We start from the raw sequence: 144,179 nt of genomic DNA, 5'->3' as shown, positions 1-144,179 counted from the left end.
CATACATTCAAGTACTAATCCAAACCATTTAAATAAGATTTGAGAACGCTTCAGACAAACCACAAAACATTCGAACAATCCAACTATGTACGATGGAACCCGAAATCTCCCAACTTCCATAGGAACCATCACAACACATTTCTTTCTTCAAAATTCACAAACTACACCCACAAACCACATTTTAACCACATTATTATCATAATTACAAGAAACTACATTTGATTCAAATTGGCTTCCAAAAACAGCCCGCAACAATTACGACACCATCCTGGCTCACTAAGCTCTCATTTACATCACATAATCCACAATGCAACAACCCAAACATACTAAATAAAATTAGTCCATTCTTTGACATGCAAAACAGTCCATTTTCGGCCAACATCACAATACACCCATTCCATGATTCTTATTCATTTTCCATACATTACAACACCACATAATTATGCTAAATACACTTAATTCATTATCGCTACACATTGCACACAACACACGGCCAAACAACACTTCACACGGCTCAACTTGAACATGCAATATTTCATGAATTTCCATTCTTTTCTACACATTACAACACATTACAACAACAACCAATACATCACATAATTTTAATTCATTCTTCCATACATAACACTTCATACATACGACCTCAACTCCAACTTGTTTTCTATCATGAATTTCTTCCATTTTAGTATACTACAACACATGTAAACCCTTCATAACATATAAAACAAGATTAAAACTCACCTTTCTTCTTCAACTTCTCAACTTGCCTCGAATGCGGAAATGACGAAACGGATGACTTATCTCCCGAAATAATTATACCACGTTGTAGAGGACCCTTGAATTAGTGGGGATACCCCAAGGAAACAATATTTTGGAACAAGATTTCCCATGGTCAAATTGGCCATGGGTTGGCCGAACCTCTCCTTTTTTTTTTTTTTTTTTTTTTTTTTTGTTCTTTGTTCTTGTTCTTCTTGGATTGGAAGATAACATATATATATATATTTTCCAAGCATGTGAGGGGCACATGCCCCTCTCTAGAAAACTCCCCAATTTTCCACATTTTTCTTGAAAATGGATAAAGGGGACTAATGGCTTCCTTGGCAAGCTTGGTCCACATAGTTTTAAAAATTTACAATTAACCCCCCTCCATTACTTACAATGCACGGCCAACATGGCCATTCCATGCACTTTGCGAAATTCCCATTTTGCCCTTAAACTTCCACATCATTTCCATTGGTCCTTTTGCGCATTTCTCTTTTCGCCCTTAACCTCTCTCAATATTCCCATACTAGTAATGACCATAAATAATATTTCCAACAACTCGTGTATTAAAATAATTTTTGGAACATAGTCTTGTTCTTAACTTCTCTCCATTGCCTTGAATTTTCCGAACGTACGAAGTACGGGCTATAACATCCTTCCCCCCTTTAGAACATTCGTCCTCGAATGTTCAACTGACCTTACGGGGCTTATAACGCTTCGTGAGGAGGTTTCTTTTATAGTTGCCCGTTTCTCCACGCCCATTCCATATAGTCGAGCCTCTCCGTCCTTATATAGGCCCTTATTCTGTGTCATGGGTTTTCTAATATGCTGGGCCGACATATTATCCTTGTCTTTCTCAGATCATCTCTTTTCCGTTATTGTTTCATGACCGTATCTTAACAAGGCCACACCCCTAGGTCCCTACCATAATTCCTCTTTAATCTTTCCTCTCGTATCTCTTGATGCAGGCGTACTTGTCTTTGACCTCATGTGTAGGTGCTCCTTTCATTCATCGTCATTCCTTGTACGCCCAATATGGCCTCCCCCCCTTTAAGGGGTTCCTTATATGCCAATAGTCCTTTATGAAGTCTGCGTTTATACCTTTATCCCTTATTCGTCCTTTCACTTGCTTAGCTCACTTGCCCGTAATTCTTTCTTAACTACATGTTCGTATTGTAGCTGTGTGCCCATATTTCTTAAACGTCCCATTACTTTCTTAAACCTCTAAACACATTACTATAGCTACATACTTGTCCTTTTACAGGTCTTTCACCTCAACATCATCACCATCCTAAGCATTCTTTCTCTTACTTCACATTTCTCTACCCTGGTCATCATTCACTTACACGTACTTGTTGAAATCAACTCTCAACCTCCCCACATTTCTCCTTATTTCCCTTTACCTCACTCTATCTCGTCTCACATGCCTACTTGAATTTTCATCCTAGTGATCTCGTACTTTTATCATCAATTTCTCGCGGTGGTTTCACTCACTAAGGTTTTCTTAACTCTCACCTTTTTCCTACATTTAAGCTTTCTATCTTCCATCCATTTACTCTTTTTCCTTTCCAAGTATCACTGCACTAAATCTTTCAATTCTAACCCACGGTAAAATAATAACGATTTACCTTATGACGGTGGCACCATTTATTCTTGCTGTCACTCGTAATTCTGCACCTTTGCGTGATCAATACCTTTCTTCTCATAGTTTCGGTTGTTGGGGCTCGCACGCCACCGATACAATCATATGAGGGATATCTTACACATTCATTTATACATACATATTTACTATTAACTAGTGCACAAAATACTTCCAAGCGCTGTTCAAACCTATCCTACTCCCCTAACTGTGGTGCACTTTCTATCCTTTACCGAGTGTTTCACGCGTCTTCTTATGGTCTCCCGTCATCTTATGTGTCGTAGTTACATTTAGGCTATTCTAGCTTTCCATTTGTCTTTTATGTCAGAATATGTAAAATTCCTTATAAGCTTCCCAGGGGGTCACCCATCATGGAATTGCTCCCACCTGAGCACGCTTAACCCAAAAGCTTCACTGAAATTCGGTGCCTTAATGCCGATATTTTCGCGTCAGCTTCCTCACATGACCTTTATTGCATGCTCTGGAGCAAGTCAAAGTCTTACAGTTCCCAAAACATTTTCGTAACATGTCCCTTCTTTTTGTAATTACCGTTTTACCCTTTTGGTTCCCGATGTTCACCTTCCGCCTGTGTGTATGACTACCTCCTGTCTTGGGCTTCTAGATTCCCGAGGGTGGCGACCTTACCTTTGTTGCCACGCCCAAATCCATAACCTTTCTGAACCAACGCATTTCACTTATTACCTATTCACAGTATTTCTTTCCCATACTTTTTCCTGTGGGACGTACCTGTTCTGGCAGAACCTTCTTTACTGTTGCTATTATTCAAAACCTGTATGCGGCCAATGTCATCAAGGCCTCACAGAACGTACGACTATATGGCACATCCCCGCCATCCAATACTTCCAGTTCAGGTAACAGAACAATTACGTCGGGACTTATCTGTATAAGCTTCTGCAACCTTGCTCGTTTTCTTTCGTCATCCATATAGCTCATTTAGGGAAATCTTATTCCTTATGACTTGGCTCTATCGCACGATCTAAGACAGAAAGAAGGTCAATATTTCATAGATGCCCCGCAGCCTCCTATTTATAAATGTGGCCGGCTTCACACCCATAAACAGGACTCTACTGGACACAACTTTGCAGACAACCCTTAGACCGACCTGCTCTGATACCACTTTGTCACACCCCGACTTTACTAGGGTGTGATGGGCACCCGACCCCATATCTGGAGCCGAGCGAACCCGCTGACTCTTGTTACATATAGAAACTCTTGAATCAGTAAGGAAAGAAATACATAGTAAGCTCTCCAATATGTATATATCCTTTTTTTTTTCATAGATAAACTCTGACATCATATAAGGCTCGTGACATAAGACATAATAACATATCGGCTGCTGGAGCCGCTTACAGACTGACAACCCAATACCCATTGCTTTGTCTGCAAAGTCTCTAACATAGAACAAAACATCATAGCATATACTTGGACATGGCAATCCTCCGGGACAAATGGAGTTCGCCATCTCCGCTGGAACATCTTCAGTAGGGTCTTCTAATCATCTTGGAGTACCTGCGCGGCATGAACGCAGCCCCCGAAGAAGAGGGGTCAGTACGAGTAATGTACTGAGTATGTAAGGCATGAATAGTGACATAATAAAGGAATATACAGTATGAATAATAACGTAATAGACGTCTGGAGCTTATCTTGGGACAGAAGTAACCTGTACATATGAATGCCTTTCAGGCAGATGCCATGCATGCTTAGTCCCTTTTTCAGAAAAACAGTACTTCTTATTTACATGTACAGAAAACAGAACATTTCAGAAAACGGTGTTCTTTATTTGCATTCACAGACGCCGAGTACATCGGCTCTCCCACCCCCCTCCCCAACAGTGTCCCAACATATTATATATATATCACATATACAGACGCCGTATCCGGCTCTCCCATATCCCGCGTCCGGGACGAAATCCAGCTGAATCAGGTGGTGATATAACAGTGGCCCTTCCATTTTCCCATATACATATACATATACATATTCACATTCATATTCATATGTCATACAATTGGCATGCATGAGAGCCCAAAGAAAGTCATGTGTCCATCGGAGTGACGTAAGGTCGAAACTCTCCGATTACATTATGGAATAATCGGGTCACTTGTCTCACCTTGAAGGAACGATAATTATACGGCGAGACTATCAGCGGAAAATAGCTTTAAGAGGAGACACAGAATAAGATCATTGACATTATAACCGTCAATTCTTATGCTTTGAAGTCTTGTAGAAACTAGTACAACACTTTCATATTCACATTGGATTCTTAGCTCAAGACTCTCGTTCGTGGAATCATTCTTGTCGTACTTATTGATAACGTCCAAATCCACCCTATTAATTAGAATGGGCACGGTCGTATGCAAATATATTTTACCCAACTATGAGTCGGGGTCGAATCTCACAGAGAACAATATGTAGGCGATTAGGAAAAGTAGGAATTTTCTCCAACTACGCTAAAGCCAAACGATAGATAATATTTTGGTTTTGTTTGAGGGAAAATTATAATTAATGCAAAAATGTAAACTAACCTAGAAAGCAAGTAAAATGATCAATGGCCACAAGCATGGATACAAGGGAAACTACGCTCAAGTAACGATCCAATGTACTTCATGATTTACAAATAATGGTGACTTTATATTACTTAGCCTCGGATAATGACTCTAATTTAGCTTCATCCGAAGACTAACTAGACTACCTAATTAAATATCCCTAAAGCAATTAGGAGCATTAAGAACACCCGAATATGGCTACAAGTGGTGTCGCCTATTCCTAGGTCGATTTCCATTAGATGAGGGTTAACGCCCCAAATTCTTGTTAATTAATCTTTCCCAATCCCGAGTTTGCCTCTTCCAAGTTTAAACCGAAATAAATGGGCAAGTCTTAGGGTTAGCTACTCCCTTAAGAATCATTCAACATGAGATTAATTAAAGAAACAATAACTCACTTCATTAGGGATAAAATCATTCAACACATAAGCAAAACAAGAGATTCAATCCAAACTTAAACAATATATACTTCCATAAACAAGGTTCAAGTATTGAAATGAAATACTACACACATAAATATTCAATACCAAACAAGAAATTGAAGAAAGGATTAAGAATATCTCATTAAAGTGCTTCCAATCTTCTCCTCCAATGTGTTGGTGTGGAACCCTAGCCTCCAAGGACTTGTGTTGAGCCAAAGATGATATGTTTTTGCCCCCTAGTCTTCCTTTTATGTTTCCCAATTTTTCCAAGTCCAAAAAATGACAAAATATGCCCCAGATTTTCGTTTTTGCAGTTCTGCCCGTTTTTTGCGAATCTGTCCCATTTTTGCAAAACTGTCCAGTTTTGACAGTTTTGCAAATCTGTCCAATTTGACCTCTTTTTGACTTTATTTTCACTTGGTTTCTTCCGATCACTTATAAATCATATAAAACCTGTAAAATAGATGTAAATGATATTAAATGCACTATTTTCTCAAGCAAACATAGCAAAAATATAAGATTAAAGAAGAGATAAGTTGTAAAATACCAACTTATCACTTATCATAGGCATATTCTCTTTTCTGACGTCATCGTTATCATTATTGTCATGGAAGTATTCTCATTGGTATAGGTACAGTACTTGTCATTTGGTAATGGAATAAGGATCGAAAGTTTCTTTTGGATTCAGCTTCAACGTAAGTCAAGCGGAACATTAAGGTAAATCCGGGAACAGTGGGCTCACCTCGGATCAAACGAGGCGGCGTACCAAATTTACATATATTACATGTCCCGGCGTTACTTGTGAGGTTTTAGGGTAGTTGGGTCCTATTTATGCGAGTTCTAGAGGTTTAGGAAATTCTTCCAACGTTTTGCACACTTATTAAATTCAATTCTACTGATTGAAAAAGGAGAAACTTTAGATGCGGATTCTGGAGGGTAGAAGGGTCCCCGAGGTTCTTAACCAACATATTACATCTAAGACATGCCATAGAAAGAAGGGTAAAGCCTTACATACCTTTTCTGCTTCTTATGCGACTCCAAATTCACGTTCCAAATCCGCCAAAATCTACGAATTGGTCATGTTTACCAAAACTTGATTAGAGCCTTTAGAAGTTGATTCCTTGAAGTAACACTTTGTCTGCCGAAATTTCGGCAGCATTTCCTCTGTAAATGTACCAACCCCGAGAATATGGCTCAGCCTAATTCAACAACAACCCAACCAACAACCAAGCTACAACATCAATAAGAGGTTCAAAACACATTCTAACATTAGTGACTCTTTTTTATACAATTTGACGATATTCCATTTTCATTCAAATTCACCGCATGCAATCAAACTAACATCCACCTTCATACATTCAAGTACTAATCCAAACCATTTAAATAAGATTTGAGAACGCTTCGGACAAACCACAAAACATTCGAACAATCCAATAATGTACCATGGAACCCGAAATCTCCCAACTTCCATAGGAACCATCACAACACATTTCTTTCTTCAAAATTCACAAACTACACCCACAAACCACATTTTAACCACATTATTATCATAATTACAAGAAACTACATTTGAATCAAATTGGCTTCCAAAAACAGCCCGCAACAATTACGACACCATCCTGGCTCACTAAGCTCTCATTTACATCACATAATCCACAATGCAACAACCCAAACATACTAAATAAAATTAGTCCATTCTTTGACATGCAAAACAGTCCATTTTCGGCCAACATCACAATACACCCATTCCATGATTCTTATTCATTTTCCATACATTACAACACCACATAATTATGCTAAATACACTTAATTCATTATCGCTACACATTGCACACAACACACGGCCAAACAACACTTCACACGGTTCAACTTGAACATGCAATATTTCATGAATTTCCATTCTTTTCTACACATTACAACACATTACAACAACAACCAATACATCACATAATTTTAATTCATTCTTCCATACATAACACTTCATACATACGGCCTCAACTCCAACTTGTTTTCTATCATGAATTTCTTCCATTTTAGTATACTACAACACATGTAAACCCTTCATAACATATAAAACAAGATTAAAACTCACCTTTCTTCTTCAACTTCTCAACTTGCCTCGAATGCGGAAACGACGAAACAGATGACTTATCTCCCGAAATAATTATACCACGTTGTAGAGGACCCTTGAATTAGTGGGGATACCCCAAGGAAACAATATTTTGGAACAAGATTTCCCATGGTCAAATTGGCCATGGGTTGGCCGAACCTCTCCTTTTTTTTTGTTCTTTGTTCTTGTTCTTCTTGAATTGGAAGATAACATATATATATATATATATATATATATATATATATATATATATATATATATATATATATATATATATTTTCCAATCATGTGAGGGGCACATGCCCCTCTCTAGAAAACTCCCCAATTTTCCACATTTTTCTTGAAAATGGATAAAGGGGACTAATGGCTTCCTTGGCAAGCTTGGTCCACATAGTTTTAAAAATTTACAATTAACCCCCCTCCATTACTTACAATGCACGGCCAACATGGCCATTCCATGCACTTTGCGAAATTCCCATTTTGCCCTTAAGTTTCCACATCATTTCCATTGGTCCTTTTGCGCATTTCTCTTTTCGCCCTTAACCTCTCTCGATATTCCCATACTAGTAATGACCATAAATAATATTTCCAACAACTCGTGTATTAAAATAATTTTTGGAACATAGTCTTGTTCTTAACTTCTCTCCATTGCCTTGAAGTTTCCGAACGTACGAAGTACGGGCTATAACAATTACGACAAGAAAATAATTTGTCCCGGAGGATTGCCAGGTCCAAGTATATGCTATGATGTTTTGTTCTATGTTAGAGACTTTGCAGACAAAGCAATGGGTATTGGGTTGTCAGTCTGTAAGCGGCTCCAGCAGCCGATATGTTATTATGTCTTATGTCACGAGCCTTATATGATGTCAGAGTTTATCTATGAAAACAAACAAAAAAAAGATATATGGCCGAATATGGCCCCATTTTTTTTTTCCTTCATCTTTCTTGTTTTATTTCTTGAATCCTCTAGACACAAATAATGAATTGTCTTGTTTTTCAAGACTTATACATATATATATATATAGTGACATGTGAGGGGCACATGCCCCTCTCTAGATTTTTCCTTTCTTTTTTCCATTTCTAGAATTTTCTTCTCTTTTCCTCTTCTTTTTTTTCCTAGATTTTCCTTCAAATTTCCAATACTTGTGAAATGACCATTTTGCCCCTAGCCGTTTCCAATATTTCCATGGGCCATTTTGCAAATTTTCCTTTTTCGCCCTCAACCTTTCTTAATATTTCCATAATACTAATGTTGTGAATAATATTTATAACCCACTTGTTCATTGAAATACATTTGGAAAATGGTCATTCCCTTAACTTCGTTACGACTACCTTGGAATATCCGAACGTATAAAATACGGGATATAACACCATCCTATAGGGAGGAATAGATATAGGTTTAGTGTCTGGCAACACATCAATCGCAAAATCTATCTCTCGCTCGGGAGGAAGGCCTGGAAGCTCTTCCGGGAACACATCCGGAAATTCGTTCACTACCGGAACTGACTGAAGATTCGGCGACTCAGCTTCTACATCTTGAACTCGTACGAGGTGATAAATACACCCTTTCGTGATCATCTTCCTTGCCTTTAGATAGGAAATAAACCTACCTTTTGGTGATGCCGAATTCCCTTTCCATTCTAAGAGTGGTCCTCTCGGAAACTGGAAACGAACCATCTTCATTCGGCAATCAACATTGGCATAACAAGAAGCCAACCAATCCATGCCCATAATAACGTCAAAATCTACCATTTCTAGCTCATGCAAATCAATCATGGTACGACGATCACAAATCACAATCATACAATTCCTATATACTCGGCTAGCTATTACCGAGTCACCCACGAGTGTAGACACCTCGAAAGGTTTGATAGACTCCGGCTCAATTATAAATCGACCCGCAATATATGGAGTAACATATGACAATGTGGAGCCCGGATCAATCAAAGCATATACATCATGAGAGAACACCGATAATATACCTGTGACCACATCAGGAGAAGACTCAAGATCTTGGCGTCCAGCCAAAGCATAAATACGGTGCTGAGGACCGCTAGTACTGGGAGCTCTGCCTCTACCTCTACCATGGCCGACTGGCGCATGTGAGCCTGGCCCCGCAGGGCGTACAGATGCCGAAGATCCGGCTACCGACCCTAATGGCTGGGTCCTACCTCTACCATGTACTGAGGGGCAATCACGCATAATATGGCCTGGCCGACCACATGAATAGCAAGCGTCTGAACCTAATCGGCACTGACCCCAATGCAACTTTCCACACTGAGAACATCGTGGTACGGGTGGCCTTGGCTGGCCTGAATCACCTCTAAACTGAGACCCCGAATAACCCTGACTCGGCTCGGAACGAGTAGATCTGTCAAATCTCTGCCCCGTGAACTGTGGAGGTGTACTGGTCATAGAATAGCCTGAATGGCTGGGAAACTGCTATCTGTGTCCGCCCCTGGACTCGCTCCTCAGACCCGAAGGTCTGTCCCTCTTGTTATGGCCCCTATCCTGCTCACGTTCATTTCTCTGCTACTGTAGGTGTTCCTCTAATTCCTGAGCATGTGCCTGAATGCGTGCAATATCCATGCCATCCTGAAGGGACGCAGTCAAACATTTATCCATCAAGTGTGGCCCTAGGCCTTTCACAAACCGGTGCACCCGATCGCCCATATCCGCTACCATGGCCGAAGCATACCTAGCCAAGGAATTGAAGTGCAGACTATACTCTGTAGCACTCATGCTACCTTGCCTCAGATTCAAGAATTTATCGGCCCTAGCTCGCCGAACTTCTGGAGGCATGTAGTGACGGAGAAAAGCATCGACAAACTCTTGCCATACCGGCGGAGGTGCATTGGCTCCCCGCGAAGCCATCCAAACCGTATACCACTGGATTGAGACATCCCTCAATCTGTATGACGCTAGCTCCACCGATTCGGTGTCTGAAGCATGTATCAACCGGAGCGTCCTTAGCATACCATCAATAAAGTCCTGGGGATCCTCCACCAGTTTCGACCCAAAGAATTCCGGGGGTTTCAAAGCAATGAAGTCACGGGCCCTTGCACTAACAGTCCTGTCACCTTGCCCTGTGCTTGGCCTCTGAGTCTGGGCTGCAACCAACTGAGTCAACAAATTAATGGCCTCTCTCACATCTTGGCCTGAAGCATTCGGTGGAGGAGCTGGAGCTGGTGCTGAGGCTCCCACGTGCTCCTCAGTAATAGGTACTGTCTGGGAGGACTGAGATTGAGCCGCACTCTGGGACTCATCTTCCTCTACTACCGGTGGCGGTGCTCTTTCAGCCCGCTTTTCTGCCACCGTCTTGCCCTTTTGGGCTGCTGTAGCCTTTTTCTTTTTAGGCATCTCTGAAATACACAACAGACGATTTAAGAACAAGAATTTCTTACATCATAGCTCTATCGCACGATTCTTATGAAAAAAGAAGGTCATATATTCCTAAGATGTCCGCAGCTTCTCGTTAATAAGTGTGGCGCGCAACACACCCATAACCAAGACTCTACTAGACACGGCTCGTAGACACATCCTAGGACTGAACTGCTCTGATACCACTTTTGTCACGACCTGACTCGGGGCCGGACGAGCACCCGGTGCTAACCCACCTGAGCACCCTCTTAGCTTACTCTTATACTTACATCTAGGTGATCCACATAATCATACATGCATTTCCATTCATTCGTCAACTAGTCCCATATGGACAACCGCACATTTATATCATCATAGGCATTCATGCCACATCAATATACATGGGCCAACGTGGTCGACAAAAGGATATACAAAACATAGGCCGACAAGGCCAAACACATCTACCCACACACACACCTGTCTACGAGCCTCTAAGAGTATAACATATCACATTAGCGGGACAGGGCCCCGCTATGCCCAAAATTATATACACAAAAGAATGAGTACCCAAAAGATATGGCTCCGAAGGAGATGGAGATCTCTATGAAATCTCCGAATAGGCAGCTAAGGATCAAATCTGCCTCCCTGCGCACCTGCGGGCATGACGCAGCGTCCACAAACAAAAGGACGTCAGTACGAAGAATGTACTGAGTATGTAAAGCATGATCAACATCAATATAGAAGCATAATAGATATCATATGAAGATAGCATAGGAGGGGAGACAGTAATATCATCATCATGTCGCTTACTTGCATACATCGTCGTTCGTATCCCATAGTAATACTCGTACCATACTTGTGCTCATATTCGTATACATGTCCTTATCCGTATTCCTATACATTGTCTTTTCACATTCATATTCGTATTATATACATAGTCATTTCATATATATAGCATACCCGACCTCATGGGATCGGTGTCTTATACTTACTTGGCCAACCAAGGCTCAAGGTCATACATACCTGGCCCTAACAAGGCATCAGGGTTATCCGTACTCTTTGCAGAGGTGTGCGCGCGTTACGTAATTGTATACATACTTTATACATAATCATATGCATATATACATATATATATATATATATATATCCTACCCGGCGTTATAAGCTCGGGGTATCATTATAGCCCTTCATAGGCACATATACATACATCATAGCTCGTAAGCATCTTTAATCTCATTTTACTCTCATCATCATTTCTATCCTCATCACTATCGTTGCATCTACATTATGGACTTACTTGTCAAGCGAGGAACATAGTAAAATCATAGTACATATCAAGGGTCGTGAGCTTATGAGCTCGGAATGCCAACCATGCGGAGACAACATACTCATATAGAGGAATTTAGGAATTTGGCCAAGAACCATGCCTTATGAAAGAAGGGTTAGCCTTACATACCTTTCCGTCGAACTATTCTACAATTGCACGTTCCCTTCCAATGCTAGCGTTTATACCTTCATTAATGTCATAACAATGGCCATTAGTCATTCACATTAACCACATTATCTAGATCCCTCAATTTGCCTCTAGTTCACCCACATTCATGATTATAACACCCATCTTCGTCTATTCGTCTAAAGTGTTTAGTTCATGATCTTAATACCATTTATAACACATTCATATCACAACACAACAACATTCATAACTCAATTCAAACTATTTCTCAAAATGTCACTATTCATCATTCATGACCTAGTTGACCACATTTTCTACAATCCATGTATTTTAATTCTCCAATACCTCAAACATCTTGTAAAAATCATGAATCTTACCGTAGAAGTTGTAGGAACAAGCTTTGGTTGATAATACTCTTCTTTGAGCAAAACCCTAGTTTTTCTCCATTTGGATTTCTTGACTTGGATGATCCTTGATGATTCCCTTATCCTTGATTTACTTGTCTTAATGTTATGGATGACTTATAATCCTTGAAAACACATAAAATAAATGTAGAGGAAAGTTCTAGAGAGAAGTGGTGTAATGTTGTAAATGAAAAAAGACAAGTCTTGATCATCATATTTAATGAATTGAAAAGTCTGTGCTGGGTGAACAGTGGTCGTCCATGGAGGTTTACGGTCCGTATTTCAGTTTACGGACCGTCCCTCGTGGTCGTTTTTAAGCTTAAGCAGAACCAGAAACTTTGGCCTGCATGCATGGTGATTTACGACCATGGTTTACGGGCCGTAAATCACTTTACGGTCCGTCCACCAAGTCGTATTATACCTCTTCCTCAGCTGGCAAAAAGTTGAAGTTTGGTATGCCAGTTTACGACCTGGCAGTTTACGGACCGTATACCAGTTTACGGTCCGTATTTGCACTATACGACCACTGGCAGAAAGCTGAAGCTTTTGCATGGTAGTTTACGACTGCCAGTTTACGGACCGTATTGCACTTTACGGTCCGTATTTTGCAATATACGACCACTGGGCAGTTTTGCCAACTTTCAATTTTTCTCATTTCTCGACTTTTCATTCTAATCATCCACATCCCTTTACATACATTTCCCATGAAACATTATACATTCGCACTCCTCGCACACCTCATTAGTTCATTTACTTGCGTACCAATCGGGAACTTTTTCGAGGTGTAACAAAGAATAAGGAAGCCTAGTAGCATAGCTCTATCGCACGATCTGGAGTACAAAGAAGGTCATATTTCCTAAATGCCCTGTAGCCTCCTGCCTATAAGTGTGGCGCGCTACACACCCATAAACAGGACTCTACTGGACACAGCTCGTAGACAAACCCCTAGGACCGCCTGCTCTGATACCACTTCTGTCACGACCCAACTAGGGCCGCAACGAGTACCCGATACTTGTACCGAGCACCCCTTATCTATCATTTTACCTCTATTACTGAGTGGGCCGTATGAACTATACCATATCTTTTTTTTTTGCGCTTAACATTAACACTAGTAGCATAATTATAAACATAGGCTAGCAAACTTTGCTAGCACATTATACAGCGACGAGGACCATCAATAGTACAAAACACCTAATTGTACATATCTGTCTACGAGCCTCTAAACATAGTACACATATACATAGGAAGGGCCGAGTACTGCCGTGCCCGAACATATATACACAAAATAGTACCAAGAAACTGAGGCTCCGGAACAACTGGAGCGCTGCTACAGTACTGCTGATGAAGCTCCTAGGAGTCAAGTCTGTCTACCTGCTGACCTGCGCGGCATGGAACGCAGAGTCCACAAGAAGGGACGTCAGTACGAATAGTGTACCGAGTATGTAAGGCATGGAAGATAATACAAACAGAAACATAAGGTATGATTAACAACATCATGGGATCATTCTTGTCATACGTATCATAGACATATCCTCTTCCTTACATCTTCATTATCATTATCATCATAGAAATATTCTCACTAGAATGGGTGCAGTACTTGTCGTTTGATAAACGGAACGAGGATCAAGAGCTTCCTTTGGATTCTACTCCAAAATAGGTCGAACGGAACAATAAGGAAAATTCGGGAACAATGGGTCCACCTCGGGCCGAGTGAGGTAGCGTACACAATTTACATATGTTACATTTCGTGGCGTCATTTGTGAGGGTTTTAAGGTAGTCGGGTCCTATTTATGCAAGTTCTAGATGTTTAGGAAGTTTTTCCAACATTTCACACAAATTTTAGTTCAATTCTACTGAATGAAAAAGGGGAAACTTTAGGTGCGGATTCCGGAGAATAGAGTTGTCCCCGAGGTTCATATCCAACCTAGTATGGCTAGGACATGCCAAAGAAGGAAGAGTAAAGCCTTACATACCTCTTTCCGCTCCTTATGCTATTCCAAATTCAAGTTGCAAATCCGCCACAATCTACAAATTGGTCCTATTTACCAAACTTTGGTTAGAGCATTTAGAAATGGGAATCTTAAGATAATACTTGGCTACCGAAATTTCGGCAGCACTTCCCCTGTAAATACACCATTCCCAAAATTCAACTTAGCCAATTTTTAATCAACCACAATCCGGGAATTCCACCCGACCAAACTATCAACATAATGTCAACAACCATACTAACAATTTCCATAACCAACTCAAGATACATTCTAACACTTCAATTAACATACTACTTCCTTCAAGACTTTCCAACTCCAATAAAACAATAACAACCTAATAATTTACGCACCAACAACATCATACTAACAACATTACATTCCATACATGCACGGACATCATATTCCATTTACATAATCTTTCAAAACAAGCCTCCAACTACTAAAACTTCACTAAGTTCATTAAGCTTTTATTTGCAACATAAAATCCACAACACAACAACCAAAATACTAAATAAAACTTGCTCACCATTCCTTCACAATTCAACACATATACACGACCAACACCAACACACTAAATTCATGGTTTCCATGCATTTTTCATTATGGAATTCACAACACAACAACAATCAAGCTACTACATGATTTCAATCCAATTTTTCCATACACATGACCCATTCGGCCATCACAACATAATCAATATTTTTCATGAATTTCATCCTTTTTCACATACTACAACATACACAAACATCCACAACATATAAAAGAGGATAAATTCTTACCTTTTCTCTTTGACTTCCCACTTAGTTATGCCTTGTAACTTGCAAGAACATGAAGTTTTCTTGCTCCAAAGACCACTTCACTTTACTAGGAGCCCTTCAATTTGTAGGAAATAATTTTTGAAGAGAATTTTTCCCAAGGTTGTTGTTGATATAGCTATGGCCGAATGTCCTATGGGTTTTCTCCTTCCTTTTCTCTTCTTCCAAGTCTTGATGTCTCTAGAAAGAAATGTGAATAAGATGACTAATTTGTCATCTTTTAAACTTACTTAGTTAATTCCCACATGGGCTTGGCCCATTAAGAAGGGAAGGGAGGACCAACCCTTGGCCCAATGATCAAGCCCACTATTTTTTTGTTCTACAATTCATGAAAAAATATTTTCCAAATTTCAAATTTACCCTTCGTCTTCCTCCATATTTCCACGAGTCATATTGCGAATTTCCCTTTATGCCCTTGACCTTTCCTAATATTCTCACTTCAAAAATTTTTTGAACAACTTGTACACCAACAAGATTAAAATTATAGTCTTTCTCTTAACCTCCCGCCATTATCTTAAATTATCCAAATACGTAAAAATGCGGGATATAACACCAAATGTGCGAAATATGGGAAATATGGGAGAGTTTGTACAAGCTTACAAAGAAGGTAATGTCGAGGGTATAAAGGATGCCCAGAAATATTGGAAGAATGTGATAAGGGAAGATAAGTTGGATAGGGATTCAAACAATTCAAGTCATTTTGAAGACTACTACGAGTGGCTTAGGGCTAAGCTAGCTGGTACTACTACTCCAGGACCGTATATGTGCAAATTTCCCGAAGATAGGGAAGCTGCGAATACAATTCAGGTTAGAAGAATATGACCAAGAGATAATTAAGAGTTTGACAGACGAGGCGGATGCCTCATTGAAGAGCTTAGAATGGCTTGACACTTTAGCTAAGGAAGCCACAGATACAGGGACGTCGTGGACTGACTATCAGAAGGGCCAATGGGCCGGGATAGCATTGATGCCATCCCACATATCCATCTAGACAGCCATTCGAAGGGCTAAGAAGGCGCGAGATGATAGAGAGCAGATTTCTGTCCGTGGAGTGGACTTTTTCTGATTATTGCATTTTATTCACTTTAAAAGCCTTGTAATCCCACTTGGTAAAATAGTATTAATGAAAAGCACTAGGATTTTTATTTTTGAGAAAAATACATTTGTTTTACACATGGCACAATTCTGCTTTATACGCTAGTAGCCTCGGAGCAACGTGGTATTGGAAAGCGAATTATATATTGCCTAAATGCTTATTTGATATAGCTGCTTTTTGTGAAAATCATATATATTATTAAAAATCTTGATTGGTCTACATTACGGACTCTACCTTAAAGAAAAACCAAGAAAAATAACCCCTAAAACAAAATTTAGCTCAACTTTCAAAAGGGTTGATTCGCTAATAGGAAATGGAGACTCCAGATAGCACGAGTGTGACTTCTCCCTACGTCAACCTAGTCATTGACGATGAGAACATAGAAGCGACAAGTGAGAAAAACTGACAATCGGATGATAGTATGGCCCTGGCTACCGCTAGAATGAAAGAAGCTGCCCAAACCACTAAGGTGGCCAATGAGAAAATGAAATGTCACGACCCAACCGATGAGCTATGCTGGGAGTCTGATCTCTAGCGACCAAATACCCCTATACTTGTATGTGAATTATACTGAACATCAAAGGACTACGAATGGCACAAATAATCTCATAAAAAGGAAACATCAGAACTCTGTACAATCTACATACATATATACACAATCATGCGGAAGAATAGTTCAAGCCAGCAAGGCTGCTACATATAGCGTACACAAAAGAATAGAGGCTGACAAGGCTACATCGTCTGACTAATACATACAATTGTCTGTAGACCTCTACTGGAATATAAGTTGTAGAAAGGACGGGACAGGGCCCCGTGATACCCATATGCATACACATCTCAAAAGGGGCATACCAAAGCTGACTGTAGCTCCGGATCGAATGGAGCGTACTGACCACTGCTAAATCTAGAGGTCCTACTGAGCTGGACCACCTGTCTGTCTCCCTGTACCTGCGGGCATGAACGCAGCCCCCCGAGCAACGGGGAGTCAGTACGGATAATGTACTGAGCATGTAAAGCATAAGAGCAACATCATATATACATACACATAAGAATCATGGATAAGATATGAACTTATAAAATGAAATGACTGACTGCATGTACTTGTATGAACTAGTATCTGCATGTACTTATATGAACTAGTATCTGCATAAATCTGTATGAACTAGTATCTGCATAAATCTGTATATCTAACAATGCCTCTGTGAGCGAATAATATGCATGCTCATGCCTATCAATGAAGGTCATACATCTGTATATAGGTGCGTATATACCGCCTGTCTCTTTTCTCATATCATATCGGCCTCTCTGCGGCCATCATCATATACATTACTGCGATACTTATAGCCTGATTCTCATATCGTCATGATGGTGCACCAGCAGATCAGGTGGTAATGCGTATATAATGCCTGCTCCTTTCCATACCCCATATACATATAATACTTACATATATAACGCCTTCTGGTCACGGGTGAACATACATATATATATATATATATATATATATATATATATATATATATATATATATATATATATATATATAAGTGAATGTAATGCATGAATAACTGTATACATAAAACTGGACCCATGAACGGAAGGAATAATCGTAAACGGGGTACACGAACATCAAAGACAGAAATACTCCTAATACTTCTAAGAGTAGAGTAATATGAAATCTCGCTTACTCGCTTGTTGGATCACATCATAGGATCATACCAAAAGAAGGAAAGGATAGACTTAACATACCTTCACATATATCAAATCGTCCAACTCCTACTTCTCGACTTGTAAGTCTACAATTAATATAACATAGACTTCATTAGACTATGTACTCCACTTGCTAACCTCTTTTAGATGCATATTGAGCTTAACGAATCATGGACAACATTACTCTCATAAGTTTAACAACTCTTCAACTTCTCATTCACTTTAATACCAACCAAAACAACAATAACAACACTTATATATATCAAAATATACTCCAATCCATTCCCAATCAGCTCTTAAAATAACCCTAAGTTACTATTTTGTCTTTCATCAACTTACCACTTTCACAACTACCCCCTCTTTACTTAGAATCACTAAAACTCTTGATACTCAACTTAAATACAAAGGTAGAAATCATTTACATACCTTAAGAGGTCAAGAATCCCAAGGATCACTTCAGCTCCAACTCTCTAAACTCCACACTTGAAGAAACCCTAGAAGCAACCTTTCTTCTTCACCATCTCGGGCTTACGGGGTCCGGGTCTTGTCAAATCTTCACTAATGTGATGGAAAATATTAGGAGACAATGTATTAGGGTTTTTCTAATTTTTGGAAAGATGAAAATATGAAATGAAGGCGTGACCCATATATTTATACTTGGAGAATTAACTGCTTCAGTGGTCCGGTTCGACGAGCGGGTCGACGACCCGTCAACTTGTCGACGGTGTCGACGTGCTCGTCGACCTGCCTGCAGCATGAAGGGCTGCAGAACCCTGTCGACGCCGCACAAGGACGGCCCGTTGACAGGTTCGACGACCCGTCGATCACGACTAGTGTCTGTAGACTTTTTCAATTCAGTTCAGATCGCATCGATTCGATTCGTTCAACTTCTAATCCTGTAAATTACCAGGAATACCTACTAGTATTGCACATGGGGTAGGATACTTTCTATCTCCAAAACTCGGGCTCGGGTCTCAATTGCCAAGGTCTACCCAACTAGGAAATCATAAGTTCTACCACTATGAAAACGAGGGGTGTAACATTCTCCCCCCCCCCCCCCTCCCCCTTAGGAACATTCGTCCTCGAATGTTCGAACAATCCTGGGTTTTAAAAAATATGGGCAGAGTTTCCCCCGTACTCATATCAATCCGTCCTGTACACAACAACCCAAAATTGTGCCTCACAGGGCCACACACTGCAACACACAATACCATGGCCTCACACGACCGAATCACAATAACTGAAATGAAAACAATACCTGGGGAAAGTGATGTCTCCGACTGCACCTCCTGCACTGCTGGGAACAAATGCGGGTAATTAATCTTCATCGCTTCTTCCGCTTCCCAAGTAACTTCTTCAACATTCTTATTCTTCCGCAAGACTTTAACGGAGGCTACATCTTTGGTTCGCAACCGACGGACCTGCCTGTCCAATATAGCCACCAGAACCTCTTCGTTTAATAACCGCTCAGTCACCTGGACATCATTCACTGATACAATTCTTGAAGGCTCTCCGATACACTTACGAAGCATTGATACATAAAATACTTGATGATCCGAATCTAACTCAGAAGGCAATTCTAGTTCATATGCCACTGTACCCACTACACGAATGATCTTATATGGCCCAATATATTGAGGGCTCAGCTTACCCTTCTTACCAAACCTCATCACTCCCTTCATAGGCGAAACTTTCAGGAACACCCAGTCGCCCATCTCGAACTCTAACTTACGACGCCGATTATCCGCATAGGATTTCTGTCGGCTCTGAGCTGTTCGCAATCTCTCTCTAATAACCTTCACCTTATCAACTGCTTGCTGAATTAAGTCTGGGCCTAGCAACTGATTTTCCCCAATATCAAACCATCCTATGGGCGATCTACACCTCCGCCCATATAAGGCCTCATAAGGAGCCGTTTGAATAATAGAATGGTAACTGTTGTTATATGCGAACTCAATAACAGGCAAATGATCCTCCCAACTACCCTGAAAGTCAAGCACACAAGCTTTGAGCATATCCTCAAGGGTCTGTATAGTACGCTCTGCTTGTCCATCTGTCTGGATGTGGAAGGCGGTGCTAAGACTCACCTGAGTCCCCAATCCCTGCTGAAAACACTTCCAAAATTTGGCTGTGAACTGTGCTCCCCTATCTAAAATAATTGCTGAAGGAACACCATGGAGTTGTACAATCTCCTTAAGATAAAGCCCCATAATCCCCAGTTGCATAAGTAGTTCTGACAGGAAGAAAATGAGTTGGCTTTGTGAGCCTATCAACTATGACCCATATCGAATCACACTTCCGCTGAGTACGGGGCAACCCTGTAATAAAGTCCATATTAATTACCCCCCACTTCTATGTCGCAATCTCCATAACCTGCAATGGACCTCCAGGCTTCTGGTGTTATATTTTGACCTGCTGACAATTCGAACACTAAGCGACAAATTCTGCTATATCTCTTTTTGTCACACCCTAATCTCGCTAGGGTGTGATGGGCACCCGACCCTTACTTAGGGCCGAGCGAACCCTCTGACTCTTAGTACACACATAATCTCTTTGGACTTTTAAACCGAATAAGAATGAAATACATAGTAAAGACTTTCAGAAACTTTCTTTTCATCATGCTCAAATCAAGTAGAATCTGTAATCATAAGGAATCTGTAACATAATACATAATGACACATCGGCTGGTGGAGCTGCTTACAAGACTGACATTCTATACCCACGACTCTGTCTGCAAAGTCTCTAACATTAACCAGAAATCATAGCATATAAACTCTGACTCGACAACACTCCAGGAGCAAATGGAGCTTGCCAATTCCGCTGGAACACCTTCTAGCAAGCCTTCTATTCATCTGGGTGTACCTGCGTGGCATGAAACGCAGCCCCCGAAGAAAGGGGGTCAGTACGGAGAATATACTGAGCATGTAAGGCATGAAATACAGTAAAGAGGATCATAACTGAAATAAAGATTTATCAAAAACAAGTATGACTTTTAAAAACATCAAAGCACTTGCCTTTTGAAATGAAAATCATGTACGTCTTCATTATATATCATATATACATATAACGTGCCCCGAACCTCTAGCGAGGGACGAGGTGAATAAAATCATGTATGTCAATACCATGTATCATATATGCATGTAACGTGCCCCGGCCCTCTAGTGAGGGACGCGGTGAATAGGATCATCATATGCCATCCTGGCCGCCACCCCCATATTATCATATCATCACATATGTAACGTGCCCCGGCCCTCTAATGAGGGACGCGGTATAACATGCCCCGGCCCTTTAATAAGGGACGCGGTGAACAATGCAGTGGAGTGCGCACGAGAACAAGCCCTGGCCCGGGACGCAGTGAAGGACATATTGAGGCATGCACGAGCAGAGTAGTGAGAAACTATATGCACATAAATCAATTTTAAGACTCGATGGATAAGCACACAAAACGACACTTGAAGGATCACAAACACGTTTCGGGTCAATCCGAGTTAGTATAAGAAAGTTATGAATATTTTAGTACAGAAACCTCTACGAACGTTTCAGAAGCTATTTTTGGAAAATCAAAGCAATAGTCATATCGAGTACCTTTCAAATATCGCCATGGATCAAATCAAAATAAAACTTTTGGAACCATACATATGTATCAAGACATAGCAAAACAGTTTTCGGAAGTCAAGAACGTTAGCCATCCTAGTGGCTCTAAGAATAGGAGTTTCTTTGTAATCATGCATATACTTTGTCTGTTTTTTTCACAAGGATCATGCCAAAAGAAATAAAGGGTAAGCCTTACATACCTGCTCCACGTCCTATTAGCTACGCTTAATTGTCCAAGCTCGCTATAGCTAGTCTACATTCAAGAAGATTTACACAACCATTAAACACATCGTCACACACTTGTCTTAGTCTTTCAAATAAATTCATTTATAATTTGCCGAAATTTCGGCAGCATTTCCCCTGTAAATACATCCATCCCCGAGAATCCAACTCGGCCAAATTATCAATCAACAATCCGAGAATTCAACTCGGCCAATTTATCAACAACAATCCCAATAATCACGCCAACAACATCAACAATCAATTAAAAACGCATTCTAACATTAACAGCCCTTGTCACACAATTCAACGACATTTCTTTTATATTCAATTCAATCACATATAGTCGAGCTAACACCAATGATCTCACATTCAAGTATTAATCCGAAATCATTCTAACATGATTCAAGAACACTTTAAACAATTCACACAATATTCAAAACAACCCAACCAACATACCACTTCACCCGAAACCTTCCAAATTCAACAAGAACAATAACAACACATTTCCTTTCCTTCCAAATTCATAAACTACACCAACAATCTACACATTAACAACTCCATTCTCACCAACAATCTACCAAAGGGGTTCTTCATGAACCTTCTTGAACTTCTTGTGAAATTCCCATTTTGCCCCTAGCCTTCCACAATATTACCATGAACCACCTTGTGAATTTCCCTTTTTACCCTTATCCTTTCTCAATATTCCCATACTAATAAGCAACTTGTATATCAAAATAACTATGGAAAATGGTCTTTCCCTTAACTTACCACGACTACCTTGAAATATCCGAATGTACAAAATACGGGATATAACATCCTCCCCCCCTTTAGAACATTCGTCCTCGAATGTTCAACTGGCCTCAAGGGGTGTTATAATACTTCGGGAGGGTCCCTCTTATAGTTGTTCTTTTCTTCATGCCAATTCCTTATCTTTCACCCTATTTTCTTTATAATCGAACTCCTTGGTCTTTACATGAGTCCTCATTCCGTGTCATGGGTTTTCTAATCCACTGCGCCAATTCATTATCCTTATCCTTCCCAGGTCATTTCTTGACACAAGTATACTTGTCTTTGATTTCTCTGTATTGGCGCCCGTTTCGTCCATCGTTATTCCTTGTTGGCTCTCCGGTGTGGATTCCTTACAAATATGATTGAGCATCGCTCCACGTCGATGGTTCATATAATTCTACAGGGTATACTCTCATGCTCTGTATCATTAATGGTCCATGAATTATTTTCTAGTATCCGGTGAACTCTTTTGTTTTATTCATAGGCACTGCGTTCTTTCTTTCTTTCAAATATTCCCAGACTACCAATTGTTGATACTTTCGTTATAATAGTCGTTGTCGTCCGAAATATCCTTTGAATCTTATCATTTTCTCCATCATCCGTTGTGAACTTAGCTTGTAGCCTTTTCTTGCTCTTTCTATTACTCTTTAAAACATGTCGCTGCATATTTAGATAAGGCGCAAATTTGCCCGATATGAGGGATTCAGATCATGGCCTAATGTATCATAATTCACGTTGGCATAAAGCATTCTCTTATGGTGTCTTCCATCCTTTCCCTTCATATCGGCCTCATGATACACTCATTGCCAATTCGTTTCTACTTCTTTCAGGTATCCTTCTGATGTGCTGATATGCTTTGAACTCTGGCCCCGAGCTATTAAATTTCCTCTTCTGCCGCTTCAAAATGTTGTGATTCCTCTTAAGTCTAATATAATATGTTCTCCCCCCCCCCCCCTTTTTAAGGGGCTCCTCATATGCCACAGTCTCCGAGTATCCTTGTCTACGATAATTACCTACCGCCCTTCACTTTCTTCTTAAAGCCGGGGTTCCGTCATCGTATAATCTAACCTTTCTATCTTCTTGCTACTTACTCTCTCGTTTTTAACTAAAATGATTATAAGGGTATCCAATCCCGATGCCTTCTTTTTCGTCTTTCCATACCTCTGTCTTTTGTTACTAACGGTGTCTTGGACTCACTAGTCCATGGAGACGTCGAGATCCACTATGTCTTTTTATGAAATCTTGATTATACCTCACCCCTCGTTTTTCTTCTTGACCTTACTCATAACATACCTAAACTTCTTCTTCTCCAGAATTCTTCTTCCATTTATGTTTATATCATCATTAGTTTTTCTCCAACATTTCCATACCCTTCCATCCACTACTAATCCTTTCACCTGCTTAATTCACTTTACTCGTAATTCTTCTTAACTACGCGTTTGTGTTGGGGCTGTGCATCCATGTTGCCTCGAGCGTCCTGCTACTTTCGCTCTTAGCACATAATCCTTACAGGTTACACTCTCTCTCTCTCTCTTCGCCCATCGACCTTTAACTATATTTATGATGCTATGACCGAGCGGTCTCCCATGCACGTTCTTTACATTTCATTTCCATTTCCTCTGAGATCAAATCTCCCAGACCTCACATAAATCCTCATTCCATACCATTAATTTCCCAATCAACAGTGCCGACCCATCATCCTTGTTCTTTCCTTAATGCGTAATCGGGTTCCTACCGCTAACTCATTAAGGTATTCTTCTTACTCCTATGGTTAAAGATTTCCAATTATTTTGCTCCCAAATATTCTTCTCTTCCTTCGACTAACCTGTTAGTATACCTTTCCTACTTTCATCCTTAACCCTCCTTGGGTTTCTTCCTACTCGAGCACCTTTCTTCTTTTGCCATTTGGGGCATCGGCTCTGAAGTTCGCGAAATTTTACTTTAAACGCGCAATTCCATTCTATTCTTAAATTATCCTTTTGGAAAGCTCCTCCATGTCCAAGGCAACCATGTTAATTTTACCATACATTTATCCCTTTATATACCTCTCACCTTAACATCGTCGCAAGGCCTAAGCATTCTTTCTCTTACCTCACATTCCTTGTCGCAGTCACTATTCCTTCAGCCCCACTTATTGAAATTGATTCTCGAACCTAACACAATCCTCTTTTGTTCCTTATTACCACATTTTATCCTTTTTACGTGCCTATCTTTGAGTTTTTACCCAAGTAGTCTCGTGCTTTGCCGGTAGTTTCTCTCGGGGGCTTCTCTCACTGAGGTTTCTTACCTTTCACCTTTTTCCGTCATTTGATCTCCCTGCCTTCCATTAACTCACTCTCTTTCTTTTTCAAATATCGTTGTATTAGAACTTTCCAATCTTAACCTGTAGTGAAAATAATAGCAACTTACCTTATAACGCTTGTACCATTTATTTTTGCTGTCACTTAAACTTCGGTACCCTTGCTCGATTGATGCTTTCCATACCGTAACACCAGTCACCAGGGGCACACATGCTCACCGATACAATCGCATGTGGGATATCATTCGCATTCATATATATGTATCTATAATTACTATCGTTTCGCCTACAAAATACTTCCAAACGCTATTCGAACTCATCCTAGCTCCAGAGCTGTGATGCACTCTCTGTCTCTTCACCAGTCTAGTCTGCCTCATCCTACGCGACCTCTTATGGTCTCCAACCATCCCGTATACTCTAGTTTCCCTTATGCTACTCTAGCTTCCCATTTGTCTCTTATGTCTAAATCTATAGGATTTCTTGCACACTTCCCAGGGGGTCACCCACCCTAATATTTCTCCCACCATAGCACGCTTAACCTCGAAACTTCGATGACTTCCGGTGCCTTAATGATGATATAATCGCACCCACCTCTCCGCATGACCTTCATTACATGATCTGGAGCAAGTCGAATTCTTGCAGATTCCGAGACATTTTCGTAACACGTCTTTATCCTTTACAATTACCATTTCAGCCTTCTCAATCCCCAATATTCACCTGTGTGTATGGCTACCTTTCCAGATTCGCCGTTACTTATGAATACTCGATTATCCACCTCTTTAGACCTCCGCTCGCCACTCTTATATAATAATCTACAGCAGAACTGGTTGTCGACTTTCCCTGAACCCTCCAACGGACCTTGCTCCTACTAAACCTCGAATGTTATCCATTTTAATCCTCTGGACTGCCAATCGTCTTTCTCGCTATTATTCTTCATGCCATGCCAAGTCCATAACCTTTCTGAAACAACTCATCCCATTTATCGTCCATTTACGATATTTCCTCTCCACGCTTCCTCCTATTAGGCGTACCTTACTAAATGACCTAATTTTGAAAGATTTCTGGCAGAATCTTCTTTACAATTCTTACTATTCAGAATCTGCATGCAGCAAATACCAACAATGCCTCACAGAGCATACAGTCATACGACATATTCCTGCCACCCAGAGCTTCCAATTCCAGGTAACAGAACAAATATATCAAGACTTACCTCTATGACTTTCCATATCATCACTCACCTTCTTCCGTCGTATGTAAGGCTTATATAAGGAATCTCATTTTCCTATAACTTGGCTCTATCGCACGATCTAGGACAGAAAGAAGGTCAACAATCCCTAGATGCCCTGCAGCCTCCTGTTTATAAATGTGGCCGGCTTCACACCCATAAACAGGACTACTGGACACGACTTTGCAGACAACCCCTACGACGACCTGCTCTGATACCACTTTGTCACACCCTAATCTCGCTAGGGTGTGATGGGCACCCGACCCTTACTTAGGGCTGAGCGAACCCTCTGACTCTTAGTACACACATAATCTCTTTGGACTTCTAAGCTGAATAAGAATGAAATACATAGTAAAGACTTTCAGAAACTTTCTTTTCATCATGCTCAAATCAAGTAGAATCTGTAATCATAAGGAATCTGTAACATAATACACAATGACACATCGGCTGGTGGAGCTGCTTATAAGACTGACATTTTATACCCACGACTCTGTCTGCAAAGTCTCTAACATTAACCAGAAATCATAGCATATAAACTCTGACTCAGCAACACTCCAGGAGCAAATGGAGCTTGCTAATTCCGCTAGAACACCTTCTAGCAAGCCTTCTATTCATCTGGGTGTACCTGCGTGGCATGAAACGCAGCCGCCGAAGAAAGAGGGTCAGTACGGAGAATGTACTGAGCATGTAAGGCATGAAATACAGTAAAGAGGATCATAACTGAAATAGAGATTTATCAAAAACAAGTATGACTTTTAAAAACATCAAAGCACATGCCTTTTGAAATGAAAATCATGTAAGTCTTCATTATATATCATATATACATATAACGTGCCCCGGCCCTCTAGTGAGGGACGCGGTGAATAAAATCATGTATGTCAATACCATGTATCATATATGCATGTAACGTGCCCCGGCCCTCTAGTGAGGGACGCGGTGAATAGGATCATCATATGCCATCCTGGCCGCCACCCCCATATCATCATATCATCACATATGTAACGTGCCCCGGCCCTCTAATGAGGGACGCAGTATAACATGCCCCGGCCATTTAATAAGGGACGCGGTGAACAATGCAGTGGAGTGCGCACGAGAACATGCCCTGGCCTGGGACGCAGTGAAGGACATATTGAGGCATGCACGAGCAGAGTAGTGAGAAACTATATGCACATAAATCAATTTTAAGACTCGATGGATAAGCACACAAAACGACACTTGAAGGATCACAAACACGTTTCGGGTCAATCCGAGTTAGTATAAGAAAGTTATGAATATTTTAGTACAGAAACCTCTACGAACGTTTCAGAAGCTATTTTTGGAAAATCAAAGCAATAGTCATATCGAGTATGTTACACCTCGGAAAAGTCCCCGTACATGTACAAGGAATAGAACGTCAAGGGTATGAGTGTGGGGTGTTTTAATAAGCAAGGGATGATGATTCGTGAATTTTTGAAAATGAAAAAGTTGTGGAATTTTATTTAGCACAGTGGTCGTGAAGTGGTATACGGCCCGTAAAGTGATTTACGGACCGTAAACCACCATCGTCCTCCAGCTTTCCAACTTCAACTTTCTGTTAATGTTGAAATGGTTAAATACGACTTGGAGGACGGCCCGTAAACTGGTTTACGGACCGTAAACATCGGTCGTAAACTGTCATATTTCCAGCCAAACATTTCTGTTTCTGGGATGATTAAAAACGATCATAGAGGACGGACCGTAAACCACAATACGGTCTGTAAATTATGGTTTACGACCACTGTTCACCCGACGGTTGTTCATTAAAAATCAAGTTATGTGATTATTAAAAAGGGACCAAAGCCTCACTTTATTTCATTATTCATCTATACAACTCAAGAAAGCTCTAGAACTCTCTCAATACTTCATCCATAGAAATTCAAGGGAATCAAGGGAAGAAACTAGGATCATCAACACTAAACTTATGAAACAAGTGAATGAAACCTAGTTGGGAGTCATCTTCTCCAAGAATTCACAAAAGAGGTAAAGGAGGGTTTTGGTGCACAAGGAAGGATTCTACTCTAAACTTGTTCCACCACCATCCAAGGTGAGTTTTATGACTTTAGCATGTGGTTTAAAGTATTAGAAGACTAAGACACTTGAATTGTCGTAGGACATGGGAAGTGCACCATTATTTAGTGAATAGTGTCACTGTGGAGTGATGGTTGAATGGAATCATGGAAGTTGATATGCTACGATTATAAATACGTTATAAATGACGTTTTGACCATGGAATAAGTGTGACGCATGAGTAAAAGTGACGATTAGCTAAAACCACTAAATGTGGAGAAATTGGAGAAAATTGGTGGATTTTGCTAAACGTACATAAATGATGATTGCTGATTTCTATATTGTGGATATTGTCGCGAATGTTTGGGAGCTAAAATAGAATATGGGGAACGCAGTATAAACAAAGGTAGTGCTGCCCAATTTTCCCTAGAAATAGTAGTCCGTCCTTATAATTTCTTAGCTAACGACGACATGAATTCTCTTGAAGGTATATGCACGCGCAATAGAGGAAGTACGAGCAAGCGATAAGAATAGTAAACGTCAAAGGTATGTGAGGCTATTCCCTTTCTTTCAAAGGCATGATCCCTAGCTTACGATTTCATAAATGCTCCCATCTTTTCCTTGCTATCAAAGGTTAAAAAGTCTAAGATTCCGAAGCATGATTTCCTTCTTGATATTCCATAAATGTTTTCCAAGTACTCCTATTTTCCAAAACCAAAGGTTGTGATTATGTGAGTTCTTATGATAACGACGAAGGATATTTTTTTTTTTCAATGACAACGATGATGTCAAAAGTGAGAATATCATTATGATGACTATGATGAGAACGATCTTATGTTTAAAAGTATCAAGTTTACGATTTCAAGGACTATATGAAAACGTCGAGCTATTTACTGATTTCTCAATTTATTCATGGATGGTGACTTTATTTCTAAATCTTCCAAAGTATATGAATGGATGCCTTATGAAGTTCATGATTTTATTCTATGCTATTCTTCATTGATAGTCTCGCCTTATAATAATTGTTCCTTCAAGGTGAGACAAAGCGACGATGATTACTCCATAACATAATCGGAGGCTTTCGACCTTACGTCACTCCGACGTACTTACAGCTTTTCCTTGGGCTCTCAAGCATGCTATGTATATTATGTATGTATATATATGATATGAAAATGTTTTCAGGGGAAATGGGGAAAGGTGAGGCGCTATAGACGCATAGCCACCTGGTCAGCTGATATATCCTGGACGCGGGATGCCCGGACGCGGGATATATGGGTTATGGATCGGGCCGTACGTTCCTCGGCACTAACTTATTATATTTATGGATCGGGCCGTACGTTCCTCGGCACTAACATATGATGACATATGGATCGGGTTGCGCGTTCCGCAGCAATTTACTATATGATGCTTTATGAGTATGCATGCATGGATCCGCCTTAAGAGGAAAGCAGTTATCGATTATCCCCTTGTACTTACTTTACTTTCTTATTCTTACTTTATTTCTTGATGTATGCCTTACATACTCAGTACAATGCTCGTACTGACATCCTTTTCTTTGGATGCTGTGTTCATGCCCACAGGTAGACGGGAAAGCGGTCTAGACTGATAGGAGTCACTAGCCGAGCTGAAGAGCACTCCATCTTCTGGAGGTGCTAATTGGTTGTTCCTTTTGTGTATATATTTGTATGCCACTCAATAGAGGCTCATAGATGCTCGATGTGGGTTGTGTGGTTCCTCAACGTAGGTAGTACGCATGTGTATAAATATATTGAAATATGTTTTTGTATTAACGCGTTATATTTTTGTAATGAAAAGCAAATCCTCTTTTTAAAGTTAACCGAAAATAGATGAATGATTGTTAAATGGGTCAGGTAAATGATAGTACGAGCGGTGCTCGGTGGTTAGCCCCGGGTACCCGTCGCGGCCCCTAGCCGGGTCGTGACAGAAGTGGTATCAGAGCAGTTCGTCCTAGGAAGTGTCTATGAGCCGTGTCTAGTAGAGGCTTGTTTATTGGTGTGTTGTGCACCACATCTCTAAACACGAGGCTACCGGACATTTCGGAAAGATGACCATCCTTCTTCTTAATAGATCGTGCAATAGAGCTGTGTCGTAACATTATTCCTCTCCTAACGGTGCGTTGTCATTTCAGCAAAACCGATGAAGGGAAAAGTTACGACGGCCCAGAAGGGCAAGCTGGTAGTTGAAGAAGGGCTTGATCGAGAGCCGTCTACGGATATGGAGGAGGGAGAACCCCAGAATAACGCCCCACTTCGATTTTCTCGTACCTCGCCCACTTTTAAGGATCATAGGGAAGCCTCGATCTTAGCTTCAGTACCCCCCGTTCCTTCGCAAGATACCGCGGGCCAAGAGATGAGACAGGCCATTCTTTTGCTGACTCAATTAGTAGCCGCTCAGACTCAGAGGCAGAATGCGAGTCACGATTGCAGGGGTTGGAGAAAGGGAGTCAATTCCTTTGGGTCTGACCATCAGATTAGAGATGCACCTCCACAGTTTTCCAGACCCAGATTTGATGGACCTACTTATTCAAGGTCATCCAAGAGTCTCAGAGTTTCTCGTTCTCGGGTTCAGAGTGATTCCGGTCAGAAGAGGTCACCAGTACCACAATGTATTCAGTGTCGCAGGTTACATTGGGGACCGTGTCGCCGGGGCTCGGATGTTTGTTATGCCTGTGCTAGGCCAGGCCATTTAAAGCGAAATTGTCCATCGCTACGTGGTAAAAGTGAGGTTCGGACTACCGGAATGGTAACGGGCTCTTCATCATCGACACACCCTCCAAGGTCAGGGCCATAGGGGCTAGTAAGCAGTGGTAGAGACCGAAGAATGCCTAGTCCCAGCGGATCCCAGCATCATCCCAGGCGTTAGCTGAACGACGGGATCCTAAGTCTTCCCCTGATATTACTCCAGGTATATTACTAGCACCCTTTTATGATTAATGCAAATACGTGTGCAAATAAGCCATACGGTAAATGTAATGTGACTGACTAAAAAGGATAACAGGTTGAGTATGCCTGCTTCATGAGGCTACCCTATGTTATGAGTAGGTTTGCAAACGAGATCAAGAAGTGTCACTCTATAGGGTGGATTCTGATCTGGGTACAATGAGTCGTAACAAGAATTGTTATGTAAAGTATAGCGAGAAGACGCCTAAGGGCATGGATGATATCTTTAGTTGGGCATATAAGGTCGAGACTACGGTAAAGATAAATAATGAAAGTAGGAGGAAGGTCAACGCGATAGGAGCGAGATGGTGGATGATCAGGATAGATAGAATTAGTTTTAGGTAGCAAGGGACGGATTGACACAGGTGGTGTATCCTAAAGAACAAAGCGGTACTAAGTTAAGAATATGGTTTCTCATGCGAAGAGTCAAGGATCGATTATTAAGTGGGAGGAGATAAGATAGCAAAGAGGAAATGTACGAAGTAAGAGTGCCTAAAGAATAGTGGCGTGATAGTTAAAGGAGAACATATCTCCTACAAATATCCCATACCAAGTTAGAACGAGTGAAGTGAATGAGGTAAAGAGTTGAAGAGGAAAAGATGATCATGAGTTATGGGTCTACTGTACGACGATGAAGCGATGAAGTAGAGTTATAACTAACAATGATAGTGGTACAATGCGGATATGAAATCGGTTCCAAGCGCAAACAAGAGTAAGAAAATAAGGAGGTATGGGGCGAATTAGCGGCGTAAGAGAGACCTACGCCCTAGGGAAACGAAGATGGCATTACAAGCAAATTTTGAGCGCCGAAGAAGAGGGTAAGCGACATTAGATGGGTGGCATGGATAGCTAGACCCACTATTAATGTAAGCATCCCTATAGGGCAGGAAGTTGTTAATCAGAGCAGATTCAGATACAGACACATAACTACTAGATGAGCTAAGTAACGTACGTTTTGCTCGGAGTGTTATATCGGGTGCATTTCTTGGTTATAAGACTGTAAGGCGAGTACGCTAATACTCCACGACTCCACGTATGAATTGTTATAGCCATAGACTGTAGGGGACGGAATAAGTAAGGCGTAGTGTAGCCAGGAGTACGTGGATTCGAGATTTAAAGGTACGAGTAAAACCCTTAAAAGGGGGGAAGTAAATAGAGAGGACACCAGTGTGAAGGTTGAAATGATGAACCCTGCGGGAGTGTATTGACTAAAAGTGGTAGAATAAGGACACGCAAAAGCGAGAAGAAGGAGGAAGAAGAAGAGCCGTGAGTCGGCAAAGATAGTAAAACACTGGTGACGGGCAGAGGTGGACCCACAATTCTCTAAGATTATACCACCTCATCGTCCCTCTAAATTATAAATCTCAGATGAATTTGTAGCGAAGTATAAGGCCGATCTGTGAGACGTTGTGTCCCATAAGGTCCCAAGTGGCGCAGAACGAAAAAAATTGCGAGACTCCGATCGCGTGACATGGTTAGAGAAGAGTTGGAATCAGTTTAGGGAATACTGATTAGTTACTATTACTCTTCCAGCAGAATGGAAACTCTCGTTTCTCTGTCCTTATATTGATTTAATGACTTCCGGGATTGAATACTCTTTTAGCCCAAATGAAAATGTAACCCCGGAGAATGTTGTGAATATAGTGGGTGACGGTAGCCCCAAGAAGAAGGCATGCAAGCCTGAGACACGAAATAATTCATGATATTAACATGGGTCTTATTGTAAAGTTACCCCGTTCTCGAGGTAAGGGCGTTAGCAAAAAGGTCATTGAGAAGGATATTGACACTTAGATGAATATGACCATGGATACGGCATACCGATGAATATGACTATGGATTCGAAGACAGACATGGATATAGGTATACGGATGGATGGATACGAATGCGAATCGCGCAAAAAGAGTATGTAATTCGTAGATGTTTACGCGTCGCCAATGAGACCAAGTGAACACTTAGGAGAGGAGTAGGAGGTAAAGTAAGGGTGAGAGAGTCATGATGCCCGGGGTGAGTTGAAGAAGGGTATATGGTAAACGAAATTGAAATGTCGAGTTGGAATTGCTGTGAGAGACAAATGGGATAATTGCTTGGGGCATAGTATAAGTACAGGTTACATACTCACTATAGAAGCCCGAGGATATGACAACCTACGAGAGCGATAGAATCACGGAATAAAGGGGGAGTTAGGTTCCGAGGCATTAGATCCTATAAGATCGTATGCAACAAGCAAGGTATCTTATAAATATGTTAGAACTCCCACTAGGAGCATGTCGATAAAATGATGCTCAAATGACTAGAAAGTTGATGTATGAGAAATTACCCTTTGCCACATTGGATAGGTAAGTGCGAGGACATCGAAATAAGGAGGTGGCTTAAATCAGAGTTTGGTGGCAAAAGTAATACTCGGGAAGAAATACTAGGGAAGCCAGAGTGAATGCGGAAGCCGAGTATCCGCACCTAGTCGAATCTCCAGGAAACGTTCATGATGGTATGTATGTTTTAATTTTATGTTTTTGGTCGTGTGTGGCCATAAATTTGTTAATATTATGATATGGCCCTGTGAGGCGAAGATATTGTGGGTTGTTGTAATGGAAAGATAGTGTCCAAATTACAGAGGAAACTCCGGCAAATGTTCTTAGAATCCCCGCTGATTTAACATTCGAGGATGAATGTTCCAAAAGGGGGGAAGAATGTTACACCTCGGAAAAGTCCCCGTACATGTACAAGGAATAGAACGTCAAGGGTATGAGTGTGGGGTGTTTTACTAAGCAAGGGGTGATGATTCGTGAATTTTTGGAAATGAAAAAGTTGTGGAATTTTATTCAGCACAGTGGTCGTGAAGTGGTATACGGCCCGTAAAGAGATTTACAGACCGTAAACCACCATCGTCCTCCATTTTTCCAGCTTCAACTTTCTGTTAATGTTGAAACGGTTAAATACGACTTGGAGGACGGCCCGTAAACTGGTTTACGGACCGTAAACATCGGTCGTAAACTGTCATATTTCCAGCCAAACCTTTCTGTTTCTGGGATGATTAAAAATGATCATGGAGGACGGACCGTAAACCACAATACGGTCTGTAAATTGTGGTTTACGACCACTGTTCACCCGACGGTTGTTCATTAAAAATCAAGTTATGTGATTATTAAAAAGGGACCAAAGCCTCACTTTATTTCATTATTCATCTATACAAATCAAGAAAGCTCTAGAACTCTCTCAATACTTCATCCATAGAAATTCAAGGGAATCAAGGGATGAAACTAGGATCATCAACACTAAACTTATGAAACAAGTGAATGAAACCTAGTTGGAAGTCAACTTCTCCAAGAAATCACAAAAGAGGTAAAGGAGGGTTTTGGTGCACAAGGAAGGATTCTACTCTAAGCTTGTTCCACCACCATCCAAGGTGAGTTTTATGACTTTAGCATGTGGTTTAAGGTATTAGAAGACTAAGACACTTGAATTGTCGTAAGACATGGGAAGTGCACCATTATTTAGTGAATAGTGTCACTGTGGAGTGATGGTTGAATGGACTCATGGAAGTTGATATGCTATGATTATAAATACGTTATAAATGACGTTTTGACCATGGAATAAGTGTGACGCATGAGTAAAAGTGACGATTAGCTAAAACCACTAAATGTGGAGAAATTGGAGGAAATTGGTGGATTTTGCTAAACGTACATAAATGATGATTGCTGATTTCTATATTGTGGATATTGTCGCGAATGTTTGGGAGCTATAATAGAATATGGGGAACGCAGTATAAACAAAGGTAGTGCTACCCAATTTTCCCTAGAAATAGTAGTTCGTCCTTATAATTTCTTAGCTAACGACGACATGAATTCTCTTGAAGGTATATGCACGCGCAATAGAGGAAGTACGAGCAAGCGATAAGAATAGTAAACGTCAAAGGTATGTGAGGCTATTCCCTTTCTTTCAAAGGCAAGATCCCTAGCTTACGATTTCATAAATGCTCCCATTTTTTCCTTGCTATCAAAGGTTAAAAAGTCTAAGATTCTGAAGCATGATTTCCTTCTTGATATTCCATAAATGTTTTCCAAGTACTCCTATTTTCCAAAACCAAAGGTTGTGATTATGTGAGTTCTTATGATAACGACGAAGGATATTTTTTTTTTCAATGACAACGATGATGTCAAAAGTGAGAATATCATTATGATGACTATGATGAGAACTATCTTATGTTTAAAAGTTTCAAGTTTACGATTTCAAGGACTATATGAAAACGTCGAGCTATTTACTGATTTCTCAATTTATTCATGGATGGTGACTTTATTTCTAAATCTTCCAAAGTATATGAATGGATGCCTTATGAAGTTCATGATTTTATTCTATGCTATTCTTCATTGATAGTCTCGCCTTATAATAATTGTTCCTTCAAGGTGAGACAAAGCGACGATGATTACTCCATAACATAATCGGAGGCTTTCGACCTTACGTCACTCCGACGTACTTACAGCTTTTCCTTGGGCTCTCAAGCATGCTATGTATATTATGTATGTATATATATGATATGAAAATGTTTTCAGGGGAAATGGGGAAAGGTGAGGCGCTATAGATGCATAGCCACCTGGTCAGCTGGCATATCATGATTTCATCCTGGACGCGGGATGCCCGGACGCGGGATATATGGGTTATGGATCGGGCCGTACGTTCCTCGGCACTAACTTATTATATTTATGGATCGGGCTGTACGTTCCTCGGCACTAACATATGATGACATATGGATCGGGTTGCGCGTTCCGCAGCAATTTACTTTATGATGCTTTATGAGTATGCATGCATGGATCCGCCTTAAGAGGCAAGCAGTTATCGATTATCCCCTTGTACTTACTTTACTTTCTTATTCTTACTTTATTTCTTGATGTATGCCTTACATACTCAGTACAATGCTCGTACTGACATCCTTTTCTTTGGATGCTGTGTTCATGCCCACAGGTAGACGGGAAAGCGGTCCAGACTGATAGGAGTCACTAGCCGAGCTGAAGAGCACTCCATCTTCCGGAGGTGCTAATTGGTTATTCCTTTTGTGTATATATTTATATGCCACTCAATAGAGGCTCATAGATGCTCGATGTGGGTTGTGTGGTTCCTCAACGTAGGTAGTACGCATGTGTATAAGTATATTGAAATATGTTTTTGTATTAACGCGTTATATTTTTGTAATGAAAAGCAAATCCTCTTTTTAAAGTTAACCGAAAATAGATGAATGATTGTTAAATGGGTCAGGTAAATGATAGTACGAGCGGTGCTCGGTGGTTAGCCCCGGGTACCCGTCGCGGCCCCTAGCCAGGTCGTGACAGAGTACCTTTCAAATATCGCCATGGATCAAATCAAAATAAAACTTTTGGAACCATACACACGTATCAAGACATAGCAAAACAGTTTTCGGAAGTCAACAACGTTAGCACTCCTAGTGGCTCTAAGAATAGGAGTTTCTTTGAAATCATGCATATACTTTGTCTGTTTGTTTCACAAGGATCATGCCAAAAGAAAGAAAGGGTAAGCCTTACATACCTGCTCCACGTCCTATTAGCTACGCTTAATTGTCCAAGCTCGCTAGCGCTAGTCTACATTCAAGAAGATTTACACAACCGTTAAACACATCGTCACACACTTGTCTTAGTCTTTCAAACAAATTCATTTATAATCTACCGAAATTTCGGCAGCATTTCCCCTGTAAATACATCCATCCCCGAGAATCCGACTCGGCCAAATTATCAATCAACAATCCGAGAATTCAACTCGGCCAATTTATCAACAACAATCCCAATAATCACGCCAACAACATCAACAATCAATTCAAAACGCATTCTAACATTAACAACCCTTGTCACACAATTCAACGACATTTCTTTTATATTCAATTCAATCACATATAGTCGAGCTAACACCAATGATCTCACAGTCAAGTATTAATCCGAAATCATTCTAACATGATTCAAGAACACTTTAAACAATTCACACAATATTCAAAACAACCCAACCAACATACCACTTCACCCGAAACCTTCCAAATTCAACAAGAACAATAATAACACATTTCCTTTCCTTCCAAATTCATAAACTACACCAACAATCTACATATTAACAACTCCATTCTCATAATTATGAGAAACCACACTAATGTCACATTAACTTCTTCAAAAATCCCACAACAATTACAAATTCATTTCAAGTCATCAAACCTTCATTTTCATCATGAAATCCACAACTATAACAATCAAAATACTAAATAAAATCAATTCATCACATCCTACCAACATCACTCTTATTCGGCCACACCATACACATACATATTTCATGAATTACATCCATTTCTACATACTACAACATTCACAAATCATCCATAACACATGATAGAGAAGTTAAACCTTACCTTCTTCCATCCATCCTCTTGCTCGGCTAGGGTTGCAATTTGCACAAATGAATGATTTGATTACTCCAACAACTCCTTCATGTTGTTAGGGACGTTACACTTGGTTGAATTACTAGAAGAAAATATATTTTTTGATCAATTTTTCATGGGGCCAAATTTCTTAGCTATGGCCGAATGCTTTTCATTTTCTTTCTCCAAGTTTTCTTGAGTTGGAAGACGAAGAGTATGTCTTGTTATGTAAGCTCTCATATATATATATTTATATATATATATATATATATATATATATATAGCCCATACATGGGTGGCCACATGTCCCCACCCTTGGCTTGAGTCAATTGGCCAAGACTTGGAGTGGGGGCCACACCCACACACCACACGGCCAAAGGGGTTCTTCATGAACCTTCTTGAACTTCTTGTGAAATTCTCATTTTGCCCCTAGCCTTCCACAATATTACCATGAACCACCTTGTGAATTTCCCTTATTACCCTTAGTCTTTCTCAATATTCCTATACTAATAAGCAACTTGTATATCAAAATAACTTTGGAAAATGGTCTTGCCCTTAACTTACCACGACTACCTTGAAATATCCGAATGTACGAAATACGGGATATAACACTTTTCATACCATCCCACCAATAAACTTGCTTGAGATAATGGTACATCTTTGTTGAGCCTGGATGAATAGAATAGGGGGAGTAATGTGCCTCTCCCATAACCTGCTGACGGAGTCCTGCAATACCAAGGACACACAATCTACCTCGATATCTGAGTACCCCATCACCTGTGATCACAAAGGGTGTCTTTTCTTTCTTAGGTGTTGTATCCCGGTAATGAACTAGAACAGGATCTTCATACTGATGCGCCTTTATCTCAACTACCAAGGATGATACCGCTATGTCTTGAACAGTAACCCCTGCATCACCTGAATCTATTAATCGAACTCCGAGGCTAGCTAATCGATGAACCTCACAGACTATTTCTTTTTTCTCTAGCGGCACCTATGAAAAGCTACCCATAGATTTACTACTAAGGGCATCGACTAATACATTCGCCTTCCCGGAATGATACAGAATATCCACATCATAATCTTTTAACCTCTCCAACCATCGCCTCTGACGCAAGTTCAAATCCTTCTGCGTAAAGATGTACTGGAGACTCTTATGATCAATATAGATATCAACATGGACGGCGTATAAGTAGTGCCTCCATATCTTTAAGGCATGAATCACTGCCGCTAACTCAATATCATGGGTTGGATAATTCTTCTCATGCTTCTTCAACTGTCTGGAAGCATAAGCGATAACCTTACCATGCTGCATCAATACACAACCCAATCTAACACCTGAATCATCGTAATACACCACATAGCCATCTGCTCCTTCTGGAAGAGTCAAAATTGGTGCTGAAGTTAGCTTATCCTTCAACATCTGAAAACTCTGCTCACAAGCATCTGTCTATTGGAACTTAGCTGATTTCTGAGTCAATTTGGTCAATGCGGCTGATAGAGAGGAAAATCATTCTACAAACCTTCTATAGTAACCTGCAAAGCCCAAGAAACTACGTATCTCCGTTGGTGCAGTGGGCCTTGGCCAATTCTTCACAGCCTCAATCTTCTGGGCATCCACTCTAACGCCTTCCTTTGAAATAATGTGACCCGGAAAAGCCATAGAGTTCAACCAGAACTTACACTTCAAAAAATTGGCATACCATTCTTTACCTCGAAGAATTCCAAGGACTGGGGCGATCGGCCTCTGATGGCGAATAAACAGGAATATAATCTATAAACACAATCACGAACAAATCTAGGAAGGGTCTAAATACACAATTCATCAAATCCATGAATACGACTGGGGCATTAGTTTGCCCGAACGACATAACACGAAACTCATAGTGGCCATATCTAGTCCGAAATGCTGTCTTCAGAATGTCTCCTTCCTTCATCCTAACCTGGTGGTATCCTGACCTCAAGTTTATCTTCGAGAAATACTTGGCGCCTTGCAACTGGTCAGATAAATCATCAATCCTCGGAAGCGGATACTTATTCTTTACAGTCACTTTATTCAATTGCCTATAATCAATACACATCCTGAAGGAGCCATCCTTCTCTCTCACAAATAACACAAGCGCTCCCCACGGTGATGTACTAGGCCTGATGAAGCCTTTCTCAAGCAAATCTTTCAACTACTCCTTCCATTCCTTCAACTGCGCAGGTGCCATCCTATAGGGAGGAATAGATATTGGCTGAGTGCCTGGTAATAGGTCAATAGCAAAATCAATCTCTCTCTCTGGGGAATGCTTGGAAGCTCATCTGGAAACACTTTGAGGAACTCATTAACCACAGGGACAGACTGAAGAGTCGGCGACTCTGCTTGCACATCTTGAACTCGAACTATATGGAAAATATACCCTTTTCTGATCATCTTCTCTGCCTTAAGGTAGGAAATAAACCTACCTCTCGGCGAAGAAGCATTGCCCTTCCACTCTAGGACTGGCTCACCTGGAAACTGAAATTGAACCATCTTAGCTCTACAATCAACATTAGCATAACAAGAAGCTAACCAATCCATGCCCATAATAACATCAAAATCAATCATATCGAACTCAATCAAATCTGCTACGGTATGGCGGCCACAAACTATAACAACACAGCCCGGGTATACTCACCTAGCTATGACCGGATCACCAACTGGCATAGACACCTGGAATGGTTTGATCAACTCAGGCTCTACCCCAAACTTGCCAGCAACAAATGGTGTAACATACGATAAAGTGGAACCAGGATCAATCAGTACATAAACATCATGGGAGGAAATCGATAATATACCTGTAACAACATCAATAGACGTTTCGCGATCCTGTCTACCAGCCAATGCATACACACGGTGCTGAGGATCGCTCAAGCTGGATGCTCCACTCCTCCCTCTACCTCACAATGCTGGCGTCTGAAAAACTTGCCCTGAAGGGTGCACTACAGAAGAAGAGCTAGCAACAAACCCTGTAGGCTGAACCACACCTGTACCAATCCTTATCGGGCACTCCCTCACCCTGTGGCCTAGCTGGCCACAAGCATAATAACCATCTAATCCTAGTCGACACTGACCGGCGTGTAACTTGCCACACTGGGTATATCACGGCAAAGGGGGTCTCATCTGGCCTGACTCTGGTCTGTACTGGGAGCCTGATGCTCTAGAAATCTGGCCTGCTTCAAAATAAGGAGACCGGACAAATCTCAGACCTGGAAATGGCGGAGATGCACTCCCTGCTGAATGGAAAGGATATCGGGGATGCTACTATCTCTGTCCTCCTCTAAACTCACCCCCCAATATCAAAAGATCTGGACCTCTTACCATGGCCCCGGTCACAGTCACGATTCATCCTCCTCTAGCGTTTGTGATCCTCCAAATTCTGTGCATATGCCTATATATGGGAGATATCCATGCCTGGCTTTAATTCGGCAGTCATACAAGCATCAATCAAATGTGGCCCCAAACTAGCCACAAAACGATGAACTCTATCCTCCATCTCAGCCACCATGGCTGGAGCATACCTTGACATAAAATCAAAATACACGCAATACTCCTGGACACTCATACAGCCCTGCTCAATACGTATGAATCTATCTGCTCGGGCTCGCCTGACCTCAGGAGGAAAATAATGGGGAGTAAAAGCATCTACGAAATCTCGCCACACAGTTGGAGGGGCATTCTCTCCCCTAGATAACTCCCAAGTCTGATACCGTTGTACTGTAATATCAGGCAGCCTATACGAAGCCAACTCTACGGACTCGACCTCATCTGTATGCATAACCCTCATAGTCCTCTGCATCCCATAAATGAAATCCTGAGGGTCCATATTCTGCTTTACCACAGAAAACTTTGGAGCACCTAACCCAAGGAAGGTTTTAACCCTCGAACTACCAGTCCCATCTGCTTGGTCAAAACCGACTCCCTGTCGCTGAGCCTGGGTGGCTACTAATCTGGTTAACAACCATACGGCTTCCTGCACATCCTGGCCTGGTCTATCCGGCTGAGGAACTAAGGCAGGTGCTGGAGGCGGTGTATGTGATGTCTCAGACATCCCCTCACTCTGAATCACATCCTGGGCTCTAGTGACCTGTCGAGTACGGCTAGTGGCCTCATCTGTGGATTTCTTGCCATTCTAGGCAGCTATAACTTTCTTGGGAGGCATCGATGTAATCATAACAATTTATCAGAAATTGAATGCCCAACACATGGCTCTATTGCACAATCTAGGAAGGAAGGAATGACATCATCCTAAATGCCCTGTAGCCTCCTGTTTATAAGTGTGGTGCACAACACGCCCATAAACAAGACTCTACTAGCCACGGTCTGTAGATAAATGAATGCAATGCATGAATAACTGTATGCATAAAACTGGACCCATGAACAGAAGGAATAATCGTAAAGGGGATACACGAACATCAAAGACTGAAATACTTATAAGAGTAGAGTAATATGAAATCTCGCTTACTCGCTTGTTGGATCACATCATAGGATCATGCTAAAAGAAGGAAAGGATAGACTTAACATACCTTCACGTATATCAAATCGTCCAACTCCTACTTCTCGACTTGTAAGTCTACAATTAATATAGCATAGACTTCATTAGACTATGTACTCCACTTGCTAACCTCTTTTAGATGCATATTGAGCTTAACGAATCATGGACAACATTTCTCTCATAAGCTTAACAACTCTTCAACTTCTCATTCACTTTAATACCAACCATAACAACAATAACAACACTTATATATATCAAAATATATTCCAATCCATTCCCAACCATCTCTTAAAATAACCCTAAGTTACTATTTTGTCTTTCAGCAACTTACCACTTTCACAACTACCCCTTCTTTACTTAGAATCACTAAAACTCTTGATACTCAACTTAAATACAAAGGTAGAAATCATTTACATACCTTGAGGGGTCAAGAATCCCAAGGATCACTTCAGCTTCAACTCTCTAAACTCCACACTTGAATAAACCCTAGAAGCAACCTTTCTTCTTCACCATCTCGAGCTTACAGGGTCCGGGTCTTGTCAAATCTTCACTAATATGATGGAAAATATTGGGAGATCATGTATTAGGGTTTTTCTGATTTTTAGAAGGATGAAAATATGAAATGAAGTCGTGACCCACATATTTATACTTGGTGAATTAACTGCTTCAGTGGTCTGGTTCGACTAGCGAGTCGACGACCCGTTGATGTGTCGACGGCCTGCGCCTTCAGAATGCAGGGCTACAGAACCCTGTCGATGCCGTACAACGACGGCCCGTCGACAGGTTCGATGACCGTCGATCATGACTGGTGTCTGCAGACTTTTCCAATTCAGTTCAGATCGCATCGATTCAATTCGTTCAACTATCCTATAAGTCACAAGGAATACTTGCTGGTGCCATTACACATGGGGTAGGAGACTTTCTATCTCTAAAACTTGGGCTCAGGTCTCAATTCCCAAGGCCTACCCAACTAGGAAATATTATGTTCTACCACTATGAAAACGAGGAGTGTAACATAAAAGAAGCTAAAACTCTCATGGCTTATGTTGAGGAGCTAACTAAGCAACACCCTACCAATCAAGTGAAACGGGGAAAGACACCTGAAGCCCCTCTTGGGAGTTATATCCCACTCAGTCAACAAGAAGGTCTTGACCCCATATCTTATGGAAATGACGAACTACTTATCCCCAATCTAAAAGTCTATGGAGACCCGCGCGAGTCTCAGCTCGAGGAACCTCCAGTTTCATGCACAATTGTTCTCAAGGGAACGAGATCATACAATTGGGGTATGCTAGTAGAAATGTCAAAACAAGAACTCTTCGAGACTTTGGGGAGTTTTGGAGTGTACGTACAAAGCCCCATTCTGTTGCCACCGTGTGCTCCTTCTATGATTTACATGATTTACTCCCTAGCGTGTAGTGTGAAGAATATAAGAGCAGTGCTGTAAACCTATAAAGGCCGCCAAGATTACCAAGAGAAAGGGTTTGTGTGTATCGTCATGGCCGCCCTGGCCACGATATTGAGGAATGTGTGGATTTCAAGCTTGAACTGGAACGCCTCGTAAATGAAGGCCATGCTTGGATTGTCGCAGGAAGATAAGGTTAGAAGATGGAGATAAAGAAGACAATGAAGTCCTGCTTAGTATGACTGGGTAGAAGAATATAAGTACCTCTTTACTGTTTTCAATAAGATAGAATATCCATTTCCCTTTTTATGTAAATGGAACCATACCGACCTAATATCTCGTTGGGGTACGTGGGAATCCTACATAAGACTTAGTCAGGGTAGAAATCTAAGTTTCGAGTAGCATAGGAAAAAATCTTTTTCTGTGTATACCTGAACTACTGATGGACCGGATTTCCCTTTGGTGGGATACGTAGGCAGTCTATTTAAGACTAGGTCCTTTTATAATAAAAATTAAAACCCCCTTAGTACAGGATGGGTAGAAGCAAATCAACCATGAAGACCCTTTACCAAAACTCAATATTCCTAAGAATACAAAAAGACAAAAATAGCCTTGGAATGTAAATCAATCAAGAGTTGAAATAAATTATATGAATCTATGTGCTATAAACTGCAAACAACATGGTATCTTGTGTTTCATGCTTAAATCTAACGCTAACTTGGGCACCTTTGAGTTGTTTTCTCTTTTAGACAAGGGTCGACTCGCTGGCACCAGTTACTCGATCAAAAGCTGCTGCAGCGTCCTTAAACCTTCAAGAAGAAGACATGCCTAAGACTCCGCCGCCAAACAACAACCAAAATAGAAATGCTTTAGTCAAGGGTACCCCCAACAACTGACATAACTAGAATGCCTTTAGAAGAGGTTGTTAACCTGCTAATGAGGAAATTGGCTGAAGCTAGAGAAGAAACAGACCGCCTGAGGGCTGAAAAAGAAAATAATACTAATACTGAAGCAAGAAGGCCTCCACCAATTTTCCCAAATCTTGGATTACCGATCCCTGACTATTTCCCACAAACCCAGACTGGGGCTACTTTTCAAACCCCAGTACGCCAAAACACCATCCATATGGGGGACTCCTCCCACTAAAAACCAGCTTTCAAAATACCAGATAACTCTACAACATCCCATAACACAAACCCTTATCAAGCCCCTCGGGTAGCAGGGAATTCCTTCAATCCGCCCTGTGCAACTGAATGTCACTTTCCAAGACCATGTCACCTATATTGACTCCTAGCTAGAACTAGAGAACATGGAAACGTTCTTTGAAGCAAGAATAGACAAGATCGAGAAGGAGTTGGGGAAGAAAATTGCTAAACTAGAACATGGCTCTAAAAAGAAAGAGGGGCTAAAATAATCTGATTTGTGGATATATCCGGACTTGGGTCTACCAGAAGGCTTCAAAATTCCCAAATTCGACCATTTCAATGGATCGGGAAACCCCAGGGCCCACTTAAGAGCTTATTGCGACCAGTTGGTCGGATGTGGTGGAAATGAAGCTTTGCTCATGAGAATATTCAGTCGAAATCTGTCTGGAATGGCAACAAACTTTGTGGTTTATCTAACAAGACTTCAGTCGATGGAAGACATATGAAGAGATGTCAAGTTCATTCATGGAAAGATTCCGTTTCAATGTGGAAAACGTGCCTGATCGACTGATACCTACAGAGAATATGCTAGTCACTGGAGAGACGAGTCGACGCATATGCAACCCCCTATGACTGAAGCTGACCTAGTAGCTGCATTTATAAGGTACCAAAAAGCTGACTGTTTTGACAAAATGATAACTATGAATGGGAGCTCCTTTGTAGATTTAGTCGCTGTTGGAGAAGACATCGAAGATGGCCTCAAGACCAGCAGGATTGTCTATGTATTAAACAGATCAGGCGCGTCTGGCGCCATGAGTGGCAAATAGAAGAGAGAAGACATAACTTATGTTTCTAGAGCTATTAGCCCAAAAAGCCTTGGAAAAGAGATAACCCACAAAAATCAAGACAACTACTAATCACCTCCACCAACTAGCTATATAACCACTTCACCCCATTATAGCCCAATGTTTGTGTGTTAAGTACAACCTGGCTATCAATCCCCACAATGAAATTATCAAATACTAGCACCTAGCTGTAACACCCTGAATTTTTGTTTTAAGCTAACTCTTTAATTTTTGATTGATCATATCTTGATAGTAAGGGTATATTTTACTTCGCACTTCCTGAATGTGAACTTGACGATATTTGAAACCTGTTTGAAGTGTTATGGTGTAGTTATATAAAATACTCCTACTATGATTATCTTAGTAATTTATTAAATGGATTAGATATATATAAAAGGGCAGCCCTTTTATTTTATTTTATTATTTTTTGTTTCATCCTTATCCTAAGTAAGATATATACGATTTTGGCTCTTATACTCTCCACCACCCCCCAATTTATTTTTTCTACAAGGAAATAAAACACCAAAAACCTCTCTACTCTCATAATATTCATCCTCTAAATCAATCATCAAGACTTGCTTTGGTTGAGCCCCAAACAACTCCACACGATTGAGGTAAGTTACAAACCCGTTTTTGAACTGGAATGTTGTTAGTGTTTTCAGCATAATTCCTCGTATAATGCTTAGTTTTAAGTGATCCAAGTTGTTCTAGAAAGCTATTTCATATCCCTACAACTTTCGTTCATGCCCCAAAACACAGGTTTTCTTGTATTTACTAGAAAAGGGGTGATGAAATACAGGGCAGATGCTGCCTAGATTTCTGTTTTGCAAACCCTACATGTACTACTGTTAGTATTTTGAGCATATCTTGTAGTACAAAACTGCTATAGGAGTGATTTAAATTTCTCTAAAACCCCAAGACATGTATCTACAACTTTCATTAAGGCCACAAAGTCTATCTCTGCCGTTTACCCCTTTGAAACTGAGCCACAATACAAGACAGTAGTACTATCCAGAATTCCTGTTTTGATAGTTTAGGGTGGTTTTCACTGATTTCATGTTTAGTTTTGACGTGCTAAAACCATTGAATTTAAGTAGACATTTGATTGTGTATTTAAGATATATATGCTCTTGTACAAGCTATGAGGAGTTGTTTGACGAAGTGGACTTTGGTTGGTCTATGTCGTAGACGATTTGAACTCCTCGGGTTATGGTAGAACTTGTTGTGTGGTAAAACACCAAGGTTTGTGTATAAACTTGAACTTGGAATATCTTTATTTTCTAGAATTTTTGAAGTATCTTGATGGGTTGTTTCCTTACTCTTCATCTTATATCATTGTACGACTATTATCTTAAGATCTGCAAAACTTTTGCTAAATCGCCCACTTGTACGAATTGCTTGATCATTTTGTATTCTTGTTGGGACTTTGTCCTTCTTGTTACGGTGACTTTGTCACTGAGATCAGCATGCCTCTTTATTCGGATCTTGCCCATCTTGACTTTGGATTTACATTTCGTCTGGATGATGGATTTTCGTCCATTTTCGAGTACGAGTGGAAAGCCACTTTCAACATGGCTCTTGATTCTCTTGATTATCGTGTGACGACCCTTATTGATTTGGGGCTTCGGTCCATCATGACGTTGATTGTGCTTGGTGTGATGGCATGACGTACATATTGGGCGAAATTGGTTATTTTACAAACCCTCTTGAATTGAATTATAAGCTTTCTTGACACTTGAGCCTTCGAATATTGATATCGATATTTTGAAACTCTTCATGGTTTGGTATTTGATACTTTCGATATACTTGGTTACTTTATTTATTTCTATCTCATTGAGCTACCTATGACGGATAAGGGAATCGGAGAATCTAATGGCTCCAAGCCCAAAGTTTATACACCACTAAGCTTTATGCTTAGCGATAGTTATTTTCTATCGTAGGTAATGTATGAGAAGAGATTTGAAGTTTTCCATTTGGAGTAAACTTTTTGGGAGCCTTAGTGAAGATCACATTTTCATATGTATCTAGGTCTTGTAAAATTTTGGGGACTTGTACATGATCTATATGTAACACTTATGTATTAAATTTTGGCGGCTTGTTGGACATGTACAAGACCATATGCTTGTAGCTTGAACTTGGTGACTTGTTTTGCTATTTTAGGGTGTGTTTTCAACCCAAGTTATGCCATGTACTAGGCTTACATTTTGCCTTATAATTATGTACAAAGGAAAATACTAGTTTCTGTGATAATTGCAAGTTTGAGTTTCGTGTATCTTTTGGACACGCAGTGGTGTTGATTTGAAAATATAATTTCAAAACGAAGTTTCTTAAATGTGTTGACTATTTGAGAATGTCATTACCATTTTAAATTGATACTCTGATATTGTATTTCATCTAAGAAATTTTTCCAAGGGCACAACGGAAAAAAAAATGTCGCACTTTCAACCCTTTTTCGCATGGGCCTATTTCCGCTATTAAATATTTTTGTGAATGTCTTTTGGCATAAATTTCTTCTAAACGTTGTAAGTGTGAAATTAGCTTTTGTTTCGTACGCGGTATCCTCCCAAAGGGGATGCTACAAGTTTTGGTATCAGAGCCTAGGTTTGTGATTTTAGGACTTTTGTTGTGACTAGTTGGTATACTTGTTCCTTGTTTTTAACATGTTTTGTGGAGTGTATTGCGCATATGCATCATGTACATGTCCCTAATGCAATGTGATCTTCCCTTATGTAGGAATTAAGTTATGGCCTCTTCTTCCTCTAATAGACCTATGGAAGCCCCTCGTGAGGATTTAAATAACTCTAATGCCCAACCTCACTTACAAGAAGGGGTTGGAGAAAAAATTTCTGATTCTAATCTTCCTCGTACTAGTAGATCTGAAGTGGGTAATAATCGGGGTACAAGAGTTACGCCACATCCTGAAATGAGTCATAGTACTCCTGTTGTTGATCCTCCTTTTCAACAAATGGCTAATTTCTTTTGTCACATGGCTAGAAGAATGCCCGACCCTAATGAAATGAACTTTGAGAAAATAAGAAAAACGGGTGGAGTTGAGTTTGAAGGCACTGTTGATCCTATGGATGCCGAGCAGTGGTTGGAGCGCATGGAAAAAGTATTTGAGTTATTAGAGTGTTCAGACGCTGCCAAATTTAAGTATGTTGTCTCACTGTTACAAAAAGATGCTTATGACTCGTGGGTAAGTGTACCGAATGCCAAGGCAAAACCTTCTGTTCTTACTTGGAATGATTTTGTGAAAGCATTTCATATGAAGTATGTCCCACCTACTTATCATGATGCAAAAAAAAGGAGTTATTGAATCTAGAGCAAGGGAGTATGTCTATTGCTGAATATCAACAGAAGTTTCTCAGGCTTTCTCGTTATGCAGGTGGTATTATTAATAACGAAAAAGATAAGTGCAGGCGATTCGAAGATGGTTTGAATAATTCCATCAGAAAATCTGTGGCGGTCCTACAACATGGAAACTTTTGTAAATTAGTTTTAGCTGCTCTTACTTGGGAAAGGATCGACAAGGAACAAGCTAGTAGAAATGAAAACAAGTTCAAAAAAGCTGATGCAGATTTAGGAGGTCCATCTAAAAGGGGAAGGTTTGACAATTCCAAAGCCAGTGGTGTTCATAAGTCAGCTCGGCATAAGCAAAATAGATCAAATTTCTCTACTGCTAGCAGTGCAAGCTTTGGCCAAGGCAAGACTCGTATACCCACATGTGCACAATGTGGAGAGAATCACTCTGGTACTTGTAGGAGAGCTTCTGGTGCTTGTTTTAATTGTGGGAGTCTCGATCATAACGTGAAAGATTGTCCTAATCCTAACCCTACTCTTCTCCATGTACGGAAGGCTCAGTTCAGAAACCTATTACCACTCCTTCTCAAGGAAATAAAGGTGCAAGATCTAGAACCACATAAGCAACAGGTGCAGGTGGAGCCAATCAAGCTAGTGGGTTAAGAGCTACAACACGAGCTTATGCAATGAGACAGAGGGATGACCAAGATGGAGCAGACATGGCTGTTGGTAAATTTCACTTATTTGTCTTATGTGTTGTTATATTATTTGATCCTGGTTCTACAAATTCCTATGTTTGCTCATCATTGGTTTTTCCTAAATAAGTGAAATCTGTGAGACTTGATTGTGGTGTGCTTGTCCAAAGTCCTTTGGGTCAACATGTTGCTTGTAATCAAATCGATCGATGTTATCCCTTGGTGATTCAAAATCTAGTCTTCGCTGCTGATTTGATTGAAATGCCTTTCCAAGACAATAATGTTATCATCGGTATGGATTGGTTTCATAGATACCATGCGGTAGTTGATTGTAAGTCGAAGCACGTGAGCTTTAGAGCTCCTTCGTTTTCACACATCATTGTTCGAGGTGAAAGATCATTGACATCTAATATTATCTCTGCGGTTGTGGCAAGAAATATGGTTAGTCAGTGTTGTGAAGCTTATCTTGGTCATATATTTGATACACACCTGGAAAGTCCAAGCCTTAAGGATATACCAGTTGTATGTGAATTTCCTGATGTTTTCCCTGAAAATCTTCCTGGATTACCCCCGGAAAGGGAAGTTGAATTTCCTATAAAGGTTATTCCTGGAACTACTCCTATTTCTATAACTCCTTATCGAATGGCTCCAACAGAATTGAAGGAGTCAAAAGTTCAATTGCAAGAACTTCTTGAGAAAGGTTTTATTCGCCCAAGTGTTTCTCCCTGGGGAGCTCCTGGTTTATATGTGAAAAAGAAAGGTGGAACTCTTAGGCTTTGCATTGATTACCCGCAATTGAACAAGGTAACAATTAAGAATATATATCCACTACCTAGGATTGATGATTTATTTGACCAGCTAAAGGGAGCTAGGTTGTTCTCAAAAATAGACTTGAGGTCTGGGTATTACCAACTGCGGGTAAGTGAACAAGATGTCCCTAAAACTGCCTTTAGGACCTGATATGGTCATTATGAATTTTTGGTGATGCCATTAGGGTTGACGAAAGCTCATGCGGCATTCATGGATCTGATGAATCGCAGCTTTAAGCCTTATCTTGATCAATTTATGGTGGTCTTTATAGATGATATTTTAATATATTCCAAGAATAGTGAAGATCATGAAAAGCATCTCCAGATTGTTTTGCAAATTTTGGAAGAGAAAAGGCTTTGTTCTAAGCTTTCCAAACGTGAATTTTGGCTTGGTGAAGTGGCGTTTCTAGGACATGTTGTGTCAGCGGATGGTGTGAAGGTGGATCCTAGTAAGATTCAAGCTATTGTTGAATGGAAACCGCCTAAAAGTCCAACTGAAGTAAGAGGTTTCTTGGGCTTAGCGGGATACTATAGAAGGTTTGTCAAAGGCTTCTACATTATAGCCTCTCCTTTGACTAAACTCTTGAGGAAGGATGCCAAGTTCGTATGGAATGACAAATGCCAAGAGAGCTTTGAAAAGCTCAAATCCTTATTGACACATGCTCCTATACTTGCTCTACCAACTGAAGGGAAAGAGTATGTGATATATAGTGTTGCTTCTCATCATGGTTTGGGTTGTGTCCTGATGCAGGAAGGGAAAGTGGTTGCGTATGCCGCTCAAAAATTGAAACCACATGAATTGAACTATCCTACTCATGACCTTGAGCTCGCTACCATAGTGTATGATTTGAAAATTTGAAGGCATTACTTATATGGTGAAAAGTGTCACACATTTAATGATCACAAGAGTTTGAAGTACTTGTGAACACAGAAAGAGTTGAATTTGAGACAACGTAGATGGCTTGAACTCATTAAAGATTATGGCTGTATCATTGACTATCATCCGGGTAAATCCAATGTGGTTGCAGATGTTCTACGTCGCAAAGCCTTTGCTATTGTCTCTAAGTCCTTTGGTTGTATTTCTTGAATTGAGAGCCATGAATGCTTGTCTTGCATTTAATTCTGATGGCTCTATTTTTGCTAGTTTGCAAGTCAAGCCAGTTCTACTTGAACAGGTGAAAGAAGCGCAGAAGTTAGATGAGAAGCTTATGAAATTGATCAAAGAAGTTCAAACTGGTGGAAAGCTTGATTTTAAGTTAAGGGAGGATGGTATTCTATTTTATCGAAATAGGTTATGTGTTCCTAAAGATGACACCTTGAGGAAAGAAATTTTGAATGAAGCACATACTTCACCATATGCAATGCATCCTGGAGGTACTACAATGTACCAAACCATCAAAGAACACTTCTGGTGGAATGGTATGAAGAAGGACATTGCGGAATTTATTTCTAAATGCTTAGTTTTTCAACAAATAAAGGCCGAACATCAAGTCCCAACTGGTTTGTTACAACCCTTATCGATACCTGAGTGGAAACGGGAAAGAATAACTATGGATTTTTTCTGGGCTTGCGCGCACTTAATGAAATCATGATGCAATTTGGGTTATAGTTAATAGGCTAACCAAAAGTGCTCATTTCTTGGCCATCAGAATGGACTGCCCACTTGAACGTTTAGCAGAATTGTACGTTAATGAGATTGTGAGGCTTCATGGAGTTCCTATTTCTTTTGTATCTGACTGAAACCCAAGGTTTACATCCAGATTTTGTACTAGCTTGCAAGATGCTTTGGGTACTAGGTTCAACTTTAGTACTTCTTTCCATCCTCAGACAGATAACCAGTCTGAGAGGGTGATTCAAATCTTGAAAGATATGTTTCGAGCTTGCATTATGGAATTTGAGGGTAGTTGGGACAGACACCTAGCCTTGATAGAATTCGCTTACAATAACAGCTACCAATCAAGTATTGGCATGCCTCCCTACGAGGCATTACATAGGATAAAGTGTAGAACTCTTCTTTGTTGGAGTAAAGTTGGTGAAAGAAAATTGGTTGGTCCTGAGATTATGCAACAAACTGAAGATAAAGTAAGAATCATCAAGGATCGTCTAAAAATTGCCTGGGATAGACAAAAGTCTTATGTTGATCTTAAGAGGCGTGAAATTGAACATCAAGTGGGAGATAAGGTATTTTTAAAGGTTTCTCCATGGAAGAAGATTATGAGATTTGGCCAAAAAGGAAAACTTAGTCCTCGATTTATTGGACCATATGAAGTACTTGAGAGAGTTGGTCCAGTTGCATATAAGCTAGCTTTTCCACCGGAGTTAGATAAGATCACAATGTCTTCCATGTGTCTATGCTTAGAAGATATCGCTCAGATCCATCTCATGTTCTTCCTGTTGAATCCATTGAGGTCAGCCCTGACTTGACATATGAAGAGGAACCTATCCAAATCTTGGCACATGAGACAAAAGAGCTTCGAAACAAGAAAATTCCTTTAGTAAAAGTCCTTTGATGAAATCATTCTGGCAAAGAAGCTACATGGGAGCGAGAAGAGGATATGCGAATTCAATATCAACAGTTGTTTTGAAGCTAGTATAAGGTAAATTTCCGGATGAAATTTCTTAAGGAGGGGGAGAGTTGTAACAACCCGGATTTCTTTTAAGCTAACTCTTGAATTTTTGATTGACCATATCTTAATAGTAAGGTATATTTTACTTCGCACTTCCTGAATGTGAACTTGAGGATATTTGAAACTTATTTGAAGTGTTATGGGGTAGTTATATAAACTACTCCAACTATGACTATCTTAGTAATTTATTAAATGGATTAGATATATATAAAAGTAGGCAGCCCTTTTTTTTCCATCCTTATCCCAAATAAGATATATACCCTTTTGGCTCTTATCCTCTCCACCACCCCCAAATTTTGTTTTTCTCCAAGGAAATAAAACACCAAAAAGCTCTCTCGTATCATAATATTTGTCCTCTAAATCAATCATCAAGACTTGCTTTGGTTGAGCCCTAAACAACTCCACACGATTGAGGTAAGTTACAAACCCGTTTTTGAACGGACTGTTCTATGTATAAAGCTTAGTTATAAATGATTCAAGATGTTCTAGAAAGCTATTTCATAGCCCTACAACTTTAGTTCAGGCCCCAAAACCCAGTTTTCTAAAAGGGGTGATGAAATACAGGGCAGGTGCTGCCCAGATTTCTGTTTTGCAAACCCTACATGTACTACTGTTAGTATTTTGAGCATATCTTGTAGTAAAATTGTTATACCTCGCATTTTAAGAGTATGATCGTGACACGTGCTTCTTCAAAATTGGCAATCATGTTGTCTTTACATAATTCAAACTCACGTTGATGGTATCATATTTCGTATTTTTGCACGTTGGATTAGTCGCAAGCGGAGGTGGGGCCCACACATCGTGATTTTTTAGGAACACGTGAAAAGTTATATTAAGCACACATGTGAAGTTGAACACAAATCAAGAAGGACCCTTGAGCCGAATCAAAGTGGAAGTCCTCCAAACGAATATTTTTAAGAAAATGTTTTCGGGTGACCTGACTTCGAGAGGCAAAAACCGTATTATAATTTTGGAATTTGGAAAAATACCAAGAAATAGAAGTTATAGATAAGTTAATTCTCTTTCCAACCATAGGTCGTGGGTTCGCAGATGATGTCGGTACAAGGAGATATGTACGTTTTAAGGTCGAACGGTCAGTGGGCTAGGCCCAACTCGGGCCCAACCGGGTTAGGCCCATGACCCATGTTATATAAGTGATATTTTAGGCCTTCCCTCCTCATTTTAAGATCTGGAACAACCAGAAAATTCTGGAGAGAGATAGAGAAAAAGCCTTGGAGAAGAAAAACCAATTTTGACCAAAATCCGAGCCCCAAATCCCGAAGCCCATGAAGGGAAAAGTGTTGTACGCTGCGTTGTCTTCAATTTGAGCTAAAAATCAACCAAGGAGGAGGATAATAATGTGGTGGCTGAATGATTAAGGTATGGATAAGGTTCTTTTTCATTTCTAATAAGTTTATTTAAAGTTTTAACGGATTAGAACGGGGAAAATAGCAATATAAATTCGTCCGTTGGCATTGTGAATTATGGGATGAAATTTGAAGAGAATTTTGGATGAAAATAAATGTAGTTAACTTGTAGAATGTGGAGGATGTTGTTATTGATGTTGTTCATATGAATTCCGACTCCTTTACGAAAATAAAATTATTATATAAGTATAACGCAAATTTGGTGGGTTGAGAAATCTAGAAAACAGTGTGCGGGATATTTTATGGCATACGTTGGTGTTGGAAATGGTATTAATACTATTGGTATTATTGTTGTTGTTGATTGGTTGCAGAATTGTAATTTTGGGCTAGGCATATAAACGGGGGAGATGCTGCCGAAATTTCGGCAGATCATAAGTGAATTTATTTGAAAGACTAAGACAAGTGTGTGTGGAAATGAATCTAATGATTGCGTCGATCTTCTTGAATGTAGACTAACAAGTTGGACGAATAAACGTAGCTAGTAAGGCGCGACACAGGTATGTTAAGGCTCGTCCCTTTTCTTTCAAAGGCATGATCCTTAGGTTGTAATTTCATAAATATTTCCATGTTTTCCTTATTTTCAAAAGTTAGAAGCTTGTGATTCTATGGCATGATTTCCTTTCTAATAACCCGTAAGCGTTTTCCAAAATGTCTTTACTTTCCTAAAACAAAGGCTCATGACTTTGTAAACTTTTATGGTTACAACGATGAATATGCTTTTGTAATGATAACGATGATGTCAAAAAGAGAATATGTCTAGGATGGTTATGACAAGAATGGTTTCATGTCTAAAAGTCTTAAGTTAAGGAGCCAATACGAATATAAGCGCAAAGAGCTAGTCTTGATTTTAATTCTATTTCTTATTATGACTCTATTTTCTAAAGACTCCAAAGGGTATAAATTGATGTTTATGAGGCTTATGACCTTACTCTACGTGTTCTCTTGACGCTATTCTTCATTGATAGTCTCGCCTTATAATACTAGTCCCTTCAAGGCGAGACATGATGATCCTGATTATTCCATAATGTAATCGGAGGTTACCGACCTTACGTCACTCCGATAGTTATATGTCTTTCTTTGGGCTCTCCTGCATGCTGCTATATGATATATGTATACGTATATGTATATTGGGAAAGAGGGGAGAAAGGGTCAGAGCGCTATAGACGCTGATATATGTATATGTATACGTATATGGGGAAGATGGGAAAAAGGGCAGAGCGTTATATACGCGTAGCCACCTGATCAGTTGGTATGATATGATATCGTCCCGGACGCGGGATGCCCGGACGCGGGATATGTGGTTAAATGGATCGGCTGCCGACGCCTCGGCAATATGATATGATATGTTCTATTTTCTATATATATATGAAAAAGGAATGAATGTTTTTCAAAGAAAGTAAAGTATGATATATATATATATATATATATATATATATATATATATATATATATATATATATATGGGGTTAAATGGATCGGAGCCGACGCCTCGGCAATATGACATACCAAGCATGCAGGGTATCCTCCTAAGCGGCACTCAGATGTACAGGTTACTCTTTTACTTCATGATATGCCCTATGTTTCCGTTTTGTTACTGTTCATATTTATATTCCTTACTTTGTTACTATTCATGCCTTACATACTCAGTACATTGCTCGTACTGACCCCTCTTCTTCGGGGGCTGCGTTTCATGCCGCGCAGGTACACCCAGACGAGCAGAAGCTAGTATAGAAGAGGTTGCAGCGAAGTTGGTAGACCCCACTTGTTCCTGGGAATGCTGCCAAGTCAGAGCCTGTATGCTAGGATTTCTGGATTGATGTTAGAGACTTTGCAGACAGAGTCGTGGGTATAGAATGTCGGTATTGTAATTGGCTCCACCAGTCGATATGTCATTTTGTGTTATGTATCAAAGTCCATGAGATTACAGATTCTATTTTAGTTGAGTACGATGGAAAAGAAAGAAAGAAAAAAATCTGAAAGCTTTATTATGTTTTTCATTTCTTATTGAGGTAAGAGTCTAAGGAGATTAAGTAGGTAATAAGAGTCAGCGGGTTCGCTCGGCTCCGAATATGGGGTCGGGTGCCCATCACACCCTAGTAAGGTCGGGGTGTGACAAAGTGGTATCAGAGCAGGTCGGTGTAAGGGTTGTCTGCAAAGTCGTGTCCAGTAGAGTCCTGTTTATGGGTGTGAAGCCGGCCACATTTATAAACAGGAGGCTGCGGGGCATCTAGGGATTGTTGACCTTCTTTCTATATTAGATCGTGCGATAGAGCCAAGTCATAGGAAATAATATTCCTTATGCTAATCGTTGATTTCCGCAGACCCCTAGTAGCAACGGAAGAAGGCGAGTGACGAAATGGCAAGTCACGGAGGTAAGTCTGGATATGTTGTTCTGTTATTTCGGACTGGAAGTTCTGGATGGCTCGAATATGTCATATAACCGTATGTTCTGTGAGGTATTGTAGATATTTCTTACACACAGATCTGGAATAATAGGAATGGTAAAGGAGATTCTGCTAGAATAGATACGCCTGACAGGAAGAAGCGGGGACAGAAAATACTGTAAATAGGCAATAAGTGAGGTGCGTCGTTTCAGAAAAGTTATGGATTTGGTACGGCAACGAAGGTGCGATCACTACCATCGAGAATCTGGAGGCCCAGGACAGGAAGTAAGCATACACACAGGTGGGAAGCGAACACTGGGAATTGAAAAGGGCAAAATAGTAATTGTCAAGAAAAGGACGTGCTACGAAAATGTTTCAGAATTCGTAAGACCTTGACTTACTCCAGAACATGTAATAAAGGTCATGCGAGGAAGTGGACGCGATTATATCAGCAGTAAGGCACCAAATTCTGTCAAAATTTCTAGGTTAAGCGTGCTCAGGTGGGAGCAATTTAATGATGGGTGACCCCCTGGGAAGTATGCAAGAAATTCTACATATCCAGACACAAGAGACAAATGAGAAGCTAAGGTAGCCTAAGGAAAACTACAGTATATGGGATGGTTGGAGATCATAAGAAGGCGCGTAGGACGAGGCAGACTAGGTCGGTGAAGAGACAGAAAGTGCATCACAGCTTTGGAATTAGGATAGGCTTGAACAGTGGTTGGAGGTATTTTGTGGTCTAGTTGATAGTAAATATATATATATATATATATATATATATATATATATAGAGGCGTAGGATATCCCACATATGATTGTATCGGTGGACATGTAAGTTCCAGCAACCGGCGTTATGGTGAGGAAGGCATTGATCACACAAGGGTACCGAAGTTCGAGGGACGGCAAAAATAAATGGTACGAGTGTCACCAGGTAAACTGCTATTATTTTACTATAGGTTAAGCTTGGAAATTCTAGTATAAGACATTTGGAAAATAAAGGGGAGTGAGTAGATGGAAATGAAGAGATCAAAGTGTCGGAAAGAGGTGAAGGTAAGAAACCTCAGTAAGTGGAGCTCCCGAGAGAAATTATCAACAAAGCGCGAGACTATTTGAGTAAGAACTCCAAGTAGGCGTGTGAAAAGGGATAGAGTGTGGTAAAAGGAAACTGGAGAAGAGTGTATGAGGTTCGAGGACCGATTTCGATAAGTGGGGCTAAAGGAATAGTGACTACGACGAGGGAATGTAAGGTAAGAGAAGGAATGTTTAGGCTCTGTAATAGTATTAAGAGACTTAGGTCCTTGGAAGGAATATAAAGGAATAGATATGTGGCTATACTAATATAGTTAAAGGTTCGACGAGCAAGGATAGGGAGAGTAAAAATTGTAAGGATTCTGTGCTGAGAACAAAAGTAGAAGAACGCTTGAGAGATATGGACACACAGCTACAACACAAGCGCGCAGTTAAGGAAGAATTACGAATAAGCGAACTAAGCAAGTGAAAGGACGAATAGTGGATGGAAGGGTGTGGAAATGTGGACAAAATGAGGACATCGACGGAAAGTAAAAGAAAAACCTTGGATAAGAAGTTTTCGACATGTTAGGCACGGAGTTGGGAGGAAGACAAGGAATAAGGTATAGACGAAGACTTCATAAAAGGGTTGTTGGCATATAAGGAACCCCCTTAAAGGGGGGGGGGGGGGGAGAACATATTATAGGCTTCAAGTCCAAAGGAAGGAAACTTATTAGCTCGGGGCCAGAGTTCAAAACATATCGGCACATCGGGAGGATACTTGAAAGGAGTAAACGAATTAACAATGAGTGAACCATGAGGCAGACATAAGGGGGGAAAGTATGGAAGACACTTTAAGAGAATGTCCCATGCCGACAGGAGCTACGATATTTCTAGACGATGGGTTGAATCCCCGGTATCGAACAAAATTGCGCAGTACCTTATGCAGCGACGTGTTTTAGAGGGTAATAAAGAGAGCAAGAAAAGGGCTACAAGCTAAGTTCACAAAGGAAGAAGAATAGATTGCATAATTTAGGTAAGAATATCGACATCTCCTTCGAAGCCAACTCGACCTCAACATTCAAGGACGGATGTTTTTAAAGGGGGGGAAGATGTTATACCCCGCGTTTTAAGAGTATGATCGTGACACGTGCTTCCTCAAAATTGACAATCATGTTGTCTTTACATAATTCAAACTCACGTTGATGATATCATATTTCGTATTTTTGCACGTCAGATTAGTCGTAAGTGGAGGTGGGGCCCACACATCGAGATTTTTTAGGAACACGTGAAAAGTTATATTAAGCACACATGTGAAGTTGAACACAACTCAAGAAGGACCCTTGAGCCAAATCAAAGTGGAAGTCCTCCAAATGAATATTTTTAAGAAAACGTTTTCGGGTGACCTGACTTCGAGAGGCAAACACCGTATTATAATTTTGGAATTTGGAAACATACCAAGAAATAAAAGTTATAGATAAGTTTATTATCTTTCCAACCATAGGTCGTGGGTTCCCAGATGACGTCGGTACAAGGAGATATGTACGTTTTAAGGTCGAAAGGTCAGTGGGCTAGGCCCAACTCGGGCCCAACCGGGTTAGGCCCATGACCCATGTTATATAAGTGATATTTTAGGCCTTCCTTCCTCATTTTAAGATCTGGAACAACCAGAAAATTCTGGAGAGAGATAGAGAAAAGCCTTGGAGAAGAAAAACCAATTTTGATCAAAATCCAAGCCCCGAATCCCGAAGCCCATGAAGGGAAAAGTGTTGTACGCTGCGTTGTCTTCAATTTGAGCTAAAAATCAACCAAGGAGGAGGATGATAGCGTGGTGGCTGAATGATTAAGGTATGGATAAGGTTCTTTTTCATTGCTAATAAGTTTATTTAAAGTTTTAACGGATTAGAACGGGGAAATAGCGATATATATTCGTCCGTTGGCATTGTGAATTATGGGATGAAATTTGAAGAGAATTTTGGATGAAAATAAATGTAGTTAACTTGTAGAATGTGGAGGATGTTTTTATTAATGTTGTTCATATGAATTCCGACTCCTTTACGTTAATAAAATTATTATATAAGTATAACGCAAATTTGGTGGGTTGAGAAATCTAGAAAACAGTGTGCGGGCTATTTTATGGCATACGTTGGTGTTGGAAATGGTATTAATACTATTGGTATTATTGTTGTTGTTGATTGGTTGCTGAATTGTAATTTTGGGCTAGGCATATAAACGGGGGAGATGCTGTCGAAATTTCGGCAGATCATAAGTGAATTTATTTGAAAGACTAAGACAAGTGTGTGTGGAAATGAATCTAATGATTGTGTCGATCTTCTTGAATGTAGACTAACAAGTTGGACGAATAAGCGTAGCTAGTAAGGCGCGACACAGGTATGTTAAGGCTCGTCCCTTTTCTTTCAAAGGCATGATCCTTAGGTTGTAATTTCATAAATATTTCGATGTTTTCCTTATTTTCAAAAGTTAGAAGCTTGTGATTCTATGGCATGATTTCCTTTTTAATAACCCGTAAGCGTTTTCCAAAATGTCTTTACTTTCCTAAAACAAAGGCTCATGACTTTGTAAACTTTTATGGTTACAACGATGAATATGCTTTTGTAATGATAACGATGATGTCAAAAAGAGAATATGTCTAGGATGGTTATGACAAGAATGGTTTCATGTCTAAAAGTCTTAAGTTAAGGAGCCAATACGAATATAAGAGCAAAGAGCTAGTCTTGATTTTAATTCTATTTCTTATTATGACTCTATTTTCTAAAGACTCCAAAGGGTATAAATTGATGTTTTATGAGGCTTATGACCTTACTCTACGTGTTCTCTTGACGCTATTCTTCATTGATAGTCTCGCCTTATAATACTAGTCCCTTCAAGGCGAGACATGATGATCCTGATTATTCCATAATGTAATCGGAGGTTACCGACCTTACATCACTCCGATAGTTATATGACTTTCTTTGGGCTCTCCTGCATGCTGCTATATGATATATGTATATGTATATGTATATTAGGAAAGAGGGGAGAAAGGGTCAGAGCGCTATAAACGCTGATATATGTATATGTATACGTATATGGGGAAGATAGGAAAAAGGGCAGAGCGTTATATACGCGTAGCCACCTGATCAGTTGGTATGATATGATATCGTCCTGGACGCGAGATGCCCGGACGCGGGGTATGTGGTTAAATGGATCGGCTGCCGACGGCAGGGCAATATGATATGATATGTTCTATTTTCTATATATATATGAAAAAGGAATGAATGTTTTTCAAAGAAAGTAAAGTATGATATATATATATATATATATATATATATATATATATATATATATATATATATATATATGGGGTTAAATGGATCGGAGCCGACGCCTCGGCAATATGACATACCAAGCATGCAGGGTATCCGCCTAAGCGGCACTCAGATGTACAGGTTACTCTTTTACTTCATGATATGCCCTATGTTTCCGTTTTGTTACTGTTCATATTTATATTCCTTACTTTGTTACTATTCATGCCTTACATACTCAGTACATTGCTCGTACTGACCCCTCTTCTTCGGGGGCTGCGTTTCATGCCGCGCAGGTACACCCAGACGAGCAGAAGCTAGTATAGAAGAGGTTGCAGCGAAGTTGGTAGACCCCACTTGTTCCTGGGAATGCTGCCAAGTCAGAGCCTGTATGCTAGGATTTCTGGATTGATGTTAGAGACTTTGCAGACAGAGTCGTGGGTATAGAATGTCGGTATTGTAATTGGCTCCACCAGTCGATATGTCATTTTGTGTTATGTATCAAAGTCCATGAGATTACAGATTCTATTTTAGTTGAGTACGATGGAAAAGAAAGAAAGAAAAAAATCTGAAAGCTTTATTATGTTTTTCATTTCTTATTGAGGTAAGAGTCTAAGGAGATTAAGTAGGTAATAAGAGTCAGCGGGTTCGCCCGGCTCATAATATGGGGTCGGGTGCCCATCACACCCTAGTAAGGTCGGGGTGTGACAAAAACTATAGGAGTGATTTAAATTTCTTTGAAACCCTACGACATGTATCTACAACTTTCACTAAGGCCACGAAGTCTATCTCTGCCGTTTAGCTCTTTGAAACTGAGCCACAATACAAGACAGTAGTACTGTCCAGAATTCCTGTTTTGATAGTTTAGGGTGATTTTCACTGATTTCATGTTTAGTTTCGACTTGCTAAAACCATTGAATTTAAGTAGATATTTGATTGTATATTTAAGGTATATATGCTCTTGTACAAGCTAATAGGAATTGTTCGACGAAGTGGACTTTGGTTGGTCTATGGCGTAGACGATTTGAACTCCTCGAGTTGTGGTAGAACTTATTGTGTGGTAAAACGCCAAGGTTTGTGTACAAACTTGAACTTGGAATATCTTTATTTTCTAGAAGTTTTGAAGTATCTTGATGGGTTATTTCCTTACTCTTCATCTTATATCATTGTATGGTATTACCTCAAGTATTGCAAAATTTTCGCTAAATCGCCCGCTTGTACGAATTGCTTGATCATTTTTTATTCTTGTTGGGACTTTTTCCTTCTTGTTATGGTGACTTTTTCACCGATATCGACATGCCTATTGATTCGGATCTTGCCCATCTTTACTTTGGATTTACATTTCGTCTTGATGATGGATTTTCGTCCATTTTCGAGTACGAGTGGAAAGCCACTTTCAACATGGCTCTTGATTCTCTTGATTATCGTGTGACAACCCTTATTGATTTGGGGCTTCATTCCATCTTGATATTGATTGTGCTTGGTGTGATGGCATGACGTACATATTGGGCAAAATTGGTTATTTGACAAACTCTCTTGATTTGAATTATAATCTTTCTTGACACTTGAGCTTTTGAATGTTGATATCAATATTTTGAAACTCATCAAGGTTTGGTATTTGATACTTTCGATACACTTGGTTACTTGATTTATTTTTATCTCATTGAGCTACCTACGACGGATAAGAGAATTGGAGAATCTAATGGCTCCAAGCCCAAAGTTTATACACCACTAAACTTTATGCTTAGCGATAGTTTTTTTCTATCATAGGTAATGTACGAGAAGAGATTTGAAGATGGCCATTTGGAGTAGACTTTTTTGGGAGCCTTAGTGAAGATCACATTTACATATGCATCTAGGTCTTGTAAAATTTTGGGGACTTGTACATGATCCGTATGTAACACTTATGTAATAAATTTTGGAGGCTTGTTGGACACAAGACCTTATGCTTGTAGCTTGAACTTGGTGACTTGTTTTGCTATTTTAGGGTGTGCTTTCAACCCAAGTCATGCCATGTACTAGGTTTACATTTTGCCTTGTAATTATGTACAAAGGAAGACACTAGTTTCTGTGATAATCACAAGTTTGAGTTTCGTGTATCGTATGGACCCGCAGCGGTGTTGATTTGAAAATATAATTTCAAAATGAAGTTTCTTAAATGTGTTGACTATTTGAGAAGGGCATTACAATTTTAAATTGATACTCTGATATTGTATTTCATCTAAGAAATTTTTCAGAGGGTACAATGGAAAAAAAATGTCGCACTTTCAACCTTTTTTCGCGTGGGCCTATTTCTGCTATTAAATACTTTTGTGAATTTCTTTTGGCATAAATTTCGTCTAAACGTTGTAAGTGTGAAATTAGATTTTGTTTCGTAAGTGGTATCCTCCCAAAGGGGATGCTACACTAGCAACCAAGCTCCACGACCAAATTTTCCAATGCCAGCACCCAATGATCAAGCCCCACAAAATCATACTTTCCATAACCAGCCTCCACCAGCAAACTATAAGGCACCCCAAAAGAAACCTATGAGAGTATTCACCCCTTTACCAGAATCAAAAGCTAGTTTGTTTACAAAACTAAGAGATGTCGATCGAATGAATGTTTTTCCACCACAACCTGCCAACCCCAAGAATTGATGGTCCAGCCAGATTTCAGTTGCACCTATCATACTTACCAAGTTGTCCATACTACTGAATATTGCATAAACTTAAGGAACAAGCTACAAGACATGATCGAAAATCATCAGCTTATCCTAGAACCAACACCTCCAAATGTGGACATAAATCCTCTCCCGAAGCATGGAAGGAATCAAATTCACATGATAGAAAGAGGTGATGAATGGGAAGATAGCCCTGCGATAATTCGTCCAGATATTGAAGGGTTGGAAAGCACCGTCGCCTCGTTTTCCTTACAAGAGCGAAAAGAAGTGTTAGGCCCTTTGACAGGGAAGTCTGAGGTGTCCCAGTCGTCCGTTGTAGCCAAGAAAGATCCCTTTATGCTCAAATATCCCTCAACAGTCGCTCGAATTCATAACGAGCCGTTCATACTCAAAACATCAGTGCCAGTTGAGAACGCACCTTTTATGATCAAACCACCACACCTGACGATGGTCAACAAAGGAAAAGAGATAGTCGCTATGGTTCAAGGTATGACCAGGTCTAGAAGATGTTATGCTCCAGAAGAGCCCGTACTCGAAGCGTGAAAATCCTCAGAAAAGACCAATCACTGAAGGCGAAGCTGAAAAATTTTGGTGGTAAATGTCGGTAAAGGATTATTCAATTGTTGAGCACCTGCATAAGACTCCTGCCAGGATATCAGTAATGTCATTATTACTCAGTTCGTATGAACATCGTTTAGCCTTAATTAAAGATTTGGATGAATTCCAAGTGCCCGCCGACACTACAAGCGAAACATTGGCTGAGATTGTAGGGTATGTTGTACGAGCGCATAGGCTATCATTTTTGGATGACGAACTACCAAGAGAGGGTAAGACCTTCAACAAATCCTTACACATAAAAGTCAAATGCTGAGATAAGATTATCCCTCAAGTGCTGATTGATGGAAGGGCTGGGCTAAATGTATTTCGCGTAACTACTTTAAAACAACTTGGGTATGATATTGGCAAAATCCACTAGAGTCGAACAAATGTAAAAGCTTATGATGACGCAACCAGCGATCCAATTAAAGAAATAGATCTACACATACAAATGGGTCCCACATGGTTTGTGGTGGAGTTCGTCATCATGCATATCAAAACAAGCTACAACTTATTATTGGGACGACTATGGTTGCACACCGCTGGAGTAGTAGCATCTTCATTGCACCAGTATCTCAAATTCATATGGAATGACCAAGAAGTCATGATTCATGGTAAAGGAAGTATCCACAACGACCTGGACAATTCTATACCAGCTATAGAGAAGTCACGAGTTGTCACGACCCAGCCCCGTGGGCCGCGACTGGCACCCTACCTGGGTACCCAGACCAACTCACATATTCATTTACCAAATCCGAACGTATTTCAGAATTTCATAAAAGTCATATCGACATAGGTTATATCAAAATGTGTTTTAAGCGGTCGCACAAATCAAAATGTCATATCGAATCCAAACGGAGCGGCGGAATAAACATCGCCGGTCATAAGTGCAAATATAAGCATAAGGGCCATTTAGGGCCATCATAACAAACTGACCGTTGTAAGACCAGAAAACAAAATCAAACAAATATACATAGGACCCTCGCCCCACATATATGACTACAGGCCTCTACGAATTCAAAACAAAGACATATGGTGAGACAGGGCCCCGCCGTACCCAAATAGTCAAATGTACAGAATATACATAGCAAAAGAAGTTTGTACCAAAAGTGGACTCCGAGTCAAGAAGGAGTACTCCGAAATAGCAGAGAGTGAAGCCTACAGTGGAGGATCACCAATGTCTATACCTGCGGGCATGAAACGCAGCCCCCGAAGAAAGGGGGTCAGTACGAAATATGTACTGAGTATGTAAAGCACGGAGTACAGAAATATGAGCCAAAACTGAAAGCAAACCGGATATCAAAGGGAAGTACCAATCAGTATGTCAAAATCCGTATCAAATCATATACATATACATAATGCAAACGCAATCATGCAAACGCTCAAGAACGTGGTCACCACTCCGACGCTGGCGCCACACACAGCATAACACCAGAAGGTTTCGAATCTCCGTACATCCCCGAACACAAACATAAGTGAGCGTATCGCATCACTAGCCATATCACAGCATAACTCCAAACGGAACCCGGCCCTATGGCGAGGCCTCGGGAACCGTAACACAACATACGGCCGAATTATCATAGGGCGCACGAATCATAACCGGCCCGGGAACCGGCGAACGAAGTCATAAGGAGGCACGAGCGGAGTCGTGAGCAAACAAATGCAAATCATATTTCAAAATAGCCTTTCAAAACATAATGATTTCATAAGTCATTTCATAACCCAAAATAATCGAATACTTAGCTGATACGAAGGTTTATTTCACAAAATGTTCCCAAAGTGGTACGTATGGCTCAAAACAAAGCTTAACATATCATAGAGGGAAGTCTCAAAGTCGAAGATCTCATATCGAAGTTCATCCAAAAAGAGAGCCCGATTGGACAAATAGGGCGTCTCGGGGTTAGCGGGCCCACCTCGAGTCAAATTGAGGTGGCGAACATAATTTACGAACATTTAAAGGCCAAAAGATCATACATAATGATTTCAAAGTGACCCGATCACATTTCGATAGGTTTCGAACATTTGGTTGCATTCTAGCCAAAATAGAGCCCTTAGGCTTCAATTGAATTGAATGAATAGTAGTCGTTTTGTAGATCGGGTTTCGAGGAGCAGAAATGCTCCGGAGGTTCCAATATTCACCTAACATAGTAAGACATGCCAAACGAAGAAGTGGGAAGCTTTACATACCTTATAGGCGTCTTATGCTCTCCTTAAAATCAAATCCCGTTTCGTCCAGAATCTGCAAATGGTCAAAGTTACCAATTAGAGATTCTTAGGCTTAAGATTTCCATTAACTTGATTTTTGTCTACCGAAATTTCGGCAGCATTTCCCCTATAAATCTAACACCCTCGAGACTTAGCTCGGCTCAAAATACATCAACAACAACAACCCAAACATCACCAAACAACATAAACCACAATCAAACCATTCTAACTTCAAAGTTCTACCTTACTACACAAGTTGACAATTTTCATTCAAACTTCACAATTCCAAACTTACATCCACATTATTGTATTCATTCACTCATTCAAGATTATTCTATCACATCCCAAATATGTTCCAAGCCATATACAAAATTTCCCGAAGTTCATTACTTTCCATATTTCATTTAAAACATCAAAAGTCACGACGAGCATTCTAACTCTCATTGTTTCACTCCAAATTCATTAACATCAACCATAAGTCATATTTAAAGTCTTTAGCATCATAGATATACAATGATATACACAAATATACCAAACGTATACACTTTCCCATAATGTTCCGAAATCATTCTCCAACACCAATTCAATTCATTAAGCGATCATTCACGTCATAAATGTCACAACGACGCACTAAACAAACTAAACAAAATCAAATTCACCTCCCTTCCACACTATCATGGCTCACGGCCAAACACACCCCCTATACACACACACGCCATTCACAAACACCACAAAATTCCATAATCTTCATGCCACTTTAATCACTATAACATATATATCCATTCCCTAACATAAAAACATAGAAATCTTACCTTTTTTCTTGAAATTCCGACTTGCCGCAAACGCCGCTCTTTCACCAAACTAATTGTATCACGTCAGAGAGCGCCTTCAACTTACTACAACACAATAAGGACAAGATTTTTAGATCAAGATTGGAGGCTAGAAAAAGTTTTTTTTTTCTTTTCCAAAGGGTTCGGCCGAGAGCTATCTTTAGCTCAAAGTTGAATTGTGAATTTTTTCTTGATAATTCCAAAGGCAATCTTGATATATATCTTCTACATGGTCACATGCATAACACATGACCATTAAAAATGGGTCTTGGGCCTTGGCCTTTGGCCGGCCACCCCATTAATCTTGGGCCTAAATTGTTGTTCAATTTTCTTGGCCCATTTCATTAAAAGTCCCGTTTTGTAATCCCCGAAACTAATTTCTGAAATTCCAAATTTACCCTCGGCCTTCCCCAATGTCTTAGCACCAATAATTTCATAACCAACGTAGTCATATCCACTAAAATCAAAATATTTCCTCATAACACACAAGTCTACATTATTTCGCGATTTCCAATTATGCGAAAACACGGGGCATAACACGAGTGGGTACTGATTTCCACACTGTTGAATTATCCATGATAGATCGCAGGGGAGATGATGATGATATCCCTATTCCACTGGTCTACAAAATGGTTGCTACGACTATGATAAAAAGCAGGTTTGAGCTCGGGAAAGGTCTGGGAAGGAACTTATAAGGAATCAAAGAACCAGTGAGTATCAAAATGGAAAATATTGATTTGGGGTTGGATACGAGCCATATGAGGCAGAAGAGGAAGAAGAAGAACATGGACCAAGAGGTCCCGTTGAAATGAAAAAACCATTTTCCCATCTATACCAGTCCTTCACAGCATGCCCATTGAGTCACAGCGGCAAAGATCCAGAAGAGGGTTTAAGGACGTTGTTTTGGGAAGAGGAATGCGCAGCCATCATTGAGGAATGCTTTGAAGCATTAGAAATTCGTCGTGCTGAGCCAGGGGAAACAACAAATGGATGGACTTCTACCCCGTTGATCACTCTATGGTAGAAAGAACGCTCACGACAAAAGTCGGCTTTGAGGCCCAGCTTGTTGCCTTTTCATGTTTTCTTGTTACGTTTTGTTTAATAACGGAAATGGCTCGATGTTCCATTCCGAGTCAGGACCACAGTTTGTATCACTCTTAAAATTTCAATGAAAATGCCTGAAAGTTTACAATAAGACAAAATCAATTTACTTTACCTATACATATATATATATATATATATATATATAAATACGTAATTAAAATTGCTTTTACCTGAATGATAAATGCCTCAAAGTTTGCAATAAGACAAAATCGCTTTACTTTACCTATACATATATATATATATGTATATATATATATGTGTGTGTGTATATATATATATATGTATATATATATATATATATATATATATAAATACGTAATTAAAATTTCTTTTACCTGATTGATAACCGTGTTATTTTGTTTTACAATAATGATGCAGAAGCCCCAAATAGTGTCATGACATGTTACGCAACAAGTAAAAATTACGACGAACATAACAACGATCAAGAAGAAGAGATAATTGAATCAGAAGGATTGATAGCTGTTGAAGAGGAATATGAAAATAGACCAACCCTAAACCTAGAGAAAATAGAGGCAATTAATCTAGGAAATGAGGAATTGATTTGGGAAACTAGAATAAGTGTACATTTGACAGAAACTGAGAAAGAAGGGTATCAGAGCTTGTTGAAAGAGTATGAAGATGTTTTCACTTGGTTATACTCTGATATGCCGGGTCTGAGTACAAAAATTGTTGCCCATAAGTTGCCGATCCTTCAAGGATTTGCCTTGGTAAAATAGAAAATCAGGAAGCCTAAGCCTGATGTCAGCATCCAAATTAAAGAAGAAGCAGAAAAACATATTCAGTTGGGAGTTGTGGAGTTGACACCATACCCGACATGGTTAGCAAATATAGTCCCAGTACCACAGAAATATGAGAAAATAAGGATCTGTGTGGACTATCGTGATCATAACCGCGCTAGCCCAAAGGATAATTTCCCACTCCCAAACATTCACATACTCATTGACAATTGTGCCAAGCATGAGGTGCAATCTTTTATGGATTGTTACGCAGGTTATCATCAGATACAGATGGATGAAGAAGATGCTTAAAAGATGGCATTCATCATACCATGGGAAGTATATCATTACCGAGTAATGCCTTTTGGCCTAAAAAATGCTGGCGCTATTTACATAAGGGCAATGGCCGCCATCTTTCATGATATGATGGATAGAGAGATCGAGGTGTATGTGGATGACGTCATCATCAAGTCCCGAGTGGGTGATGATCACCTTGAGCACTTAAGAAAATTCTTTGACACACTCTGCAAGTACGATTTGAAGTTCAATCTTAGAAAATGCGCATTTGGAGTGCCTGGCAGAAAGTTGCTAGGATTCATAGTCAATTGTCGTGGCATCGAGTTGGATCCCATAAAGATCAAAACGATCCAGGAACTCCCACTGCCAAGAACAAAGAAAAAGGTCATGAGTTTCTTAGGAAGGTTGAATTACATTGGACAGTTCATCGCTTAGTCCACAGTAATTACAGAACCAATTCTCAAACACCTCAAGAAAGATGCTCCAACTAAATGGATGGAGGACTGTCAGAAAGCCTTTGACACAATCAAAAGATACCTATCAAATCCACCCAATTTTGCAAGGCAGGAAAGTCCTTTGCTATTGTGCATGCCAGTATTAGAGAATGCTTTCAGGTGCATGTTGGCACAAAATGACGAAATAGGCAAGAAAAGAGAGTCATCTATTACATCAGTAAGAAGTTCACACCCTGTGAATCCAGATATTCCTTGGGTGGAAAAGACGTGTTGTTCTCTAACCTAGGTGTCTCAGAAGTTAAGATATTATATGGCTGCATACATGACTCATTTGATCTCAAGAATGGACCCCCTAAATATATCTTTCACCAACCTATGCCGATAGGGAAGTTGGCCAAATGGAAAATGCTATTAAGAGAGTTCGACATTCAATACGTCGAACAGAAAGCAGTTAAGGGGCAAGCATTAGCAGATTTACTGGCAGGAAGCCCAGTATATGATAATCCCGTACCTTTGTGGACTTACTTCCCGGACAAAGAAGTGATGACAATTGAGGGCGAGGAAAATGAAGATGAATTAGGCTAAAAAGTTTACTTTGATGGAGCGGTCAACTTTAAAGGATCAGGAATCGGAGCCGTTTTGATTTCAGACTCAGGCCAATATTATCCAGTGGCTGCCAAGTTGAAATTCAGTTGCACCAATAACATGGCTAAATACGAGGAATGCATCTTGGGTCTACGTTTAGCCCTCAACATGGATGTGAGAGATCTTCAGGTAATTGGTGACTCAGATCTGTTAATTCATCAGGTTCGAGGGGAGTGGGCCACTAAAAATGAGAAGATCATACCGTATGTTGGACTTGTGCAAAGATTAGCAGACTGTTTCCAAGAGGTCAAGTTCAAACACATACTAAGAATCCAGAATGAGTTTGCTGATGTATTGGCGACAATAGCATCCATGATTCAGCATCCTGACAGTAAATACATTGATCCTGTCAGAGTCGAAATTAGAGATCAACCAGCTCACTGTGCTTTTGTAGAAGCAGAGGTTGATGGAAAACCTTAGTACGTCGACATTAAAATGTACTTGGAGAAAGGATAATATCCCGAAGGAATCACCATAAATCAGAAGATCAGGAATTTGGTAAATGGTTTCTTCCTCAATAAGAATGTTCTGTATAAAAGGACCCCAGATTTGGGTTTGCTTAGATGCGCTGACTCCATCAAAGCCACAAGATTGATTGAAGAAGTGCATGTTGGAACCTACGGGCCTCACATGAATAGATTCGCGCTAGTAAAGAAGATTTTAAGAAGAGGTTATTACTGGATGATCATGGAGAACGATTGTAGCAAATTCGTCCAGAAATGCCAGAAGTGTCAGATTCATGGAGATTTGATAAAGGTCCCTCCGACAGAACTGAATGCTATGTCGTCGCCTTGGCCATTCACCGCTTGGGGAATGGATCACTGGAACCCTTACCCATACTTTAATTAGATTAGGATTCTTTTAAAATTTAACCGTTTTGAATGGACCCTTTTCAAACTGATTTTCCTAATATCCTAAAAATTAGGTGGTGACTCTAAAATAAAGCCCATTTAAAGAACCTTCCACATAGAAGTATAATTTTTTCCTTTTTCCCATTACGATTGACAATCGTACTTCCCTGGGACACTTTCCTTTTTAAACGAGGCAAGTGCAAATGCGAATCGGAAAAAATAGAACCGCTACAATGATTATCAAACTACTTCAGAACAAGATAGAGACTTGGTCTATAACCTGCTCTTAGTGCACCTTGCACTGTCAGTAGAGAACAACTGTAAAGTAGAGCCACTTGCTTCATACAAGTACAACTGTGAGTTGACCCATGCTTTAGGTCAAAGTGAATGAGTGGTCTCTATCCATCCCACATGCTCCCGCTATATATACAACATGATGGCAACATATTGAGCAGACTTGAAAAACCTAATCCATATTGTACAGAATCTGTCGACACAAGTTTCTCAAGTGCTCTTAAGAACAAAGCCATCTACAAGCCGAAGAACCTGATCCAGACACAACATATTGTCTATGTTCTTTAGGTTGTTTCAAGTCTTTGTTTACTTGTGCTTAAATTGCAAACCTACTCTTCCCAAAAAAGAAAGATGTTTGTAGGTGTTCTAGATTCTCAAGATTGCTTCCACAAGATCTTGAGTGGTACACTAGGCTAGAGTTAGCTTAGTTGTATTAGTGTGTGGCTAGAGTTAGTAACGGTAAAATCTCAAGGGGTGCCTTTGAGTGATACCCTAAGCTGGAGTGAGTCTAGGTGTATTAGTGTGCTTGGCTAGGGGTAGTCAAGTGTGAGGGTTGAATAAGTGTTATTGTAAGGGTGAGGGGTTATGGAAGTTAACTTCTAGCTTGCAATAGAGTTGTAACATGAGTTTGCTCGGTTAGTGGAGTTGAAATCCTACTAGCATAGGTCGTGATTTTTAATCCCTTGAGTAAGGAATTTTCCATGGTAAAAACAGGGCCTTCTTTACTTACTGCATTGCATAAGAGGAACTGGTACTCAACCAGGTTCCTCTATACATTGTTTGGCGGACGCATAGCTTTCAGCAATAACAAATGAGAGATCTTTCTCAAGAACAATATCCTTCACAAAGGGGACAACTCCCAACCGGCCCAATACCGAACCAAGTGCAATGCTATCACTAATCGAAGTGGGAAACTACGTCAAAGTGAGGGTGAGAAAAGTAGTTGAAAGGGAACCAGTAGAGGAAGAAGAAGAGGCACAACTTGAGGTGCCAATTGTTGTTCAAAAAGCGCACGTTAAAAGTCCGATTGTAATTGAAGTTCAGAGTGTTCTAGAGAGTTCAAAGGCTCAAGTGGTGAGAAATGACAATGACAAAGACAAAGACAAAGACAACGGTAAGGTGACGGGGGCACTTAGGTCCTTGACTCATATTTTTAAGTCTTCACCTTCCTTCCCTCAAAGGTTGGTGAAGAAGACAGAAGTTGCAAAGTGCCAAAGGTTCTGTGATCATTTGAAACAACTATCCATGAACATTCCATTCCTTGATGCTTTCCAAGAGATGCTGAGTTTTGGTAAGTATTTGAAAGATTTGTTAATAAAGAAGTGTTACAGTTCGCTTTTACGCGGGTTAAGGCATAAAAGTTAGTACGAGGTTTTTGGTGCTCTAATTGGATTTTAGTGTTTTTTTTTTTTGGAATCGCCACCTAATTTACTTATGGAAAACTAGGAAAACCGGGTTTAAAGATATTTTCAAAATAACAAAAAAAATTGGACCAAAGTTTGAGGTAAGGGTTCTGGTGATCCCCTAGGGAACGTTTTACGCACCCTAGTATTAAAGATCCATAGAGTACGGTTGACCTACGAGCTTCAATGTCTGATTAATGTATTTATTTGTATAAAAGTTTTAGTTTTCCGCAAAAAAAATGTCATTCATTTTGTTGTCGGATTAGGACAAAAAAAAAGTCCCCTTATAAAAAGGGGTTTTAGTTTAGAAAATCCGCATAAGTGTTTAACTCACTTTGTTGCCGGCCTAGGACACACTCGGGATATCTCCCGAGTAGAGTCACTACTATTCTAGTCCTAACAAAATGGGTTTAGTACCTACGGGGTTTTATACGTATATATATGAAAACATGGAGTATATCTCCGTTTTTTACTTATATATATATGTATATATATGTGTGTGTGTGTGTGTGTGTGTACAAAATACAAGTTTATTAAAATTAGGTCCATTTTAATTGTTGAAGCCCATAAGTTAATGATATTTTTCAGATCCAAGTCCATGTCACCGCCATGACCCAATTCAAATAATTTTGGTCCAAATTCAATGTAGGCTTCCAGGCCCAAAGAAACCATTAGTTCAACTTTTCAGAATTCATCCAAGTCCAAAACTTGTTTTCCATCTCACAAAATTTGGCCAAGTCTTCCATCTACCAAGTTTTTTAAGCCCAGAAATGGGTCCATTGGTACATGAAAATGACAAGTCAATTTATATTTTAGCTTCATCTTCTGCCAAAACAGCTCTGTCGTTTTTGTCTGCGGGCTTAAAGTCCAAAATTCATTTACTCAATATTTGAAAATCCTTTTACATCGATCCAGTTTTAGATTTAACCCAAACAAGAACTTCATTTTATCATACACTTAACCGCAGTATCATATCCAATTTTAAAATGTTGATCATTAACCACGTTTGAAAATGGTTTGACGACTTTCCTAAAATACTACATGTTTTTCCTAAGTTCTAACATGCATAAGGACTTCATTATTTATATTCAATACATATACAGCATATACATACATAATATATAAATCGAATTTGAAAGAGAACCATAAGGAAAATCGAACTGGTAGGCTTACCAACCCCACCTGCCTCCATTTTTACCCATGGATGTGCCTTCATCATATTTGCTTCCCTTATTATCATTCGGACTTGATCAATCAAGGAGAGTTGGGCCTTGGGCCCAACAGGTTTCAAATGGAAGAACTAGCTCAAATGGCCTCGGTATTTTTTCATGTAACAAAAAGAATAGAAGGGGGGGGGGGGGGGGAGGGGTTAGAAGGTTTTCTTTGCTTACTAATTAAACTAAAGGATAAATGCATATGATTCTCATAAGAAAACAGATAAGCACAGATATATTTACATGAAAAAAAAGAGTAAACAAGGAGGAAAGGAGAAGCGTAGAAAGGTCAAGCAATTAGGTGACACAAATAAAACCCAAGAAAGGCCAAATATAACCCTTTTAAAATAAAGCCCATTTTGGCGGTAATACAGTTTTCAAATAACTAAAGATCAGCCCAAATTAATGAACATACACAAGGCAAAAGCAAGCCCAAATGTAGCATAATGATTACAGCATAAGCCTAAATAGATATTATACTTATTGGTGCAAAACTTAACTGATTCCAAACCTGATACCAGTAGTATACCATGTTTATCCTGGGTATACAAGTTCTTACACACTAAAGGTATATAGGGACTATGTATATATGGTATACTTTAGGTATGGTCTTGGTATATTTAACCACAAACGATCCAATAGTTAACTCAAAAAAAAGCAAACCTTGTCTTATTTAACCTTTCTACATCCTTTTTAACACTTTAATTCAATAGAGACAGATTTGAAAGCAACCAAGAAAAGGAAAAAGAGAAATTTCAGTATATATATAACAAGTAGTATAAGGAATTCATTGGTCCTAGGTGAGTCATACTCATATTTATTTATATACTAAGTCCCAACCTCCTTTTAACTTAATCCTTCAATACTTATGTTCATGTAATGACCTCAAACTACACTTGGGTTCATGTTTTACAATCAGTTCTTATTTGAACAAACACAACTAAGGCAAGCAAACATGTACGGTCACAGATAATGAAGCAAGCCTACAGAGTCACATATAGGGCCACACAGCAGATAATCACAGATTTTGCCACTGAAGAAACTCAAACACCCTTATAAGACTCAACTAAACATCAATAGAGGTTCACAGGTGCTAGCCTAAGTTTTAAAAATGTCTTTAGCTTTTTAGTATGTAACCTGAGATTTGTAACATCGAAAAACCACAACACCAGGTAGTACCAGCTTCATAGTTTGAAAAACAAAGTTGTTACATGCAGCATATAGAGGGTCTCATTCTTTCCTTAAGTAAAGTATGTGTTATTTCTAGTTCAACAGTGGTAATTTCAAGTCCAGTAAACACACAGGTTCCATTTTTATCGTCAATAACACATCTTTAGATCAACACTTAGCTCTAGCACACACCACAGAGAAATCATTCCGAAGCATCAAGCTCACACAGGTTCCAAGGGACTCCATACTTAGCTTAAACATGTGTAGACATATCTTAGACAAGTAAAAACTAACTTTTAGATTAGTTAAAACTCAGACAGAGAGTTGGGCACCCTAACCCTGGTGTTAAATAAGAAAGCTTAGGTGTATGTAAAAATATTGACCAAGTTCAACCCCCATTGGTCTAGGTTTACAATAGATAATCAACAGGACAACCATTCATAACCTAACTTCAATCACTAGCATGACTAAAAAAATTCTAGGTCAGGACTAGATATAATACTTAGCAGATGTCATAACAGTCAACCAACAGACCTTAATTTAGAGAAAACAAGCAGAGATTAACCCCATTCTTCTAAACAACACATGGAGACAAAAAAAGAACATGACAATGGTCCTTATTAGATCATATTCTGAGGAGATTCAGACTGCACAAGTGGTATTTAAATACCTTTGAACATGACTAGCTTAATAGGGTAAATAACGTGAAAACAAAAAGGGTTGAACACTTAATCTCAACACGTTTAGTCTCTTAAAAAAGTCATTATCTCCTTTAAACTAAGCTATAGAATTTCATTACACAATAATAGGATCATAGATAGGTTTACATTATGTACTTAAGAAAGTAATAAGTAGGAATTAAACTTACTACACACTTAGTAAACAAGGTTTCAAAAGCTAATGACCCCTAAATTGTATTTGCATAATAATTAATCTAATCAGTCTACTTAATAACATATGAAACAGATTTTGCCAAAACTACTCTATACCACACATAACTAACACATAGCTTAGGCATAAACATATAAAGGGCAAGAAATTAACAAGGGCAAGAGAATTACATGTCTTATGCGCAGCCTTTGATCGAGAATTGGACTTCGAGACCTTGTTTCCCCCTCAAAACCCCAAATGCACAAACCACAGAACCCACACTCACAAAATAAATCTTTTAAAGTTTTGAAACTAACTCGAACATAAAAAGTTTTGAGGCAAAATGCTCAGAAAAGCTTAAGTATTTCGAGTGTAATAGGCTATCTGATAATTTTCAGTTTCCAAGTCTATCCAATAAATGTAACTTAAGGTCCTTTATATAGAAGACTCCCAAAATCCCAAAACCCTAATCGCACCGATGTGGGATAAATCCCAAAGATTGAGTTTCCTCCTCTCATCCCATGTTGTAGGGTGGAGATTAAATCAGAAATAGGCATCAAAGGTCAGATTTCAACCAACAAAGGCCGATCCAAAAATTTCTTCAAGAACCAATCATAATGCGGTATTCAAAATCGAAAACAAACAGGAGTAATTAAAGAAAATACAGTCTTTGACTGTTTGAACACAGAAAACCAAGAAAGAAATATCAAAATAATCAAGGGTAATACCATGTTTGGTCACAATAGAGGAGAGAGGTGGCCAAGAAATTAATGATTGCCTCCAATCGTCGCCATCAGGCCTGCTAAAGGCCTTACACCTCTGATTCTTTGCCAAAAATAGCGAGATGACGAGATGACGAGAGGAGAGAGGGAGAGGGTGGCCCCGCGGCGGCTAGGGTTTGGGATAAAGGGAAAGACGATATTGGGGTGTTTTTGGCATGAAAATGAAAAGGGAGGGGTATACCCTCCTTCTTATTTCGGAGCTGGGCCGAGTCATGCCCTTCATCGGGCTGGCCTGGTCTGAATTTAAAGGAAAAATAGAAGGGGCAGCCCATTGTATACATGGCATATATATATACTCGTGTATTCATGCGTATACATGGAAGGGTAAAAAACTCTTTTATAAGATAGCCAAAAATTAAAAATGCCTATTGATTAAACATTTCAATTATGTCACGACCCAGCCCCGTGGGCCGCGACTGGCACCCTACCTGGGTACCCAGACCGAATCACACATTCATTTTCAACTCCAAACTTATTTCATAATTTTTCGAAATCATATCGAACATAATTGATATCAAATATGTCTTAAGCGGTCGTGCCAAATCAAAATATCATAGCAAGTACAAACTGAGCGGCGGAATGGACATCGCCGGTCAAAAGTGCAAATATAAGCATAAGGGCCATTTGGGGCCAGCATAACAAACAGACCGCCTTAAGACCAGAAAACGGAATCAGACAAACACACATAGGACCCTCGCCCCACATATATGACTACAGGCCTCTACGAACTCAAAACAAAAACATATGGCGAGACAGGGCCCCGCCGTACCCAAATAGTCAAATATACCGAATATATACAAAGCAAAAAGAGTCTGTACCAAAAGTGGACTCCGGATCAAATAGGAGTACTCTGGAAAAGCAAGAAGTGAAGCCTACTGCGGGGGATCACCGATATCTGCACCTGCGGGCATAAAACGCAGCCCCCGAAGAAAGGGGGTCAGTACGAAATATGTACTGAGTATGTAAAGCACGGAGTACAGAAATATGGATCAAAACCGAAAGCAAATCAAATGTCAAAGTGGAGTACAAATGGGTAGATCAAAATCTATATCGAAATCATAATATGTATACATAATGCAATGAATCATGCAAACGCTTAGGAACGTGGTCGCCACTCCGACGCTGGCGCCACACACAGCATAACACCAGAAGGTTTCAAATCTCCGTACATCCCCGAACACAAACATAATCATAGGTGAGCGTATCGCATCACGAGCCATATCACAGCATAACTCCAAACGGAACCCGGCCCTATGGCGAAGCCTCGGGAACCGTAGCACAGCATACGACCGAATTATTGTAAGGGGCACGAATCATAACCGGCCCGGGAACCGGTGAACGAAGTCATAATAAGGCACGAGCGGAGTCGTGAGCAAACCAATGCAATTCGTACTTCAAAATAGTTTTCCAAAACGAAGTAAACGCATAAGTTATATCATAATGCAAAATAGTCGGATACTTAGCCGATATAAAGTTTCATTTCACAAAACATTCCCAAATAGTACATATAACTCAAAACGTAACTTAGCGTATCATAATATTCAAAATACATCTCATAGGAGGGAGTTTCACAATCGAAAGTATCGTATCCAACTTTATTCACAAAGATAGCCCAATAAGGCAAATAGGGCGTTTCAGGGTAGCGGGCCCACCTCGAGTCAAAGTGGGGTGGCGAACTTATCTTTACGAACATTTATATGCCAAAGGTCATACATGGTCGTTTCTAGGTTACCCGACCACACTTCGATAGGTTTCGGACGAGTGGTGGCATTCTAGCCAAAATAGAGCCCTTAGGCTTCAATCGAATTGAATGAATAGTAACTTTTCTGTGGATCGGGTTTCGAGGAGCAGAAATGCTCCGGAATTTCTCATATTCGCCTAACATACTAAGATATGCCAAATAAAGGAGTGGGAAGCTTTACATACCTCACAGACGTCGTATGCTCTTCCAAAAGTCCAGTCCCGTTTCGTCAAAAATCTGCAAATGGTCAAAGTTACCAATTGAGATTCTTAGGCTTAAAATTGCCTTTAATTCCATATTTGCCTACCGAAATTTCGGCAGCATTTCCCCTATAAATCTAACATCCCCGAGGCGTAGCTCGGCTCAAATTAACCAACCAGAACAGCCCACACATCAACCAAACCATATAAACAACAATCAAGTCACCCTAGCTTCAAAGTTCTACATAATTTCTTAAGTTGGCAACTTCCATTCAAACTTTCAAAATCCCAATTCTATATTCACATAAGTGCATTCATTTACCCATCCAACACTAGTCAAACACATTCCAAATTCAATCTAAGACATACACAAAATTGCACCAAAAATCCATTAGTTCCCATAATTCTTCAAAACATTAAAATTCACGACGAACATTCTAACTAACGTCGTTTCATTCCGAATTCATCAATATCATTATAAAGTCATATCTAATGTCTCTAGCACCCAAAATATACATTGATATACATAAAGATACCAAGGATATACACTTTCCGATAATATCCGAATTCGTTTTCCACCGCCAATTTAATTCAACAATCAGTCATTTACGATATAAAGATCACAACAACACATTATGCCAACTTAAACAAGATCAATTCAAACCATTTTATCCACCCCAAAGCTCACGGTCAACACACTATACACACACACCCACGTTGTTTTTCAACATCCAAGTTACGGGATTTTCATCTATTTCCAATCCTAAGCATATTCATATCAATTCTACAACATAAAAGGGTAAGAATTCTCACCTTTTCTTGAAAACCCGACTCGTCGAAAACGTCGTCCTCGTGCCAAACTAATTATACCCCGTTGAAGAGGGCCTTGAGTACTTCACAAATATGTAGAAACCAAGATTTTTGGATCACTAATCAAACTTGGAAATTTTCTTTTCCTTTCTCTTTCAACTTCGGCCGAACCCTTATCTTGGGGTGTTCTTGATTTTGTTTTTCTAATTTTGTGATAAGTTCAAGTGTAATCCATGTATATATCTACTTTAGGGGTCATGTGCATAGCACATGCCCCTTTAAAAATGGGCTTGGGCCACTACTATGGCCGGCCCCCCCTTCATTTGTTTGGGCTTCATTTGCATTGTAATTTCTTGGGCCCAATCCTTAAAATGCCCCGTTTTGAAATTCCCGAAACTAATTTACGAAGTTCCAAATTTACCCTTGGCCTTTCCCGATGTCTTGACATTAAAGATTCCATAACCAACATAGTCATATCCTCAAAAATTAATTTATGTCCTTCTAACACCCGAGTCATAATTATTTCTCGATTTCCAATTGTACGAAAACACGGGGCCTAACAAATTATGACCAAAAATTAACAACACTTAGTTAATTATTTAATTTTAGAGACACGCCCAATTGCATAAAAGGACTTTTAATTGCAAAACCTTAATGGAATTAAACCATGACATTGGTTATTTTGACCATGGTCGTAATTAATTAACAAATGTTTATTTCACTTGCAACCATAATTAATTAATTCAAAAATTGCTAGCACAAATTTGATATGCAAAGTTAATAATTGAGGGGTAAAATGATTAAATCATTTAATTAATCAGGTTTGTTGAATTAAAAGATTGAAATACTTGCTAATTGCCTATTTAAAAAATGTAAACAATAAATAATTATCATAACTTATTTTTCTTCTTAGTTAAATTTGGCAAATTACTATAATTTTAGAAATATGTAAATTAATTTCCAAATGATTTATAATATTATAGAAACTATTTTATCAAACAAGATTGGTAAAATATTATCTAAATAATTTTATAAAATCATTTTTACTTCCAAAAATACATATGTCACTCTGTTTAATATTCAAGGACTCCAGGTAATTAAAAAAAATTATGGGAGGTAAAAAATTAGGTGTCAACAACTGCCCCTTCGGTGTTCGGGGATGGCAGGACCATCCCTGAGCAACAAAATTTGACTAACCTTGATTTTTGATTGACCCTACTTATATTACCTCTTATTTTCATGCAATTTTCAAAATATATGGCCTGACCCGAGTATCTGGGTTTCCTACATATCTCAGGTTTCATGAGAATTCAGGCCATTTGTAGTTCGACTCTATTATGACTTCTAAATGCAAATTAAAGCAAATTCTCAGATTTCCCGGCTATCAAACTGGAAAGTCCGAAGTGATTGGTTGGAGTGTGATTAACTCTCTGGTGTTGAGTTCGCCTACATATCCCTGTTTTGGGAACCAAGTAACTTGTAGTTCAATTCGATCGGAGGAAGTGTCTGACCGGTAGCAGAATAAAAGTAAAAAATAAGCACGCAAGTAAATAATTGTTCTTATGTTGCTGAGCGGTGAGGAATAATCTTCCAAGTCCTGGTTGTAGAGGTTGACTCTCATGGGCACCTTATCTCAACCGACTGCGTAAGAAAAAGTTCCACGTTTGCTCTGCAATCTGTTTGGATTTGATTTGATCAACCTGCTCTATTTGGTGGCTACAAATCTGCTCCCATCTACTGAGTAAAGTTGCTTTTGGGTGACGAATACTGCGGCCATCTGACCGGATTTACATTATCTTGTCTTCTTGAGCGAATACTGCGGTCTTTCAACCGGTTTCACATCGCTTCATCTTTTTTGAGCGAATACTGCGGTCTCTTAATCGGTTTTACATTGTTTTGTCATCTTGCTATATCCTGTAGTTTGTATGCATGACCCTTTTTGGCAATTTGAATAAATGGCGCTCTCGGCATATTTGTATGAATGGCTCTATTGTCATGTTTATATTAATGACTCTCTTTGTATTTTTGTATGAATGGCACTCTTGGTATGTTTGTAGGAATGACCATCTTGGAATGTTTGTATGAATGGCCCTCTTGGCGTTTGTATGAATGACCCTCTCGGCATTTGTATGAATGGCCCTCTCGGCGTTTGTATGAATGGTCCTCTCGGCATTTGTATGAATGGCCCTCTCGGCAATAGAAAAAAATAGATATGCAATGGTCGTCATGGAAAATAAGAAGAAGTGATGGCCCTCTCAGTGACAGGAAAAAATAGATATGCAATGGCCCTCATGGAAAATAAGAAGAAGTGATAGCTCTCTCGGCGAAAGGAAAAAATAGATATGCAATGGCCCTCATGGCAAATAAGAGGAAGCTATAGCCCTCTCGGTGACAAGAAAAAATAGATATGCAATGGTCTTCATGGCAACTAAGAAGAAGTGATGGGAATGACAGATATGACCCCTTTGGCTAAATTGTCTTTCTTTCGTTCTTTATGCTGGCCGTGACTCTCTTGGTCTGGTATGCCGTGTTGTGTTACTACGAGCCCATTGGCCAATGATTTTACCATTATGTCCTTTTGTCCTTGGTGGACCCTTACGGCTAGATTCATTTCTTTTCATTTTATTTCCTTTTGTTCTGTAAATACTTTATCTATTTTAATAAAATCCAACAGCATCAGGCTGATTGGCTTTGCTTAAAAAAAAAAGACCCTTACGGCTAGGTGTTTGCTCTCTGTGACATTCACCTCTTTATAGCTGTCACGACCCAACCCCGTAGGCCGTGACTAGTGCCCGAACTGGAAACTCGTACACACCCCTGTTAGCTATAAGATCAATCCACAACCAAACATAATATGGAACCCATAGGACCAACACATAGTCTCAGAACTGTCGCACAAATATATATATATATCAAGCAACCTGTCTCCTGAGGAGCCCCTACTATCAACAGATAACACAGTATATAAGCCGACAAAGCTGTCATAGCATGTGGGAATGTCCCAACTATTTATATACGCAAGCCGGAAAGGCTGCCACTACACACAACATCCCAAGACATATATATATATATATACGCAAGCCGACAAGGCTGCCACTATGAGTGGGAACGTCCCAAAACATAAGTCATACTAACACAGCTGGACAACATATATACATATAACCCACACACATGTCTACAGACCTCTAAGAGTAACAACAGTAGCATATGACGGGACAGGGCCCCGCCGTACCACTGGACAAAACACATATATACAACAAAAGGTTCTGTACCAAAAATGTGGGCTCCGGAACAAGGGAGCACTCCAAGATAGCTGAATAGGAATCCTAAGCTGGCGGGTCACCAAAGCGAGCGTCTGTACCTGCGGGCATGAAACGCAGCCCCCCGAAGAAAGGGGGGTCAGTACGAGATATTTACTGAGTATATAAAGCATGAAACACAATAAGAAAGATCATAACTGAAGTAGAGATTCCAGGAGATAAGTATGGTATTCGAGAAGTCGTCGTACCTGTACCTTATGAAACAAAATCATGCATATCATTATCATATACCGTACCCGGCCCATTATGGGACTCGGTGTCATAGTCATATCATCATATACATATACCGTACCCGGCCCTCTAGTAAGGGACTCAGTGAATAAAGTCATGTACACGTATACCGTACCCGGCTCATCATGGGACTCGGTGTCATAATCATATATCATATCATCATATACCGTACCCGGCCCTTTAGTAAGGGACTCGGTGAATAATGCAGTGACACCGTGCACGATAACATACCCGGCCCAGGACTCGGTGAAGATGTAACAATAGTATGCACGAGCAGAGTAGTAAGTAACCATATGCATATAAATCATCTTTTGAGAATCAATAAATAAGTAGACTAATCAACGCTCGAGTATCAGGATGATGGTCATATTAAGTGCTCTTTGAATATCATTATGAACTATATCAAATAAAGTCTCAGGGATCATGGACAGGTATTAAATCAAAATGAGACAATTATGAAAGTTAAGGACATTAGTCATTATAGAGCCTTTAGGAATAGAAACTTATACATACGATTATACTATCCAACATATAGAAAGCTCGAGGGCAGTAGCTTAACTACTTTAAAAGCTCTAACATCAAGAAGTGAATAAGACTCATGAATCATATTCGGAACTTATGAACGGAATTACCCCAAAGCTCATGTCATTCATCACTTACGTCTAGGACATGCCAAAAGAAAGAAAGGATAGCTTTACATACCTGTCAGCGACTATTCGTGAATCCTTTTTGCCTCGTCGCTCTTTTCGCCTATTTATATAAAAGGAACGTTATCGTTAGTAACTACATTTTCTAGTTCGCAAATCTATAGTTCATCCTTTTATAGGACCAACATTTCAGTTTTTATATGTATTCTCGTTTTTGATTTTCTATTACCTAAAACATTAGCGAAAATTCGGCAGCATTTCCCCTATATGTTCACCTATTCCAAATTTCCAATTGCTCTCCTGTTGACACAGAAATACCAACAACAGTATATGGATACAATTATATTTCCGATTCCTTCAATTCAACAAGAACAACAACATGTTCATATCAACACAACCTCAATTTTAACTTTCTAATCCCTTCGCCATATAATCCATGATAATCACAACTATAACGCAACTTAAAATAAATTTTGCATGCCTATTTAGAACAACCCCTACACGGCTCAATTCATCTTTCAACATCAACATCCATAAATTTTTATTTTCATCATATATCCACAAACTTATACATGTTAAAATTGCCTCCAAAATGTGTATAAAAAATTAAATCTTACCTCAATCAACTTGGCTCCTTAAACTTGCTAATCACTTGGATAAATTCAAAAATTTCACACCCCAAATCTTTTTTTTTCTTCAACTTTTCCTCGGCCAAATCCTCTCTTGGCCGAGAGCTCTCCTTTTCTCCTTTTTTTTGATTTGTTCTTGTTCAACTTTGCAAAATGAATTTTTTGAATCACTCACCATTCATATATGTTTCTTTTGGTGTCTACACGTGCACCTTAAGGTGTCACTCAATTGATGACTTTTTTTTTTAATTTAAAAATCGGGTGGGGCCCACTTGTTTAATTAATTACCAATTTCCACTTAATAATCTAATCACAATTAATTCATTCCTAATCTCCAATAAAATTTATAACAATTAATTCTAATTTAGAAATTAAAAGAAATTAGGGTTCCGTTCTTAACTCGCGTCGATTCCTTTACGAATAATTCGACGTGTAAAAATACAGGGTTAAATTCGTCGATTCCTCCCCCCCTTTTGAACATTCGTCCTCGAATGTTAAATTAATCCCGTTGGGTCCTATAAGAGTTTTGGAAAGGTTCCCCGTATCGTTATAACATATAGTTTTATCAGGCAATCAATATAGCCAAGTGAGGAGTTTAGGCTACCTGTAGGCGTAGGGAACAAGTAAGGGTATTTGTTCTTCATCTCCTCCTCGGCCTCCCAGGTCATCTCTTTCCTGTTGTTGTTTCGCCATAACACTTTGACGGAAGCCACATCTTTAGTTCGCAACCTCCTAATCTGTTGATCAAGTATGGCTATAGGCTACTCCTCGTAGGCTAACTCCTCTGTCACCTGGATGTCATCTACGGGAAACACTCTGGAAGGATCGCCTATATATTTGCGAAGCATTGTACACGTGGAAGACTGGATGCACCGCTTCCAAATCAGCTGGTAGGTCTAACTCGTAGGCAACTCGGCCTACCTTACGGATAACCTGATAAGGCCCAATGTATCTTGGGCTTAGCTTCCCCTTCCTGCCAAATCTCATAACACCCTTCATGGGTGGCACCTTCAAGAACACCCAGTCACCAACCTGAAATTCTAAGTGTCGACGTTGATTATCTGCATATGATTTCTGCCGACTCTGGGCTGTCAGTAACCTCTCCTGAATAAGCTTCACTTTATCGACAGCCTGCTGAACCATATCTGGGCCGATCAACTTAGTTTCGCCAATATCAAATCAACCAATAGGCGATCTGCACTTTCTCCCATACAAGGCATCATATGGTGCCATCTGAATGCTCGAATGATAGCTGTTATTATAGGCGAATTCAATAAGTGGCAAATGATCATCCCAGCTACCCCTGAAGTCAATAACGCAGGCCCGTAACATATCTTGTAGTGTCTGAATGGTGCGATCGGCCTGTCCGTCAGTCTGAGGGTGAAATGTTGTGCTGAGACTCACTTGCGTCCCCAATCCCTCCTGGAAGGATCTCCAGAAGTTAGCTGTAAACTGGGCCCCTCTATCGGAGATAATCGCTGTGGGAACCCCGTGAAGTCTCACTATCTCCTTGAGGTACAATCTGGCATAGTCCTCAGCTGAATATGTAGTCCTGACTGGAAGAAAGTGGGCTGATTTTGTCAACCTATCAACGATGACCCAAATAGAGTCATATTTCCGCGGAGTACGAGGTAAACTTGTGACGAAGTCCATATTGATCACCTCCCATTTCCAGGTCGGAATCTCCATCTCCTTTAATAATCCACCAGGCTTCTGATGCTCGATCTTAACCTGTTAGCAATTCGGGTACTGAGCAACAAACTCTGCTATGTCTCTTTTCATGCCATCCTACCAGTACAAAGACCTGAGGTCATGATACATCTTTGTTGACCACGGATGCATGGAATAACGGGCATAGTGTGCCTCTCCCATAACCTGTTGCCGCAACCCTGCAACCTCAGGTACACATAATCTGCCCCTATATCGCAGCACTCCGTCAGATGTAATCTCGAATGGGGTCTCCTTCTTTTGAAGAGCTGCATCTCTATGATGTGCAAAAATAGGGTCCTCGTACTGGTGTCTTTTTATCTCTTCTGTGATGGAGGACTCAGCAACTCCTCGAACAGAAACCCTGCCATTATCAAGATCAGCCAAACGGACTTCAAGGTTAGCTAACTAGCAAATCTCACGGACTATCTCTTTCTGCTCTAGTTGTACGTCCGCCAAACTACCCATAGATTTATGGATGAGTGCATCTGCTACAACATTGGCTTTTCCTGGGTGATATAGAATGTCAACATCATAGTCTTTTAGCAACTCTAGCCACCGCCTCTGCCGCAAATTCAGCTCCTTCTGTTTAAAGATGTATTGGAGACTCTTATGATCTGTATATAGGTGGTACAGGACCCCGCCATGCCCATATGTATGTACACAAAACAATAATACCCAAAAGCTGTAGCTCCGGATGAGATGGAGCTCCTCTATGTAGTCCCTGAAAAGAAATCTACGGATCAAGCCTGTCTCCCGGTCCACCTGCGGGCATGACGCAGCATCCACAAACAAAAGGATGTCAGTACGAATAATGTACTGAGTATGTAAAGCATAATCAACATCATAATAGAAACGTAAGAAATAACATAAGATAGAGAGGTCATGAGATAATGAAGCCATTTATACCTCTAGCGTTGTTCATCGTATTTACTTATCCCCTTTCTAAAAGGAACCTTCCATTTCATACATTTATACGTGCAGTAGTATCATAGCCGACCATAGAGGTTCGGTGTCTTACATACCCGTCCATGATATTGTTCGGTGTTATACGTACCCGACCCTACCAAGGCTCAGTGCTATCAGTACCTAACTGCAGTGGTGTGCGCGCGATAGATATCATACCCGGCCATGAAGGCTCGTTGCGCTTAGTAGTCAGACTTTTATATATATATATATATATATATATATATACACACACACACATAGAAGCACATACACATTCTCAACATTATCATTGTCGTCATCATTTTCATTATATCCTTCCTTAGAGAATCAACTATCATAGGATGGGACCAATGGTATCATGAGATTTATCAGGAATTATGAGCCTTAGCGATTCTATGAATGATGTCATTTGGAAGACACTATGGAACTCATATGAAGGTATTTAGCAATGGGACCATGCCTTAATGAAAGAAGGGTTATCCTTACATACCTCGTCGTTTTCTAAACTACATAATGTTCACGTTGAAGCTTGGAAAATCTACATTTAAAAGGATTCATACCTTGGTTAAGCTTTAAAGATACTAGTAAATCCAAACTACAATAATTCATGAGTTAACGAAAATCGGGCAGCATTTCCCCTATTTCATCGACTTCCACCATATCACAAAACAACTCCCAAATAACCATAATTATATCTACAATATCATAATCACGTAGTCACATTCCATTAAGTCTTCAATATCCATTCTCACATTCAACTTGTACTAACGACTTCACACCAACCCTTTGCACATTTTTCATAGAACGTGTGTCATCATCATTATTACCTTCTATAGCAAGATTATTTCCATATCATACTATGAATCATAACTCAAGTTAGCTTACTACTCAAAAACATCATAAAAACTACATTTAGAACTCATCTTCTACTTTCTCCTTCCACTCAAGTTGTTCAACAACTAAACGTTCCTGATAACATGTAATAAGCATGAAAACTAACCTTTTATCTCATAAGAATGAGCTTTGGAGCAAGCTATCAATATATATGAAAACCCTAGCTTTAATACCCAAAGAATTCTTGAAGTCTAATAACCCTAACAAGACTTCTAACACATGGATATCTTGATTCTTGCATCGTGATATTTAATCTCCCTTGGATTTTGGCTTGGATTAGCTTATGGAGTTGAAGAGAGGGTTTTTGGAGAGCTTTTGGATCCGATTTGGTAAAATAAAATTTCCAAATGAGGTGGAGTCAAATATATAAAGTGTAACTTAAAATCCCGTCGGGCAATTCTGCGCCCATTTTGACGGGCTGTCAAAATGCTCCGTAGAACTGCCCAGTCAAATATGGTTCACTGTGACTGTTTTACGCTTGGTTGGTGCAATTTGACGGGCCACAGAAATTTATGCAGTCCGTCAAAATTCCTGCGGGCAGTCAAATGGTCCGTCAAAATTTTCTGCTCAGACAGTCTGTTTTGAAACACTCATAACGTTTTACTCCGATGTCACATTGATGAACGGTTTGTTGCGTTGGAAATTAGACTCGATGAACTTCAATTTGATAAACGAATCATACAAAAACACCTCATATTCTAGGAGATATACTTCCCCCAATTTGGACCAAAATCCTGTCCGAAAATTTTGCCATGTTTTCCTAAAGTTCCGACAAACTCCATTCCTTAATTTGCTTGTCCTCAAATCCTTCCATAGCTTATTTCATGGGCTTAAACCCCCATAACCATAATATGGGAACATATAATCTCATATATCCTAAAAGGTAACTCCAGTTTCCACGATTAGGACAACTAACACCTAAAGAATCTCAACGGACGAAACTACGAGGTGTAACAGATATTTATCCCTTATGGCATTAACATATATTTAGCCTCTATGGCATTCCGATCATTCATATCCCTTCTGGCTTAGATATTTATCCCTTATGGCTTTAACACTTTGTTGCCCTCATGGCTTGATATTTTTCTGAAAGCCTGATCTCAGCAGCAGTCTTGACCTTCTTTAGCGAACCATTTCCTGCACATAAAGCAAAGTTAGAAAAAGGACCGTTTTTCGATGTCCCGGGGACCTGCATCAGAAATGGGTTAGTTTTTCCTATTTAAAGTTGATTCGTGTCGTTGGTGCTGTCGCGTCTTTGGGTTTCTGGACTTGAAAACCCTTCAGATCCGGTATTCGAAAGATAAATTTATTTTTGTTATGCAAAAAATCATTTTTTATAAAGTTTCCATAAAGGTATCTAATTTGTAGGAAAATAAATGCATTATTTTGAAAGCGGTAAGATTAATTGTCATGACATGTGCCTTGAATGAGGGACATCCCTTCTTTTGTGACTGGATTATTTGATTCTTTGCGCAGATATTTTGAGTTCTTTTCTCAAAAATTCTGCCCAGTTTGAATCTTGACTGCCGAACTCTCGTGCCGAATCTACTGAGTTGCGGGAAATTTTGAGGTCCTCTCAAAATTTTTGCCCCAGTTTACAGTATTGAATAAATGAGAAATTTTGAGATCTTCTCAAAACAATTGCCCTAGCTAAAACTCTGGGTTGGCTAACTCTTTGTAGTGGATTGACAGCCCAAACTTCTGAGATCTTCTCAAGAATTTCGCCTCAGCTGGGTGGGTGGCGATCCTTGCGTCCTCCTTGAAGTTGTATCTCTAAGGCTTCCTAGAGGTTTCTTGGGTTTTTATTTTGGTGCGACCGAGCTCAAAAAGTGCCTATGTATCATGTCGCAACAGGAATCAGGTCGAATGTAGTTCGGAATAAAAGTAAAGGAGTTTTTGGTTCTTACTAATAGTACGACTGGGTCCCAGATGGACTGCCTACGTATCTCACTGTTGGGAAGTCAAGTCATTGCGTAGTTCATATTACAAAAGTTGTTTTGTTTTTCCTTTCTATTACAAACGATTACAAGCAAAAGAAAATAGCTAATACAAGAAAATAGAATAATGATTACAAACAAGGAGTACTATTATAAACTGAAAAATCTTGTCTTCATGCATGGTAGCGTTTGATTGCATCTAAGTTGATCGGCTTCGGCCGCTCTTGTCCATCTATTTCTGCCAATACTATTGCTCCTCTAGAGAGTACATTGCGGACCACGTAAGGACCTTGTCAGCTGGGAGCAAACTTCCCTTTGTATTCCTCTTGATATGGGAAAATTCTTTTGAGCACCAGCTGACCAATTCGGAAAAGCCGAGTCCTGACTTGCTTGTTGACAGCTCTTGCCATCCTTTGTCGGTATAGTTGATCGTGACATACGGCAACCATCCTTTTCTCATCGATTACAAACAATTGCTCATATCGAGCTCGGACTCATTCAGCATTGTCCAATTCTGCTTCTTGAATGATTCTCAAAGAAGGTATCTCGACTTTGGCAGGTATGACTGATGCAATACTGTAGACTAACAAATATGGACTTGCTCCTATTGAAGTTCTGGCCATAGTACGGTATCCCAGTAAAGCATAAGGCAACTGCTCGTGCCAACCTTTATAACTTTTAGTCATTTTCCTCAATATCCTCTTGATATTCTTGTTAGCTGCTTCTACGGCTCCGTTCATTTGTGGCCAGTAGGCTGTCGAGTTTCTTTGAGTGATCTTGAATTTCTCTATTACACCTCGTCATTTTGGACGTTGAGGTTCATTAGGTGTTAGTTGTTTTAATTGAGATCTGGAGTGATATGCGCCTATCTTATGGTTATGAGGGTTTAAGATCAAGTATGAGAAGTATCAGAAGGAGTGGAGGTCGATCGGGTGAAGAACGAAAATCTGGTTGAACTGGCCAGATTTTCCCTATGCGTTCGCGACATGGGGCCCGCATTCGCGATGGCCAAAAATATTCTAGACCATCGCGTTCGCGAAGGTCAGTGATTAAGTCGGTTCCACCGACTTTGTCACTCTATAAAAGAACCAAACATCATTTTTTTCCACACAAAATCAATCTCTAAGCTCAGCACACATGTAGGGGTATTTGTGTCATAAAGAAAGTGAGGAATTGGAGTGATTTCAATTAGTCGAGGCTCGGATAGCGCATAATCATAATTCTAGTATTGTTGTGCGGTGGATTTTTGTCACGACCTGACTAGGGGCTATGACGGGTACCCGGAGCTAACCATCGAGTACCACTCGATCTACTACTCATCATACTTATTAAACGCTCTTTTACCAAATTCATACTCAAATCATAAGAAAAAACATTTTTCTTTTGAAAGCATGCATGCTTTTATATATATAAGCCTTTCGGCTAACAAAATAATATATGTATTTACATGATAGCAACCTCCTGAGACCATATAACCCACACTACGTATCTACAAGCCTCTACTAGAGTGCTATACATAGGGACGGGAAAGGACCCCGTCATGCCTAAAATATACATATGTACACAAGAGAATAATCAAGGCACCTCCAGAATAATAGAGTGCTCTCAAATCAGCTACTAGCTCCTACGGGTCTGGATCAAGATCACCTCCCTGTCTACTTGTGGGCATGAACACAGCGTCCAAAGAAAATGGACGTCAGTACGAACATTGTACTGAGTATGAGAGGCATAAGTAATAATAACATGTCAATGAGATAAAGGAAGCATCAAATAAAGAGCAACTGTAACTGACTGTCCATTATAAAGAAATAATGCATGCTGGCTTACTTCATAATCATCGTCATGTCATGTATGCATAAATGTATAAGTTTCCATCCATATAGGTACGGTGTAATAATAATTAACCTGCGTCCAAGGCTCCCGCGTCCGGGGTATAAGTTTCCCACTGCAGTGGCGTGTCGGCCCGTGCCATATAGGCACGGTGTAATATCATCAACATAAACTCATCATCATACATGTATAATAACTCAAAGATCGCTATGATTTGTCGAGGTGACATAAAGTCGTGAACCCCCGATCCCATTATGGAACATTTATAAGTATTCTGCCTCACCTTGAAGGAAATAGTATATAAGGTGAGTGTATACAATAAATGACATCATTAACTTTATGGTACTCTGCCTCACCTTGAAGGAAATAATATATAAGGTGAGTGTATACAATATATGACATCATCAACATTATAGGAACATTATATCATGAACTCTATAATCTTTATACTTAACTCATCATCATCGTTATTGAACTCATAGTATATCTCTCATCTCATATGGCTATTCAGGGACTTAGGCTATTAGTTTTCCGAAATGTAGAAGATTCATGGAGAAGAAAGAAGAATCATCCCATCAGATTCATGACATAGAAAGAAAGGACTAGCCCCACATACATTTTTCGTTTAACTAATTCTATCGCTTGCTTGTTCTCCTTCGATGCCCATGTTTCTACCTTCAAAAGAAGTCGCATGAACATTAGCTAATCGATTACTTAAACGTGCTTACTAAAACTAAAGAAAATTGGGCTGCATATCCTTTGTTTATACAACTTTCCCCATATTTTGTATCAACTCCCAAACATTCATAACAACATTCACAATATAATAGACAACAATCATCATTCATCTATACTATCCGCATTTCACAATTCCTCTTCAATTTCTTCATAATTGTAATTATAGTTCACTATCGCGTTTTCTCATATATAATACTTATTCCATGTTCTAAATGTCATTCATAACATACTTACAATCAAAACATACCAATATAAATAATTCACCCCAAACTATTTCTCAACAATGGCACTATTCACTCATTCATGACCCATTTTCCATACCTTTCTACAATCCAAGTGCTTTTAACTTTCGACACCTTAAACAACCAAGAATGATCATAAAACTCACCTTAGATGATGGATGAACAACCCTTGAGTGGAGCTTCTCTTCTTGCACCCAAACCCTAACTCACTTTCCTTGAGTTTGCTTGGTGTAGATGAACTTTTGTTAGGTTTCATACCCTTGATTTCGTGGTTTTGATGTAGTTGATCATGGATTTCCCCTTGGTTTCTTGTTGATGAATAATAGAGAGTGTTCTAAAGGTTTCTTTAAGAGTGGAGAGTGGAAATGAAATGAAATAAAATGAGAGAGTTGTCCTTCTATTAAATCATGAAATCAGTCCCGACCAAGATATACGGACCAACATACAGTCCGTACATTTTATACGAGCCGTATGTATGGCCGTATGTTTGGTCCAGTGAATGATGCCCCTCTTGGCTAAATATACGGCCTAACATACGGCCAGTATAATGTCACGACCCAACCAAGGGACGCGACGGGTACCCGGGGCTGACCACCGAGCACCCCTCATTCTACTGCTGATCATACTCCTTAAACGTTTATTTTATAAAAAATTATACTCAAAGCATAAGGGAATTCTTCTTTCATTTCAAAACATAAATACTTTTATATTCACAAGCCTTTTTGGTCATTGAAATAATATATACATATATCTACATGGTAGCAACCTCGTGAGACCATACCACTCACACTGCGTATCTATGAGCCTCTACTAGAGTACTAGACATATTGACGGGATAGGACCCCATCGTGCCCAAAACATACATGCACATAAAAAGGATAACCATAAGCACCTCCGGAACAATGGAGTGCTTTCAATCAACTAACAACTCCTACGAATCTGGAACAAGATCACCTCCCTGTCTACCTGTTGGCATGAACACAGCGTCTAAAGAAAACGAACGTTAGTACGAACATTGTTCTGAGTATGAGAGGCATAAACAATAATATCACATCAATGAAATAAAGGAAGCATCAATATGGAACATATGTATATGACTGTCAAATAGAAAGGAAGTGATGCATGCTGGCTTACTCATAATCATCATCATATCATATATGCATAAATATATAAGTTGCCCGTCCATATCGGATCGGTGTAATAATCATTAGCCTGTGTCCAGGCCTCCCGTGTCCAGGCCTCCCGTGTCCGGGGTATCATCTCATGCCGCCCACTAGTGGTGTCTGCCCATGCTATCTGGCCATGGTGTGTAGCTGCCCGCCTTAGCGGTGACTGCCCGACCAAATAGACGCGGTGTTATATCATCATCATAATATGCTCATCATAGTGCATGCATAAAGACTCAAGGACAACTATGCTTTATCGGGGTGACGTAAGGTCGTGATCCCCCGATTTCCATATGGAGCACTCATTAACATCCTGCCTCACCTTGAAGGGAATAGTATATGAGGGGAGTGTAAGAAATAAATGACATCATTGATGCTTTAGGAGCATCATATCATGAACATCTAGAACTTCTATACTTTAACTTATTACCTTGTGTAGCTATTTAGGAATATAGGCTCATATCTTTCCGGAACTTAAGAGATTCGTGGAGAAGAAAAAAAGTCATGCTATAGGATTCATGCCATAGAAAGAAAGGACTAGACTCACATACCTTTTGCGCTTAACTAATCTATCGTTACCTTGGTTTCCTTTGGCTCCCACATTTCTACCTTCAAGAAGAATCGCATTAACATTAGTTACTCGGCTATAAGAACATTTCACTATTTCTAGGGAAAATTGGGAAGAACTTACTTTGTTTATACTACTTTACCCACATTCTATATCAACTCCTAACGACAACAATCATCATTTATCTGCACTTACCACAATTCACCATTTCTCTTTGATTTCTCCACAATTATGATTATAACTCGTTATCGCGTTTTCTCATATATAATACTTACTCCATGGTATAAATGTCACTTATAACATTTTCACACTCACAGCATACCAACATTCATGATTCATCCCAATCACTTTTCAACAATGACACTATTCACATATTCATGACCCAATTTCTGTGTCTTTCCACTATCCAAGTGTTTCAACTTTTAACCACTCAAACAATATAAAAGGGTCATAAAACTCACCTTAGATGGTGGATGAACAACACTCAAGTGGAGCTTCTCTTCTTGCACCAGAACCCTAACTCACTTCTCTTGAGTTTCTTGGCTTAGATGAACTTTTAATGGGTTTCATACACTTGATTTTATTGATTTGGTGTAATTGACCATGGTTTTCCTTTGATTTCTTGTGGATGAATGATGGAGAAGGTTTTAGAGGGTTGTTGGAGAGAGGAGAATGAAAATGAAATGAAATAAAAATAAGGGAGGGTCCTTATATTAATTCATAAAATCAGTCCCGACCGAGATGTACGGTGCGATCGACGGAGCGTCGTTTGGATCGACTGAGCATCGATCTGGTCGTCGAAGTTGTTAAATTTCCAGTGAGCAATCTATCATTTCTTTTCATTCGACGGTGAGAAGAACGGTCCGTCGAACTAATCGACGGAGCGTCGACCTGTTTGTCAAATGGTCTTCGCTCAAGCTCAATTTTACGGCACGATCGACAAAGCGTCGACTCGTCCGACGGTACAAAGAACGACCGTCGAACCCCCTTTCGCAGAACTGCGGTAAAGCTTCATTTAACGAGTTTCTCTCTCATGCCTTTAACTTCTTTGGAATCTTAATTAGAATTATTAAGTATCCCTTCTTATGTCACGACCCGACTAGGGGGCCGCGATGAGCACCTGGTGCTACCCCACCCGGGCACCCCCTTATCGTACATAACATAACATCTAGGTGAACCATAAGTCAATTCGTGCTTTTCTTATCGTTAATCATATTGGTCCCATTAGACGACCATCATCATTTAACATATCATAGGCATCTATGCCACATCATAAGTACAAGGCCGACGAGGCCAACAAAAGATATACAAAACATGGGCCGACATGGCCGAACATCTCTACCCACATACACATGACTACGAACCTCTAAGAGTATGACATATCACATTAGCGGGACAGGATCCCGCTATGCCCATAATTATATACACAAAAGAATGAGTACCCAAAAGATACGGCTCCGAAGGAAATGGAGCTCTCTATGTAATCTCCGAATAGGCAGCTATGGATCAAGTCTGTCTCCCTGTGCACCTGCGGGCATGACGCAGCGTCCACAAACAAAAGGACGTCAGTACGAAGAATGTACTGAGTATGTAAAGCATGAGCAACATCAATAAATAGGCATCCCGAACAACATATGAAATAGCATAGGAGGGGGGAGACAATAATATCATCGTCATAACACTTACCTGCCTTTCGTAGGACTTTCCATTTTTCATACGTATTTGTACACCTACGTCATCATCCGTATTCCATAATAGTACTCGTACCATACTTGTGCTCATATTCATATACATGTCCTTATTCGCATTCGTATACATAGTCTTTTCACATTCATATTCATATTATATACATAGCCATACACTTATATACATACATAGCGTGCCCGACCATAAGGTTCGGTGTTTCATACGTACTTAGCCAACCAAGGCTCAATGTTATTTCTACCTGGCCCTACCAAGGCTTCAGGGTTATCCGTACCATCTGCAGAGGTGTGCGAGCGTTACGTAATCGTATACATACTTTATACATAGTCATATACATATATACCTCCATATACATATATTCTACCCGTCATTATAAGCTCGGGGTGTAATTATAGCCCTTCATAGGCACATGTGAATATAATAGCCCGTAGGCACCTTTAGCATCATTATTATTATCATCGGCATCACTATCATCGTCATTTATGCTACATCCATATCTTAGGCTTACTCGTCATATGAGGGGCGTAGTACAATCGTAGTACATGTTAAGGATCGTGAGCTTATGAGCTCGGAGTGTCAATCATTTGAATATAACATACTCATATAGAGGAATTAGAAATTTGGCCAAGAACCATGCCTTATGAAAGAAGGGTTAGCCTTACATACCTTTTCGTCGGACTATTCTACACTTGCACGTTTCCTTCCAATGCTAGCGTCTATACCTTCATTAATATCATAACAATGGCCATTAGTCATTCACATTACCTAGATTTCTCAATTTGCTTCTAATTCTCCCATATTTATGGTCATGACCTCCAACTTCGTCCATTCGTCTAAAGTGTCTAGTTCATGATCTTAGTACCATTTATAATACATTCATATCGTAACACAACAACATTCATAATTCAATTCTAACTATTCCTCAAAATGTCACCATTCACCATTCATGACCTAGTTGACCACATTTTCTACAATCCATGTAGTTTAATTCTCCAATACCTTAAACATCTTGTAAAAATCATGAATCTTACCTTAGAAGTTGTAGGAACAAGCTTTGGTTGATAATACTCCTCTTTGAGCAAAACCCTAGTTTTTGTCCATTTGGATTTCTTGACTTGGATGATCCTTGATGATTCCCTTATCCTTGATTCGCTTGTCTTAATATTATTGATGGCTTATAATCCTTGAAAACTCATATAATAAATGTAGAGAGAAGTTTTAGAGAGAAGTGGTGTAATGTTGTAAATGAAATTAGACAAGTCTTGATCCTTATATTTAATGAATTGAAAAATCGGTGCTGGGTGAACATTGGTCGTCCATCGTGGTTTACGGCCCGTCTTCCACTATACGGCTCGTCCTCCATGGGCGTATTTAACCATTTCCAGAACCAGAAACTGGGCTGCCTTCATGGTGGTTTACGACCATGGTTTACAAGCCGTAAATCACTTTACGGTCCGTCCACCTGGTCGTATTTTACCATTTCTTGACTGGGCAGAAAGTTGAAACCTTGCATGGCAGTTTACGACTGCCAGTTTACGGACCGTATTGCAATTTAAGGTCCGTATTTTGCGATTTACGACCACTTGGCAGTTGCAATTCTGCGACTTCCCATATTTCTTAGACTTCTCATTTTAATCACCCTCGTCCATGCACATGCATTGCTCACCTTGTATCTCATCTTAACTTATCCAACTTCCTCGTCTCACATCGGATACTTTTGAAATCTCGCCTAAGGTCATCAAACGTCGTTTCTTGCTCATAGACATCACACACTCATATTCATCACTAGTTCATCCACTTGCGTACCAACGGAAAATTTTCCGAGGTGTAACATTCTCCCCCCCTTTAGAACATTCGTCCTCGAATGTTAAAGTGTTCGGGGATTCTAGAAAAATTTCGCCAGAGTTTCCCCTACATTATGGCACTGCCATCCTGCCACAACAGCCCATAATATCGATGCCACACAAGGCCACTACATAATAACATAAAAATTGGCCACACACGACCCAAAAGCATAAAAGGAAAACATGCATACCTTATGATCTCGACGTCTCATTTTGTACTTATTCTAAGGGCTGAAATAGGTGAGGGTATTTGGATCGCATACTCTCTTCTGCTTCCCACGTCATTTCCTCTCGATTGTTGTTCCTCCATAAGACCTTAACTGAGGCCACTTCTTTGTTTCTAAGTCTCCATACTTGCCTATCTAGTATGGCAATGAGTATCTCTTCATAAGTCAATTTCTCTATTACTTGTACATCATTCACTGGGACGATCCTAGTAGGATCTCCAACACATTTCCGAAGCATCGAAACATGAAATACTGGATGAACTGACTCCAAGTCTGGAGGTAGATTTAACTCATAGGCCACTTTGCCTATCTTGCGTAAAATTTCGTATGGCCCAATATACCGGGGACTGAGCTTCCCCTTTTTGCCAAATCTCATTACGCCCTTCATCGGCGACACTTTCAAGAATACCCAATCCTTCACTTCGAACTCTAAGTCTCTTCGACGATTATCCGCATAGGACTTTTGACGACTTTGGTGTTATATCCTGCATTTTCGAACGTCGAATTATTTGTAAGCTGAGGTGGGGCCCACACATCAAGATTCTTTTTGGGACATGTGAAAAGTTATATGAATCGTATAGGTAAAGTTAAACACAACCCGTGAAGGGCCCTGGGGCCAAATCAAAGTGGAAGCCCTCCAAACGAATATTTTTAAGAAAACGTTTTCGGATGACCTGACTTGGAGGGGCAAAAACTGCATTATAAGTTTGGAATTTGGGAAGACGCCCAGAAACAAAAGTTGTAGATAATTGAAATAGCTTTCCAACGGTAGGTCGTGGGCTCCCAGGCGACGTCGGTACAAGGAGATATGGACGTTTTAAGCTCTAAAGGTCAAGCTGGGCAGTGAAATGGGCCCAACCCGATTCCAATTCGGGTCAGGCCCATTACCCACGCTTTTAATAGAAAAAAATCAGTTTCTCTCCCTCATTTTCAGATCAAGAAACCTGGAAAACTCTAGAGAAAAAGAGAGAGGAGAGCCTAGAAAAAACAAAATCAGTTTTTGACCAAAATCGGAGCCCCGAATCCCGAAGCCCATGAAGAGAAAAGTGTTCTACGTCGCGTTGCCTTCGATTTGAGCTAAAAATCAACTAAAAATAAGAGGGTGGACGTGGTGGATGTGCACTTAAGGTATGCATAAGGCTTTTTTTTTTATTGTTAACAAGTTTATTTAGAGTTTTAACGGATTAGAACGAAGAAATAACGTGATAAATTCGCTTGTTGGTATGGCTGAATTGTAGAATGGGGTTTGAAGAAAATTTTGGATGAAAACAAATGTATTTAACTTGTAGATTGTGGAGGATGTTGTTATTGATGTTGTTAGTGTTAATTTTGACCTCTTTGCGGAAATAAAATTATTAAATAGTTATATCGCGAATTGGTTGGTTGGGAAAATTTGGAAAATAATGTGCGGGCTGTTTTACGGCATATGTTGGTATTGATTTGGAAGGGTGAAGTCGAAATGAGAATTATTGCATTATGTCGTAAAGTAGACTAATTGCGTATATTGTGAATTATGAAAATTGTTGATGTTGTTGATGTTGTTGTTGGGTTGTTGTTGGTTGTGTTGAGCCGAGTTGAATCTCGGGGAGGCTATATGTATAGGGGAAATGCTGCCGAAATTTCGGTAGGCAAGTAATAAAATTTGGATTCTTAAAGGCTTGAATTTGACAATTGGTAAACATGACCATTTGTAGATTTTGGACGAAATTGGAAGTGAAGCTAAGCGAGCATAAGGCGCAATCGAGGTATGTAAAGCCTACCCCTTCATTCTCAGGAATGTTCTAGACGTAATAGGCTCGGCTGCGAGCCTTAGATACGACTTTGTTCTTCGGAATTCGAGATTGAAATCCGCTCCATTTCCTTCAGTAAGATTGAATCAGTTTTCTTATAACTTGCCCTTAAAGTAAACTTTATGTATGCAACTTCCCAAACGGAGTCGGAACACTCCCAAATGATTATGGATGACCTCATAAGGTCTATTATCAGTAATTTACATATGTCACCTCGAGTTGGTCCGAGGCGGGCCCATAAGGCCCGATGCCTTCTGTATAACCTTAATTACTTTGGTTCTGTTCGATTTTCTCACAAAACATCTGGACTATTATTTTGATTATGAAATGACTATTTTTATGCAAATCTTACAAAATGATTTCTGGACATCTGAGAATCTGATTCTGATAATAATCTGTCGTGCCTTCCCAAGTAGGACATAGGCGCGTATTATGCGTACTATCCGGATACTCTGACTTGACTCGCCGTTTGGAACCCTTCAGTTTGATTGAGTATGTACGTTGAGTTTGTATGTATGTGGTTTCTCATTAATCTGTTCGTGGCTGTCTCAATGCATTCCTTCACTGCGTCCCGGGCCAGGTTCTGTTATCGTGCATATTCCTCTGCATTGTTCACCGCGTCCCTCGGTGTGCGGGCCGGGATCTGTTTATATCTGTATGATATTATGATCTGTGTATGGGGATGGCGGCCAGGATGGCATATGATCTTATCTGATTCTGTCTGTCCACCGTGTCCCGTACTAAGAGGGCCGGGTTCTGTTATCGTGCCCCCAGACAGGGCCGGGATCTGTATGTATGTATGTATGCATGTGCCATCAACATTTATATAAGCACATGCCTCTGTATGATTCTGTATGACTCTGTATGATTCTGGATTACTCTGTATGACTCTGCATGCATAACTCTGTCCGTCCGTCTGGATTACGATTTTGTCTGTATGTCCGTATGGATTCTGATTCTGTATGTCCGTATGGTTTACGATTCTATCTGTCTGTCTGAACCATGATTCTGTCCGTCTGTCGGGATTATGATTCCGTCCGTCTGTTTGATTTATGGTTCTGTCCGCTATATATATATGCTTCCGGTTCAGACTATGATTACGTTTGTTATGTTTCTGCTTTACATACTCGGTACATTTTTCGTACTGACCCCCAGTTCTTCGGGGGCTGCGTTACATGCCCGCAGGTATAGACGCACCTGGAGATACGCCGCCGGTTTAGGGCATCGATTCTGCTGTTTTGGAAGAGCTCCTTTGATCCGGAGCAAATACTTTTGGTATATATCTTCTGTCATCTGTAGACTCTGTATGTATGGTATTTTGGGGTACGGCGGGGCCCTGCCCGTCATCTGATTCTGTATGTCTGTAGAGGCCTGTAGATAGATATGTGGGTTACGGGTTTCATCTATTTAGGTAAGTACGAATGATTTTGCGACTCCGTCTGTATGTTAGCCTCATCGGCTTGTTTGTAAATTTCTGTATGTTCAGGTATGTATATGTTCGCGCGCGCCGTATCTGTATCGGCCTGATTCTGTACACTTCTGTTTGGAAAACAAAATCTGTATGGTACGAAATTCTGTTAAGTAGGTACGTATGGGTATCCAGTTAGGATACCAGTCGCGGCCCACGGGGTTGGGTCGTGACATTTGGGCCGCTAGCAACCGATCTTGTATGAGCTTAACTTTCTCTATTGCTTGCTGGACCAAGTCTGGCCCTATCAACTTAGCTTTTCCGGTTTCAAACCACCCAATTGGGGATCTACACTTTCGCCCATATAGAGCTTCATACGGTGCCATTTGAATGCTAGAATGATAACTGTTATTGTAAGCAAACTCAATGAGTTGCAAATGGTCATCCCAATTTCCTCCAAAATCTATCATACATGCCCGTAACATATCTTCAAGAGTCTGAATAGTACGTTCAGCTTGCCCATCGGTCTGGGGGTGAAATGCCGTGCTAAGGCGCACTTGGGTCCCTAAACCCTCTTGGAACGATCTCCAAAACTTGCCAGTAAACTGGGTCCCTCTATCGGAGATAATAGATACTGGAACGCCATGGAGTTTCACTATCTCTTTAAGATAAAGCTTCGCATAATCCTCTGCCACATAGGTCGTCCTGACCGGTAAGAAATGAGCTGACTTTGTGAGTCTATCCACAATCACCCATATGGAGTCATACTTATGTCGAGAACGGGGTAACCCTGTAATGAAATCCATATTAATCACTTCCCACTTCCAAGTTGGGATTTCTATAGCTTGCAATAATCCACCCGGCTTTTGGTGTTCAATCTTCACTTGTTGGCAATTAGGACACTGAGCTACGAATTCCACTATATCTTTCTTCATTCCATTCCACCAGTATATAGACTTAAGATCATGATACATTTTCATCGCTCAAGGGTGAACGGAGTAACGGGAACAATGAGCTTCCCTCAATATTTGGTGACGTAGACCTACCACATCGGAAACACATAACCTGCCTCGACATCGGAGAACTCCGTCTTCCGAAATATCAAATGATGACTCCTCCTTCTGAGGGAGTGTATCTCTGTACTGCATTAGCATGGGATCCTCATATTGTCGCTCTTTTACTTCCGCTACTAGCGATGAAACTGCTGAATTCTGAATAGTAGGTCCGCTGCTACCTGAGTCCACTACTCGGACTCCTAGGCTCGCTAACTATTGAAGCTCATGGGCCATCTCTTTCTTTTCTAGTTGTACATCACTTAGACTTCCCATGGATCTGCGGCTAAGAGCGTCAGCCATAACGTTAGCCTTTCCGGGGTGATACAAGATATCAACATCATAATCCTTTAGCAACTCCAACCATCGTCGTTGTCGCAAATTCAACTCTTTTTGCTTGAAGATATACTGAAGGATCTTATGATCTGTATAAACATCCACATGGACACCATATAAATAATGTCGCCATATCTTTAATGCATGGACCACTGCGGCTAATTCTAAATCATGGGTCGGGTAATTCTGTTCATGTTTCCGCAATTGCCTAGAAACGTATGCAATCACCTTACCGTGTTGCATCAGTACACAACCTAGCCCGACGCCTGAAGCATCACAAATAATAACATATCCTTCCAATCCCTCTGGAAGTGTCAAGACCGGGGCTGAAGTCAATCGGTCTTTCAACTCTTGGAAACTACGCTCGCAAGCATCTGTCCATTGAAACTTAGCTGACTTCTGAGTCAACTTGGTGAGTGGCATAGAAATAGAAGAAAAACCCTCAACAAATCTTCTGTAATAGCCTGCTAAGCCCAAAAAGCTACGAACCTCCGTAGGAGTCGTGGGCCTTGGCCAAGTCTTCACGGCCTCGATCTTTTGGCTATCCACTCGAATACCATCAGCTGCAACAATATGGCCCAGAAATGATACCGAGTTCAACCAAAACTCACACTTGGAGAATTTTGCAAACAACTCTCGAGCTCGAAGAACTCCAAGGACAATTCGCAAATGATCCGCATGCTCGTCCTCGGATCTAGAATACACTAAGATGTCGTCGATGAATACAATTACAAATAGATCCAGAAAAGGTCTGAATACATTGTTCATTAGGTCCATAAACACTGCCGGGGCATTAGTTAACCCAAACGACATTACTCGGAACTCGAAATGGCCATATCTTGTTCTGAAAGCTGTCTTAGGGATATCTTTCTCCCTAACTCTTACTTGGTGATACCCAGACCTCAAATCAATCTTTGAAAACCATTTGGCACCTTGCAATTGATCAAATAAATCATCAATCCTCGGGAGGGGATACTTGTTCTTAATCGTCACTTTATTCAATTGCCGATAATCAATGCACATTCTCAATGAACCATCCTTCTTCCGGACGAACAATACGGGTGCTCCCCACGGGGATGAACTAGGCCTAATGAAGCCTTTTTCAATCAAGTCTTTCAATTGCTCCTTCAACTCTTTCAACTCTGCGGGTTCCATTCTATAGGGAGGAATAGATATGGGTGTAGTGTCTGGTAACACATCAATCGCAAAATCGATCTCTCGCTCGGGAGGAAGGCCTGGAAGCTCTTCCGGGAACACATCCGAAAATTCGTTCACTACCGGAACTGACTGAAGAGTTGGCGACTCAGCTTCCACATCTTGAACGCGCACTAGGTGATAAATACACCCTTTCGTGATCATCTTCCTTGCCTTTAGATAGGAAATAAACCTACCTTTTGGTGATGCCGCATTCCCTTTCCATTCTAATACTGGTTCTCCCGGAAACTGGAAACGAACCATCTTCATTCGGCAATCAACATTGGCATAACAAGAAGCCAACCAATCCATGCCCATAATAACGTCAAAATCTACCATTTCTAGCTCATGCAAATCAATCATGGTACGACGATCACACAATTCCTATATACTCGGCTAGCTATTACCGAGTCACCCACGGGTGTAGACACCTCAAAAGGTTTGATAGACTCCGGCTCAATTATAAATCGACCCGCAATATATGGAGTAACATATGATAATGTGGAGCCTGGATCAATCAAAGCATATACATCATGAGAGAATACCGATAATATACCTGTGACCACATCAGGAGAAGACTCAAGATCTTGGTGTCCAGCCAAAGCATAAATACGGTGCTGAGAACCGCTAGTACTGGGAACTCTGCCCCTACCTCTACCATGGCCGACTGGCGTATGTGAACCTGGCCCCGTAGGGCGTACAGATGCCAAAGATCCGGCTACCGACCCTGATGGATGGGTCCTACCTCTACCATGCACTGAGGGGCAATCACGCATAATATGACCCGGTCGACCACATGAATAGCAAACATCTGAACCCAATCGGCATTGACCCCAATGCGGCTTCCCACACTGGGAACATCGTGGTATAGGTGGCCTTGACTGTCCTGAATCACCTCTAAACTGGGACCCCGAGTAACTCTGACTCGGCCCGGGATGAGTAGATCTTTCAAGGCTCTGGCCTGAAAACCGTGGAGGTGCACTGGTCATAGAATATCCCGAATGTCTAGGGAACTGTTGCCTGTGTCCGCCTCTGGACTCACTTATTGGGCCCGAAGATCTGGCCCTCTTACTATGTCCCCTATCCTGTTCACGATCACTTCTCCGCTACTGTAGGCTTTCCTCTAAGTTCTGAGCATGTGCCTGAATGCGTGCAATATCCATACCGTCCTGAAGGGACGCAGTCAAGCATTTATCCATTAAGTGTGGCCCTAGGCCCTTTACGTATCGGTGTACCCTGTCGCCCATATCTGCCACCATGGCCGGAGCATACCAAGCCAAGGAGTTAAAGCAGAGGCTATACTCTAGGGCACTCATACTACCTTGCCTCAAATTTAAGAACTTATCGGCCCTTGCTCGCCGAACTTCTGGAGGCATATAGTGACAGAGAAAAGCATCAACAAACTCTTGCCATACCGGGGGAGGTGCATTGGCCCCCCGTGAAGCCATCCACACCGTATACCACTGGATCGAGACATCTCTCAATCTATATGACGCTAGCTCTACCGAATCGGTGTCTGAAGCATATATCAACCGGAGCGTCCTTAGCATACCATCAACAAAGTCCTGGGGATCCTCCTCCGGTTTTGACCCAAAGAATTCCGGAGGGTTCAAAGTAATGAAATCACGGTCTCTTGCACTAACAGCCCTATCACCATACCATGAATTGTGCCTCTGAGCCTGGGCCGCAACCAATTGAGTCAATAAAGTAATGACCTCTTTTACATCTTGGCCCAAAGAATTTGGTGGAGGAGCTGGAGCTGGGGCTGAGGCTCCCACGTGCTCCTCGGTAATAGGCACTGTCTGGGAGGACTGAGATTGAGCCGCACCCTGGGACTCATCTTCCTCTACTACCGGTGGCGGTGCTCTTTCAGCCCGCTTTTCTGCCACCGTCTTGCCCTTTTGGGCTGCTGTAGCCTTTTTCTTTTTAGGCATTTCTGAAATACACAACACACGATTTAGGAACAAGAATTTCTTACATCATAGCTCTATCGCACGATGCTTATGAAGAAAGAAGGTCATATATTCCTAAAATGTCCGCAGCTTCTTGTTTATAAGTGTGACGCGCAACACACCCATAACCAAGACTCTACTAGACACGGCTCGTAGACACATCCTAGGACTGAACTGCTCTGATACCACTTTTGTCACGACCCGGCTAGGGGTCCGCAATGAGCACCCGGTGCTACCCCACCCGGGCACCCCCTTATCGTACATAACATAACATCTAGGTGTACCATAAGTCAATTCGTGCTTTTCTTATCGTTAATCATATTGGTCCCATTAGACGACCATCATCATTTAACATATCATAGGAATCTATGCCACATCATAAGTACAAGGCCGACGAGGCCAACAAAAGATATACAAAACATGGGCCGACATGGCCGAACATCTCTACCCACATACACATGACTACGAGCCTCTAAGAGTATGACATATCACATTAGCGGGACAGGACCCCTCTATGCCCATAATTATATACACAAAAGAATGAGTACCCAAAAGATACGGCTCCGAAGGAAATGGAGCTCTCTATGTAATCTCCGAATAGGCAGCTATGGATCAAGTCTGTCTCCCTGTGCACCTGCGGGTACGACGCAGAGTCCACAAACAAAAGGATGTCAGTACGAAGAATGTACTAAGTATGTAAAGCATGAGCAACATCAATAAATAGGCATCCCGAACAACATATGAAATAGCATAGGAGGGGGGAGACAATAATATCATCGTCATAACACTTACCTGCCTTTCGTAGGACTTTCCATTTTTCATACGTATTTGTACACCTACGTCATCATCCGTATTCCATAATAGTACTCGTACCATACTTGTGCTCATATTCATATACATGTCCTTATTCGCATTCGTATACATAGTCTTTTCACATTCATATTCATATTATATACATAGCCATACACTTATATACATACATAGCGTGCCCGACCATAAGGTTCGGTGTTTCATACGTACTTAGCCAACCAAGGCTCAATGTTATTTCAACCTGGCCCTACCAAGGCTTCAGGGTTATCCGTACCATCTGCAGAGGTGTGCGAGCGTTACGTAATCGTATACAGACTTTATACATAGTCATATACATATATACCTCCATATACATATATTCTACCCGACATTATAAGCTCGGGGTGTAATTATAGCCCTTCATAGGCACATGTGAATATAATAGCCCGTGGCACCTTTAGCATCATTATTATTATCATCGTCATCACTATCATCGTCATTATTGCTACATCCATATCTTAGGCTTACTCGTCATATGAGAGGCGTAGTACAATCGTAGACCATGTTAAGGATCGTGAGCTTGTGAGCTCGGAGTGTCAATCATTTGAATACAACATACTCATATAGAGGAATTAGAAATTTGGCCAAGAACCATGCCTTATGAAAGAAGGGTTAGCCTTACATACCTTTTCGTCAGACTATTCTACACTTGCATGTTTCCTTCCAATGCTAGCGTCTATACCTTCATTAATATCATAACAATGGCCATTAGTCATTCACATTACCTAGATTTCTCAATTTTCTTCTAATTCTCCCATATTTATGGTCATGACCTCCAACTTCGTCCATTCGTCTAAAGTGTCTAGTTCATGATCTTAGTACCATTTATAATACATTCATATCGTAACACAACAACATTCATAATTCAATTCAAACTATTCCTCAAAATTTCATCATTCACCATTCATGACCTAGTTGACCACATTTTCTACAATCCATGTATTTTAATTCTCCAATACCTTAAACATCTTGTAAAAATCATGGATCTTACCTTAGACTGTAGGAACAAGCTTTGGTTGATAATACTCCTCTTTGAGCAAAACCCTAGTTTTTCTCCATTTGGATTTCTTGACTTGGATGATCCTTGATGATTCCCTTATCCTTGATTCACTTGTCTTAATGTTATTGATGGCTTATAATCCTTGAAAACTCATATAATAAATGTAGAGAGAAGTTTTAGAGAGAAGTGGTGTAATGTTGTAATGAAATAAGACAAGTCTTGATCCTCATATTTAATGAATTGAAAAATTTGTGCTGGGTGAACAGTGGTCGTCCATCGTGGTTTACGGCCCGTATTCCACTATACGGCTCATCCTCCATGGGCGTATTTAACCATTTCCAGAACCAGAAGCTGGGCTGCCTTCATGGTGGTTTACGACCATGGTTTACGGGCCATAAATCACTTTACGGTCCGTCCACCTGGTCGTATTTTACCATTTCTTGACTGGGCAGAAAGTTGAAACCTTGCATGGCAGTTTACGACTGCCAGTTTACGGACCGTATTGCAATTTACGGTCCGTATTTTTCGATTTACGACCACTTGGCAGTTGCAATTCTGCAACTTCCCATATTTCCTAGACTTCTCATTTTAATCACCCCCGTCCATGCACATGCATTGCTCACCTTGTATCTCATCTTAACTTAGCCAACTTCCTCGTCTCACATCGGATACTTTCGAAATCTCGCCTAAGGTCATCAAACGTCGTTTCTTGCTCATAGACATCACACACTCATATTCATAACTAGTTCATCCACTTGCGTACCAACGGAAAATTTTCCGAGGTGTATCATCTTACTTGTAGGGACATCATGTCCACCTTAACTTACATAAGTCTCTTCACCGCTCAGCAAACCTAAAGTTCCGAGGTGTAACATATAATTTAAACGGCCAGTATGTTGGGCTGTATAATGCCCAGCTGTTCGGATTTCGTTCTCGTCGACTCGTTTGATCTCCAATCCTTATGGAACCTTCTTGGCACTTCTTTAACACTTCAACACCAATCTAAGGGACGTTATCACCTGTCCCCGAAAAATCTTTAATCCATCATTAACTTGTCGCTCATAATTCTTACCCGACAAACGACATATTCTTTGCTTTCCTTGACAACCTTCTTCCCTTACGTCTAATGTCTTTGAATCTTGATTAGGATCATGAAATTCTATCTCTTACTTATCAAACCATCGTATACGTCGTGCCCTTCACCAGCCTATTCATTGTACGTTAACGAGGAATTTTCCAAGGTGTAACATTCTTCCCCCCTTTTTGAACATTCGTCCTTGAATGTTAAACATTCGGGAATTCTACGAAAATCTCTTCCGGGGGTTTGAATAAATGTGGATACGTGTATTTCATTTTCTCTTCCGCTTGCAAGTCATTTCTTCCCGATTGTTATTTCGCCACAAAACTTTGACCGAAGCTACTTCCTTATTTCGAAGTCCTCGTACTTGCCTGTCTAAGATGGAAATGGGCACTTCTTCATATGCAAGCTTTTCTGTCACTTGCACATCATCAATCGGAACAATCCTCGTAGGGTCCCCAACACAGATGCGGAGCATTGAGACAAGAAATACTGGATGAACCGATTAAAGCTCTGAAGGCAAGTCCAATTCATAGGCTACATGACCCACCTTGCGGATGATTTTATAAGGTCCAATGTATTGAGGACTTAACTTCCCTTTATTGCCAAATCTCATCACCCCTTTCATTGGCGACAATTTAAGAAATACCCAGTCAAAAATACCGGGGACTGAACCGCTCTGATACCACTTTTGTCACGACACGACTAGGCGCCGTGACGGCTAGCCGGAGCTAACCACCTAGCATCACTCGTTCTACTACTCATCATATTTATTTAACGCTCTTTTACCAAATTCATACTCAAATCATAAGAAAAATCATTATTCTTTCGAAAACAATCATCATTCATCTACACTATCCGCATTTCACAATTCCTCTTCAATTTCTCCATAATTGTAATTATAGTTCACTATCGCGTTTTCTCATATATAATACTTATTCCATGTTATAAATGCCATTCATAACATACTTACAATCAAAACATACCAATATTAATAATTCACCCCAAACTATTTCTCAACAATGGCACTATTCACTCATTCATGACCCATTTTCCATACCTTTCTACATTCCAAGTGCTTTTAACTTTCAACACCTTAAACAACCAAGAATGATCATAAAACTCACCTTATATGATGGATGAACAACCCTTGAGTGGAGCTTCTCTTCTTGCACCAAAACCCTAACTCACTTCCCTTGAGTTTTCTTGGTGTAGATGAACTTTTGTTAGGTTTCATACACTTGATTTCGTGGGTTTGATGTAGTTTATCAGTGATTTCCCCTTGGTTTCTTGTGGGTGAATAATGGAGAGTGTTCTAGAGGTTTCTTGAAGAGTGGAGAGTGGAAATGAAATGAAATAAAATGAGAGAGGGGTCCTTATACTAAATCAAGAAATCAGTCCCGACCAAGATATACGGACCAACATACGGTTCGTACATTTTATACGGGCCGTATGTTTGGTCCAGTGAGTGATGCCCCTCTTGGGTAAATATACGGCCTAACATACGGCCAGTATAATTTATACGGCCAGTATGATGGGCCGTATAATGCCCAACTGTTCGGATTTCGTTCTCGTCGACTCGTTTGATCTCCAATCCTTATGGAGCCTTCTTGGAACTTTTTTAACACTTCAATACAAATCTAAGGGACGTTTTCACTCATCCCTGAAACATCTTTAAGCCATCATTAAATTGTCGTTCATAATTCTTACCCGACACACAATATATTCTTTGCTTTCCTTGACAACCTTCTTCCCTTACGACTAATTTCTTTGAATCTCGATTAGGATCATCAAATGCTATCTCTTACTTATAAAACCATCGTATACATCGTGCCCTTCGCTAGCCTATTCACTGTATGCTAACGGGGAATTTTCCAAGGTGTAACATTCTTCCCCCCTTTTTGAACATTCGTCCTCGAATGTTAAACACTCGGGAATTCTACGAAAATTTCGCCAGAGTGTCCCCTGTAATATGGCACTACCATCCTATCACAACAACCCATAATAATATGGCCTCACGGGGCCACAACACAATAAAAATATAAATTGGCCACACACGACCAAAAACATGAAAAGAAAGCGTACATACCTCATATTGTTAGTGTTTCATCTTGAATCTCTTCCGGGGGTTGGAATAAATGCGGATACGTGGATTTCATTTTCTCTTACGCTTCCAAATCATTTCTTCCCAATTTTTATTTTTCCACAAAACTTTGACTAAAGCTACTTCCTTATTTCGAAGTCTTCGTACTTGCCTGTCTAAGAAGGCAATGGGCATTTCTTCATATGCTAGCTTTTCTGTCACTTGCATATCATCAATCGAAACAATCCTCGTATGGTCCCCAACACACTTGCGGAGCATTGAGACATGAAAGACTGGATGAACCGATTCATGCTCTGAAGGCAAGTCCAATTCATAGGCTACATGACCCACCTTGCGGATGATTTTCTAAGGTCCAATGTAATGAGGACTTAACTTCCTTTTCTTGCCAAATCTCATCACCCCTTTCATTGGCGACAGTTTAAAAAATAACCAGTCAAAAATACCGGGGACTGAACCGCTCTGATACCACTTTTTTCACGACACGACTAGGCGCCGTGATGGCTAGCCGGAGCTAACCACCGAGCACCACTCGTTCTACTACTCATCATATTTATTAAACGCTCTTTTACCAAATTCATACTCAAATCATAAGAAAAATCATTATTCTTTTGAAAGCATACATGCATTTATATACATAAGCCTTTCGGCTAACAAAATAATATATGTATATACATGATAGCAACCTCGTGAGACCATATAACCCACACTGCGTATCCACGAGCCTCTACTAGAGTGCTAGACATAGGGACGAGATAGGAACCCGTCGTGCCCAAAATATACATATGTACAAAAAATAATAATCAAGGCACCTCCAGAACAATGGAGTGCTCTCAAATCAGCTACTAGCTCCTACGAGTTTGGATCAAGATCACCTCCTTGTCTACCTATGGGCATGAACACAACGTCCAAAGAAAACGGACATCAGTACGAACATTGTACTGAGTATGAGAGGCATAAATAATAATAACATGTCAATGAGATAAAGGAAGCATCAAATAAAGTGCAACTGTAACGGACTGTCAATTATAAAGAAATAATGCATGATGGCTTAATTCATAATCGTCGTCATGTCATGTATGCATAAATGTATAAGCTTCCCGTCCATATAGATACGGTGTGATAATAATTAACCTGCGTCCAAGCCTCCCGCGTGCGGGGTATAAGTTGCCCACTGCAGTGATGTGTCTGCCCGTGCCATATAGGCATGGTGTAATATCATCAACATAAACTCATCATCATGCATGTATAATAACTCTTAGCTATGCTTTGTCAAGGTGACATAAAGTCGTGAACCCCCGATCCCATTATGGAACATTTATAAATATTCTGCCTCACCTTGAAGGAAATAGTATATAAGGTGAGTGTATACAATAAATGACATCATTAAATTTATGGTACTCTGCCTCACCTTGAAGGAAATAATATATAAGGTGAGTGTATACAATATATGACAGCATTAACGTTGTAGAAACATCATATCATGGACTCTAGAATCTTTGTACTTAACTCATCATCATCATTATGGAACTCATAATATATCTCTCATCTCATATTGCTATTCAGGGACATAGGCTATTAGTTTTCCGGAATGTAGAAGATTCATGGAGAAGAAAGAAGAATAATGCCATTGGATTCATGCCATAGAAAGAAAGGACTAGCCCCACATACCTTTTTCGTTTAACTAATTCTATCACTTGCTTGTTTGCCTTCGATGCCCACGTTTCTACCTTCAACAGAAGTCGCATGAACATTAGCTAATCGATTACTTAACGTGCTGACTAAACCTAAAAAAAATTGGGCAGCATTTCCTTTGTTTATACAAATTTACCTATATTCTATATCAACTCCCAAACATTCATAACAACATCCACAATATAATAGACAACAATCATCATTCATCTACGCTATCTGCATTTCACAATTCCTCTTCAATTTCTCCATAATTGTAATTATAGTTCACTATCGCGTTTTCTCATATATAATACTTATTCCATGTTCTAAATGTCATTCATAACATACTTACAATCACAACATACCAATATTAATAATTCACCCCAAACTATTTCTCAACAATGGCACTATTCACTCATTCATGACCCATTTTCCATACCTTTCTACAATCCATGTGCTTTTAACTTTCAACACCTTAAGCAACCAAGAATGATAATAAAACTCTCCTTATATGATGGATGAACAACCCTTGACTGGAGCTTCTCTGATTGCACCAAAACCCTAACTCACTTCCCTTGAGTTTTCTTGGTGTAGATGAACTTTTGTTAGGTTTCATACACTTGATTTCGTGGTTTTAATGTAGTTGATCATGGATTTCCCCTTGGTTTCTTATGGATGAATAATGGAGAGTGTTCTGGAGGTTTCTTGAAGAGTGGAGAGTGGAAATGAAATGAAATAAAATGATAGAAGGGTCCTTATATTAAATCATGAAATCAGTCCCGACCAAGATATACGGACCAACATACGGTCCGTACATTTTATACGGGCCATATGTATGGCCGTATGTTTGGTCAGGTGAATGATGCCCCTCTTGGCTAAATATACGGCCTAACATATGGCCAGTATAATTTATACGGCCAGTATGTTGGGCCGTATAATGCCCAGCTGTTCGGATTTCGTTCTTATCGACTCGTTTGATCTCCAATCCTTATGGAACCTTCTTGGCACTAGTTTAACAGTTCAATACCAATCTAAGGGACGTTATCACTCGTTCTAGAAAGATCTTTAAGCCATCATTAACTTGTCACTCATAATTCTTACTCGACACACAACATATTCTTTGCTTTCCTTGACAACCTTCTTCCCTTACGTCTAATGTCTTTGAATCTCGATTAGGATCATCAAATGCTATCTCTTACTTATCAAACAATCGTATACGTCGTACCCTACGCTAGCCTATTCACTGTACGCTAACGGGGAATTTTCCAAGGTGTAACATTCTTCCCCCCTTTTTGAACATTCATCCTCGAATGTTAAACACTCAGGAATTCTACGAAAATTTCACCAGAGTTTCCCCTGTAATATGGCACTACAATCCTGTCACAACAACCCATAATAATATGGCCTCATAGGGCCACAACATAATAACAATATAAATTGGCCACACACGACCAAAAACATGAAAAAAAAAGTACATACCTCATATTGTTTGTGTTTCATCTTGAATCTCTTCCGGGGGTTGGAATAAATGTAGATACGTGGATTTCATTTTCTCTTCCGCTTCCAAGTCATTTATTCCCAGTTGTTATTTCGCCACAAAACTTTGACTGAAGCTATTTCCTTATTTCGAAGTCTTCGTACTTGCCTGTCTAAGATGGCAATGGGCACTTCTTCATATGCTAGCTTTTCTGTCACTTGCACATCATCAATCGGAACAATCCTCGTACGGTCCCCAACACACTTGCGGAGCGTTGAGACCTGAAAGACTAGATGAACCGATTCAAGCTCTGAAGGCAAGTCCAATTCATAGGCAACATGACCTACCTTGCGGATGATTTTATAAGGTCCAATGTATTGAGGACTTAACTTCCCTTTCTTTCCAAATCTCATTACCATTTCATTGGCGACACTTTCAAAAATACCCAGTCATCAATATGAAATTCCAAGTCTCGCCGACGGTTGTCCGCATAAGATTTTTGGCAACTTTGGGCTGTCAACAATTGATCTCGGATCACCTTGACTTTTTCTACCACTTGCTGAATCAATTCAGGGCCTATTAGCTGTACTTCTCCTATTTCAAATCATCCAATTGGAGGCCTACACTTCCTTTCATATAAAGCATGATACGGAGCCATTTGGATACTTGAATGGTAGCTATTGTAATATGCGAACTCAATCAGAGGTAAGTGATCATCCCAGCTACCACCAAAGTCTAGCACACAAGCCCGTAGCATATCTTCCAAAGTCTGAATAGTACGCTCGGCTGTCCCATCCGTCTGCAGATGAAATGCTGTACTAAGCTTCACTTGAGTACCTAAACCTTCTTTAAAAGGCTTCCAGAACTTGGCTGTAAATTGCGCTCCTCTATGTGTAATAATGGATAGTTGAATACCATGGAGTCGCATAATTTCCTTGAGATACAACCTTGCATGGTCTTTTGTTGAGTATGTGGTTCTGACTGGAAGAAAATGAGCTGCTTTTGTTAATCTGTCCACAATCACCCATATATAATCATACTTTCCTCGAGAACGAGGTAACCCCACAATAAAATCCATTTTGATAACTTCCCATTTCCAAGTAGGGATTTCCATTGCTTGCAATAACCCTCTTGGTTTCTGATGTTCGATTTTTACTTGTTGGCAATTTGGACACTGAGCTACAAATTCTGCTATGTCTCTCTTCATGCCATTCCACCAATATATCAATTTAAGATCGTGATACATCTTTGTTTCACCTGGGTGAATAGAATACCGAGAATAATGGGCTTCTTCTAGAACTCGATGGCACAACTCTGCAACGTTCGACACACATAGCCTGCCTCGGTATCTAAGAATTCCATCCATAGAAAATTCAAATGGGGACTTCTCTTTTTCATGAGATATGTCTCTGTAATGGTACAGGTGAGGATCTTCATACTGACGCTCTTTGACTTCTACATTCAGGGACGAAACTATGGGATCATTTATATCAATTCCTGCATTACTTGAATCAATTACACGTACTCCAAGATTAGCTAGTTGATGGGGTTCATGAACTAATTATTTCCTTTCCGGAGGAACTTCGCATAAACTTCCCATTGATCGGCGGCTAAGCGCATCGGCTACTACATTTGCTTTTCTAGGGTGGTACAAAATATTCACATCGTAATATTTTAATAACTCTAACCACCGCCTCTGTTGCAGATTCAACTTCTTTTGTTTGAAGATGTACTGAAGACTCTTGTGATCTGTATAAATATCGACATGCACACCATGCAAGTAATGTCTCCACATTTTTAATGCATGAATGACTGCAGCCAATTCGAGATCATGAGTTGGATAGTTCTTTTCATGTTTCCGCAGCTGTCTCGAAGCATAAGCAATGACTCTACTGTGCTGCATTAACACGGATCCTAACCCAACGCCGGAAGCATCACAGTACACCACATAACCATCGAACCCTTTTGGAAGTGTTAAGACCGGACCTGAGGTTAATCTGTCCTTCAACTCTTGGAAACTGCATTCACAAGCATCATTCCATTGAAATTTAACCGTCTTCTGGGTTAGCTTCGTCAATGGGGCTGAAATAGAGGAAAATCCCTCTACGAACCTTCTATAGTAACCTGCAAATCCCACAAAACTACGGACCTCTGTAGGTGTTGTAGGCCTTGGCCAAGTCTTCACAGATACAATTTTCTGAGTGTCGACTTGAATGCCATCATCTGAAATAATATGGCCCCGAAATGTTACAGAATTCAGCCAAAACTCGCACTTTGAAAATTTTGCATATAATTCTCGAGCTCGAAGAATTCCAATAATAATACACAAATGATCTGCATGTTCTACTCCTGTGCGAGAGTATACCAAAATATCATCAATGAATACTATCACGAATAAATCCAAGAGTGGCCTGAATACATTATTCATCAAATTCATGAACACTGCCAGAGCATTGGTCAACCCAAACGACATCACCCGGAATTGATAATGGCCATATCTCGTTCTGAAGGCTGTTTTGGGAATATCTTCTTCTCTAACTCTCACTTGATGATTATCCGACCTCTAGTCTATTTTAGAAAACCACTTGGCACCCTGTAGTTGATCAAATAAATCGTCAATCCTTGGGAGAGGATATTTGTTCTTTATTGTCACCATGTTCAATTGCCTATAATCGATGCACATTCGTAGGGAACCGTCTTTCTTTCTCATGAACAAGACTGGTGCTCCCCACGGTGATGAACTGGGTCTTATAAACCCCTTCTTAAGCAAATCTTTCAACTGTGCCTTTAGCTCTTTCAATTCTGCCGGGGCCATTCATTAAGGAAGAATAGAAATAGGCATGGTGTTCGGCAACACATCAATGGCGAAATCAATCTCTCTTTCTGGAGGAAGGCCTGGAAGTTCATCTGAAAATTCATTCACTACCAGAACATATTGGAAAGTTGGCTACGTTGCTTCGGTGTCATGTACTTGGATTAAGTGACAAATATAGCCCTTAGCTATCATCTTTCTTGCCTTAAGGTAGGAAATAAACCTACTTTTTAAAGATGCTATATTACCCTACCATTCAAGCACGGGCTCTCTCGGAAATTGGTATCGAACTACTTTCATTCGGCAATCAACATTAGCATAACATGAGGCCAATCAATCCATACCCATAATCACAACAAAATCTAACATTTCCAGCTCGATTAAATTAGCTTTGGTCTGGCGATTGCATATCACAAGTACAAATTTTTTATAAACTTGTCTAGCTATCACAGGATCACCAACCGGAGTAGACACCTCAAAAGGTTTTATTGGCTCAGGTTTCACCCCAATACGACCGGCAACATACAGAGTAATAGAAGATAGAGTAGAACCAGATCTATCAAGGCATATACATCATGGGAAAATACATATAATGTACCTGTAACCACATCTGGGGAAGACTCAAGATCCTGTCGTCCGGCTAAAGCATACACTCGGGGCTGAGTGGCACCTGAAGTAGATGCTCCCCCTCTGCCTCTACCTCGACCTAATGACAGCTGGGGAGTCTGACCTACCGGGCGCACTGAAGATGAACCAGCCACTGATCCTGTGGGCTGAACCCCAACTCTACCACTCATCGACGGGCAATCTCGCATAATATGCCCAACCCGGCCGTAGGCATAGCAAGCATCCGAAACCTGGAGACACCGTCAGGACTGTAACCTACTGCATTGGCTGCATTGCGGTACTGGGTGTCTCCTCTGGCTATAATCTCCCTTAAACTGAGAATCTGAGGCCTTCGAACTCTGACCCTGTCCTGAATGAAAGGAGCGATCGAATCTCCTACCCGTAAATCGAGGAGGTGCACTAGTCACCGACTGGCCTGAGTGTCTGGAATAAATCTTCCTCGATCCCCCTCTATAATCGCTATCTGCCCCATAGATCTGGCTCTATTGCTTTCCCTTCTATTAATGTCACGATAACCCCTTTGTGGTTGTTGTCGTCCCTCTAAGTTCTGGGCATGGGCTTGTATTAGGGAGATATCCATCCCCTCTTGCAACGAAGCCGTCAAACAGTCCTTGAACAAATGTGGCCCCAAGCTACTCACAAACCTTTGTGCCCTGTCTCCCATATTGTCCACCACAGTCGAGGCATATCTAGCCAATGAATTAAACTGAAGGCTAAATTCTCGAGCACTCATGTTTCCTTACTTTAGATTTAAGAACCTATCCGCTCTAGCTTGGCGGACCTCGGGTGGCAAATAGTGACAGATGAAAGCATCTACAAATTCTTGCCACACGGGAGGAGGCGCATTTTCTTTTCTTGATGCTAGCCAATTATTGTACCGCAATACTGCCACATCTCGGAGTCTATAGGATGCCAACTCCACAGATTCAGTTTCGGAGGCATGAATAATCCTCAATGTTCTCAGTATCTCATCAATAAAACCTCGCGGTCTTCATCCGTCTTTGACCCAAAAAACTCTGGAGGATTCGAACTCATAAAATCACAGGCTCGGGTACTAGCTGCTCGATCACTTGAACTCACATTCTGCCGCTCTGCCTGGGCGGCAACTAATTGTGTCAGTGGATGAATAGCCTCGGTCAATTGTTGACCCGAAGAAACCGGTGGAGGAATTAGAGCTGAAGCTCCTCCTTGTTCTTCCACATTAGGCGGGGTGGAGGAAGCATTAGATGGGGCCTCGTTACACATGTACACAAAAGAATAATCAAGGCATCTCCAGAACAATGGAGTGCTCTCAAATCAGCTACAAGCTCCTACGAGTCTGGATCAAGATCGCCTCCCTGTCTACCTGTGGGCATTAACATAGCGTCCAAAGGAAACAAACGTCAGTACAAACATTGTACTGAGTATGAGAGGCATAAGTAATAATAACATGTCAATGAGATAAAGGAAGCATCAAATAAAGAGCAACTGTAACTGACTGTCCATTATAAAGAAATAATGCATACTGGCTTACTTCATAATCGTCGTCATGTCATGTATGCATAAATGTATAAGCTTCCCGTCCATATTGGTACGGTGTGAAAATAATTAACCTGCGTCCAGGCCTCCCACGTCCGGGGTATAAGTTGCCCACTGCAGTGCTGTGTCCGCCTGTGCCATATAGGCACGGTGTAATATCATCAACATAAACTCATCATCATGCATGTATAATAACTCAAAGATAGCTATGCTTTGTCGAGGTAACATAAAGTCGTGAACCCCCGATCCCATTATGGAACATTTATAAGTATTCTGCCTCACCTTGAAGGAAATAGTATATAAGGCGAGTGTATACAAAAAATGACATCATTAACTTTATGGTACACTGCCTCACCTTGAAGGAAATAATATATAAGGTGAGTGTATACAATATATGACATCATTAACGTTGTAGGAACATCATACCATGAACTCTAGAATATTTATACTTAACTCATCATCATCATTATTGAACTCATAATATATCTCTCATCTCATATGGCTTTTCGGGGATAGAGGCTGTTAGTTTTCCGGAATGTAGAAGATTCATGGAGAAGAAAGAAGAATCATGCCATCGGATTCATGCCATAGAAAGAAAGGACTAGCCCCACATACCTTTTTCGTTTAACTAATTCTATCGCTTGCTTATTCTCCTTCGATGCCCACGTTTCTACCTTCAAGATAAGTCGCATGAACATTAGCTAATCGATTACTTAAACGTGCTTTCTAAAGCTAAAGAAAATTTGGCAGCATTTCCTTTGTTTATAAAAATTTCCCCATATTCTATATCAACTCCCAAACATTCATAAAAACATTCATAATATAATAGACAACAATCATCATTCATCTACACTATCCGCATTTCACAATTCCTCTTCAATTTCTCCATAATTGTAATTATAGTTCACTATCGCGTTTTCTCATATATAATACTTATTCCGTGTTCTAAATGTCATTCATAACATACTTACAATCACAACATACCAATATTAATAATTCACCCCAAACTATTTCTCAATAATGGCACTATTCACTCATTCATGACCGATTTTCCATACCTTTCTACATTCCAAGTGCTTTTAACTTTCAACACCTTAAACAACCAAGAATGATCATAAAACTAACCTTATATGATGGATGAACAACCCTTGAGTGGAGCTTCTCTTCTTGCACCAAAACCCTAACTCACTTCCCTTGAGTTTTCTTGGTGTAGATGAACTTTTGTTAGGTTTCTTACACTTGATTTCGTGGTTTTGATGTAGTTTATCAGTGCTTTCCCCTTGTTTTCTTGTGGATGAATAATGGAGAGTGTTATAGAGGTTTCTTGAAGAGTGGAAAGTGGAAATGAAATGAAATAAAATGAGAGAGGGGTCCTTATATTAAATCAAGAAATCAGTCCCGACCAAGATATACGGACCAACATACGGTCCGTACATTTTATACGGGTCGTATGTATGGCCGTATGTTTGCTCCAGTGAGTGATGCCCCTCTTGGGTAAATATACGGCCTAACATACGGGCAGTATAATTATACGGCCAGTATGTTGGGCTGTATAATGCCCAACTGTTCGGATTTCATTCTCGTCGACTCTTTTGATCTCCAATCCTTATGGAGCCTTCTTGGAACTTTTTTAACACTTCAATACCAATCTAATGGATGTTATCGCTCATCCCTGAAACAGTTTTAAGCCATCATTAACTTGTCGTTCATAATTCTTACCCGACACACAACATATTCTTTGCTTTCCTTGACAACCTTCTTCCCTTACGACTAATTTCTTTGAATCTCCATTAGGATCATCAAATTCTATCTCTTACTTATCAAACCATCGTATACGTCGTGCCCTTCGCTAGCCTATTCACTGTATGCTAACGGGGAATTTTCCAAGGTGTAACATTCTTCCCCCCTTTTTGAACATTCGTCCTCGAATGTTAAACACTCGGGAATTCTATGAAAATTTCGCCAGAGTGTCCCCTGTAATATGGCACTACCATCCTATCACAACAACCCATAATAATATGGCCTCACAGGGCCACAACACAATAACAATATAAATTGGCCACACACGACCAAAAACATGAAAAGAAAGCATACATACATCATATTGTTAGTGTTTCATCTTGAATCTCTTCCGGGGGTTGGAATAAATGCGGATACGTGGATTTCATTTTCTATTCCGCTTCCAAATCATTTCTTCCAAATTTTTATTTTTCCACAAAACTTTTACTGAAGCTACTTCCTTATTTCGAAGTCTTCGTACTTGACTGTCTAAGATGGCAATGGGCTTTTCTTCTTATGCTAGCTTTTTTGTCACTTGCATATCATCAATCGAAACAATCCTCGTAGGGTCCCCAACACACTTGCGGAGCATTGAGACATGAAAGAGTGGATGAACTGATTCATGCTCTGAAGGCAAGTCTAATTCATAGGCTACATGACCCACCTTGCGGATGATTTTCTAAGGTCCAATGTATTGAGGACTTAACTTCCTTTTCTTGCAAAATCTCATCACCCCTTTCATTGGCGACACTTTCAAAAATATCCAGCCATCAACCTGAAATTCCAAGTCTCGCCAGCGGTTGTCCGCATAAGATTTTTTGTGACTTTGGGCTGTCAACAATCGATCTCGGATCACCTTGACTTTTTCTACCACTTGTTGAATCAATTCAGGGCCTATTTGCTGCACTTCTCCTATTTCAAACCATCCAATTTGAGACCTACACTTCCTTCCATATAAAGCTTTATACGGAGCCATTTGGATACTTGAATGGTAGCTATTGTTATATGAGAACTCAATCAGAGGTAAGTGGTCATCCCAGCTACCACCAAATTCTAGTACACAAGCCCGTAGCATATCTTCAAAAGTCAGAATAGTACGTTCAGCTTGCCCATCCGTCAGCGGATGAAATGCCGTGCTAAGCTTCGCTTGAGTACCTAAACCTTCTTGAAAAGACTTCCAAAACATGGCTGTAAATTGCGCTCCTCTATCTGTAATAATGGATAGTGGAATACCATGGAGTCGCACAATTTCTTTGAGATACAACCTAGCATAGTCTTCTGCAGTGTATGTGGTTCTGACTGGAAGAAAATGAGATGCTTTTGTTAATCTGTCCACAATCACCCATATGAAATCATACTTGCCTCGAGAATGAGGTAACCCCACAATAAAATCCATGTTGATAACGTTACATTTCCAAGTAGGGATTTCCATTGCTTGCAATAACCCTCCTGTTTTCTGATGTTCTATTTTCACTTGTTGGAAATTTGGACACTGAGCTACAAATTCTGCTATGTCTCTCTTCATGCCATCCCACCAATTTATCAATTTTAAGATCGTGATACATCTTTGTTGCACCTAGGTAAATACAATACCGAGAATAATGGGCTTCTTCAAGAACTCGACGGCGCAACTCTGCAACATTCGGCACACATAGCCTGCCTCGGTATCTAAGAATTACATCCATAGAAACTTCAAATGGGGACTTCTCGTTTTCATGAGATATGTCTCTGTAATGGCACAAGTGAGGATCTTCATACTGACGCTCTTTCACTTCTACATTCAGGGACAAAACTATGGGATCATTTATATCAATTCCTGCATTACTTGAATCAATTACACGTACTCCAAGATTAGCTAGTTGATGGGGTTCATGAACTAATTCTTTCCTTTCCAGAGGAACTTCGCATAAACTGCCCATTGATCGGCGGCTAAGCGCATCGGCTACTACATTTGCTTTTCTATGGTGGTACAAAATATTCACATCGTAATATTTCAATAACTCTAACCACCGCCTCTGTTGCAGATTCAACTCCTTTTGTTTAAAGATGTACTGAAGACTCTTGTGATCTGTATAAATATCAACACGCACACCATACAAGTAATGCCCCACATTTTTAATGCATGAATGACTGCAGCCAATTCGAGATCATGAGTTGGATAGTTCTTTTCATGTTTCCGCAGCTGTCTCGAAGCATAAGCAATGACTCTACCATGCTGCATTAACACGCATCCTAACCCAACGCCGGAAGCATCACAGTACACCACATAACCATCTGACCCTTTTGGAAGTGTTAAGACCGGACCTGAGGTTAATCTGTCCTTCAACTCTTGGAAACTGCGTTCACAAGCATCATTCCATTGAAATTTAACCGACTTCTGGGTTAGCTTCGTCAATGGGGCTGAAATAAAGGAAAATCCCTCTACGAACATTCTATAGTGACCTGCCAATCCCAGAAAACTACGAACCTCTGTAGGTGTTGTAGGCCTTGGCCTAGTCTTCACAGCTTCAATTTTCTGAGTATCGACTCGAATGACATCATCTGAAATAACATGGCCTAGAAATGTTATAGAATTCAGCCAAAACTCGCACTTTGAAAATTTTGCATATAATTCTCGAGCTCGAAGAATTCCAAGAACAATACGTAAATGATCTGCATGTTGTGCTCCTGTGCGAGATTATACCAGAATATCATCAATGAATACTATCACGAATAAATTCAAGAGTGGCCTGAATACATTATTCATCAAATTCATGAACACTGCCGGAGCATTGGTCAACCCAAACGAAATCACCCGGAATTGATAATGACCATATCTCGTTCTCAAGGCTGTTTTGGGAATATCTTCTTCTCTAACTCTCACTTGATGATTACCTAACCTCAAGTCTATTTTAGAAACCACTTGGCACCCTGTAGTTGATTAAATAAATCATCAATCCTAGGTAAAGGATATTTGTTCTTTATTGTCACCTTGTTCAATTGCCTATTATCGATGCACATTCGTAGGGAACCGTCTTTCTTTCTCACGAACAAGACTGGTGCTCCCCACAGTGATGAACTGGGTCTAATAAACCCCTTCCCAAGAAAATCTTTCAACTGTGCCTTTAGCTCTTTCAATTCTGCCGGGGCCATTCGATAAGGAGGAATAGAAATAGGCTTGGTGTCCGGCAACACATCAATGGCGAAATCAATCTCTCTTTCTGGAGGAAGGCCTGGAAGTTCATCTGGAAATTCATTCACTACCAGAACAGATTGGAAAGTTAGCTACGTTGCTTCGGTGTCATGTACTTGGATTAAGTGACAAATATAGCCCTTAGCTATCATCTTTCTTGCCTTAAGGTAGGAAATAAACCTACCTTTTGGAGATGCTATATTACCCTTCCATTCAAGCACGGGCTCTCTCGGAAATTGGCATCAAACTACTTTCATTCGGCAATCAACATTAGCATAACATGAGGCCAACCAATCTATACCCATAATCACATAGAAACCTAACGTTTCCAGCTCGATTAAATCAGCTTTGGTTTGGCGATTGCAAATCACAAGTACACAATTTTTATACACTTGTCTAGCTATAACGGGATCACCAACCGGAGTAGATACCTCAAAAGGTTTTATTGCCTCAGGTTTTACCCCAATACTACCGGCAACATACGGAGTAATATAAGATAGAGTAGAACCCGGATCTATCAAGGCATATACATCATGGGAAAATACAGATAATGTACCTGTAACCACATCTGGGGAGGACTCAAGATCCTGTCGTCCGGCTAAAGCATACACTCGGGACTGAGTGGCACCTGAAGTAGATTCTCCCCCTCTGCCTCTACCTCGACCTACTGACATCTGGGGAGTCTAACCTACCGGGTGCACTGAAGATGAACCAGCCACTGATCCTGTGGGCTGAACCCCAACTCTACCACTCATCTACGGGCAATCTCGCTTCATATGCCCAACCCGGCTGCAGGCATAGCAAGCATCCGAACCCTGGCGACACCGTCCAGAATGTAAACTACTGCACTGGCTGCATTGCGGTACTGGGGGTCTCCTCTGGCTATAATCTCCCCCGAACTGAGAATCTGGAGCCCTCGAACTTTGACCCTGTCCTGAACGAAAGGAGCGATCGAATATCCTACCCGTAAATAGAGGAGGTGCACTAGTCACCGACTGGCCTGAGTGTCTGGAATAAATCTGCCTCGATCCCCCTCTATAATCGCTATCTGCCCCCATAGATCTGGCTCTCTTGCTTTGCCTTCTATCAATGTCACGATCACCCTTTTGTGGTTGTTGTCGTCCCTCTAAGTTCTGGGCATGGGCTTGTATTCGGGAGATATCCATCCCCTCTTGCAACGAAGCCGTCAAACAGTCCTTGAATAAATGTGGCCCCAAGCCACTCACAAACCTATGTACCCTATCTCCCATATTGTCCACCATAGTCGGGGCATATCTATCCAACAAATTAAATTGAAGGCTATATTCCCTAGCACTCATATTTCCTTGCTTTGGATTTAAGAACCTATCCGCTCTAGCTCGGCGGACCTTGGGTGGCAAATAGTGACGGATGAAAGCATCTACAAATTCTTGCCACACGGGAGGAGGCACATTTTGTTTTCTTGATGCTAGCCAATTATTGTACCACAATACTGCCACATCTCGGAGTCTATAGGATGCCAACTCCACAGATTCTGTTTCGGAGGCATGAATAATCCTCAATGTTCTCAGCATCTCATCAATAAAACCTTGCGAGTCTTAATCCGACTTTGACCCGAAAAACTCCGGAGGATTCAAACTCATAAAATCACGGGCTCTGGTACTAGTTGCCCGATCATTTGAACTCACATTCTGCCGTTGTGCCTGGGTGGCAACTAACTGTGTCAGTAGATGAATGGCCTCGGTCACTTGTTGACCCGAAGCAACCGGTGGAGGAATTGGAGCTGAAGCTCCTCCTTGTTCTTCCACATTGGGCGGTGTGGAGGAAGCATTAGATGGGGCCTCGTTATATGACTCGACCTCTTCTGCATTCATTCTCTTTCCACCTGCCTTTTTGTAATAGTCTTGCCCTTCTGGGTGGCTGTAGGTTTTCCCTTTGGCGGCATTTCTGAAATCATTGCACACTATTAGGGAGGAGGAAATCTTATAGCATGGTTCTATCGCACGATCTCTTAAGATGAAAGATGGTCATTTTTCCTAAATGCCTTGTACACTCTTGTTTATTAGTGTGGCGCGCAACACACCATAAACAAGACTCTACTAAGCACGGCTCGTAGACACTTCCTAGGACTGAACCGCTCTAATACCACTTTTGTCACGACACGACTAGGGGCCGGGACGGGTACCCGGAGCTAACCACCGAGCACCACTCGTTCTACTACTCATCATACTTATTAAACGCTCTTTTACCAAATTCATACTCAAATCATAAGAAAAATCACTTTTCTTTTGAAAGCATACATGCTTTTATATACATAAGCCTTTCGGCTAATAAAATAATATATGTATATACATGATAGCAATCTCGTGAGGCCATATAACCCACACTTCGTATCTATGAGCCTCTACTAGAGTGCTACATAGGGACGGGACAGGACCCCGTCGTGCCCAAAATATACATAAGTACACAAATGAATAATCAAGGCACCTCTGAAAAAATAGAGTGCTCTCAAATCAGCTACTAGCTCCTACGAGTCTGGATCAAGATCACCTCCCTGTCTACCGGTGGGCATGAACACAACGTCCAAAGAAAACGGACGTCAGTACGAACATTGTACTGAGTATGAGAGGCATAAGTAATAATAACATGTCAATGAGATAAAGGAAGCATCAAATAAAGAGCAACTGTAACTGACTGTCCATTATAAAGAAATAATGCATGTTGGCTTACTTCATAATCGTCGTCATGTCATGTATGCACAAATGTATAAGTTGCCCGTCCATATGGGTACGGTGTGATAATAACTCACCTGCGTCCAGGCCTCCCGCGTTCGGGGTATATACTGCCCACTGCAGTGGTGTGTCTGCCCGTGCCATATAGGCATGGTGTAATATCATCAACATAAACTCATCATCATGCATGTATAATAACTCAAAGACAGCTATGCTTTATCGAGGTGACATAAAGTCGTGAACCCCCGATCCCTTTATGGAACATTTATAAGTATTCTGCCTCACCTTAAAGGAAATAGTATATAAGGTGATCGTATACAATAAATGACATCATTAACTTTGTGGTACTCTGCCTCACCTTGAAGGAAATAATATATAAGGTGAGTGTATACAATATATGACATCATTAACGTTGTAGGAACATCATACCATGAACTCTAGAATATTTATACTTAACTCATCATCCTCATTATTGAACTCATAATATATCTCTCATCTCATATGGCTTTTCGGGGACATAGGCTATTAGTTTTCCGGAATGTAGAAGATTCATGGAGAAGAAAGAAGAATCATGCCATCGGATTCATGCCATAGAAAGAAAGGACTAGCCCCACATACCTTTTTCGTTTAACTAATTCTATCGCTTGCTTATTCTCCTTCGATGCCCACGTTTCTACCTTCAAGAGAAGTCGCATGAACATTAGCTAATCGATTACTTAAACGTGCTTACTAAAGCTAAAGAAAATTTGGCAGCATTTCCTTTGTTTATAAAAATTTCCCCATATTCTATATCAACTTCCAAACATTCATAACAACATTCATAATATAATAGACAACAATCATCATTCATCTACACTATCCGCATTTCACAATTCCTCTTCAATTTCTCCATAATTGTAATTATAGTTCACTATCGCGTTTTCTCATATATAATACTTATTCCGTGTTCTAAATGTCATTCATAACATACTTACAATCACAACATACCAATATTAATAATTCACCCCAAACTATTTCTCAACAATGGCACTATTCACTCATTCATGACCCATTTTCCATACCTTTCTACAATCCAAGTGCTTTTAACTTTCAACACCTTAAACAACCAAGAATGATCATAAAACTCACCTTAGATTATGGATGAACAACCCTTGAGTGGAGCTTCTCTTCTTAAACCAAAACCCTAACTCACTTCCCTTGAGTTTTCTTGGTGTAGATGAACTTTTGTTAGGTTTCATACACTTGATTTCGTGATTTTGATGTAGTTGATCATGGATTTCCCCTTGGTTTCTTGTGGATGAATAATGGAGTGTGTTATAGAGGTTTCTTGAAGAGTGGAGAGTGGAAATGAAATGAAATAAAATGAGAGAGGGGTCCTTATATTAAATCATGAAATCAATCCCGACCAAGATATACGGACCATCATACGGTCCGTACATTTTATACGGGCCGTATGTATGGCCGTATGTTTGGTCCAGTGAATGATGCCCCTCTTGGCTAAATATATGGCCTAACATACGGCCAGTATAATTTATACGGCCAGTATGTTGGGCCGTATAATGCCCAGCTGTTCGGATTTCGTTCTCGTCGACTCGTTTGATCTCCAATCCTTATAGAACCTTCTAGGCACTTGTTTAACACTTCAATACCAATCTAAGGGACGTTATCACTCATCCCCGAAACATCTTTAAGCCATCATTAACTTGTCGCTCATAATTCTTACCCGACACACGACATATTATTTTCTTTCCTTGACAACCTTATTCCCTTACGTCAAATGTCTTTGAATCTCGATTAGGATCATCAAATGCTATCTCTTACTTATCAAATCATCGTATACGTCGTGCCCTTTGCTATCCTATTCACTGTACGCTAATGGGGAATTTTCCACGGTGTAACAATTTTGACGTGGATTCAAAGAGGATATTGAATATATTGCTACTTCAACAAGAATAAGGTATGAATCTCTCTTTATTAATATTTCTTTTGGTTTATTCACAAAGATAGAGTGGTTAAATGGTTGTATGATAAAGTTGTTGGCTGTGAAAAATGGAAAACATTGTAAGGGATATTTTATGGTACATGTTGGTAGAAATGATGTTTCTGATGTTAGTATTGGTGTTGTTGTTGTTGTTGGTTGCTGAATTGAAATTTCGGGCTAGGCATGTAAACAGGGGAGATGCTGTTTGATTTTCGGCAGGATATAGAAAGCTTAGCACAAGTATACTATGATGAGTCTAACGATAGTGTGAATCCTCTTAAATGTAGACTTACGAGCTTGGACGAGTAAGTGTAGATAATTGGTGGTTGAACAGGTATGTAAAGTTGTCCCATCTTTCTTCTTTTGCATGAATTCCATAAAATGAGCAAACGACGAACACATATGATTCCAATGAACTCTAGTTCTCAATAGTACTTGACATGACAGTTGTCTTTGGTTCCCCAAGTGTTAGTTCATTCTATCTATTCTCTCCGGTCTCAAATGATGATTCATTTTGTACACAATTGCTCCTAATATTCTATTCGTGCACATTTGCATTGCACACTTCACCGAGTCCCTCACCAGAGGGCCGGGTACGGTATATATTCATATTTCACCGAGTACCTCACTAGAGGGCTGGGTACGGTATATATTTATATTTCACCGAGTCCCTCACTAGAGGGTCGAGTACGATATATATTTATATTTCACCGAGTCCCTCACTAGAGGGCTGGGTACGGTATATATTCATATTTCACTGAGTCCCTCACAAGAGGGTCGGGTACGGTATATATTTATATTTCACCGAGTCCCTCATTAGAGGGCCGGGTACGGTATATATTTATATTTCACCGAGTCCCTCACTAGAGGGCCGGGTACGATATATATTCATATTTCATGAAGTCCCTCACTAGAGGGTCGGGTATGGTATATATTATTATCTCGCCGAGTCCCATAATGGGCCGGGTATGGTATATATTATTATCTCACCGCGTCCCATAATGGGCCGGGTACGATATATATTATTATCTCACCGAGTCCCATATGGGCCGGGTACCGTATATATTATTATCTCACCGAGTCCCATAATGGGCTTGGTTCGGCATATATTATTATCTCACCAAGTCCCATAACGGGCCGGGTACGGTATACAACATGTATATGCATGACTCATCTCATAAGGCACAGATGCATTGGTATCCTTGATTACCTTACCTATCTCCTGTGATTCTTTCTGTTACACCCCGTATTTTGGGAGCACGATCATGACATGTACATCACCATAGTAATGGAGTGTCGAAGACGTCGCATGACGTTTGGGGAGGTACAAGCCATGGGAAATATGTAACAACAAAGAAAAACGGACGAATTACGATCTCGTAAGTCATAATCGGGAAAGACTATTTTGAAACACGAGAACATAGCCATTAATAGTAAAATGAATGATAAATATCATATATGGAGAGTTTTGGAGTATTTCGAGATCAAAAAAAAAAAAAATAATAATAAGTTCGACGAAAATTTGAGAAATGCTGGACGAATTTTTTTTACCAACTTTGGAGGTGCATATCTCATAGTATATATGGGGTTTTAAGGTGAAACAAAAGCCTAAAATGTAGTTCGTCGAGTCTAGTTTTTAATGAAATAACCCGTTCGTCGATAGGATATCGGAGTAGAGAATTATGGACGTTACAAACTGAACTGTCGACGCAGAAACAGGACGCTACAGTACTGCTACAGTACTGCTACGGTACTGTAGCGTCCTGTTTCTGCGTCGACAGTTCAGTTTGTAACGTCCATAATTCTCTACTCTACAGTGACGCCGCCCCAACTGAATATAAAAGGGGCTCAAAACCTCATTTTTCAGCACAAAAAAAAGTCCCAAACATTCCAGAAAAAAAACAGCAACCAAAAAGAAAGCATATCTACCTCAAGATTGAGGATTTTGAGCAAATATTCAAACTACGAAATACTAATCGGAGTCAGGACAACGCGTAGACGCGATGATGATTAAATTTGTGTGTCAGAGTAGTTTGGGAATAAGCAAAGGATGAAGATTTTGCTACTTTCATAAAAATAAGGTATGAATCATTAAATTTCTCTCTTTATCAACTTTAATTAAGGAATATTTGCAAGAATAGAATTTTAGTTGTTGTGTTGATGTTGTTGAATTATGGATTGAGGATTGAAGAGAATTTTGGGTAAAGATACATATATTTATGTTATATGATGTGGAGGGTGTTGTTGTTGATTATGAATTTGTAAGAAGAAAATACGTTGTGATGGTTTTGTTGCATATGTGGGAATTTTGGGTGGAATATGGAATTAATGGATTGTTGAAGTGTTCTTGACTATTGTTGAATGGTTTTGGATTAGTATTTGAATATGTGAACAAATATGAATTGAATATAAAGGAAATGTTATTGAATTATGTAAAGGAGCTACTAATGTTGGAATGTATTTTGAATTAATTGTTGAAGTTGGAAGGCATGATTATTAGTATTATTGTTGATAATATGGCCGAGTTCCATTCTCGGATTTGTTGTTGGGGAATTGGCCGAGTTAAAATCTCGGGGATGTTGTATGTATAGGGGAGATGCTGCCCAAATTTTCGTAGAAAAGTATTACTTAAGATTGAATTCCTAAAGCTTTATAATTAATATTTGGTAAATGTGACCAAATGTAGATTTTGAAGGAAACGGGATTTGAGTTTGGACGAGCGTAAAAGGCACATAAGGTATGTAAGGCCCAACCTTTCCTTTCTTTGGCATGTCCTAGTTATGATAGGTTATGATACAAGCCTCGGGGGTATCTCTATTCCTTAAAATCCGAGCCTAGTTTTGCCCCTTTTTCATTCAATGTAATTGAATTATGTTTTGTTGGAAAAATGTTTGAACATCTTTTACTCCTAAAAGAATCTTACATGATTAAACTTTCATAACTTTCACAAGAAAAATCGGAATGCCCCGAAACTTTTTGCAAACGACTCCATAGAGCCTAAGGTTCGTAATTTATGTACTCCACCTTGGTTTGACCCGAGGTGGGCCCACTGTTCCCGAACTCTGTCCATATTGTTCTATGAAACCTATTTTCGAGTGACATTTTTAAGAAAAATTTTGACTATTGTTTCGACTACTAAACGATCGTTATTTAACTATTCCATTGAGCCATTAATACATTTTGACACGTACAAAGGATTCCAGAAGTTCTGTTTTGATAAAATCCTCCGTGACCTTTAAAAGGTATGTGCTATGTCTATCGTCTGGATCCTTTTTCATGATCTGTCGTTTGATTGTTCTATCGGGTCTCTGTAAATGTTTTACATTTTATATTGCATTTAGTTTCTCACTACTCCGTTCGTGGATGCCTCAATGTTTCCCACACTGAGCCCGGGCCAGGATATGTTATCACGCGTATTCCACTGCATTGTTCGCCATGCCTCGATGTGAGGGGGCAGGTATATATGTACATGGGTTGTGGAGTATGCTGTGCCATGTACACAATCTGATATGATATGATATGGCCATCTGATATGTTATGATATGTGCACATTCTGATATGATATGATATGTTACGGAGCTATTCCCTACTCTGGAGTATGATGTGTTGTGGCGCCAGTGTCGGGGGCGACCACGTTCTGTTCACCGAGTCCCATAATGGGGCCGGATATGGCATATTTTCTGTTATGCATCGCCCATGTTTATGAGTAAGCATTTTGATACTCCGGTTGTTGCATTTATATTCTGTATCCTTTGTTCAGACTACATTTCTGTTTATTGTACCTTATGCCTTACATACTCAGTACATATTTCGTACTGACCCCCCTGTTCTTCGGGGGCTGCGTTTCATGCCGCGCAGGTACACCCAGAGGAGTACAGGCTATTATAGAAGATATTCCAGCGGCGTTGGCAAGCCCCATTTGTTCCTGGAGTGCTGCCGAGTCAAAGTGTGTATGCTATGTGTTCTGGTTATTTGTTAGAGACTTTGCAGACAGAGTCGTGGGTTCTGACTGTCAGTTTTGTGAGCGGCTCCATCAGCCGATATGCCATTCTGTATTTTGAAATAAGTTCCACGTGATTACAGATTCTGTCAATTGTAAACTACAAAAGAGTATTTCCAAAAACATTTGTTGTATGTGTCAATTTTTGTCTGATTAAGAGTCTGAGAGATTATGTTTGTAATAAGAGTCAGTGGGTTCGCTCGGCTCCGAATGTGGGGTCGGGTGCCCATCACACCCTAGTAAGATTAGGGTGTGACACTTTCACTCAGTCATGATCTTCATTACCGTACTTCATGCTTTACATATTCAGTACATTTTCCGTACTGACCTCCCTTTCTTCAGGGGCCTGCGTTTCGTGCCTGCAGGCACATACACCCAGTTTGTTGATCCGCCAGTCGTGGACTTCTGCTCAGCTGCTTGGAGAGCTCCATTGTTCTGGAGCTTGAGCCATTTTGGTACAACTCCTTTTGATTTAAACCTATGCATATTCGGGGTACGGCGGGGCCCTATCCCGCTGTACTTCACTGTTATACTCTTAGAGGTCTGTGGACATGTGTGGGTTTTATATATGGTTTGGTCAGCTATACAGATGTAGTTCGTTTTGGATATTCCCGTGTATAGTTACAGTCTTGTTGGCCTGCATATTTGTTATGTTTTGGTTAGCTGTAGTTCCTCGGGAGACAGGTTCATTCGGATATATGACATTATGAGTCTACAGCATGCTTTTATAGATTGCCATATTGTCCTTAGTTTCAGTCTAATTATATCTAGATGGTTCGCATATGAGTGTCCAGCTCGGGCACTATTCATGGCCCATCAGTTTGGGTCGTGGCAAAAGATGTATCAGAGGAGTTCGTCCTAGGGATTGTCTACAGTCCGTGTCCGGTAGAGTCCTGTTTATGGGTGTGAAGCCAGCCACACTTAAAATAGGAGGCTGCAGGGCATTTAGGAATCACTGACCTTTCTTTCTATGTAGATCGTGCGATAGAGCTAGAGTAGGAAAGATCGCTTCTGACTCCTTTTTCTTTTAGGTTAGTGCAGACTGACGAAAGATGAAGAGATCAACCTTGGACAGTGGGGATGCTAAGAAGGCCCCCAGAGTAGATTCAGGACCTCAGGTTCTAGGACCGAGCAGAAGGAGCCTCAGCTATTCCATTGAGACCGACCCCTCTGAGGATCCCGCGACGATTCCTCCGGAGTATTTCACTTCCAGGGAGGAGGACCCCTCAGAGGACAGTTATGACACGGACCCGTCTGAGGGTTCGTACGGGACACCGGAGGAGAAGGTCCCTAAGGCCGTACCAGCTGTTCCTGTGGTAGAGCATTACGTCAGACTACCTACTCGGGTGAGTGTTACTGATTACTCTAGTCCTCTATCCTGGCCGTCAGTAAACCAGGAGTTGCTCGATTATCTGTATCCCTTGGACTGATGTGAGAGATATGACAAAGGCCAGACTAGCAGATGGTGGGCAGACAATGATAAGGAGCACACCTCACTCTATAGCCCACCAAATCAGGCTAAGGACCGATCGGCTACAGGTATATGAGTCTTTATTGGAAATTCCTATGTATGTGCATTTACTGTAGATCATTATTTAATAGCGGTGAGAGGAGATCCTAATGGGGCCAGTAACCAAAGTATTTATGAGTAACTGCGATTAAGATGTTTTCGCCACCATTGGAAATCTTGAAGTTTAGGATGAAAAGTAGTCATACATGCAGATTGAAAGCGATCATTGAGGATTTCAAATACCAAAATAGCATTTTCTTAGTCGGACGAGTAAGAGGTTAATTCTAATCCAGAGGGAAATGCATTACAAGAGTTTATTGGAATCCGTTAGAATTTTAACTTGTTCTAGGGCATGTGATAAAGGTCACGTAGTATGGTTGATACGATCATACCAGCACTAGCACACCGGATCCCATCAGAGCTCCAAGGTTAAGCGTGTTGCAGTGAGAGTAATACTAGGTTAGGTGACCCCTCTGGGAAGTGTACTAAGAGTCCTACAAATTCAGACATAAGAGACAGATGAGAAACTAGAGTAACCTAAGGGAAATTAGAGTATGTGGAGTGGTTGGAACACCTAAAAAGGTCGCGAAGGACGAGGTGGACTAGACGGGTAAAAGAGAAAGAAGGTGCATCACAGCTCTAGAATTAGGATGAGTTCGAATAGTATTTGGATATACTTTGTCAGCGAGGTGTTAGTAATTATATATATGTACATGTATGACATCCCATATATGGCTGCACCAATTGGTATGTGTGTCCCAGCAACCGACGTGCTATATACTGAAGGCATTAATCGAACAGGGTAGAGAAGTTCAAATGATAGATATTACTAGGTAAGTTGATGTTATATTCACTACATGTTAGATTTGGAAAGTCCTAATGCAATAACATTAGGGGAAGGAAGAAAGTGAGTATATAGAAAGTAAATGGATTAGAATGTCTTGAGAAAAGTAAAAAGTGTAAGAAACAAGGGTGAGTGAAGCTTCCAAGAGAGACGACAGGCAACACGAAGGACTATTTGGATAAAAATTCGAAGGTAGGCAAGCAAAGGGGAGAAAAGATGGTAGTATGGAATAAAAGACGAATGTGTGGGGTCAGAGAACAAACTTTGATAAGTGAGACTAAAGGATAGTAACCACAACTAGGAATGTGAAGCAAGAGAGAGAATGATCAGGCCTTGCAATGATACTAAGAGATTCTTCGTTCTCGAGAGGTACATAAAGGGATAAATGTGTAATTATATTGACACGGTTGCCTCAGAAACGGAGAAGCTTTCCTGAAAGATGGTTTAAGAATAGAGCGGATTTATACATTTAAAGGAATATTTCATGAACTTCAGGGTCAATACTATAAAATAACAAGTGGAGAAGGGCGCTCGAGGAGGAAGGAACTCAATAAAGGTTTGAGGAAGAAAGTAGGAAAGGTATACTAATGGGCTGATCAAAAGGACAGGAGAGAAGAGAAAGGAAACATTGAGCAATCACCAAGGACAAATGAGAGGATAATGAACTAACAAAGCTAACCGAGAGGTAGTGCACCAGTGACATGGGATGAGGATAAAGAATACCGAGATTCGATTATAGAGGAAACAGAAGGATGTATGGGAAATATTCATAAGTATGGACTAGCCTTAGTGGCCGGAAGGAGAGGAAAGAAGAGAGTATATTGCAGGGATTTCACGACACGAACAGGAAATGGCGGGAAACTGGAAGAACTACAACACATAGATGGGATGCAAATAAGTAGTCAAGGAAAATTTCAGATAAGTGAGCTATGTGAGTAAAAGGGATTGATAGTGGAAGTGGAAGAGTGTATCATATTAACTTTCAATGGTACATTGTAAACGTAAGGTGAAATCGGAAATACAGAGTAAGAAAAGTTTCAGTGATAATAGTTGTGGAGGAAGACGAGGGATAACAAGAGAAAAGTGTGACCAAATATTCCGTAAAATGTTTTGATGGATTCCAGTGTCCCCATTAACCTGTTGATTCGGGAAAATGTTCAGTCACAGAAGGTAGAAATAGAAGGGCCTTAAAGAAGGTAGCGAGAATGGATCTGTAATGCATAAGCGCTTCTTTTATACGCAAAGCCCTCGATTAGCAGAGAAGAAAATAAGCAAAGTTATACGATGAGAGAACTCCGGTATTATAAGAGACCAAAAGAGTTGGCAGATCATTAGGGTAGGCCAATGACTACTGATGTTCGAGAGTTACTGATGTATAAGAACACCCTTAAAAAGAGGGGAAGAGAACATCTAGTCTTGAAATGAGGTATAACATTGTCAAAATTCCAAAGAAAAAAAAGATGTTAGCTTAAAGAGGCCAAAATTCGGGACGTAGTGGCATATTAAGAAAGCATTAAGAGAAAGCAGAAACGAATTAAAGATAGGCATACCACAAGTAGGTATGGAAATGAATTAAAATGGATCAAGAGGATACTTCATGCGGACGTGAGGTATGATATTTTTGTAGACCAGGGAACCTTGTGCCGTACCTAAATAGGCAATGACGCATCTTAAAGAGTAATAAAGAGAGTAAGAAAGGTCTTCAAGATAATTTCACAAAGAATGATGGAAAGGATGATGAACTCAAAGGACACTTGGGATGACGACAAGAGGGAATTTTAGCACCAAGAAGAGATAACGATTGTAGAAAAAGGAGCAACGGTGGGCAGTCTAGCAATTTCCAAGGGAAAGAAGAGTGTTGTCCAGCTATATCACTGGATATTAGGAAGCACCTCACGGATCATCAGTTATACTGAATATGAGAGCATATACTATTAGAATTATAGGAACCATCAACCTGAAGTCATGACCAACTAAAATAGGAAGAAGGCGACACTGGAAGGCTAACAGAGAATAATGACTGACGAGGTAATTGTCGGTACAAGGAAATCGAGGGTAAATATACTTACGTTGCAAGAAAGTCGTAATTAAGTAAGAATAGCCATAGCCATATATTTCTGAATGGAATTGTGAGATTTAAGGGAAAGAAGTTAAGGGGAAAAGTTTTGGCAGGTGCCCGAAGAGGCGATGAAGTATGAAATTAGTTTGAGCTGGGATTATAGATTGTTCCAAGCGATACACACCGAAGAATAATGAAAATAGTGAGGAAGCATTATGTATATATGCATTTTGGATATTGTTATAACTCATCTTGAAAAGGAATTGGGGAGAATAGTTTGAGAAGCACAACCATTATAATTACTAGCAATAAAGTGATATTGAACAAACATTTGGGGGGTGTCAGTGTGAGAACGGCTTCGATGAGGATGTAAAGGATTAGAGAGCCTGGCTGATGAACTACACGAAGGCAATACAGTTTGTATCCAAGATCAATGGGTACAAGAAGGGATAACCCGAGTGGCACCGAAGGAGTAAATGCAAAAAGGGGGCCGTAGCCCTGCAAGGAAGGTGCCTATTAGTAGGGAGACAAGAAGTGAGAAAAAGGGAGTACTTGCAAGACGACGAGCTGTTATGGCATGGCAAGTCAAGAACGATAATGGAAACAGAATGAGAGCGGGATACGAGTTGATACCTGAGTATGTACATAAGAACAAAGAAGTGATGAGACGCATAGATAAGTCTAATGAAAAAGTTAAGAGAGAACGGGAAGAGACTGATCAATTTATAGCCTAAAGATATGGCGATCGGATTCTAAGAGGAAGGCAACGAACCAACGGAGATATTGTGGGTTTGTAAACTACAACATTTGAGGACAAATGTTTTCGAAGGGGGGAAGGATGTTACACCTCGTCATTTTGGACGTTGAGGTTCGTTAGGTGTTAGTTGTTTTAATTGCTATCTGGAGTGATATGCGCCTATCTTATGGTTATGAGGGTTTAAGATCATGTATGAGAAGTATCAGAAGGAGTGGAGGTCGATCGGGTGAAGAACGAAAATATGGTTGAACTGGGAAGATTTGCCCTGCGCGTTCGCGATATGGGGCCCACGTTCGCGATGGCCAGATATTCTAGACCATTGTGTTCGCGAGAGACCCTCGCATTCGCGAAGGTTAGATATTAAGTCGGTTCCATCGATTTTGTCACTCTATAAAAGGACCAAACCTCATTTTTTTTCCATTCAAAATTAGTCTCGAAGCTTAGCACACATATAGCGGTATTTGTGTCATAAAGAAAGTGAGGAATTGGAGTGGTTTCAATTAGTCAAGGCTCGGATACTGCATAATCGTAATTCTAGTATTGTTGTGCGGTGGATTTTGATGTGGATTCAAAGAGGATATTGAAGATATTGCTACTTCAACAAGAATAAGGTATGAATCTCTCTTTATTAATATTGATTTTGGTTTATTCATAAAGATAGAGTGGTTAAATGGTCGTATGATAATGTTGTTGGCTATGAAAAATCGAAAGCGTTGTAAGGGATATTTTATGGTACATGTTGGAAGAAATGATGTTATTGATGTTGGTATTGTTGTTGTTGTTGTTGGTTGCTGAATAAAGATTTCGGGCTAGGCATATAAACAGGGGAGATGTTGCTCGATTTTCGGCAGGATATAGAACAGTTTAACTTGAAAGCTTAGCACAAGTATACTATGATGAGTCTAACGATAGTGTGAATCCTTTTAAATGTAGACTTACGAGCTCAAACGAGTAAGTGTAGATAATTCGAGGTTGAAAAGTTATGTAAAGCTATCCCTTCGTTCTTCTTTGGCATGAATTCCATAAAATGAGAAAACGACGAGCACATATGATTCCAATGAACTCTAGTTCTCTATGGTACTTGACATGACAGTTGTCTTTGGCTTCCCAAGTGTTGGTTCATTCTACCTATTCTCTCGAGTCCCAAATGATGATTCATTTTGTACATGATTACTCCTAATATTCTCTTCATGAACATTTGCATTGCACACTTCACCGAGTCCCTCACTAGAGGGTCGGTTACGGTATATATTCATATTTCACCGAGTCCCTCACTAGAGGGGCGGGTACGGTATATATTTATATTTCACTGAGTCTCTCACTAGAGGTCCGGGTACGGTATATATTTATATTTCACCGAGCCCCTCACTAGAGGGTTGGGTACAGTATATATTCATATTTCACTGATTCCCAAACTAGAGGGACGGGTACGATATATATTTATATTTCACTGAGTCCCTCACTAGAGGGCCGGGTACGGTATATATTTATATTTCACTGAGTCCCTCACTAGAGGGCCGGGTACAGTATACATTCATATTTCATCGAGTCCCTCACTAGAGGGCCGGGTACGGTTTATATTATTATCTCATCGAGTCCCATAATGGGCCGGGTACGGTATATATTATTAACTCACCGAGTCCCATAATGGGCCGGGTACGGTATATATTCATATTTTACCGAGTCCCTCACTAGAGGGACGGGTACAGTATATATTTATATTTCACCGAGTCTCTCACTAGAGGTCCGGGTACGGTATATATTTATATTTCACCGAGCCCCTCACTAGAGGGATGGGTACAGTATATATTCATATTTCACTGATTCCCTAACTAGAGGGGCGGGTACGATATATATTTATATTTTACTGAGTCCCTCACTAGAGGGCCGGGTACGGTATATATTTATATTTCACCGAGTCCCTCACTAGAGGGCCGGGTACGGTATACATTCATATTTCATCGAGTCCCTCACTAGAGGGCCGGGTACGGTTTATATTATTATCTCATCGAGTCCCATAATGGGCCGGGTACGGTATATATTATTAACTAACCGAGTCCCATAATGGGCCGGGTACGGTATATATTATTATCTCACCGAGTCCCATAATGGGCCGGGTACGGTATATATTATTACCTCACCGAGTCCCATAATGGGCCGGGTACGGTATATATTATTATCTCACCGAGTCCCATAACGGGCCGGGTACGGTATATATTATTATCTCACCGAGTCCCATAATGGGCCGAGTACGATATATAATATTACCTCACCGAGCCCCATAATGGGCCAGGTACGGTATACAACATCTATATGCAAGACTCATCTCATAAGGCACAGATGCATTGGTATCCTTGATTACCATACCAATATCTTGTTATTCTTTCACTCAGTCATGATATTTATTATTGTACTTCATGATTTACACATTCAGTACTTTTTCTGTACTGACCTCCCTTTCTTCGGGGGCTGCATTTCATGCCTGCAGGCACAGATACCCAGTTTGGTGATCCGCCAGTCTAGGACTTCTGCTCAGCTGCTTGGAGAGCTCTATTGTTCCGGAGCTTAAGCCATTTTGGTACAGATCCTTTTGATTTAAACCTATGCATATTCGAGGTATGGCGGGGCCCTGTCCCCTCATACTTCAGTGTCATACTCCTAGATGTCTATGGACATGTGTGGGTTGTATATGTGGTTTGGTCAACTATACAGATGTAGTTCGTTTTGGATATTCTCGTGTATAGTGGCAGCCTTATCGGCCTATGTATTTGTTATGTTTTGGTTACCTATAACTCCTCGGGAGACAGGTTCATTCGGATATATGACATTATGGGTCTACAACATGCTTTACAGATTGTCGTATTTTCCTTAGTTTCTGTCTGATTATATCGTGTAGGTTCGCATACGAGTGTCCAGCTCGGGCACTAATCATGGCCCATCGGTTTGGGTCATGCCATGGTCACAGATATCCTTCATGAGATGGCTAATCAGGTTTGCTCTACTGTCTATTATGATGGATTCGGGTACACCGAACTGGCATATGCTGTTGTTTCGCATGAAGTCAGCTACCACTTTCTTTGTTACCAACTTGTGTGATGCTGCTTCCACCCATTTGGTGAAGTAATCAAAAGCGACTAAGATGAATCGGTGGCCATTTGAACCTGTTGGTTCAATGGGTCCAATAACATCCATGTACTAAGCAACAAAAGGCCACGGTGAGCTCATAGTATTAAGCTCACTTGGAGGAACCTTGATTAGATCAGCGTGGATTTGGCAACACCTTTGCACATATTTGCAACAATCACTTTCCATGGTCATCTAATAGTATCCAGCTCATAGAATCTTCTTTGATAGTACAAATCCATTCATATGCCACATGCCCAGCACGTACTTCTTCTAGAAACTTGATGGCTTCGTCGGCATCCACACATCGAAGCAATCCCAGATTCGGCGTCCGTTTGTATAATACTTCCTTATTTAGAAATAAACCATTTGCCATTCTCTTGATGGTCTTCTTTTGACCACTTGTGATGCCTTCGGGATATTCCCGTCTTTCCAAATACATTTTGATGTCATTGTACCATGGCTTGCCATCTTGCTCAGCCTCCACGTGGCAACAGTGGGCGTGCTCTTCTTTTAAGCTTATCCTTAGCGGGTCGATGTGACTGCTTTCGGGATTTTGGATCATTGATGCTATTGTGGCCAACACATTGGCAAATTCATTCCGAACCTTTGGCGTATCTCAAAATTTGATCTTTCTGAATTTCTTACACAATCTTTGTGCCAAGTTTACATATGGCAAGATCTTTTCATTCTTGGTGGCCCATTCTCCTTGTACCTGATGAATCAGTAGGTCGAAATCTCCAATGACCAGTAATTCATCGATATTCATATCCAGTGCCATTCGGAGACATAGAGTGCAAGCCTCATATTCGGCCATGTTCTTAGTACAGTGGAATTTGAGCTCTGCGGCCATGGGTTAGTGTTACCCATTTTCTGATATCAGAACCGCTCTAATTTCGGAACCTTTGTAATTCACCGCTCCATCGAAGAATAGTCTCCAGCCAGTGTAAGATTTTGTTGCTCCTTCTTCTATGGCCAACACCCTTTTGTCTAGGAAATGGGTGCGAAGTGATTTGAGATCTTCATCTACCGGGCTTGCAGCTAGTAAGTCAGCCAAAGTCTGTCCTTTAACAGCCTTCTGAGTTATGTATACGATGTCAAATTCACTTAACAACATCTGCCATTTAGCCAACATCCCGACGGGCATGGGGTGGCGGAATATGTATCTTAACGGATCTATCTTGAATATAAGGTGAGTGGTGTACGAAGACAAATAATGTCTCAATTTCTGAGCCACCCAAGTTAAAACACAGCAGGTTTTGTCCACTAGCGTGTATCTCACCTCACAAGATGTGAATTTCTTACTCAGATAGTAAATGGCACGTTTTTTTTTCCTTTCTTTATCATGTTTTCCTAACACGCAACCGAAGGCATTTTCAGTAACCAATAAGTATAGTAGCAGTGGGCTCCCGGGCCTTGGTGGTACCAAGACTGGTGTATTGGACAGGTATCTCTTGATAGTATCGAATGCCTCTTGGCGCTCCTCTGTCTATTTCGTAGGAGCGTTTTTCTTGAAGAGCTTTAGGTTGGGCTCCACAATGATGGTGGATTGAGCTATGACTCGTCCAGTGTAATTCAACCTTCCCAGGAAACTCATGACTTCTTTGTTAGCTTGGGGAAGAGGTAATTCTTGAATTTCTTTGATGTTTGTTGGGTCTAGCTCATGCCCCTTCGACTGACTATGAACCACATTAATTTTCCAGCCTATACTCTGAACGCACACTTAGTCGGGTTCAATTTCAAGTTTGAACTTTCGGAACCTATCAAAAAGTTTCCTCAAATGTGTGGTGTGCTCCGAACTTTCTCTTAACTTATTAATGAATTCATCCACATGGACTTTAATTTCTCTGTGGATCATGTCGTGGCAAATGTTGGTCATCGCTCCCATGTATGTTGCGCCGGCATTCTTGAGGCCAAAGGGCATTACCCTGTAATGGTACACTCCCCATGGGGCGATGAAGGCTGCTTTCTCGGCATCTTCTCTGTCCATTAGGATTTGGTGGTAGCCGGCGATAAAATCTACAAACGATTGCAATTCATGCTTGGCACAGTTATCTATGAGTATGTGGATGTTCGGAGTGAAAAATTATCCTTTGGGCTAGCTTTGTTGAGATCTCGATAATCCACGGAGATTCTTATCTTGTCATCCTTTTTGGGTACCGGAACTATGTTGGCTGGCCATGTGGCATATGAGGTCACTTCCATCACTCCTGATTTAATCTGTTTCTCCACCTCGTCTTAGATTCGGATACTAAGATTCAGTTTGAATTGTCGGGTTTTCTATTTTACTGGAGTAAAACCAGCATTAATGGGTAACCTGTGGGATACCACGCTGGTACTTAGTCTGGCATGTCGGTGTATGGCCATGTGAAAATATCCACGTACTCCCTTAGTAAACTTATCAATTCCCCTTTTAAAGGCATCTCTAGGTGCGCACTTATCCTTGTTTCTTTGACGTTCTCTTCATCATATAGATTTATGGCTTCTGTTTAGTCCATATTTAGTTTCTGCTTATTCTCTAATTGTTATACTTCTTCCGCGAGACCCTCCGGTAGCATTGTGGTCTTATCGTATT

The sequence above is a fragment of the Lycium barbarum genome, chromosome 1 (assembly GCF_019175385.1).
Source record: "Lycium barbarum isolate Lr01 chromosome 1, ASM1917538v2, whole genome shotgun sequence".
Classification (NCBI taxonomy): domain Eukaryota; kingdom Viridiplantae; phylum Streptophyta; class Magnoliopsida; order Solanales; family Solanaceae; genus Lycium; species Lycium barbarum.
Note: the sequence above shows the minus strand (reverse complement) of the source record.